The following is a 144179-nucleotide window of genomic DNA, read 5'->3' on the forward strand; positions in this document are numbered from 1 at the left end:
CTCATGTGGGAACTCAGCACCTATGCAATCTTGTTCATTAGAAATGTATGACTATGAAGGCAGGAGAAGATGTGTGGTTCTTACAAGAAATTTGAATGATGCAACAAATGGTGCTGTGTGATCCATTGCTATAACCTTTTTTAGATTCAAATTCCACAAGAGCTCTCAACAGACCTCTCAAGCTCTTTTAGAGGAGGAAGAGCGTGTGGGAGTCAGGCATATTCACCACCAACTTATCAGAATTACTCTAATTAGGCTATTTTTAACACACTTTTCAAGAGCTCCTGGCTGTTTACAATCACCAATGACAGCCTGAGTAACAACCATACATCAGGAAGCATCACCATCAACCTCACCGACACTTTAACAGCAACTCCCCAACAAGGAAAAGGTCACCTAGAATCTTTAATTTTCCTATGTGCATAGAGCCAACTGCACGTCTATGTGTTTATGTGGCATATTTACATCTGGCAGTGTGAGATGAGCCAAGCGCAGTAATTAATAGGCACTGAGGCACGTAGCAATGGGTGTTTTCTTTTCTGCTCCACTGAACAACAAAAAATAACTCTTTGAGGCAGCACAGATCCCGGATTATGCCCTTTAGAAAAAAAGAAACGTTTTGCATTCATAAGATTTACATAATTTTCATTTACGAGTGGCAACCTGAAAAGCACAGGTTGCTTTTTGAAGTGGGCCATCCAATGAAAAAGCCTTATTCTTTATGGAACCATTCCTTGTTTAGTTTACGTCCCCAAAGGAATTTACACTCTGCTCATTAGGACAATGTTTTGTACTTTAACAATACTTTCTCAATGCATTACAGTAATATGCCAGTTGGGACATTTTTGCTGTGATACTGATGTGATTCATGATGGACGGGGGCTCCAGCTTGCAGGAAGGTCATTAAAGGCTCTTTCCCTCCATCTAGTGATCATTTACAGGTATAACAGAAAACCACTGTCTAGAGATGTAACAGAGGAGAAAATAACTTTATAAATAAAATAAAACGACTACTCAATCATCACAGTAAATATTATATTATTCAGGTTCAAGTCTGGGGCAATGGCAAATCTCATTGCTATTTGCTTGTTCAGGGTCATTTCCTGAGGACAACTGCTGCTCCTGATAACTTACAATCATTATTATTTTGTCAAGGTGATACATTTGTAGCTGCATGTAATCAAACAGGAAATCGTGCTCCCTGAATTATCTAAGAGCAGCATTTGGGCTTGAATGTAATTTACTGGAAGCTTTGACATCTAAAACACATTTCTAGGATGCTCACTTGCTCTTCTTTATTACTTGTAAAATGTATGATGAATGTTCCTGCACAAATGTTTATCCTAGAAAAGGGGAGCCACTAAGTGTTACCACAGCAGAAAGGCAACTCCACCTCAGTAATGTGATCCGCGCAGTAAACAAAGTGACCCTGGGCAACCGGTGCTCCCTGCATTATAATGTGACAGCGGATCTAAGACCTATTTAGTCAGTTCCTCACTGCACAAACACACCGAGTGTTTCTCCGCCATCATCACATACGATGACAGCGGTTTTGGACCCTCTCAAGCCTTCCTCTGCGGAGCTGCATGTAATCAGACGGCTGAACTCCAGCATGCAGAGGAACCACTTCAGATGTCACCCAGATGCCCGTCCCTTTTCCAAGGAGGCCCCCCTAGCTCCAATGAGAGACGATGTCCCCCTGCTGGACCCCTGCTGTGGACAACTGAGTGCGGGTGCAAGAGTGGACCTGGGGTTCAAAGGTCAACGGCCATTCATACAAATCCCACATGTGGCCTCTGCCTTGTGGGTGCCCCCTGGTTATAGAAGGAGATCCAGAACGCCAAACCCCTTGGCTCTCTGCACTGACTTGTCAGAGGACAGAGCCTGGAACTCCAGGAGGATCTCAGAGGCTGCAGTCAGAGCAAAACTAAATGGTTAGCATTTTCATTTATTCCATATCACTGTTGTCTAAATATATTCTGTATGACTGCATTTGTGTATGCCCTACAGCATGTCAGTGTTGTTGTTGTTGTTGTTGTTGTTGTTCTAAGGCTCAGCCAGAGCTTCAAACCCAACTAAAGCCTTTAGCAGTTTCTCAAAACACAGTGGAGCTCAGGTGAGTTACTGTAGCTTTCCCATTCACATGTATAGCATAGAAATGTGTTTACTTGCTTGTATTCATAAATCCTCAGCACACATAAACCCATTACTGTTCTGTTCCCTCCTTCATATACACTTATCCGTGCTTTTAGATGAGTCTTGCAGTTTTACCACTTTACCATCACACTGAGCCACTGAATTAACACATCACTGTCAGAAACAAGACAAACACAAGGAATTCTAAGGCTCTTATTAAGGTGATTATCTCTGCCAGGGACGGATAAGCCTTAAATGTGTCTGCTCTTATAAAATACTCACCTAAAGAAAGAAAGACCTAAAGAAATGACTATATAATGTAATATTTTCTGGATATGTGAAGACCGTTTTGATGCTGTGTCAGCATCATCCCAGCTACACATTAGTGGTTATTGTAAATATTTATCATATATATAAGTCCACCACATCTGGCTAAATAATAGGAGAATATGTGTTTGTATAATGTGTTATAATGTTTAAGTATAATGTTTTTTTCCAACGGAATTAGGAAACAAGATAAATAATTCCTGCAGCTGCCCCTGAATTCAAATCAGCATCAAAATTCAATGTGTTCTCCCTCATGGTTTATCCATTTGTGTACTGATGAGTCTGATAAGCGTAGTAAACATCTGGATGTGCACCGCTGGAGCGATTTGCAGCTTTACAGCCTTCAGCTTTAGTAAAGTGGAGCTGTTGAGCAAAATGGAGGCTTGATTGATGCCAGTGTTTGTTGAGAAATAGGAGGAGAGTGAATCAAATAAAAGATGATTTATTCCACTTTGTTTCAAACAACATAAAGATAGACTCATTTAACTTTAAAGCCCATCTGGATCATTTTTCCTTCATCCCCACTCAATACTGTACATATACAGTATAATATGTAAGAGGTGCTGATCTCAATACACATTTTCAGTAAGATTGTTCAACTTGGGTCAGATTTTGAGTCATACAGCAGAGATTAAGTCAATTTATGATTTATGAGTTTCTTTTGAGCTTTTGGGATGATAGAAAATCAGACAACACAAGGGAATTAATTGGAAAAACTGAAAACACAACACACACGTTGAAGAACAAAGTAATTATTTCTCTTCTTGTTTAACAAGGCTTGGCAAATGACATAAACGAGGATTAGTATGCAATAATGAATTTCCAGAAACAACAATGTTAATTATTTTGCATCAATTCTTTTTCCCCCTTTGTAATGTGGACATTAAATAACACAATTGGCAATAAAATGCCTTCACTGTATTAATCTTGATGTTGATATTTCAGGACGTCACATCCTCTGATCACACAGAGTGGCCCGACCTCGCAGAAGCAGCTCGCCGCTACTGCTACACGTCTGCAACCCAGCGGTCAGTTGTCCTTCATGTTGACCTTTACATGTCCTCTGTGAATATTCATAAAGACTAAATGAAGTTTATACAGCCCATAAAAGGTATGAGGTGCAGTATAACCTATGTGAAGCTATTTTTTCAGTTCATTCAGAGAGAATTTGTCTGTGGAGGTGAAAGTGGTGGCTGGTAGAGCTGAAGCACTATTGGATTATTTGAACCATTTAGCACCATGGCTTTATTTTGTTAAGCTTGGCTGGTTTTAAAGACTGGATCTTGCTGCTGTCCCTGTGTGTGTGTGTGTGTGTGTGTGTGTGTGTGTGTGTGTGTGTGTGTGTGTGTGTGTGTGTGTGTGTGTGTGTGTGTGTGTGTGTGTGTGCAAAGGCACCTGTGGGCCCAGCAACACTGAACCCATTACAATCAGAGTCCCCTTTAATCGTTATTTTAATTAGTTACATTATACCAATAATGTCGCCACACTTAGATTAATCATCATTATTCCCTTTGTTTGTTACGAGTCCATACATATTCGAGTTTGTATTTTTTAACAAGATCTACAAACTAAGCCATTCCTTTGATAGCTAAGAGTGATTAAGATTGATTTAGTGCTCCAGTGGTGTCATCAGTAAATAATGATTACTTGTGTTAATTGCTGTCAGTGAGCTCATGTACATGTAGACTGGTGCATCACCCAAAGCCTCGGGGGAGAATCAGCTTCCCACTTAATGAGCTCGACTTCATTCAGTGAAGGGACATTAGGGTTTCTAACAATTTAATCCAATTTAGACCTCTATGCACTAATATCATTTAGGAATCAAATTAATAAGTTACACTCTGGTTAGAGGCTTGTGAGGCTTCCACTGTAACATGGCAGGGATTCCCACATTTCCATTTGCAGGAGTTATGAGGAGGTGGGCTGGGATACAAAGTTACACCCCCGCTTGAAGGCTACACCAACAACCTTGGAGCACAAAGCTGATCCATTAAATTGGCGTCCCTCATGTAGGCGCTATAACAGCCAGCCTCAGCTTTGGCAGGTGAGTCTTGGATGAAGGCGAAGCTGCAGCAGGGAATCCTTGGCCCCCTGAGATAGTTCTTTTGTGAACCCTATGAAGAATTCTAATACCTCACCCCCCATATGGAGCATGAGAGAGATTACCCTGGAAACAACATTGCATTTACCTTTTTTCCAACTAGGGATCCTTATAAATTATGTATGTTTTTTCTAAGAATTCCCAATTCATAACAATCATAATGAGAGTTGCACTGTTTTTCCACAGGCCTATTTCATAATACTCAACAAAAAAACTGTGAAATTAGAATTTGCATCCACTAATTTACCTGTATTCCCTACAGCTGCCAGATAATTAGAATTTTCTGAAATCACAAAATGCTAACAGATAGTGAAGTGAAAGAGTATGAAGCTTAGAGAAAAGAGCAGATAAAACAGTGTTACTTGGTGTAGATGCTTAATAATGTGCAACACGATAGATCACGTTGTTCAATACTTTCCAAGTCAGTTGGAGCCGAGTGGAGCAGAAAGCAACTACGAGCGAGGCACGATGCCAAGAAACCAGCATCATTGTAAGTTTGTTTCTAAGATCCTCACTACGATTCCATTTCTCGTCAGTCTGATCTTTGCCAACACTTCCTCCTCCTGTGTGCAGCTGCAGTCCGTGTGCTAGATCAGGTCAAATCCCGCTTTATACGTGAGTACTTGTGTGTAGAAGTCACAAATCCGAGTTCAAGGCCATTTTCCACACTGTGATCCCGGTGCGCTTTCACTTATTAACAGGGGCACAATTGGCTCGAAGAACATGGATAACATCGACAACATGGACGAGGACTTCCAACCACTGACCCTGAAGAGAAACACTGTGCCTGCGTACACTCTTAACACACAGTAAGGGCCTCACATACACACACAGTTGGGATATCCATACTATTTCAGAGTATTTATAACACCCTGAGAAAAAAGTGCAGGTTTTGAATTATTGCAAGTTTTTCTTTCCCCCTGTGCCTCCCTAACACATCCTGATAAATATTGAGTAATCTTTCTGTTTCATTTCAGCCGAACAACCATTCCTGGTTATACAGGGAAGGCTGTGTATGCCGGTGCTGATGCTGATACTGCTGAGGCCTCTGCTGCTGCCTCCACTCAGTCCAGTTGGTAAGTCTTCGCTGCGTACACAGAAAACTATAGAAAACTATAGAAAACCAGGTAGATATGTTTATAATTCAGTATCTGTAACCTGTGTGATCGATACTATCAAAGTCTCATCAATCTAACAGAAAAGGATCCAAACCAAAGCCACTTCTTAAGACTGGTTCTTATTAATATTTACTGGAAAACCTGGCGTGTCACCTTCCTAAAATCTATTTATTTAAGTTTGACAAATTCTGTTATATTGACTCTCACGCATTCAGATATTTTTCTGATTGTATTACTGCCTTGTGCTAAGATCTTATGACAAGAATGATCACAAATACCCACTAGAGGGCAATCTAATGCACTTTACTGACATTGGGCTTCAGGTAATAGAGCAACATCACTACAACAATATGGTCATATTTGCACTGCAGTTTGGTTGTAAATTGAATTAAATAGAAATGATCATTGTAAATACCAAAGCTACAGTGGGTTAGGATTTAAACTCATAGAGCAATGTGGGAAACACAAGTAAACTCGCCGCAATGAGACTCCAGGCATGCGTTAAACTCGCCTCCACAGGCTCATTATCTGATTTAACTAAACAATACAAAGGCTCATTATGACTTGAGATGAAATTGGTACTTAAGGTCTGGTGGTAAACCAGACCTTTAGTACCAATTTCATCTCAATCATTAAATGCATTGTCTTTACTTCTTCAATCATTCTGCTACAATTTAGAGGAAGAAGCAAGGGAATATTATTCGTGCACTTTTCTCTACATCTATCTACATACATGAATACAGGAATTTGGTTTATTTATGTATCTTAAAGCCAGAAACAGGGTTAAAATTCAGGCAAAGTTTTAATGTTACTCGACAAAGGTAAATAAATAGTTAGTGAAATAATGATTCAATCAAATTCTAAAAAACAATTGGAAGTTTGGGAAAATCAAATGAAAAAGGAGACTTCATTGTAAGATATTTAAAGTCCTTTGAACCATATCTTCATATCAGTAATATGAACAAATCAAATGGGTCAAAATGTGTTTCTCTAAAATGCAATCTGCAGTTTTATATTCATTTATTTCGCTGTAGCCAAAAATACTGCATTTTAACATTAAAATCATTATTATTCTTATAAATCCTTACCATTGCTTTCCTGCCCGAAAATAGTCCCATTACAAACCTAACACAGCAGGATGAAAAGGTAATTGGCTTGCAACTGCTTACACACACACTTGTTTTCACACAGATCTTGGTACTTCTTACTACTTAACCTGAATTAAATCGAATTGAATTAAATCGAAGAGACACAAATTGTTTTTTAGCTCGCGACGACACACACACACACACACACACACACACACACACACACACACACACACACACACACACACACACACACACACACACACACACACACACACACCAATTCTTTGTCTTTGTTTGCCTGAGGCAGCACTGAACGGGAGTTTTGACTGTCTGTTGAGGATGTGGAAACCTGTTTCCTAGTCGGGCCCCAAATGAGCGAACTTTACCGGCTTTTGGAGCAGGCATCTCCAGATGGTTCAATCCGGAGCAGCTCGTGGTAATCGTGGTTTTCACAACCCAGATCCATTTTCCTGGTGCCCAACACCCGCTGAGATCTGTTTCCTCTGCTGATTAGGCTGGCCTCCCATATTTTTTCCCCAAAACAGAGAAGAAGACAAGTACTCGGATTGATTAACTGTCTGCTGCAACGGTCAGACGTCCGGCAGGGCTGGGCCCGTTTGAAAGTGTGACCCCCCACCTCAGTTTGACTGCAATACAAATCTTCCCAGAATAGTTTGTCTTATGAGCCCTTAATGCCCTTATTTCCCGGATATTTATTTTCCTAAACACTTTACACATACACACACATTTTCCAGTGAGGCCTACATATTGTTTACATCGTTGTCCATCCTCCCTGTCTGGTGGCAAAGCCATTTATCAGCATACAGTGTGACAGCTGGCTTGGATTATCTTGCAACATGCATGCTGCCAACCTTTATCTTGTTTTGTTCTTTTCTACTCCTCCTCTTGTGTTCTCTTGTCCTTGTTGCACTCCTACTGTACACGTAGGTTTGATTCAGTGTAATGATTCTTGCAGTCAAAATGAGACGCCATCCTCAACCGCCCTAGTGGACAGAACCATTTCTGCTGACGGCACAATCAGTTCTGTGTTATACTACATTTTGTCTGTTGAGGGGACGCACTTCATGCCACTTCGATATCCGGCGCGGGGTCGTGTTATTTAATCTCCAGCTCACATACACTTATATACAAAAACTCATTCATATGTGTGTACACTTTAGCATGTCCACTTCATCAAACCTGCATGTGCTTGTACTATGAGGGCCTTCTACTCTCAGGTGTGTCCTCTCCTTTTGGGAAGATCGGAGACAAACGATTTTTGAATCCTGCAGCTGTGAGCACCAACGGGCAAAACAATATATCCTCCAATGTTAAAGAATGAAGCCAGAGTGTGGAACAACATCACCTCTTTTACCCTTTTTCCACTTCTGCCTGCACACATTTCCATCTCCTCCCACAGTTTTGCACATGTGTAGCTGGTGCATTCAGGTGCGCAGACACAAAATGTCAGGCCATGCAGCTGACATCCACACCGAGTCTGTGCGGACATCTTCTGAAACAACCAGCTGATTAAATTCCCACAGATCCAAGCTTCTATGTAGACGAGGAAAATATAGATTGGCCTTTACCTTAAGAATCTAACCACAGATAACGGACCTAAGGAACGCATCACATTACTTTCCTTTGCATAAATCCCAAGTATGGCTCCTGGCTTGTACACTCAGAAACAGACACCAGGTTGGGGGCCCCCTGGTGGCTGTGGGGACCTGAGCAGCATATCACTGAATATGTAGGGCCGGCACTGCCTGTTATATTTAAAGATCACTAGATTTGTAATGGTCCATAAAGGTCTCATAGTTACTAACTCTGATATTCTTACAGGGCGATCGGGAAATCAGGGAGTCCAGATTTTGGCCATGCAGCCCCCCTGTCCAGAATGATGACCACCAGCACCCCCTGTAACCCCTTCCTGACCCCTACGAGACGCATACCTCTGACCTAACCCACGGGTGGAAAATGCGAGACAAAGCAGATGAGAAAGTTTTGAAGGTGTCAGCTTCCTTCTTTATGCCATCCAATCTGTTTGTATGAATACATCTATAATGATGTGATGTCAATGGCTGATTCAGAGTGAGTTGGAGAATAATGAGAGGCCCCATTATCATAATTTCCCTGATTTAGATGAGTGGTTTTCTAACTCTGGGTACTGAGCTCTCACATTGTCCTCTTAAAGATTCGCTCTCTCGCTGACTGACTCACTGTGTGTGTGTGTGTGTGTGTGTGTGTGTGTGTGTGTGTGTGTGTGTGTGTGTGAGCGAGTGTGTGTGTGTGTGTGTGTGTGTGTGTGTGTGTGTGTGTGTGTGTGTGTGTGTGTGTGTGTGTGTGTGTGTATTCACTATGTGTATCTGTCATGAAGGGCAAAGTTTGGGACAAAACAGAGGAAACACAGAGAGGGAAGTAAAGAATGGCAATTTTGTCATATTTCCTAACATTAACACAAAGGTTAAGCAGGTAAACAGTCGTAGATGAATTAATCTTATCTTTATCTTTATTATTTTAGTATTAACAGGAGTAAATTCACACAGAAATGTCACAAAGTCAGCCTGCAGTCTATAATGTAGTGTTATTTTGATGTGATGATAATACACACTGACATCATTATGAAGTGTTATCAGCTTAAACTTTATGTTTGTGGTTTGTGCAGCTTCACAGACAGGAAATAGGGATTAGCTGGTTTCCTGTTTCTCTTCATTTAACCCTCTATATCATCTATATATTGTTTTATTAACACTTGTCAAGACTTCTTGTACTTAGTGGTGTAATTGTTTTATAATCATACCAGAGTAGATTGATTAGATTTTCATTGTAATGCATACATGAGGATAATCCTCGGTTGCCAGGTTGTGAAATACCCTCCTTGGTTGGTGTAAATCCTCCTCCAGCTTTGTCTTTTCAGTGCTATATTATTTTTACCACTGATTCCATGGGACCGGTGGAACAATATGATTTACTATAAGATTAACTCATGCATTGATTGGCTGAGTGAGTGTGTGCAAACTTTATTTGATGGGTTTATGAGACACAAACTACATGTTTTAGTATTAGTACTTAATATTTAGTAGTAATTAGAACAAGATTGGGTAATATAAAAGCAGCGGACCTTATGAGAGAGATGGAGCCGCGACGGTTTAAAGAGGGTGATGTCATCACCAGGTTTTCTTATGAATGGCTGTTTGTTAAAGCTTGAATAAATAATGACTTTAACATTTCGAATCATTTCTCTACAGTTCTTCATAGAGTGTGCCTTATTAGAATGCTGTACCAATGCATCCTTTCTTACATGGTGCATCAATCATAGTAAATCTAGTCAGAGCAGCTTTTCCTTTTTGCGTGCTGGGCAATCTTGACATTAAGGCTTTATTTACCCTTTTCAATCAATTTTTCTCACAAATTTATTACTTTTTGAGGTGTTTCTAATGTGTGAAACTGGTATTATACTCAAGCTGCTATATGTCTGAGTTTATACACTCAATTGTGGCTCTATTGCTGCAATCACTGTCCCCCTCCCTCCCCATCCCTCCCCCTCCTCTGAGTTTTTCCAGCCTGTGGTCTGAATCTCATCACTGGCTCCTTTTCAAAACAGCCTCACAAACATCATGATTGATTCAGCCGCTATCCTCCAGGATCTCTCAATGCCTGCCTAGGCTGGAGATTAATTTCCTTTTCCTCATCTTAATTTTTACTCATCGCCTCTCCATAAAAAGGCTAAATGTCAAGCATGCCTGACTCCTTCTAGTGACACGTCTATTCCAGCAGATAATTACCATAAGGAAATTGATGCTTTAGTGTGCAGAGGGGAATTTAATTTACTCTGACAACCTCACAGCATAATGCATTCCTAAAGAAAGAGAGTTTTTCAGTTTGCAATTGACTTTTTAGATAAATTGGACTATTTAATGTGATTATCAGTCTTGAACGTCTTTGACTTATTAAGGTGTTGAAACCAATTAAGGGTTACATGCTGCTCTTGCTTCCAAATGTGAACCAGTGAATACTGCTTAAAGATCCATGAAATAAGAACCAGCCACAATCTATTGTTCAGTAGTTGACTGGCTACACTGGCTGATGATGTTATGAGACGTGCCAGGTAATGATATTAATTACAGCAACACGCTTGCTTCGGCGTTGTGGATCGACCCGTAGGAGCAGACGGTGATGTTCACTTTGATTTGCAGTCTTGGAATATAGAGAATTCACAAACTAGACTCTGAAATGAAGCAGACTTTTCTTATCTTCTATAAAACTTCTCCCCTCTGAGTTAATATATTTCACTGTCAGGCTGAATTCATTCATGTTATCAACATTTTGAAGGCGTTTTCCAGTTTATACTTCTGCTTACATTTCAAGTGTTAATCTTGTTTGTTTTTGTTCCCTCTAGTAATAACATTACAGCTGCTATTTATATATTAATATGAATTTCTCTAGCCAGTTACGGTGGATTATTTCCATCCAATCATTCACTCTCTACGCGTGTACTGATGATCCTGGGCATGCTGCAGGGAGCTGGAGCCTTTCCCAGCATCCACTGGCCTGGAGGCAGTTAACACTCATTCACATCTATGGGACAAGCAAAGCGTCCATTTCACTTAACCTGCCTGTGTTTGGATTGTGGAATGAAACACGAACAGCCAGGGGGAACTCACAAACATGGGGAGAATGTCAGTCTGCCACAGAAAGGCCTCAGTTGGAATCAAACCGATCCTGTCTGCTCTGAGGGGACATATGGCTGATTACTGTGCCACAACCCACCTACTAATTGTTTTTGTCATAATCAACATTTTTAACAGTACATCCACGACTGCTGTTGAACTATAGTATAGTTATACCAAACCTGGAGTGACTTCACTGTCCTCACGTTGCCTCTCAGACAGAGAGAGAGGCTGCTGCGTCACTGGGACAGGTCAGTATCTGTGCTTCATGGAAGAACACAGTCCTCTGTTGCTCATGATTGGAGACTTCTGCTCTCACTGATAGCGCTGAGTCACATCTCAGTCCCAGGATTCCCTCTGCGTGGCCTCAGGAGACGAGGTGCTCCAAGCCGTACCAACCAATCCTCTGGTCTTTAATACCTTACTCCTGTGTCCAAAACTTCAGCTCTCTAACCCGCTGGATGCGAGCTGTGAGGCTTTGGGGAAGTCGGCAATAGCGAGCGTTGCTGCAATCCAAATTCTGACCATGAAGACACAGCGGCTCCAGCCCAAAGTTCCTCCTTTTGCACCAACTGCCTGAATGTTGTGCCTGTGAGGAGATAAGGGTGAAAGGTGACTCAGCAATCCAGCCCAAAAGGCCTCTCCTGAGATAAGGGCCCTGTGAGGCCTGAGGACAGCACAGGGATACTGGGAAAGAACTGTGACAAACAGTGGAAGCAATAATGTCACGGTTTTAATTCCTCTTCCCTGGGAATTTGAGCAAAAACTCCTGTAATCAATTCAACAACCAAAGACAAGAAATGACACCTAATGTTAGTGGTACAATACAGTAAAAGTTTATCCCAGCACGTCTTAGAAACGCAATAGTTACAGCAAATGTGATAATCTGAAAATGAGTTATTCTAGCAAAACCAGCAGTGTAACTCATTATTTATTTAAGGCTGATATCAATATTAATCCCACAATTTATAGTTTGAATAATTTGAAGCACTATATAAGCACTCAGAGTATTCTACTATATTAACTACTGATACGATTGTGCAGATTGTCATTTAGAGTCAAGTTAACTTGTTTTGCCCATCAAACATGTGCATGTGTCTGCAGTCCGCAACTCCCTTAAGATGTAAGGAAACAAGGAGGAAACCATGGCGATGTAAGGAGAGGACACTATCGCATGACAGGGATACAGAGTGGCACAAATGTGTCGGCTTTACACGTTTATTGTCATAGCAACAACAACTGTTCTAAGCATTACAGGGGATCTGTGTGCAGGTGATTCAAACCTCACCTGTCTTATAGTTTTGAGTTTCTTTTTGATTTAAGTGTTGGACTGGACTGGAATATGTTTTAAATCTCTTAAATGTGGTGATGTAATAAATGGACTCTGACATCAGCAGTTTAGATTTGTTATTCAATGCTGATATTTATAATTTCGCAGCGTAACAGAAAAGGAAGTTATGTGTGAATATGAATGAATGCCCGTCCACTTCCAGTAACACATCTCCATCATGATCCTTTCCTGTAAAAGGACCCCAGGGTGTCAATATCAGTGTGAGGATGATGATATCAGTGTGTACATACCAGTCCTCCCACAATTAAGAGAATCAGGTTCAGAGGCTTATTAAGTAGAGAGAGACGAAAAAAAAAGAGTTGAATCGGGCGGAATGTTATAAAAAAAAAGCGGACATTATTCTCTAATCTCATTATTAGGGAGAGAAAACATTTGTGCTAATTTCATGGGCTGCTTCAGCATGCCAGAGCAGGTGACAGGAGGGGAGCTGTGACAGGAGGGGAGCTGAGCTGTCCAATATGCAAGTGAGGACCACCCCCCCCTCAAACCCCCACCCAATCCTTCCTCGGTGAGAATCAAATAAATAAACAATGAATGGTCCACCCCACACCCCCTCCATCCCTCCCCTCACACCCCCCCATCCCATCTCATGCATGGCTGCCAGTGATGGTCTACTGGGTGTCAGCTCTTTATTGGCACGGCACAAAGCGCGGTGCCAAGGGCTGAGCGCCTGCAGAGTGACTCCTCCACGCCGCAGACTCGGCCTGTGTGGATAAAAAGCGAAGTAAAATGCCTGAGACGAGCACACAGACATAGAGCAACATGCTGGGCTGGAACGAGGAAGTGCAGTGGAGAGGGGAGGGACTCCGGGCGCAGCTCCATGGGGCCGCCGCGGCGCTGCGACCTTCTGCACATGGAGCCGGGGAGAGTTGGAAGAACTTCATACTCCAAACTCAAGGAATAGCAGGTAAAGTGACTTCCAGCGAAGTTTTTTTGTTTTATTAAAAAAAAGAAAGCCGGACTCCCCTCTGGTTAGGCGAGATCAACGCCTCTAAAGTCACTCCGCGGCGCTTTAGCAGCTCTCCACATTAGAGGAGACGCTCACTGGCGCCTGGAGGGAAAAAGACGCTGCTGTCCTGAGTTTCGGTGCAGGTGCAGCAGCAGCAGCATTAGAGCCCGCTGGGTGCGTAATTCTCCCCTGGCTGCTCATATATTACGGATTAAAAAGCCTTGATCATTTACAAAAACAAACAAAAACATTCCTGTAATTTGTTGCTACACAGACAGACATTAAAGGGAAATTTTGGAATGTTCCTCATTTCCCTCTTGAGTCTTTTTTTTCATTTGGGAACACATGGATAAATTATTTACCACTCTTATAGATGTATTAAAAATTATTTAACCTATTTTGGAATTTTTATAAAAATTTCCTGCGTAGGTCGTCATGTTTTTGACCTGTTTCGCCGTTTTCGCTCTCCTGCCTGTAAGCACCTGTTGCAACTGTTGTGCGCAACCTGCGCGCCTGAAGTTTACTGAGATATTAAAACACACTTTTATAAAAACAGCTTCTGTTTTAGGCGCATATTTGTCAGTGTTTGGGAGCAAAACCGAAGGTGAATTTATATCAGTTCCGCTAAAACAGGATCACAGACGCAGAGGCTTCACTTAATTTTACTTCTCGAATAAACGATGAATATCCGATAAAGGGGATAATTTTTTCATACCGTTAAGTTTTCGCCTGTGGACACCAGAGCTTAAACATCTGTGTGAAGGACAGAAAACACACAGACAGACACACAGACACACACACATTTGAGGGCAGGACTGATGAAAGTTTTGAGTCTGAGGTTGAAAGTTGTTCAGTAACACCCAGTGCAAAAAAAGAAAGATTCACTGTGAAATAAGGAAATAAAGCCACTGAGTGTTTTCTTTGCAAACTGTAAAGTTCCTGATTTTGCTGCAAAACATTTTTCACCGTCCACCAGGTTTATAAATTCATCTGTAGGTTGAGATGCTATCATTATTGTCAGAAAGCACTGATAAATTATAGCAAATTTAACATAAATTGATGATTATTTGGCTTTTCCATTAGTCATGTTTATTTTATCAGACATATATTTTAGCACATTTGAATGTATAGGTCTATATTTGCAGGTTATTTTGACTTAAAATGTGTTTTTCTATCAGTTTGTTATACTTGAGCCATGCTTCTAATCCTACAGTTTCATTTAAATCAGATTTTAGCGAAAATTCTTTGCAATAAACCACATACGGCAAAACGATCCATGAAGGTAAACTCAGTTTTGAACATTATATCTACTTTAAAGTTGGAAAGGAAGTTGGAAGGAGTGTCTGCACCAATAGGACTTTTTTTTCTATCTCATTTGGAAAGAGAAGTGCAGCCAGAGAGTCAGTGTGCAGATAGATCATCTCTCTTGTCAGTATAGAAACAGAACTAGGAGGGGGCAGAGGAAGACAGACAGTTATTAAAATGATTGTGCAGTCTGAATAGCAGAGTAGTGAAGTGTGTCAGATGCAAATGAAGGAAACTTGTCTCTCCAGCGCACCTTTCCTCTCACCCTCACCCCCTCCATAGGCTCCTACAACACATCCGCTAACACTATCTACCTACTTACACCCATACATTTCATGAATTACTGATGAGAATCTCCAGATGCGTTTCTATCTGAATTGAACAAAGGTGGCCATGCATCACATAACGCTGCTGTGTCTCCCTAATAGCTGATGAGAAAGCACCCACAGTTTGATTCTGTCTCATACACTGACGGGTGCTGACTACAAATTATTAATTCAGTTATTTCATTAATTGTCACCTGGGAGATTTTAGTGGAATGTGTAAAAAATAATTAGGGTTATGATTCAGCAGGTCAGCATCATGAGTGGTGCGGATTTATTTGGAATATAATCAGACTCCAGCAATGAATCATCGTCTGTATTGATACATTCAGGTGCTATGATATTGTTTTAATACACCTAAGATATGCACTAATGGACTAAAGTACTAGAAAGTAACTTAGAGAAATACTTAACACTCAGTGGCCTTTGGTCATATTTTTATTTTATTCATGTTTTGGATGTCTTAATATTCCTCGACAAGTAACTGACTCCATCAAATTAAGATAATTATAATATTATGGTAAGAGTAACATATTGCAGTATTACTATTAGATTTTTAATGACAAGGCAAACTTCATACTGTATTGGAAACTCTGCGTCTGTTTTTGTTTTCCGTCTATTTTATCATTTATAATACACGCAGGAGTGTTGTTTCATATAATCTAACACTTCTTGTTAGATACGCATTATACACACATTATACACACACACACACACTGCATAAACACACACACACGCGCAAACACCCACACACACACACACACGCACACACACTCTTCGACCTTCCTCTTGGGTATCCTAACTTTGCTGGTGTGGTCCTCAGTATCTGTTAACGGTTTGGCTGTTTCTCATCTCCACCCTGCTCCCTGGTGTAGCTTTCGCACCCGCCATGAGCAGACACCTCCACTCCCCAACCCTAACCCCACCACACACACACACACGCACGCACGCGCACACACACGCGGGGAGGACTGAGAAATTTGTCAACCCACAAGCCTCTTCCTGCCTCTCCTCACTTGATGCACTCAGACCTAAACTTTTCCAGTCCCCCTGCACTGTCACAACCTTCTTCTGCTTCTTCTATTCGATCTGGGGGAAAAGATTCCACCTGCTTCAAGTTTACCAACCCATAGCTCCTACTCGTTACAACTTGGTGTAGAAAAACTAAACAAAACAGAGAGAGTTTTCCTCCTTTTTTCAGTGTTTCAGTTTGGTTTGATAGGACAAGAAATGAAAACAGTTATACAATGGGTTACATTCTTTTATTAAAAGCAGCAGGAACAGAGTAGTAAAATCCTTAATACGAGTAAAAGAAGTAAGGCAATACAGGAAAAATACTCTATGACCCAAAATTTAAGGTAATTCTATACATAATGAGTTAAATTTAGCATTAGTCATTCAAATTACTCAGTACTACATATGAGGATGAAGGATTTTCCCTCAGAATTCTTTTTTTAAAGCCAATTTTAGGATGAAATAATAGAACCTTGTATCTTTAAAATGATTCAGCCAGTATGTAAAAAGTAATGCGGCATCTAACTATGATTAAACAAAAAGTCTGACTTGTCATGTGTAATATACAGTAGCCTTAATCTGCAAAGGAAAAGCACAAAGAAGAATTAGTGTAAGAAGAAAGTCTCTCAAAATTCATGTACTCATGTAAAGGATCTCATAATTGCTCAAGTGTACTTTATTCTACTTTCCACCTCTGTAACATAGATAATAGTAACAAACTGTAAGCTGTGGCACTTTGTTCTTGAAGAAGCCCTGAACGCTCTTTTGTGCACTCTGACTTTCCACAAGCCTACGCAAATGTGCTGCGGCTGAACGGAGGAGCTCATTTTTTTATCTTTTCTGTAGAAGCCCCCCACCAACACATCCGTGTTTCCCCTCCCACTCTGCACAGAAAACACGAGAACTCCCTCCACCTCCACCTCCACCTCTAAACCCGAGCTGCCTCAGGATGGCCGCTGCAGTGCAACACGCAACACTCTGAGCTGCTGAGCAAAATCATCTGCGCCAGTGACCTTTGCGCCCCCCCAACTCCCTCCGCCCCCTCGGCCACATGTGCATCCTAGGCATCTACTGTCGCCACCGCTGCCGCCGCCGCTCCTCCACTGGAGTCGTCCGTCCGCGCAGTGTATCGCGTGTTGCGACAGAGCGGCCCCGGTGGCTTCCCACTATTTGTTCCAAATGTGTGGAGCCATCTGTCAGTAAAACAGGAAGGCCTAGGTTCCCCTTCTCCCCTGGGCTTGTTTCGCTATTTTCGGGAGCTTCACTTCTCCCTGTGTGGCTGCTTGGACTGGGCAGCAGCCACCCGCCAAGGGTTTCTTGAAGTGGCGGCGCCGGGGCTGAAGCTGCTGGGCCCATCTGCTGCAGGCTTGAGGGCCATCCATTATTAATGGGGCCACGAGCACTGGTGACTCCTCAGATATTCAGCCCTGGCCAGAGGATCGTTTCTGGACTCAGCTGCCTTGCAAGAAAAAAGATGAATAAATAAACAAGAAACTTCTCTGTCCTCTGTCCTGCTCTTCTGTCTCTCTCTCTCTGTGTTCCTGTCTGTCCTCATCTCTTTCTCTCCACCTTCTCCTCTGACTTCTCGCCCTCTCATTGCTGTCTACTCCTCTGCCTCCACATCTTTCTTGTTGCCTCAGTCACCCACTCTTGCTCTCCCCCTCTCCCTCCCTCTCCCCCTCCCGCTCCCCCTCCTTTGTTTCTGATAGTGGCTTGCATGCGTCTGTGCTCAGGCCGCGGGCTCAGCGATGCATGCTCAGTAAATTAGAGAGAACACGAGCGCCGATCAGCTGGGCACGGCGAACACCCGCATCCTCGGTGACCTGGGGCCAGTTAATTTTCTGCTTAATTTTGCGGCAGTCAGTTTGCATTTTTGGATGATTACGTGGCAGGAAATTAACAATAAATAACAAATGTGGTCTGAAGGCCCGTTCCCAGCCAGCCAGCCCTCCGCCACCGGCAGGCCCATCAGGCGGAGCCGAGCTGCTCGCCGAGCTCGGGTCTCTCTGTCAGGCTTATAATGAAAATGTCTGTAATTCTTTGTAATGTAATGTGGGGGGACAGTGGTGTGTCTGCAGCTGTGACAAGAGTGAGGTGACCCTTTAGTCTACTCTGGCTTTTTATAATGTTGTTTCCTCAGCCCGCTCTTGATTAAACTCACACACATCTGCTTCTCCATCTCCCTCCCATTAGAGTACCTGCATCGCATGGAGACAGAAGAGGCCCAGGAGATGGCCCAGATGCCAGGTACAAGACTACCCACTGCATGATTGAGTCCTAGAGTGCTGGATGTAGATACAATAGGTCCTACAAACAGCGCTTAGACCACCTAGAGGCAATTTTGGTACCTCCTGAAACGAGAACCCAGGGGTTGCATGGTGAGTGACGGGTGTTGTCCTCCTCAGGCAGGGACAGCCCCACCGCCATCGAAGCGTCCGAGGACACAGAGGAGCCCATGGCCATCCCGGAGGACCTGTCAGCCGGCTCCGCCCACCAGCAGAACAACAGAGGGGACAAAGGTACGGGGACATTTCTCCAAAAAACGGCTAGAACGTCATGATGCTGGTACAAATGGAGAGTAGACATATGTGAGGAGGTCCCGTCAAGCATATTAGAACATGTCACTGAGCTCTTCCCAAAAGTATTATCATCAAAAAAGCTTAATAGTAGGAAAAATATACGTAATATGTTTCTGAGACTTAATTCCGTGTCGATCCAGGGGGAGATATTTGCTGCTCCGACCCCCTTGGAAAACTTAATTTAAAGCTGCAAAGAGACACATTTGGGTCATTGGCAGGAAAGGTGAAAAACAGACTCTTTGATCCCTGTCGTGTCATTAACAAGCTGAATCTTAAGGAATAGCTAATGTGGCCTTGATTTGAGTTTGTGAACATCAAGCCAGGGAATATCATGGTGAGGAGGAGGAGGATTTACATCTCTCTCTCCCGAACATGTGTGGCAGGACGGAAAGCAGGGACGGGAAGGACGGGATGGGAAGCAGAACGTTCATGAAGAAATTAGACTCTTTTTATTTTGATTAATTGCTTGTTAACTCTCTGGAGTCTAGGGTCATTTTAGCAATTTCCTTCAATTAAATTTGGCTTTTTCTTGCCGCCTAAAAATATAATTTAAGAGACAAACAGACAAATATTTTTAGATATAGAGGAATATTTGTTTTTCATATGAATCCATCTTTTTGTATCTTTTTTGCTACAATTTTCCCAGATATGTTTCCATCAATTTCACTCTTTTACTTAATAGATTTTTGTAGAATCAAGTAGAAAACAGAATATAATGATATTTAGAATTAATAAGTTATATTAGCAAGGTTTTTCTGAAAGTGATTCTTCTACAAACTTTGGAACAAATGTTTCTCTGTTATTTTTTTAAAAGATAGATTTTCCTTCAGTAATGTAGAGGGAACAAGCCTAACTTTGTTCTGCTTAGTCCTTTCATTCCTTAGTTTCTTCAGGCAAAATTGTAACACAATGACTTCAGACTCCAGAGGATAAACAGCTACAGCTATAAGAATTCCATTTATAATTCCATTTAAATCTGATTTCCCACCAAACACAAATGAAAATAAGTAAGAAAATATTCAAGCTGAGCAAAATCGGCCATTGTGAAAATGATAATTTTCCAAAACACACGTAACCATCCCGGTGTTTTTCCACTTCTCCATATAGCGGTAAAGATTGTGTGTGTCGAGCTTTGAAGCAGCTAAAGCGTCAAATGAGACATGAGAGGAAACTGAAATAGGATGTGTAAGAGTTTCCTAAGAAGAACTTGCCATGAGACAGTTTCAACACTCCAGGAGATAAAGAGTTCAGGAACAGGGCCGAGCTTAGAGATCAGCGTTGCGCATTTGCTCACTACCATATAGGTCACACACCTGCTCGCACACACAAACACACACACACACACACTTCTTCACAAATGCTTTCTCTTTGACTTTACAACTGCTGAGCTGCCACGCATCAAGGAAAACACACAGGAGTTAGGTAGTGTGTGTGTGTGTGTGTGTGTGTGTGTAGAGCAACACACTCACAGCTCATGTTTGTACCAACACACTCACCTCATCTTATTTAACTGATTTAGTGTAATCTGGAAACAAGAGAGACAAAAGACAAATCACTTACCTGTTTGTCTCTCATTTTGAATTAGACTATAAAGGCCTAATGGGCGTTTTTGCTGTTTATAAATGTGATTATACAGTGTGTGTGTGTACATATGCGTGTGTGTATAAATAAAGGGACAGAGAGAGAAAGAAGGGAAGTGTGAAGAGAGCCGGTATCTTCGCATCGCTGCGTGTGTGATAAAGCCTGAACGAGTTATAATTATCACACAGGATCATGTGCTGCTCAGTTCTCTGTAGTAAAAAAGGCAAAAGCAGGGGGGAGGGGGAGGTGGACCATATGTGGGACAGGGGACCTCAAGGTATCGAAAGCTCAAAAAACCTCAAACCCAGGCTGTTTCCTGTTCCAAATAAGAACTCACAGCCAGGGATCGTCATTTCTTTTTCTGCTGCGGTAACATTAAACATCTACAAACGAGGTGAAATCGTCTTATTATCATCCACCGGCCCAGGCGTTCAAACATTTGGAGAAGCTTGCGAAGCCACGAGGGGTGAAAATGACTCTCCAGAACATCCCGGCCAAAAAAACGCTTCTCTCTCACTCTTTCGCTTTCAGTGAATCAGAACGCGCCCGTGTTATTTCACACTTCTAGGTCTAGTTCCCGAAAGCATGGAGGCAAGTTTGTTTTAAAATAAGGCACCAGGGGAAAAGCGGAGCGTTTTTTCGACGTTCCTTATCGGCTCAAGAGTGCCGCCCGAGTGTGTCGCTGAGGTGTTTTAACACATGTGGTTCCACTGCTTGCACACTGGGCTATTTTCAGGCAGTGAGAGCAGCGCGGCCCTGTGACAGGAACCTCCAGCAAGCTCCCTGTGTTTCCACGCTGTGCTCAACTCACAAAAGCTGCTACCTCGCTTCCTAACTGCCTGTGTCATTTATTCCTCTTGTGCTTCCTCTACTTGAACATGAGCTCTTTTCTGTTGTCGTGTTTAGTAGTTAATCCTGTGTTTTAGTTCATATTTACCGTTTTATCAGAGAACACGCAAGTTCACTTTATTGCAGACGTTTCTGTTTGTCCTTTTTGCCATTTGACACTTGCTTCCCAAAACGAGCAAATCAGGATGTGCGACCGTGACAAACATGATATAAACTCAAAGCCCTTCTTCCTATTCCCGATTTAGTCTCAACTTCCCCATATATCCCTGAGAAGTGGCAGCCCCAGTAGTCATGGTTCCCTCTGTCTGCTTCAGCCGGGTTGAAACAGCTGATGACAAAGAAGGCATCAGAACAACAACGATTCACTTTCTCTGGATAGATTCAGATTTAGACTGAGGAGTATTCTCTCTATTTAAAACTCCTTTGTTGCTTTAGCTATCCTAAATTTCCATGTGTTTCCACTTCTTGGTCAGTATCGATCAACAAAAACCTTGATGTGTGAGACACCAATCTCAATGAAAAATCTGCCATGTGTAATCACTCATACTGTGCTACTAGATGCAATTTTGTCCTGTTTGGCCTTGGTGGAGGTATTGGTCGAGTGTGTAAACTTTCCAAAGGTTTACGACCAGTGGAAGCATTCTGCACATGAATAGAGAGAAAGAGCTCCTTTGCAAAAACAAGTCTGTTTGGATGTAACAGCAACTGAAACTGGGTGTAGAATTAAAAACCTTGCATGCACAATTGAAGTTAATATATGATATAAAAATTGTATTAAAGAATATGCAGGTTATCTGTTGTTGCAAAGTAAACTGCTCTCCTCACTAGGTGTACTTCCTCTGGTAGGACAGCTGCGCCCTGTGTGACATTAATGACAGAGCGGACAACAAAGTATTGACTTATACTCACGTACCGATTTCCATACCACCTTTACAACTTCCCATCCTAATCACAATGTCCACACCACACGATGCCACTGCTTGTTTAAATACACCAGAGGTATTTGTGAGCTTTACTTTTGTCACGATTACTATACAAAACCCCCCACATCATATACCTGTTTTCCCCCACGCCACCTACGCTTAACACAAAGAGCCGAGCACGTGTGTGACCTGACCACACCGTTACTACGCCGATCAGTGGCAAATTCGGCTGCAAAAGTGTTGTTTACATGCATGAATGAGGCTTTTAGATGCACTTTTAAACACAGACACTCACTCCACTAAACTAAACCCGATTTATACTGAAACCTCACCAGGTTTTCTACTCAAATTGGATTTTCACAGTGTATTTTTTTGGACACGGTGACACATTGGTCCTTTGCTTCCGTTTGCATGCACTCACTGTGTCATTCTGCAGCACTGCCTGACGCATTGCTTCTTCGTGTTTCTCTTATCTGATCTGCTCAGGAAAAGCACACACACACACACACACACACACAGTCCAAAAAACCTCATCGTTCGAGCGGATGATCAGATTGTTTTATCATCTTCAGGAAAAAGCGTGTTGGAGATGTAGGGTCGGATTATGTGAGTGTAAACAGATTGTGGTCTCATGTTTTCACACTCCTGCGTTTTAAACTTTATGGAACCGACAGCGAATTCACTCAGAGACTCTCGGTGAAACAAAAGTCCTGCAAAAAAAACAAAACATGTTTCAGTTACAGGCTGTTTTACAATTCCTTTGCCTGTGCTTCCCTTTCTGTCACTTCTCCATAATTCTTAGTATTTCAGTTAGACAAGCCTCTCTTTCTAAAGCTTCCCCTTTTCCATAGATTCCTATATTTCATGATTTCCACTTCTTCCTCTTCGGTTGTACAAACAGAGGTAGAAGCATGGGGAAATCAGGCTGCCACCATGACATGCAAACCACAGGCCAGTCAGTAGCTGTGGGACTTGCAAGATGTGCAAGTTCCTTCAAATGTTTCTAAAAGTTTTCTGGTAGGGAAAGAGGGAGCTGTGAGTTCAGCCTGCAGCACATTTCCCCTTTCAGACTTTGGAAACATAACATATTCATGTACGTTTTCCCCCCCGTCGGCATAAAATAGCTCCACAAATAATAATTCTCATGCAATGTTTACTTCATGTTCATCAAAATCCAGTTAAGGCTTTTTCAAATGAACGTCGTAGTGAAAATCCAGAAATGTCTGCTTGCGTGCCTGTGTGTGTGTGTGTGTGTGTGTGTATGTGTGTGTGTGTTCTTTTGTTCTGATAGACTCCGCTTTCGTCCCTATAGCTTCACGCTGCTTCCTGTGTCTGCGCTTCCTGTTTATCTTGCTGTCATTTGTTTGACAAAAGTGTGAAGTGTGAGGTGCTTCTCTGCATTTCTTCACCTCATCGCCGACACCTTTGAACCGAATGCGATCCATCTCTGCGTCACCCAGGACACCGTTAATGCATGCGAAGATGTGAATCGATCGAGCGTCTGAGTTGATTTTGCTCGGGCTGAAAGTGTGAAACAGGAGGGAAGGTTTAGATGCAACGTCCCTGTAATGTGCTCATGTCTAAATTGATCACCACACCAGTCTTTGCTTCTCTAGTGGTATAACAAGGAAATGGCAGTGGTTATACATGCAGTATCTGCAATGACTGTGGCAGCACAACAGAGGCTATAAACAAGACCAGAGTGATGATAGTGACTAATGCACTGCCAGGCAAAGATTTCAGGTTAATGAATGCATGTTTGAGCTTTCCACTCTCATTCAAAGTGACACACACACACGCACACATGAGGTCTCCATTTCACACACACTGCAAAATGAAATAACTGAAATAACTTCTGGTAATGTGTGGATTAATTTACTGAGGGAGGAAAGACAAATAAGTTCAGATAGTTTGGGAAAGAGCAGCAAAGCTTAAATTAGAATGTGACAATAATTAGCTGCATCTATTTTCATGTCTGGATATTCCATCAGTATATTGCCCAGCTGTAGTATATAATAACATGAAAGAACTATGCTCGTATTCTAAACCGTGGCCCCCCCTGCCCTCTTTTCCAGCCTGTAACATTAAAGTTGAGGCTCGCAGTGATGAGGAGAATGGGCTGGCCTGTGACATGAATGGCGAGGAGGAGGAGTGCGCGGAAGACTTGCGCGTGATCGATGCCTCGGGGGCCAAGGTGAACGGCTCACAGCCGAGCCCCGAAGCCAAGGCCTTCTCCTCGGCCGGCGGTATCCGGCTGCCCAACGGGAAGCTCAAGTGCGATATCTGTGGGATAGTTTGCATTGGCCCCAATGTGTTGATGGTGCACAAACGAAGCCACACTGGTAAGCCATCTGCAATACTTCTGCAACCCTTCATTTGTACCCATGTTCACTGTGAGGGTGAGGGTGAGGGAGTCTGGGATGAGAGGCGGACAGGCTGAGAGGCTGTGGCTCTTCACAATGACCACGGCTTTTTATAATTTGTGTATTAGGACTAAAAGTAAGAATAACATGAAAAAAACATTATGTATACTAATCAAGTAAGAAGTTTTTTTGTAAATTTGACACAGCTGATAGCATCAAACCCATAATATTTAATCAAATCAGTTAAAAGATTAAAGCTCCTCCAACCTCTGTCCCTTCCAAAAATCTCAGATATAAAGTTTTAACCCTGCAATAACTACATTATTTTATAATCTTATCAATTATACTTTAATGTAAAATCTTTACCTGCATTAAAACTAGAAACTACCTGTATGACCTGGATGCCTGCACACTGTTACCACCTCTGCTTCCCTGGACAGCTCCTACCTGAGATACTGTTAGAACTGAGTCAAACTTGTCATTGCAGTTCTTTCACTCTAAATAGTAAAAACCTGCATCAACACAATATATTGCACTTTAACTGTAGTTTAGTGTTTCAGCGACTTGCGTTTGTCTGTGTTTAAACCTTTCTATGGTGCGTGAAATAGACTCTTAGCACGTCATTAGAGATGATTATTGTTCATCTAAACGATTCCGAAGCGCCACAAGACAAACTGCAGTAACTGATCAAATTGTTGTGCGACAGAGATGAACTTGGTCCAAAAAAAAAAGAAGAAGAAGAAGAAGAAGCACGCCCTCAGTTGAGAAACAGGATATCTGCAGCAATTAAATGGGATCTCCATCAAGTGACAATTATCTGGCTATTAAAAGTTTTTCATCTTTCAAAATTGATATTCTATTGTGATGAAGCCAAACCAGTGGTGGGGAACATTTCTGAAAAAGGCACTTAACTGTCAAGCTTTAGAAACTAATGAAACTCAAAATGGAAGAAAGGAACACTAGACTAATGTAAATGCAAAAGAAAGTACAATAAAGGATATAATGAAGTGCCTCCTATTTAAATAGAAAATATTCTGTGGCGAGTCTTTGCTCCTGAAATGCATTTTTAATGAATTTCCTTTTTTATATATTTTTGCTGCTTCACTGGTGACTCTTATTTTATGGGGGCCTTTGAAAAAAAACCCATATTAAAACGTTCTCACAGAATGCCACAACACTCGGAGAGGCTGGATATTGGTTTATTCCAGAGGCGCTGATCAGGAAGACTGGCTCTCAACACAAAGTGTTTCCTTCGCTTTATTCAAATGAGGCTGAATTTGCATTGTGATGTGCCGCCCTTATTTTAGAGACGAAGAAGAAGAAAAAATGAGATTTTCAGATCAAATTGACCTAGGCAATGGTGCATTACGGAGCTGGCAGGCTGAGTCTGAAAGGCTCTTGTTCGATCAGAGCACCAGAAGTCGGTGGGGCAGAGGAGTGGAGGGGTGGGGAGGGTGGGGGAGCATGGTGAGATGGGGTGTCACTCCGCTGTGAAACCCTCCCAGGCTGCTGGATCGCTCTCTGCCCCGCACACGCTCCATCATCCGCCGTGTTCTGGCGCTCGGGGACGCTTGTAGTGCAGTGACCTCGCATCCCCACAGCAGCAGCAGCAGCAGCCTGGCGTTTCCCCCCTCAGTGCAAAATTAAGATGAAGACTTCGTGGCTTTAGTGATGTGAGTGGAGGGATCAAACATCATGAGATTAGGGAAAGAAGTGCAACGGAGCAGAACAAAATTAAATCTTTGCTGATAAACTATCACACTGCTTGATGGGATTTGTATAGAAAAGTGGGTGCCAGTAACAAGAGATGAGTTATTTCTAATTTCCTCCAAAATAAAAAAACACAGTGTCAGAGCAGGTTTTGCATGCTTACAGCACAATGTTTTCATTAATAAAAATTATTATTTGTGTGATATGAGTGCCCACATCTAAATTCTTTCTCTGTGTGTGTGTGTGTGTGTTGTGTCTTCAGGTGAGCGGCCATTCCAGTGCAGCCAGTGCGGCGCATCTTTCACTCAGAAGGGAAACCTGCTGCGTCACATCAAGCTCCACTCGGGGGAGAAACCCTTCAAGTGTCACCTGTGCAGCTACGCCTGCCGCAGGAGGGACGCCCTCACCGGACATCTACGCACCCACTCAGGTGTGTATGAGAGTGCTGAGAGGGGGTGGAGGGACGTTAAGGGAACATTTACAGAAGTGACGTTGTACATGTTGGCACCAAGGGGAAGTAGGCAGAGTACAGTGCAGAAAGGCTGTCACTTTTTTATAAATGCAGAAGTGTGTGTGATGGCATTTTTAGGTGCAAACAGGCTCATCTGAGTATCAACAATGTGACTAATGAGTGTGATAATGTAACTGAAAAATATGGAATATTTGGCACAAGAATTAAAACGCCATATTTTGAATTGTAATAAACAATTAAATTTGTATCACCTAAAGCTGCTGACCTACATGTATAGCACACATCACTTCACTGTTCATGGCAAAATATCAAACTCACTGCTCACTTCTGTAGTTTAATTAATATACTTCACTAATAAATCCACAAAGTTTGACTGCTAAGTCTCAGATGTCCCAGCTTCCTTTTCAACTTAAAACAAATCATTCACCTATATCAACATATTTGGCGTAAGTGAGTATCCATTTTAAGTTTCTAAGAATGACATCAATAAATAAACAACTGAACAAATCAAACAACAGTGTAGCGTTTGTTGAATCCAATTTTCAACAAACTGGGACTGTAATCCCTCATAATAACCATTCCGTCAGTAGGGGGCGCTAGAAAGACACATTCTTACAATTTTAAAAAGATACAGTCGTAAGAAGAGAAGCATTGCAGAGTACTTAATCCTGTGCACTGATGTAGTTTTGATTTGTGTTGCAGTCGGTAAACCCCACAAGTGCGCCTATTGTGGGCGGAGTTACAAGCAGCGCAGTTCTCTGGAGGAACACAAGGAGCGCTGTCACAACTATCTACAGTGTCTGGGCCTGCAGAACAGCATCTACTCAGGTTGGTGACTCATGTGTCTCCTCCAATCTAATCTCATAACACTGTGTTTGTCCATTTGTCACCTGCGAGCATTACTTCTATCACCCACTATCATATTATACTCCATGTACACAATTAGACTGTGAGCACCAACATTTACAGACCAAGAGCTTCATATTTGTCAGATTAGTTCCGATCTGCGCTCTGTGACCAAAAAATACCTACAGACTTGTTTACCAGTAAGACAGCAGGACAAATCCAAAAATACTTTGACTCTGAAATCCCCTTTTCTGTCTTGCTTTCCAGTAGTAAAGGAAGAAAGCAACCAGAATGAGCAGAGGGAAGACTTGAGCCAGATGGGATCTGACAGAGCCTTGGTGCTAGACAGACTAGCTAATAATGTAGCTAAGCGTAAGAGCACAATGCCACAGAAGTTTGTGGGTAAGGGCTGAAATCTGCTTCCTTTCTATCACAATGACATTATTTCTGCTGTGAAGAGGCACATCTGCTACACCTACAGATACTGTGTTAGTGTTGCATTTTGTTTGCAGTACGCAGGCAGTGTTGTATAGAAACAGATTAAGGCTTTTTAAATGCTGTCACACTTTTTGGATGATTTGCTTTTGATTACACAAGAGAAAGAAACACAAGTTAGGATAATGCGTAAGTATGACAGCAGTCTAGACGGACAGAAAGAGGTTGAGGATGAAGAAAGTGAAGTGCTGTGGAAGGATGAGGTGTGACCTTTTCACCGTCTGTTCCCTGCAGGTGATAAGCGTCTGTCCGATCTGTCGTATGATGGCGGTGCAGGCGAGCTCATCCAGCCCCACGTCATCGATCAGGCTATCAACAGCGCCATCAGCTACCTGGGGGCCGAGTCTCTCCGCCCGCTAGTGCAGACCTCCCCCGCTTCCTCCTCAGACGTGGCCCTCAGCGCCATGTACCCGCTTCACAAGGCAACGCCCGATGGCCTCGTGGGGTCGGGCCTGTCCGCCAAAGACAGCGCGGCCGAGAACCTGCTGCTGCTTTCTAAGTCCAAGTCGGCCTCTGAGAAGGACGGGTCGCCCAGCCAAAGCGGCCAGGACTCCACCGACAGCGAGAGCAACAACGAGGAGCGTCAAGGCGGCGGGGGGCCCGGCCTCATCTACCTGACCAACCACATCACCTCGGGGGTCCGGAACGGCGTGCTGCCTCTGGTGAAGGAGGAGCAGCAGAGGCAGTACGAGGCCATTCGGGCCAGCATGGAGATGGCGTCGGAGGGCTTCAAGGTGGTGACGAGCGACGGGGAGCAGGTGAGGGCGTACCGGTGTGAACACTGCCGCATCCTCTTCCTGGACCACGTCATGTACACCATTCACATGGGCTGCCACGGCTTCAGAGACCCCTTCGAGTGCAACCTCTGCGGCCACCGGAGCCAAGACCGCTACGAGTTCTCCTCTCACATAACGCGAGGAGAGCACCGCTACTGAGCCCCCTGACGCAGTGACGACAGGAGAGGAACACGCCAAACAAAGAGGTGTACATATGGAAAACATGCCAAAAGATATACACACACACACACATACATACACAAATATGCACATGAGGTAAATAAATAGAAATGCATATTGTAATATACATTGTTAACGTCTTAAGGTTGTTGTTGTTGTTTTTTTTACAAAGTATGCATGTTTGTTGAACACAGATAAATGAACACAATTAATAAAATAAAATAACTCAATTGTTTTTGTTTTAATGTTATGTTCCCAAAAAAATCTTGTTCTTTGGGGAAAAATGGCAGAAATGTTGTCACGATTTAAATCTATTATTTACACCTTATGTATAAACCTATAAATAAGTCTCTTCTGTCAGGTATCCGGGCAGCATTTCTTTCTAGTTTTACAGATTCTCATCCTGTCTACAATGTTAATAAAGTATTTCTGTTCTCCAGTTCCTTTGTGGGGGGATTTGAATATTGGATTTGAGATGCAATCAATCATATTTTTTACAATCATTGTAAAAAGCCATAAATTGACTTTACAAGATTTGAACCCGTCGTTGTATTTGTAACATTCTCCATATTATTTATATCACAGTGACATGCCTGTCTGTTTTTGTATTTATTACAGTGGTCGATATTTGTCTGTAGAAGTTGGTAGATATAAAAGTTGCATCCATTTCTGTTCAGCTGTACTAAATGTGTTTGAGTTGAAAACATGGCTGCTGCTGCTGGAAGCTATTTTTTAGGTTTTACCAGAAGAAAATTGTTATCCTGGCTTTTGTTTCACATCTGATGGCTGAGAATTGTTTTACTCACTGAATATGAGCCATTCGAGGGTTGATGGGAGCTTTATGCTTGCAAAATATCAATAAAGGATATTTTATATACGCACAAAGAGAGTTTCCTGCATTTATTCTTCATGCAATTACACTACAGTGTTTGAGTGAAAAGCTTTATTTCATTACATTTGTATTCATTGCAAAAGGCCGTCAGTATTAAAAGTATTGCTGATTGTATGTTTCTAAATTCTTTTTTATTCTTGGAATTGGTGGAGTTCATGTATTGTTCACCTCATTTTAGGTTTTCATGGTCCAAAGTGGAAGAAAATATGGAAATGAGGCGGAGATATCTCACAGAAATAATTAAGATTAGACGTCATTCAAGATGCTGCTCACTTCTACCTGTCAAGAGCCGGAAAAGGCAGAGTGAATGACTGACAGAAGTCTAGAAAATGCACAAAACAGAAGAAATAAAGTGATGGAAAACGTCCAGGTGAGTTTGCATTGAATGAATAAATATACTCTCTTCATATAACTGTCACTGTGTGTGGCTGGAGCTTAATTTTACTTTAAATGATACAGGAAAAGGCCTAATATCGTCCAAACCAATGTTCTGATTAAAAACGTCTAAACAAGGTCATCACAGCATGCATGACATTTGCCTGGACAAAGACCCTTGCAAATGTGCATTCAATAACCACACACTCACACACACACACACACATACACACACACAGGTGTGCATGAGCATGAAGACCTGCAAGCACGCAGACAAGGCCACCATGTCCACACATGCAGGGTCCAGGACCAGGAGAGTGAAGGAGCAGCCGCCTGGTCCTCAGAGGAGCAGAGGCAGGCCTGATCAGGGACAGAGGGCGAGGCGGTGGAGCAGAAGGCAGGGGGGCCACAGCTCCAAGGGCCCCGACCCGTCTGCAGAGGCCCCGTCGGGGTTGACGGAGGAGCTCGGCAGCGTCGTGCGGCGACAGCCATGTCCAGATGGCTGCTGTGTGATTCGGCAGAAACAGGAAGCAGCTGTGGCCAGAGCCACAACGCTTGACTGGGACCCGACAGGGGAGGGAGGACATTTGCATGAGAGGGATAATCTGGCCAAGTAGCTGTGGGCCTGCCAGAATCCCAAATCTCACTTCCCCTTTCAGCCAGCTGACTGAAATACTCCTCTACTTTAAGAAGCAGATTTACCCAAATCCAGCTGTGCATTAGCAGGATCCAATCACTTTAAGATGTCACTACTGTATGTGACTGTCCAGGTGTGAGACATAATCAGACAATTACTCTCAGACTGTAATCAAAGGCAGTCCTAACCAATAGTTTATTTTGGGAAATGTTCTAATTTTACTCTAATACATTATAGATGAGAATGATGCATTTAGATCACAGATTTTTCTATAAAATGAGACAAATTCCTGAAATACTGATGTTGTTGGATTTAAAACAACTGTCAGGATCAGATTTTGGAATATTTTCAAAACTTTTTTTCCCACAATCAATCCATGTCACTGTTTAGACACCAGATAGAGTTTAACAGTGGGGAGGGAAATGTGTGTGAAATTCTGTTAAAATTCCTCCAGAAGAACAAAATATCCCCAAATTTGAATTGTGAGTAAGGAAGTAAGTGAATGTAAGGGAATTCCCAGTGTCATAACACTGGCAGGGCGTCAATTCCCTTATCTGGGGGCTTTTCCTTTAAATTTGTCAGCTTTGATTTTGTGAATTTTTGATACTCAGCTACTGTACAAGTTAATTTAACAATAGATTCTTTACAATCTGTATCAATCCTTACAATTTCCTTCAAAATCCTAAACACATTTCACTGCTAATATTTCTTGTTAGTAGGGATTTGTGGCTTGTGTCCCATTAATGTTTAGGAATCTGCTTTGTTGACAGGATCATGTTTGTATTTACACATGTGCAGCAGTTGAGTTGTGAAGATGAACCGTTGCGTGTGTGTGTTGTGACCACAGAAACAGCCCCTTGCGGTCAGTCAGATGGTGCTACAAGCTTGCACCATATGGCACAGTTTGCCATCTTCACTCTACGGACTCTATGGATCCCGACATCACCAGAGGAATTCTGTGCATCTGTCCCAGAACCAGCTGTGGGGACAGTGTGGGTGTTCAGAGACGCCCACACTGTGGCCCTCTGGGAGATGTGAGTAGTTTGGCTGCTGGCTAATTCAACAAAGTTTCAATACAGTGGCCAACCACACCAATCTGAAATATTTATCAGGCACTTGACAAAAAGATGAAAAATATATGAAAGTCTTTTTTTTTATGGTCTTCCAGTTTTTTTTTAAGATTGTCTCATTAAAATTACATGACAATTTCATTTCATGTGTGCACAGATTATAATCGTCTCATTCGACAGCAGTGTGTGTGTGTGTGTGTGTGTGTGTGTGTGTGTGTGTGTGTGTGTGTGTGTGCGACCATCAACATCTGATGACTCCAGCTATCACTTGGAAACGGACTAATCAGTTTCTGCCGTGTGGACATGAGCAATTGTCACTCATATATTAATAATGCATAATATCTCTCTATATATAATTAATAAAATGTAACAATGCACGTAAAATAACCAATTAGACTGTGAATTGATGACAGTAGATAATGTGAAATAAAGTTGCAGCAACAGATTTTCCTGTCCTCTAAATCACTCACAGGAAGGGAGGAAGAGCAAACCAAAGGGGTTTTAAAGTGTTTTTATCGTGAGCTTCAGGATTCTTTAAGTGTTGCCCAACTTCCTCAGGCTCGATTAGCACATCCAGACTTAGGAACATTTCAGGACAAAGAGAACACACACACACACACACACACACACACACACACACACACACACACACACACACACACACACACACACACACACACACACACACACACACACACACACACACACACACACAACCTAACAGAGTGATCACACTGCCCTCTGTGGATTAGATGGGAAGGAGGGCGAGAGAAGAGAGAAATGCTGCACTGCATTCTGGGTGATAAAAAACGAAGAAGAGTTGAGATGGGTTGAACATGAATATATTTTATTGGATTAGAATAATACAGATAAAACAATGACACTTATAACTTAGAGTTCACGTCAGGAACAGAGCCAAACCATACCTGACATACCTGAGGTCCTAATGCTGGATGTGGTTTTAATGCAACAAATCTATATATTTCTTAACCTTCATAAACAATGACTACCCCGAGACAACCAGGAGGAAGAACTGTGTTCATCGTCCACATCCAAAGGTCTTATTCCAGTCCTCGTACAGCTCCAGGTCTTTGGACGAGACGCTGGGTCGCACAGTCTTCAGGGCCTCCTGGAAGTCGGTGTGGAGGATCGGCCGAACCTGATCAGCGCTAATAGTGGCGATGTCACAGAAGCGGATGCTGCGGATCGGCCCCAGCGCCGCCTCTCGACACAGCTGAGTCATGTCAGCCCCTGAGAATCCCTCTGCCGCCGCGACTACGCTCTCCAGCTCGTCCTCTCTCAGCTGGTTCTTCTCTCGAGCCATAAGGTTGGTCACTATCTGTCGTCGGGCGGCGGCCTCAGGCAGGGGGATGTACAGCCTCTTCGCCAAGCGACGTCGGGCGGCCTCATCTATCTCCTGAGGCCGATTGGTGGCGCCGACCACCAGGATGCGGTCCTCCGCTGCCGTGGCCGCCCCGTCCAGCTGGACCAGGAACTCCGTCTTTATCCTCCTGGATGACTCGTGCTCCCCGTCCGTACGCTGGGAGAGAAGGGAGTCGATTTCGTCGATGAAAATGACAGCCGGCTGGTGGCAGCGGGCAATGGCGAACAGGGCGCGCACCATTTTCTCCCCCTCACCCACCCACTTGGATGTGAGTGATGAAGCGCTGATACTGAAGAAAGTGGCGCCTGACTGGCAAGCGATGCACTTTCCTATAAGGGTCTTCCCAGTGCCCGGGGGTCCGAACAGCAGAATGCCTTTGGGTGGACCACGAAGTCCAGTGAAGATGTCAGGGCGCAGCATAGGCCACACCACTATCTCCTTGATGGTGGTCTTGGCAAACTCCAGGCCCGCAATGTCGTCCCAGCCTAGAGGAGGGCCGTGATCCATGATCTCACTCATGATCAGCTCGATTATCTTCGGCTCAAAGTTTTTAAGGCGCTCATCCAGGATCTGAGGCTCCTGATCAGAGGTGTGACCTGCTCGGCCCTCTTCCTCCTCCTGTTTAGGGATGGGCGACACAAATTTAGAGAAAGCCCCCCGTGGCCTGTTGGCACCCAGGGATTTCTTCACAGCTGCTGCCACAACAGGGGTCGGACCTCTCTGGGGCTGATGGGAATTCTTTTTATGCTGATCAACGACAAACTGCTCACGAGCCGATTTAAAGGCGCCTCCCGCTCGGGGCTCAGGACCCGCCTGTACTCCGTGCGGGTTCCTGCCGGTGTCCCCTCCATCTGTGTTGTAGAAATTCTTCCGTTTGGATGAGTTGGAGGAGGGAAAGAAGACAGACTGATTGTTTTGAGTGGCACCAGCGGGGGTGGGGTGACCCTGTGGAGAGACTGAAGCCGTGTGACCAAACACAGACTGAGGCCGAGCTGGAGGTCTGGAGAATGAGGTAGGATGAGCCGCGATGGCCTCTGAGCCTCTGGGCCTCTCTGATGGACCACCAGGTGGATGAGGGGCGACGCTGTTAAACTGAGGTGGTGTTTGCTGGGGCGCCTCTATAGATTTGAACAATGGAGGCTCTGCTCTGATTCCTGTAAAGGGCACAGACAGGAAACTGCTTCGGCTCTCTTGTCCGACAGTTATGTTAACATCTGCTGGTGCCACGAGGGAACGTCCGCCTCCTCCTCCTGCCCGCATCATCTTCTGTACGCACGGCAACTCCATCACACCCTCCACGCTCAGGGAAGACTCCCATTTGTCACTGTAGTTCCTCTGACTGCGTGCCAAATGCAGCGCGCTGTCTGCATAGTTGTTGAGGCCTTTGCGCGGGTCGTCGGAGTCCAGCAGTGCGGCGTAGCGCTCCGAGTAGGTCCTGAACAGGCCGGCCACGCCCGCCTCAGAGAGCTGGGAGCTTGCCCATGCATACTGAATGGAGAGGATGTGGGCCCGGTAGGCATCTGCCGTCTGTTCAGGTGTGCAGGTGCCAGATGAAATGTCAAAGGACCTCCGCTGCCACTCGTCCAGGTGGGCGCCGCTCATGCCTGGCCTGCTCCCGCCTGGTGAAGGAGAGGGGACAGGAGTCGTAAACAATTCATGACCCCCAGTAACAGGCAGGTCACATGTTCATCACCCATCACCCAAACATTATGTCCTTGTATGGGCATGTGACATGTCATTGATAATACATGAAATAAAGCTAGAATGTCAATTTGGTCCAATTTAATATAACAGAGCAGCAGGGATCTCACTTGTTGTAATACTTGCTCTAGTTTCCTGTAGGGTGAGTTTGTTATTGATACATCTGACATGGAATCTCTATGTACCAGTCCTTAACGTTACAATGAGTACTTAAGTATTTCTGAATGAAGTGTACAGGCTTCGCTTTGTCCTATAAACTCAAAACAACAACCAAGGGAGGTCTACGTCACTTACGTTTACGGACAACTTCGTGTGTGTACGTTTGCGAGTAGTCCTTCAAACTTTAAAAGCCGGTATTTACTGCAACTTTGTGTCTGACTCGCAGTATTTCTTCCCGCCACCACTACTTCCTTATTTTGTCTCGTTCCAATTCGTTCTCCGACCCGTACTTCCGTCCCTTTGCCAACACTGCAACCAGCTTCGCTATCTCTACGATTTACCAGTTCACTCCCACTGTATACTAACAAACTACATTAGCTCAACTGACAAAATTTCAAATAAAGTTCCAAGGAACATAATAGTAACGTTCAACGCAAATAATCAAGCTGTATAAATGGAACTGGACTCACAGCGCCTCCAGATTTAGTAGCGCTTCATTTATCCTCCAGGTACGCCCCGCGACGGAGTTTGTGCAAAATATGAAACTTTTCGCGATGTTTTGACAGATTATTCCGCCGCATTGTAAATTTTGAAAATACATTTTAAATAATTACAATTAACCGGAACCTACAACGACATTGAAACGACTACAAAAACATTTATCTTGAGCTTAATCCACAATTTTGTTTTACCACCGGTTACTCGAGTAATAAAGTCTATGGCGCCCTCTTATGGCGATAAAACAATAAAGCACTTGAGTGGTTGGCGATATGCATTCTGGGATATGAAGTATCTTTTTTGCTTAAATTGACTTAAAACACCGAATTACTTTTAAATTCCTTTTCGGATAGTGTGTATTTCTGCGTTATTCGAAATTAAAGTCGTTGTCGATATTTTGGTACAGGTTATAAATCTCAAAATATTAATTAATAAAAGACATCAGTGTATTCATGAACTACATTAACCAGACTGACAGCTTTGTGTTTATGGTGTCGACGGAGGATGACAGCAGCTGAGCTCCAGAGAATAAAGCCAACACCGCCGCTGGGGAAGCATGCTGTTAGCGGGATTATGATCATCACATTGCGTCGCTAGGTCGCAGCTACCAACTGTTTCTTGCCAACAATTTTTAAGTATTTATCTCGAAGTACGAGTAAAGTTTCCTGGATAACTGTTGGATCGGTTAGCAGAGCCGGGGACAGGATGTGGAACCGGTAGCAGCAGCAGCAGTCAGTCACACCCAGTCTGTAGACATTTATGAAAGGACTTGATTTGCCGTTAAATGTCGTTATTCCATGTTTTTCTAAGACCTTCCGGATCACAACGGGCTCACAGCAGTAGTGTGAGTTCGCTATGAAGTGACTGAATCCGTCTGACTCATCATGGCACAGACAGAAAAGACACACCGCCACGTAATCAGCTAGGAATCTGTTTACACCGTCGTTTGTTTGCAGTTATTCATCCCGATCCCAGTCAGCACTGTGACGTCATGAATGCCCCTATGTACACCTTTGTTTCCCGCGATGACAACAGCTCCGTTTATGCAGAAGTTTCCAAAATCCTCCTCTCAACTGGACACTGGAAGAGGCTGAAAAGAGACAATCCCAGATTCAACCTTATGCTGGGTGAAAGGAACAGACTACCATTTGGACGCTTAGGTAAATTGTGTCTGTTTCATTATTGCATTGTGTGGCAAAATAGTCAGTCTTGTCTGTCCTATGTCTTCTCTCTGTATATAGGACACATTCAGGACATGCATGTACTTGAATGCATCACTAAATGTCTTCACTTTGTCTTTGCAGGTCATGAACCAGGACTGGTGCAGCTGGTGAATTACTACAGAGGTGCTGATAAGCTGTGCAGGAAGGCGTCCTTGGTCAAGTATGGATCTAAGCATCTATCATGAGAAATCTATAGCATTTGTCTCCCTGTTTTGCTTTTCTGCTGGTAAATTATTCAAGCAGCGGTGCATTAGCTAACTGTTTTTCTACCTCAGGTTAATAAAGACGAGCCCGGAACTCTCAGACTCCAGTAACTGGTTCCCTGAATCCTACATCATCTATCCCACTAACCTCAACACCCCCGTGGCTCCGGCTGCAAATGGCATTAGTCACCTGAAGAGTAACCCCAAAACGGATGAGCGGGAAGTGTTCTTAGCCTCCTATCACTCTAAGAAAGACAGTGGGGAGGGGACAGTGTGGATAGCCAAGTCATCTGCTGGAGCTAAAGGTAAACAGTCTAATGCTCGTTTCACCTGATTGTGTTTTGCTATGAACAGTTAAGAGCTGACATATAGAATAAAGACATTAATTGGCAAAACTTCAGTTTTGGGAGGCCGTTCATGCAATGTAATCCATAAACTTTAATATTCATTGTCCCTAATGAAACTTTTTGCAGTATATTAAACTGAATAAAACCCTGCAAGCTTGTATTGTTTACAGTTGGTATTACAGTGACATCATGCTTCTTTACTTAACAGGTGCTGGTATTTTCATATCCCATGATGCAACTAAGCTGCTGGAGTACATTGATAATCAGGGACAGGTTCATGTCATTCAGAAGTACTTAGAGAAACCTCTGCTTCTGGAGCCAGGACATCGCAAATTTGATATCAGGCGAGTCACGCATATGCAACATAAACCCACTGAGCGTGTCAACTTTTTGTTAATGATTATTTCTGTTTCAGGAGCTGGGTGCTAGTGGACCATCAGTACAACATCTATTTGTACCGGGAGGGTGTGTTGCGGACTTCCTCTGAGCCGTACAACAGCGCTGACCTCCAGGACATGACCAGCCACCTGACCAACCACTGCATCCAGAAGGAGCATTCAGAGAACTACGGACGGTACGAGGAAGGCAACGAGATGTTCTTCGACGAGTTCAGACAGTACCTGCTCACCAATCACAAAGTCACCTTGGAGACCACCATATTACCTCAGATTAAGCAGGTCATAAAGTAAGTCAATCACCATCATCAGTGCAGTATTTCTGTCCTCTGTTAGTATTTTTGTCCTCATTAGTTAAAGGAACAGGAGGTTTATTTTGATCTAAAAACTCCAGTTGACTTTCTACTGCTCTGCTGCCTACTTTGCTGTTGGTTGACCTTTGTAATGATTTTTGCCCAGGAGCTGTCTGTCATGTATGGAGCCAGCAATCAGCACTAAGCATCTGCCCTACCAGAGTTTCCAGCTCTTTGGCTTTGATTTCATGCTGGATGAGAGCTTTAAAGTGTGGCTCATTGAGATCAACGGAGCTCCTGCTTGTGCACAGTGAGTACCATTCAGCTGACGATGCTGACAATCATCCCTGTTGTTCTCTTTGAAATATGAGCATCTGTATTTGTTTGTACTTGTTTGTCAGGCTCAGAAACAGGAAATCTTTTGAAGTATTGTCATTCTTTGAAAGTAAAGCAGTGGCGAGTGAATTCTTATTTTAAGAACTTTGACTTTACAATGAACTTGAATGTTTCGCTGAGATCGATTTCCCACGCTAGATATTAAATCAGTCACAGCGCCGTTGGACTCTTGATTGCTTTCTCTCTCAACTCCACTCAAACATGCTCATTAGTTCAGACTTACTCACATGAAAGCCGATGACTTCCCTTCCCGCTCCCTTTCATCTGCAGGAAACTCTACCCGGAGCTGTGTCAGGGCATCGTGGACGTGGCTATTTCCAGCGTCTTCACCCTGAACAGCGATTCATCCGCTTTGCCGCTCCCTTATTCCTCCTCCCCGTCCTTCTCCACCATCACCACCAACTCCTGCTCCTCCCCCAAACTGAGGGGGCCCCTTCACGTGGGCCCATTCACGCGACTGTAAGCACATGCAAACATTTGCCTCCTCTCTCTACACACACACACACACACACACACACACACACACACACACACACAGTTTCTTCTTTTGCTTGCCATGAAATCGACGACTGTACGACATCCACCAAACTCAAACTGCAGAAATGAATGAATGAAGGAAGAAGCGAGTTTTTGGGGAGGAGGGACGACATGTTTCCGCCAGCCGCCCCATTTTTGACCCCCAAGCAAATGATGATGATGATGATGGGAGGACGCCTGGTAGGGATGCGGGGACGCTCTGACTGTGAGACTGTAGTGCCTTACATCTCCACCCATGCTCCCTTAAAACAAACACACACATATACCGCTCGCTTTACTAAACGCTCTGTGACTTCCTTTTAAATTTTTGTCATTTTCATTGGGAGGAAAGCTGAAGGGCCGACTAAACAAATGCTCTACCGAAGTGTCCCTGAGCAAGGCACCCTCTAATCAGCCAAACTTTATTCCCCCCTCCGACATTTCATGTGTAGACACTTGAGTTAGTCATCTGCAGAGCGCATGTTTGTGTGACAGCATGTATCAGTGTGCATCCTTACACAAGCCCTCATAACACCTTCTGCTCTAAACTACTGCCCCGAATGTGTGTGTGTGTGTACGTTAGTGTGTGTGTTTGTGATCAGATTCCTGACACAACTATTGACTGTAAGCGTACAGTGTTTCAGTGTGTGGAATTGTTTGTTTCTGTGGGTTGTTACAAAGTGTGTTACTGATTATTAGACGTGTCCAAAGGACCCCATGAAATACAAACTTGATTTGATCCGGAAAAGCAATAGCTCGCCAAAAAAGGCAGAAATCATGTAAGTCAAGTATTTTTCCGTAACGGGCCTCTTCTAAAACATGAAATGTGTTATTACCAAAGATTAGTGTGGTTATGATTGTTGAGCTTCTCAGCCAGCGGCCCTGAACGTCTCAGCATACAGACCAACCTCCTCTTCCTCTTCCTCACTGCCTCTACAATATTTTTGTTTTATTTAATTATCATCTGCCAAAACTAAAGTGGTTTATGATATTTACAACATAAACGACTTTAGTTTTTGTTTCGTGGGGTCTTTCTATAAATTGAGTTTGGCTTCTACTACTATTGGAGTTAGAAAGGTTAAACTGTGGAGTATTTAGTTCTAAAGGAATGCGTCGGTTTCCCTCTGACTTGAAACTCTTTCGGCTTGAAAGTTGTGACATCTGCACGTTTGCTAGTTGAATCCCCCCATCCTACGTTGCAACTTCTTTTAGTATAATTGATCTGTAGCTTCCATGGATTTATCATCAAGGTTTTGACTCTTAAAAGAAGGAATCATGATTCCACCGAGTGTTTGAAACGTCTTACCTACGTCTACGTTTTTGCCTTAACTTTATTCAACTGCATGAGGTTGTACTTCCTGTGTTTTGAGAAATGCAATTTTTATTTTATCAAGTTTACTCCGAAGAATGAAGGACAAGTAAGTGATGAAGATGAGCTTTGTTTGTGTATTTTTTAAGGTCAGAATGATGGAATTGAATGCAGGGCAGATTGATGGATTTACAGACTTGCTGTAGCTGAAATCATGCTTGAATGTTTGACAAGATATTAATGCAAGTAGAGAATTGGTATTCATGTCAAGATAATTGTTTGAGCTTTGGGGAAATCCAAGCAAAGTTCTCAGTATTTTTCGGATCATTTTTCCATCAAAGGAAGGGTGCCTTAGAGGGAATTGCGTAATGAAGCAAAGAAGCAATAGACCTCCAGCTTTTAAATGCACCGTCATTGATTTGTTTGGTTGCGATGGAGTGAATTTGTCTTTTTTTATTATTATTAGTATTATACCTGTGTGTTCTATTCAATGATGTCATTTCCTTTTATTCAGACCTTCTTTGCACATCTGACAGATTTCATTTCTGTATTCATGTTTTTGGTGTTTTCTTTACCAAATATCAATGTATTTTCAGTATTTGTATAGTTTGACTGTTTTGTAGTTGCTGTAGATTGACATCATCGCATCTGTTTGCCTTTTATTTAAAAGCAAGGATCCTGTCTAGGCGATGTCTTGTGTTTTTGTTAGCTGATGTTAAGTCCAAAATCTTGCATGAAAGTTTGGCTTCGTCTTTATCAGAAATAATGTTACATGTAGAATAAATAATGATTGAACTCTGAGTCGTATCTCAAGTACTTTGCTGAATTTTTGTTGTATATTTTGTCTTTAATTGTTTTAGGGAGTCACATGAAAGATGACGAAAAGGATAATTCTTGAAAATAAATAGTAAATATAAAGAAATAATTAAATTTGAAAGTGAGACTGAATGTAAAGTATTTAAATAAATTCTGATATTTTTTGCCATATATACATTATTGTCACATTACATTAAGCGTTACATGGAAGCTAGAATTGTCTCATATAATAATATCTGCAATATTTAGTTTTTAAGCCCAAGAAGAAGGTCAACCCCTTCAATGAAATAACTGCTATAGAAAATAATTCTACCATTAATCAGAGGCAGACAGAGTACACAGCTTCATTACTTAAGTAAAAGAACAGATACTGCTTGTTAAATTTGACTCCAATACAAGTAGAAGTACTTACAGTCAGATTGTTTACTTAAGTAAAAGTACTGAAGTTCTTGTTCTTAAAAGCACTTCAGTGTCAAGAGTACATCTTCTGAACATTGTATTATTACTGCCACAGTGCTTACCTTGACCTATAGACACGTCCTGGATGGAGTTTTTGTGGAATCTTTAATGTTAATACCTTGAAGAATGTAACAAGTTTTGAAAATGAAATCATTGACAAAAAAGTCACTTTCATATTTGCAAAATGTTACTTTATCCAACATTCCAACATTCCAACTTGCTCTGCGACTTGCGACTTGCAACTTGCGACTGCCGACGATACCGAGGGCTTCTTTAAGTGCCTCCATGCACGAGAAACAGTGGAAAACTACGTTTAAACAGGGCATGACGGACTACCTACAATACGTTTGTACAGGGTAGTATTCGCACGGGACTAGTATTATCTGAGGTCGTTTTTCCGAACCGTTGTACAGAAGGTAAAAATCCCCGTAATTTCTTCTGACACTCTCCAGAAATAACTTCATCTGACCATGGGGTTGCGTTCATGGTAGGAAAGGTGAAGGGGATTGCTGATAGGCTGTCCCTGTCAGTGGCAGCGGTACAATCCAATCACGTTTGAGAAGGAAACAACAAAATACTGAATCCATAGGGTTGCCCCGCCTTTTTATTTGTTATTACAAGAAGTAACGAGTACTCATGGTTATGGATGAAAATGTAGCGGAGTGAAAAGTACGACATTTGTCTTTCCAATGTAGTGCAGTAAAAGTAAAACGTAAAAGTCATAAGTACTCCCCCAACATGTTACTCGAGGTAATCCAGTTTTAATACACCCTTTCTGTGTTAACCACATAGAGTAATCTATGCATCGCAAGTCTCATGTGGCTACATGAGCTGCATGCTATCATGAGCATGCTACAGGGCACATGTTAATATTTACAGTGGTGAACAAACACTAAAGTAAGTAAATAATTTGTGTCTAAGTTTGATGTGTTTGTCATTATTATTATTAACTTTGAGATGTAGTTGTTTGTGGTAATGTTGTGGTAAAGGTTATGGAAGCTATTGGCACCATAAGAAAGAATGTGTGTGCTGTGAATGAAATGCTATGAATGAAGTCCTTACCTGCATCAGGTACAGTTGTCTAATAACCAGGGATGCACATCCCCTTCGCTACCAAGCGGGAAAAAGCAAAAAAAAAATTTAATTTAATTTCTGGGAATTATAAGATTTTTGGACATGCGCAGACCCCGATTGGGTTTTTCTGCGCAGGTCCGGAAGTGACGTCACTTCGGGAAAATACGTCACTTCCGGACCTGCGCAGACCCCGATTGGGTTTTTCTGCGCAGGTCCGGAAGTGACGTCACTTCGGGAAAATACGTCACTTCCGGACCTGCGCAGACCCCGATTTGGTTTTTCTGCGCAGGTCCGGAAGTGACGTCACTTCGGGAAAATACGTCACTTCCGGACCTGCGCAGACCCCGATTTGGTTTTTCTGCGCAGGTCCGGAAGTGACGTCACCTCGGGAAAATACGTCACTTCCGGACCTGCGCAGACCCCGATTGGGTTTTTCTGCGCAGGTCCGGAAGTGACGTCACCTCGGGAAAATACGTCACTTCCGGACCTGCGCAGACCCCGATTTGTTTTTTCTGCGCAGGTCCGGAAGTGACGTCACCTCGGGAAAATACGTCACTTCCGGACCTGCGCAGACCCCGATTTGTTTTTTCTGCGCAGGTCCGGAAGTGACGTATTTTCCCGAGGTGACGTCACTTCCGGACCTGCGCAGAAAAACCAAATCGGGGTCTGCGCAGGTCCGGAAGTGACGTATTTTCCCGAAGTGACGTCACTTCCGGACCTGCGCAGAAAAACCCAATCGGGGTCTGCGCAGGTCCGGAAGTGACGTATTTTCCCGAAGTGACGTCACTTCCGGACCTGCGCAGAAAAACCAAATCGGGGTCTGCGCAGGTCCGGAAGTGACGTATTTTCCCGAGGTGACGTCACTTCCGGACCTGCGCAGACCCCGATTTGGTTTTTCTGCGCAGGTCCGGAAGTGACGTATTTTCCCGAGGTGACGTCACTTCCGGACCTGCGCAGACCCCGATTGGGTTTTCCTGCGCAGGTCCGGAAGTGACGTATTTTCCCGAGGTGACGTCACTTCCGGACCTGCGCAGGAAAACCCAATCGGGGTCTGCGCAGGTCCGGAAGTGACGTATTTTCCCGAGGTGACGTCACTTCCGGACCTGCGCAGAAAAACCCAATCGGGGTCTGCGCAGGTCCGGAAGTGAATTTTTTTTTTTTTTTTTTTTTTTGTCTCCCGGAGCGCGCACATTCTTTCTTATGGTGCCAATAGCTGATGACAAATGTTAATGTCAATAACACACCAAACTTAGACATAAATTATTTACTTCTGAGCTGCCAAGGTCCTGAGTGACGCTTCTCTGTTGAACTGCGAGACCCTGCAACACACTAAGAGGTAAACTCTTAGCGATCATTGCGGCTGGATCGGGAGCATCCATCGACTGAGCCTGGCCGGTGATGCTGCGCGACTACTTTGCGGAGAGAGCAGAGAGATTTAAAAAGATGCGAGTGATCCACAGGACATGGGCTCCTCCGGTGTCAGGCTGCGCAGCTGGAAGTCATCGTACAGGCATGTACTGGACTGTTACACAATATAATGTATTTACCTCAGACTGATAACTGTTAAATGCAGAGAACATTCAGACCACTCTAGATTTTTAAACAATAAGTTCATAATTGTGGAGTAAACACATTTGTAAAGAGCAAGCACTACAACATACAAGTACGACGAAAATAAAATAAAAGGCTTGATATAAATGGCTGGTAATTAGCTTTCTTTTTAAGGAAATAGAAATTGTGAGACTTTAGCTTAGTACACATTGGTGTCGGCAGCCCCAGGCTCAGTGGTGACCTGCTGGAAAAAGGAATCCTTGTCCTGGTCCAAGCCTCCCAATGTTATTTAATCTAATAAAAGAAATTTAACTTAACAAGTTAATACATTAAATTGGATTTAAAAAAAAAACATTGAAAACATTTAAATACATATAATTAAAGTTATAAATAAATAAAAAAACAACAACAACAATGACATAACATTTACTCCTTTCGGTTTAGACCCAAAACACACACCGTATTTACAGGCACACACTGCTAGACTGCCATGGAGCAGATATGTTTATGTTGTAGAGCAGGGCATGGATCAATGGTATTATACCGACCACCATTAACTGAGCAACTCACAAACACCACTTAAGAACCGGTTCCCATCAGGGCTGCGTTCTCTCTCCTCTGCTCTTCTCCTTACACACCAACGCCTGCAGTCATCTGTCGGTCCAGCTCCTGAAGTTCGGGGAAGACACCACGCTCATTGGACTCATCTCTGATGGGGACGAGTCCGCCTACAGGCGGGAGATTGACCATGAGTTGGTGCAGGCAGAACAATCTGGAGGTTAATGCTCTGAACACAAAGGAGATGGTTGTGGATTTCTGACTCAACGCAGCCCCGCCCGCTATCATTCTGTGTGACTCCCCAGCTGACACCATGGAGTCCTTTCGATTCCTGGGATCCATCATCTCCCAGGACCCCGAGCTCAACATCAGCTCCCACTTGCTGAAGAAGTTCAACCTGCCAAAGACAATGATGGTGCACTTCTACTCTTCCATCATTGAGTCCATCCTCAGCTCCTCCATCACAATCTAGTTCACACACACAAGTAAAATATGAATGAACTATGTACAGTAACACACTTAAAGTAATTTATTGAAGAGGCATGTACTGGACTGTTACACAATTCAATGTATTTACTTCAGACTGATAACTGTTAAATGGAAAGAACATTCAGACCACTCAAGGTTTAAACAATAAGTTTATAATTGTGAATAATTGTTAACACATTTGTTAAGAACAAGTATTACAACATACAAGTACAAGGAAAATAAAATAAAAGGCTCGATATAAATTGCTGGTAATCTTTTTTTTTTTTTTTTAAAGCTTTTTAAGAAAATAGAAATTGTGAGACTTTAGCTTACAATACATTGCTGTCAGCAGCCCCAGACTCAGTGGTGACCTGCTGGAAAAAGGAATCCTCTGCACCAAAACCCAAGACACTGCTGTGGCGTTTGTACGGTAGAATGCTGCAGATATCACATGAAGTGCACAAGCGGCAGCCAAACTAAGGTCAGACAACAGATACATAAATAAGGGGCGGGGCCTTAGAGAGGGACTGAGAACGTTGGGGAGAAACTGTAGTGTCCAGTCTGGTCCAGCAGTGAGCAGGCTGAGCATCGACTCAGTTAACATGGTCCAGAGCAGCAGCAGCAGCAGCAGCAGCAGCAGCAGCAGCAGCAGCAGGAGGTACTGCCGGCTCTGCAGGGGGGCGTTGACCGTCGCGGGTGAGGTGCGGCAAGGTGAAGAGGGAGCTGCTCTCTGACGTGCTGCCCAGCAGACGACTCGCCCAATCTGAAAGAGATGAAAACACAGATTCATCACTGTGATTCTTCAGAGCTTTGCTGAAACATGTAAAGTGTTGTCAGGACGATGGGTTACTTCACTTGTGGGCAGTAGAAGCATGGTCCAGTGGGAGACTGCAGCCGGTGCCTCTGACTCAGAGAACTTCAAAGTCTTCTTCTGCTCTTGTTGGTCGTTGAGCAATGGTCCCTGGGGAAAACATTAAACCCAGAGGCTCAAACCCTGCATGTGTAGATGTAAAGCCTGATGTGTGAACAATGTCTGGCTGTTGATGACTCACCTGTCCAAGAATTTCAGACAGTTTTCTTTTGCGCTGTAGGTTCTGAGCTGCCAAGGTCCTGAGTGACGCTTCTTTGTTTGACTGTGACACCCTGCAACACAGTAACAGTGACTTAGCAACATAAATTAGATCTGCCGCAGGAAATGCAGTAAAGTTTGTTGACACCTACTTTACCCCTTAGCGTTCATTGCGGCTGGATCGGGAGCATCCATCGAGTCGGGCGGCGCCTGGCCGGTGATGCTGCACCACTGCTTTGTCCGCTGAATGGCGAGCTGGGATAGGAGCTGTGCACCTCCTGTGTGCTGTGAGCAGAAGAGCTTTCAATAGATGTGAGTGATCCACACGACATGGGCTCCTCCGGTGTCAGGCTGCGCAGCTGGAAGTCATCGTCCATGGGGATGTAGGGAGCCAACATGTCCAGGTCCAAGCCTTCCATTTCCTTTGAGACACAGACAAAGATACAATGAGTGAATGAGGGATGAGGAATCCTTCCCTACATTGGATCAAGGTTGTCCTCAGTACAGTTGTCTTAACCGTAACATACCTGTGTGGTGACTGGCGTCCTGGGTTGTGTATCAATGGCAAACAGCTTCTCAACCAAGTCTAATTTGAAATCTGAGCTCATGTCTGAGTCCATGGGGAAGCAGAGGTCCTGTTGGCCTAAAGGGCAGAGATGCACACGTTCACAAATTAACACGTTAACAAATCTGTAAACAATCTAAACAAATCTGTAAACATGCTTACCTGTTGGCTGGAGAGCCCATCATGACCCTGTGGATCAGGATGCTGTGAGCCATGTCCGGGAACATCGGGTGTCTCGGCTTTAGCTCGGCAACAATGCTGGAGTGAAATGACAGACACACAAAACGCGTCAAAGCTGATGGTGATATATTGTGCAGCTTAGCCACCAGACGTCATGACTTCTAAGCATTTACCTCTGTGTCAGCGTCAGCATCATCACACCGATGTACTTAGTCCCTGCTTAGTCCCTGGGTCACCGAACCACCAACCCTGGAAAATGTGAAGAAAACAGACAGATGCCAGCAAAATGATCTGGCTTTATGCTAAAGCAGAGAATTTCAAGCTCAACATGCCAACATGAAATGAAATTACTTAAATGAAAATAAAGTAATTTCAATGTAATTTAATCTAATAAAAGACATTTAAGTTAACACAAGTTAATACAATAAAATACAAAATACATTAAATACATATAATAAAAGTTATAAATATATTAATAAAACAAAATAAAAAATACAACAATGAAATAAAATCGTTTGGATTCGGCTTCGTCATGGAGCAGATATGTTTATGTTTGAGAGCAGGGGTATTCAAGTACAATTTAAAGAGCGCCAGTAGAGAACATTTCTCGGAGCAAAGGTCTGGAAGATCATAATGTCTAACTATGTAGTGTGATATTTAAGTAGCCCCGTTGTAATCAACATCTGCTTGTAATCAATACCGGACTGTCAAATCAAATGAATTTAGTACGATTCAAAAACGTTTTGACAATATTCATTGTCACGTAACATATATGTAGCAGGTTAATTGTGAGCTGCATTTCGAAATATAATTCAGCAAATAAAATGCTCAACTTATATAAAATAAAGGAAGCAAATGCTTGAATCGCCCATTTTCTGTTTCACATATTGACTCAACTGATTTCACAGATAATAAATCTCAAAACAAAACGAGGAAAGAATAATACCAGCAGCTCTGAGGGAACATTGAATGTGCGGATCCCGGTGGACTCTGCTCATATTGGGCTCTAAGACCACTTGTTTTCTACAATCTCACTTCAGCTTTTAGCGGCTATATTTATTCAAAACCCTAATGTTTTGTCTCATAATGCTGTTTCACATTGGCACTTTTAATACGGAAAACCGATTCTGAACAAGTATGTCACAATTTTGGAGAGCACCATTTTGCCTCCCTTTCTCCGCCTCACTCCTATTTCTCAACTTTCTCCGGCTCAGTCGTCTGTATATATCTCTTAGTTTCAACACACGTCAGCACAATGTTCCTACTTTATGCTAAAGCAGAGAATTACAAGCTTAAGCACAACAACATTTTCACTTACCTGTGTCGCTCTTTCTTCTTCCGCTTCCGTCTTCAACTTGGCTCTGACTCAGCATAAACCATTACCGTAGACGTCACCTGTCTGCGTGGAGCGTCACAATTTCTCCCGCCAAAAGGCACAAACCTGATTGGCTTGAGTAATATCACGTGGGATACCTTAACTCGCATGCAATTGGTCTCTGAGTTTTTCCTCGCTGAACTATTACCGTAGACGTCACCTGTCTGCGTTGAGCGTCACAATTTCTCCCGCCAAAGGACACAAACCTGATTGGCTTGAGAAGTATCACGTGGGATGGCTTAACTCGCATGCAATTGGTCTCTGAGTTTTTCCTCGCTGAACTATTACCGTAGACGTCACCTGTCTGCGTGGAGCGTCACAATTTCTCCCGCCAAAAGGCACAAACCTGATTGGCTTGAGTAGTATCACGTGGGATGGTTTAAACTCGCATGCAATTGGTCTCTGCTGTTTCCTCGCTAAGCCATTACCGTAAAAACTGTAAAAGCGGCGCCGGTCATAATAGAAGAGCCCCGTCTTTTAAACCATAGCCTTGATTAGATTCAGGAAGCTTGTTACGCTGAATGTGACAACAGTAATTTGTTAAATGAAATATAAATGGTGCCTCATTTACATAGAATAAGATACATAGAATAAATCTGCAATCAAAAGGAATCACAGAGAGTTTCAGTCAAAGAGAGACAAAAAAGAGACAAGTCAATACTTGCGCGGCGCTGGTGTGTGTGTGTGTGTGTGTGTGTGTGTGTGTGTGTGTGTGTGCCATGCTTCCTCTTTCCAGTGAGTCTATAAAGAGCTGTGGGTATCACAATAATATGAAACTCTCCAGTTCATCATGGACAGAGCATTGCTGCTGGTTCTGCTTTGTCTCATCAATGTTTTAACTACTCCAGATGCAGAGACAAGATCAAGTCTTTTCTGAGAGTTTAAAAGCTCATTTCATTTGTGAGTTTAATCATCAACAAAAACACCAACTCTAGTATAAGTACAAGAGAAAAGATTAAATACTGTACTGCTTATGAATGTGGACTCCATGTGATCTACGTGTATGTTTACATAATAAAGATTAAACTAAAACAGTGCTCACCCTGAGTTCATACATAGACACTTCTCAAACTGAGGTTTATGAAAGTTCACACTTCTAGGAACTTGAGCAAATGATTGATGAGTTCATGTGACTGTTACACACAACCACACATGAAAACAGGTCTAATAAGTATACCTTTGCAAAATACAAATCATTCACCCACAGTCCATAGAAAAGTGCTTTGACAGAGTGTGTTTAGGGAATGATGCAGGACTTCACTTCATCACTTCACTCTCATTTCAATAAAATCACAATGTGACACATTTATCCACAGTTATTTGGTAAACAAAAGAAGACACGACACTACACTAGGAAACATAATTCTTTGTAGTGACTGAATGATTCCCTTGAGGACTCTACAGCATTTAACAGCATGATTCCAGAAACATTGTATTTCAATATGAATGTTAAATGTATCCACTTAATCCCTTTAGTATAGCAACAAAAATAGCAGTGCTGTTATCCAAGTATATATTTTCATGGACATTTCCCATTTTGGCCCTTTGATGAAAATAAAAGGAGAAACAATGTAAGAAGAAAACTAGTTTGAAACACCAATATGTCCTTGAGGAGTAACAGATGGTATAGAAGTAGTTTCAACAATGCTTCTCTCATTTCAGACACCTCAGTACAGAGCTTGTTCGGTACTAATTCTGTAATTCTGTTTGGGGGGGAAATGGTGTCAATACTCCTCAAACAAAGCATTCCAAACAGGAATGTATAAAAGAATTTCTGAGGTTGTTGCGTTACATTTCAACGAGCAGCATTCATTTCAAACATATTTATAAACTTTCACTTTTGCACACCTGAGTATGAGTGAGTGTAGAATAATAATAATAATAATAATAATAATAATAATAATAATAATAATAATAATACCAATGTGCCTTAACCTTCCCTTCAGATCTCTTGACCTACACACATTGGTTGTTAACTCTAAATAACTTCCCTTGTCATTAAATAGAAAATGCGAAAGTTCCAGGTTTTTGTAGATAGAGTTTCTCATACATTCGCAATCCCTTTGTTCCCTGTTGGTCCAGGGTTTGCGGGGTTTTGCAGGGTTCATTTGTTTGTTCATTCAAAAGTCTTCACCATGTGGACCAGTCGAGCCTGAACCTGGAAACGTGTGTCAGTGTGAGTGTGTGTGTGTGTGTGCGTGTGTGTGTGTGTGTAATGTCGATGGTGTGTGTGTGATCTTGATTATGCGTGTGTGAGCAAGTATGAATAATGTCTCATAGGCCTGCCATAGCAATGAACTGATGGAAACAGGCGAGAACAAAATGAAGCATAATGAAAGAAACAGAAAAACACAGGATACAACAAAATAAAACAGGAAACAGAAAAACCAGATCATGAATTTAACATTCTCCAAGCCCCATCAAAAGTTATTCCACTTTCCACTCCAGGCCAAAGATTCCATAGAAGAGTGTGTCCTGTGGTTTGTTTCCTGGCAGGATGAACACATTGCGAAGCATGTTGAAATGGAAGTCAAACTCAGGCAGAGAACACATCAGACTAGCCTTGAGGAAGGACGTCCAACGCTTACGGAGAGTTAAATGACCTCCCCTGTCACCCTGATGGAAGAGAGATGGAGGGAATGAATGCGTCCTGTTGCGTCCCTTATTGTTTGCGTACACTGCAGCAGCAGCACGTAATGAATACCTCCTGACTAATCTGGCTAAAAGAGGTGGTCTAGGACGATATCAGAGGCACTATTTGGACTGTAATTGGACATGTCAACACATAAATCATTAATCTACAAAAAAACTTTCAAAAAAAGTACTTCGGTGAATATCACAACATTGTCCCTTTAAGCTACATCCACTTCCGGGGTCACGGAGTAAGCGCTTCCTGTGTCGGTGTGCACATGTGGTAAACAACCATATGAGTTCCTGACAGCGCAGCTATGGAGCTGTGTGATAAGTGGACTAACTTACCCGCCGGACCGAGCCTGAAGAACCTGACGGACGGAGGCTTCGGGGCGCTGCAGGAGACTCAGCACGCCGCGGTGCAGGACCTCACCAAGGCCCACATCGAGTCCTTCGACCAGGCGGTCAGCGACGGGCTGAGCCGCGCTGTGCAGGTCGGTGAAGAAACTTCTGAATGTGATCCAAAGTGTTCCATGTTTACACCGATCTGATTACAAAATACTCAATAGTTTTACAAGAAATACTCCCGTAATATTTTACCAAATCCAAGGAAATACAGTTTAACAAAAGTGCTCTAATGCAATCTGTCGTGCTGTTATAATATAACTGTTAAATAACTGTTTTATTGTCACTTATGTGGACATTAAAGATCTCCACACCTTCTATGATCATGGAAACATTTTGAAAAGTGAATTAAATTACTATAAATGTATTATGCATCCCATTGAATAGTATTTAAACGGGTATTGGGTCGAAATGGTGCAAAGAAAACACACAAATCATTACAGTATCATACATAAACATCTGGATTTGTTGTGTTTTTGTTTAAATGTTGTGTTGTAGTTCAGATATTAGTTATTGATACCAGAATCCTGTTCTTTATATGAACGATGCTGTTGTCTGATGTCTTCCTCAGGCGATCCCGCCCTTGGAGTTCGCCGTCAAAAATGACAGGATCAGTCTGGCGTTCGTGGACGCCACCATCTACAACCCCACGGTCGCCAAGGGGAGCATCTGCACAGACATGAGGGTGTTTCCAGCAGAGTGTCGAGGACGACGATGCTCATACAAAGGGAAGATGGTGGTAAGGCTCAGATTCATGCTCAAACCTGGCAACCACACTGTCAGACCGCTTTGTCGCCTCCTTCTTTTTCATTGTTATTGATATTGTTGGGTTACGTCGTTGTTGTAATCCGTGTTGCTGTTTGATTGGTCCACAGGCAGACATCAGCTGGTCCATCAACGGCGTTCCCAAAGGCATCATCAAACAGTCCATGGGTCAGGTCCCCATCATGGTGAAGTCCAAGCTGTGTAACCTGCGTGGCCTTTCCCCCAAACAGCTGATCGAGCACCACGAGGAGTCCGAGGTACGTTTTGTCAGCGAAACGATGAAGACGAGCAGAAATTAATAATTCGCAACGTACTTACAACCGTTCTCCCCATGTGATGATAACAGGAAATGGGCGGTTATTTCGTTGTGAATGGAATCGAGAAGGTTATCCGCATGCTGATCATGCCGAGGAGAAACTACCCTATCGCCATGTCCAGGCCTAAGTGGAAGAGCAGAGGGCAGGGCTACACTCAGTATGGTGAGTAAAGTGAACACAACACCACCAACAAGGCTGATGAGTCCCATGATCCCTGTGTGCTTAAATACAGAGACATGTTCTGTGTTCTGCAGGTATTTCCATGCGCTGTGTGAAAGAGGAACACACTGCCGTCAACATGAATCTACATTACCTGGAAAACGGCACAGTGATGCTGAACTTCATCTACCAGAAAGAGCTCTTCTTCCTCCCACTGGGCTTTGCACTGAAGGTAACGCATCAAAGTCTGAAAATCCGAGATGAAACTCCAGAACCGCCTTTAATCTGACTGGGCTTTCAATCCGGTGTCTCCTAGGCTCTGGTGGACTTCACCGACTTCCAGATCTACCAGGAGCTGATCAAGGGCCGCGAGGACAACTCCTTCTACAAGAGCTGCGTGTCTGAGATGCTGCGCGTGGTCATGGAGGAGGGCTGCACCTCCCGCGCCAAGGTGCTCCGCTTCCTCGGTGAGCGCTTCCGGGTGAAGCTGAACATGCCGGAGTGGTACACCAACGAGCAGTGTGCCGACTTCCTCCTGAGGTAAGAGCTCCAGTTGCCCCGGCCTTTGGTTCGCCTGTCTGACAGTCATCCTCGGTGCTTTGTTGTAACTCCTCCCCCCTCTCCGCTCTGTTTTTGATCAGCGAGTGCATCTGCATCCACCTCAAGTCAGACGTGGAGAAGTTCTACCTGCTGGGTCTTATGACGAGGAAGCTCTTCACCTTCGCCAAGCAGGAGTGCATGGAGGAAAACCCCGACAGTATCATGTGTCAGGAGGTCCTCACCCCCGGGCAGCTCTACCTCATGTTCATGAAGGCAAGTGAAGCGGCGGTCACGTCGTTCAAATCACGTGAGCCGTGTTACAGTTTTCCCAGGTTGATGTTTTTTCATTCTTGTTAATCCCAACTCCCGCCATGCTCGCGCAGGAGAAGATGGCGGCCTGGTTGGTGTCGGTGAAGCTGGCGTTCGACAAGAGAGGCAGCCGGTTGCACTCGGGATGGACGGCGGAGAACATCATAAAGCTTTTCAACATGGGCTCCGACGTGACGAAGCCGTTTGAATATCTGCTGGCCACTGGGAATCTCAGCTCAAAGACAGGTAGGACAAGGGACGGAAGACGTGGCTTTGAAATGTGGTTTTTGCGTATTTAAAAACCATTCGACTCCTCCCTCCGCCTCCAGGTCTGGGCATGCTGCAGAACACGGGCCTGTGCGTGGTCGCCGACAAGCTCAACTTCATCCGCTACCTGTCGCACTTCCGCTGCGTGCACAGAGGAGCCGCCTTCGCCAAGATGAGGACCACCTCGGTGCGGAAGCTGCTGCCCGAGTCCTGGGGCTTCCTGTGCCCCGTCCACACCCCGGACGGAGAACCGTGCGGCCTCATGAACCACATGACGGCCAGCTGCGAGATCGTGGCACAGAACTTACCCACCACCACCCTGCCCTCCCTGCTCTGCTCCCTGGGTGAGGACGCCATTACATGTGGAGCTCAGTTACTTTGTGTAGGATGATGGCTATGATAGAGACGAGACTTGCCACCCCCTTGTGGTGATTGGTGGTATGTCTCAGATAATCTAAAGTCTGTATCTCTCTGGTGACTCAGGTGTGACGCCGGTGGATGGGTCGCCCTGCCAACCCTTCTCAGACTGTTACCCTGTGATCCTGGACGGGGCCGTGGTCGGCTGGGTGGAGACTGAGCTGGCTCCCCTCGTGGTCGACTCGCTGCGGAGATTCAAGGTACGATCGATCGTTTGCTCGTGCATCGGTTGCATCACCCTCGACGGGTCTAAATGGTCGACGATGACACTTCTACATCTCGTGCTTGCAGGTGCTGAGGGAGAAGAAGATCCCCCCCTGGACTGAGATCGTGCTGGTGCCCAAGACGGGCAAGGCCAGCCTGTACCCGGGTCTGTTCCTCTTCACGACCCCCTGCCGTATGGCTCGGCCCGTACGCAACCTGGCCATGGGCAAGCAAGAGCTGATCGGCACGTTTGAACAGGTAACAAAATGACCACGGCGTGATAACATCGCATGAGACCTGACGGCAAGAAAACCCCGACTAACCTGTAGCAATGTTTGTCCTCCGCCTCTCGCTGCAGCTTTACATCAACGTGGGCATCATGGGGGATGAGGTCGAGCCAGGCGTAACCACACACCAGGAGCTCTTCCCCCACAGCATGCTCAGTGTGGTGGCCAACTTCATCCCCTACTCAGACCACAACCAGAGTCCCAGGAACATGTACCAGTGTCAGATGGGTAAGGAACAAAAAGTACAACTTCTGTAAAACATCATGAGGCATTTATGTGTCCAGACATTAAACTCCTCCTCCTTCTTCTTCTGCAGGTAAGCAGACGATGGGTTTCCCCCTCCACTCCTTCATGGATCGCTCCGACAACAAGCTGTACCGCCTCCAGACCCCGCAGAGCCCGATGGTCCGGCCCTACATGTACGATCACTACAACCTGGACAACTACCCCAGCGGCACCAACGCCATCGTGGCCGTCATCTCCTACACGGGCTACGACATGGAGGACGCCATGGTAAGCACACACAAGAGACAAGATTAAAGGAGATATAAGGAGATTTAAGATTTAAACGCTTACCCGACGTGTTATTATCTCTCTTCAGATCATAAACAAGTCAGCGTGGGAGAGAGGCTTCGCCCACGGGTGCATCTACAAGACAGAGCTGGTGGATCTGGCGGAGAAGATGAAAGGAGAGGACAGCGTGGTGTTCGGGACCAAGCCAGGCGACCAGAGGGTGGAGGACAGGCTGGACGCCGACGGACTGCCCCACATCGGGGCGTCGCTTAAATACGGAGACCCCTTCTACGCTTACATCAACCTCAACACCGGCCAGAGTCACGTCGCGTACTATAAGTAAGTCTTCTGCCAACCTTTTGCTCTAACGTAGAGTCGCTTTCCTCTGACGTTCTGTTCTCACGCCTGCTTCCAGGAGCCAGGAGGGCTGCGTGGTGGACAACATCAAGATCTGCAGCAACGACACCGGTTCGGGCCACTTGAAGCGCGTCTGCATCACCGTCCGAGTGCCGCGGAACCCCACCATTGGCGACAAGTTCGCCAGCCGCCACGGTCAGAAGGGAATCCTGAGCCGCCTGTGGCCGGCGGAGGACATGCCCTTCACGGAGAGCGGCATGAGCCCCGACATCCTCTTCAACCCGCACGGATTCCCGTCCCGCATGACCATCGGCATGCTGATAGAGAGCATGGCGGGCAAGTCGGCCACGCTGCACGGCCTGAGCCACGACGCCACGCCCTTCACCTTCTCCGAGGAGAGCTCGGCGCTGGAGTACTTCGGCAAGATGCTCCGCGCCGGCGGATACAACTACTACGGCACGGAGCGACTCTACAGCGGCGTGAGCGGCCAGGAGCTGGAGGCCGACATCTTCATCGGCGTGGTCTACTACCAGCGGCTGCGTCACATGGTGTCGGATAAGTTCCAGGTGAGAACCACAGGGGCGCGAGACAAGGTGACCAACCAGCCGGTGGGAGGGAGGAACATCCAAGGAGGCATCCGCTTCGGCGAGATGGAGCGGGACGCCCTGCTGGCTCACGGGTCGTCGTTCCTGCTTCACGACCGCCTCTTCAACTGCTCCGACCGCTCGGTGGCGCAGGTGTGCGTGGACTGCGGTAGCCTGCTCTCGCCCCTGCTGGAGAAGCCGCCGCCTCACTGGTCGGCCGTGCGCCACCGCAAGACCGTCTGCAGCCTGTGCGGCAAGAGCGACTCCATCGACTCCGTTTCTGTGCCGTACGTGTTCCGATACTTTGTGGCCGAGCTCGCAGCCATGAACATCAAAGTCAAGCTACAAGTCAAGTGAAGATGAACAATGAGAGCAGCAAGACGACAAGTATGTGTGTGACAGAGGAGGAAGTGTGAGGTCTCTAGTTTTCTTGTAATTCTGCTTGAATTCGCTTTGTTATATAAATAACGTGAAGCGGAGTGGTTAATTTACGAAGACTTTATGGAAACAAATCATGGAATGGATGGAGATGGATTGTGGTTAAATGAAAGTCTTCTTGTACAGTGATTTTTGAATAAAGACAACAGATGCCAACATTGACCTGAGTGATGAGCAGAGAAGCTACTTTACTGTCTGATTTAATGTGATGATGTGAGGTAATCCTTACATACATGTACTTTATATAAATATTAGATTTAAAAATGAATTTGACTTAAGAAAAGGTGTACAAGCCTTAAACATGCATACTCCTCCCATGTTTTGCTCACTTTTGTGTTCTGCCTTATTGATCACAGACCTTTGGACTGACTGGATACTTCTGGCCGTCAAGTTGAATCATAATCCCTGACATCAATCATTCAACTCCCACACTCTCTCATCTGAACTCATAGTTCATACCAGTCGTCCTTATTTCAGTTCTGCCAAAATGGCCGGCAGGTGGAGCGTGGTGGGAACGGTGTAGTCTGGCTTCGCCACATCGTCTGGCACAGCGCCCCCTGTGTTGTTGATCCAAACTGTCGCCCGCACTCCGGCATTGAAGCCCCCCTCAATATCTGTGTCCAGAGAGTCTCCAACCATGATGCAGTCCTGGGCCTCCACACCCAGCAGGTTGAAACAGAACCTGAAGATGGAGACGGCTGGTTTCTGCTCTGCGTGTTCTCCACCCACCACCACCGCATCAAAGAACTTCTCACAGTCGGTCGCCACCAGTTTCTCCCTCTGCGTCTGAGTCTCCCCGTTGGTCAGCAGCAGCAGCTTGTGTCTGACCCGCAGCTCTTTCAGCAGGGTGCGTATCTCAGAGGACAGCGTGAGAACCTCCAAGCGACTGTTCTTCCATAAGTAGTAGCACTCTGTTGGCAGAGACGGCGAGGAACACACAGCCGGACGCGACCCCACCGCCTCCTGGATGCTCTCCTTCCAGTGACCGACACGGACCTCATCTATGGATCTGCCTGCGGCGGGGTCAAAGGTCTCACGATAGAGCTTCTGCTTGAATTTGTCACAGATAATGTGGATGATGTCGTCATTGAGGCCCAGTGTCGTCTTTAAAAGCTCACTGACCTGTAAGGTTAAAACAAAAGACGACAGTGTAAAACTTAAACAGGTATACGACTAAGACAGCGGTTCTCAATCCTGGTCTTCAGGCTCGCCCTTCTCAACACACAGCTGATTATCTACATTGTTGTTTGATTATCTAAAAGGGACTAATTCTTCATCAAGTGATTTAGCAAAACAAATGTAGTTAGCAGATAATCAATGGAAAATACAGTGCAGGACTACTTGAGGAGTAGGATTAAGTCGTCTAAGCAATAAAGGCAAGTTTACAGAGAAGTACAAATAGTTGCCTCACATGAAAGTTAAAATGACAATATTTGACAAATTCAAGTCGAATGCAAGAATGAGTCTACTCGCGTTTTTCCCGGTGGCCGTGAACGCAACGCGGTCAATCAAAACTGAGCTAACCGGAACTTCACGATAAAATCATAAATATTTGAATCAAAATACTGTCTGTCCTCACTAAACATCAAAGCAGTCTAAACAAAATAAGTTACACATTTTCATTAAATTATTTACACATATATTTGTGTAAAGAAACAGATTTGTACTGAATCCAATGTGCACACAGAGTTTTAAACTGTTCAAGTACGTTCATACATGATGTCGTCACCTTCTGCATGGCCACTGCTCCTGCTCTCGACGTTTCAATAAGCGTGTTGTCCAAATCAAACAATATTGCCTTTACTGTGTGATCGTCCATCTTACTGTTCGAACAGGACACACACAGAAACACACACACGCCGTTATTGCGGAAATCCTTTTCTGACGCGATGTCCCGATGGATTCTAGGAGTTGAAGTTCTAAAGAAATGTTTGTCACTTGCTAGGATTCACAGCTAGAGGGCGCCAGTAAACCAATATCTCTTGCCAATTTACAATTTTGTTGTAGGATTAATAAAACAAGTAAAACAACGAGAATTTACCAAATCAAAGGAATACAATAAAACGAACATCGTTTCAAAATATACACAAAAACAAACAGTGAGGAGGTTTGGTGGCCTTAGTAAGGTTTAAGATGAGAGAAATGCTGTCCAATGTATCAATAAAATACATAAAGATAACATTTTGTTATACAGTTTGAGTGAAATTAGATAAAAAGATAAATGAATGTTAAGGTTCAGACATAGACAGAGCAATTACAGGGATTATACGACGAACAACTTTCCCATATAGTCGTGACCAACGTATGAAAGAAGTCTGCTCTTTCCATAGAAACAACTTAAAATGAACAGGAAACAATGAATGTCGTGACTTGTCTAATTAAATCCTCCATGTGACTTTTGACAACGCGCATTGCCAACTCATAAAGTATGTCCTGACACACACACGCTCACACACTCACACAGACACTTACACGCACGCACACACTTTCAAAATCAAAACATACCTCAATTCTTATGCAACCTGTCCTTTAACTCGCTCTCTCATCTGGCAAGAGGCCAGAGGTTCACACGCAATAGTGTGCAGGCCTGTTGCATGACCAAACCCATTCAGAAATCACAACAGTCCTTTCTCACGTTAACTATTAATACTCTGACAGTGTCATTAGACGGAACAGAGCTTTGTCATCTCACTTGGACAAGAAATGTCAAGACAAACTATTAATCAGGAAATAGTGTGACAGATCAACCCTCTATCATGTCTCGGAAGGAGGGAAAAAAACACAGCTGCTGGTTGCATGCCAAGGAGGAACAAGACAGACATGTAGCAAATTAACTCCAAAACATTTTTATTACCCTTAACCTTAAAACCTGTGAATGTTGAAAGTAGAACATGGAATTTCCCTTCTGATGTGGGGAGGCGAGAGAAGAAAATTACTTCTCTAATAGCCTGAGAAGGCTTCTGATGGGCTGAGGCTGAGGCTGAGGCCCGGTATCTCTCTCTGCACCGCTCGCAGACAGACTCCATTCCTCTTTTATCTGTGTGGGTGGCCATGAATGCACCGTCACATGTCTCATGTCTCAGCTGGGCATGTATGCCCAGGAAAGGGGGCAGTAATTAGGGGTGCCATTCCAACCTACATCACATATGTCTTTATTGTCTTCTTCCTCATACTGATCCACAAATCTCTTCTCTCTCCAGGAAATTACGTTTTTTATGATTGTGATGATTATCTGGTGTATTTGTGTGTGTGTTTATGTGATTTTTTGGGGGGGAAATATAAGGGGACTGGACGGGTCGGGACGACTGTGTGCTGTGTCTCGGCTCAGACAGGAAGACAGGTGAACCTTTAACTGATCAAAGGAAGGAGGTTAGTAGTTGGGACCTGCTTGATGACAGACCATCTAAATGGAATGGAGCCATCAACCTCAGCTGCATGTTCTGACCTCTGCATGACATCAGAAAAGTATAATCAAGTGTGTATAGCACCTTAATGAAATCAAACCAAATATTGTTTTGTTTTGAACACATTCTAGTGAAGAATAGAAACCATAAACCTGAACACACACACACACACACACACACACGCGCGCTCTCTCTCTCTCTCTCTCTCTCTCTCTCTCTCACACAGACACACATAGATGCGAGATTTTATCGGGAGCAGGGGAATGTATGAACTATAGTCTAAATAGAGAAACACCGGTGTGCCTAATGGTAGTTGTCATGGTAACATGAGGCGTCTGGCAACCTGCACGTACACACAAACAAAAACAGACAAATCTGGGGCAGGATGGTGCCTCTTCAGGCGGTTATGCAACTCTTTTCATGATCAAGGAGCGATATGCTTTTCTGTGAGGCTTGTCATGTAAAATGTATACATCTTTGGGGCCAACTGCAGTTCACCTATACACACCAGTATCATTTTAAAATCAGATTTTGCAATTTGCAGACCTTTGAGTATTCTGAGAGAAAAGCAGAAATGCATACAATAATTACAAATGATATACATTTTAAGGAATGTGTCTGCATCGTTGTTAAGGGGCTTTGTGTTGGATTTAAAGTGTGTGTATGCCAATGAAAAGGCAGGACCTCCCATAGCTGTCTGGCAGGTTGCCAGGGCTTCTGTGCCGATACACCTGAGCTCTCTTGACCAGCCGGTGAACTGGTGCAGCAGCAGGGAGGGAGACAAAGCATGTGTGGTCACCAGAGTATAGAGAGCCTGGACCCTGAGATCATCCAGACCCCATTCCAACAGGGGCTCTGCAGCTAGAGAAGGGTGTGTGTGTGTGTGTGTGTGTGTGTGTGTGTGTGTGTGTGTGTGTGTGTGTGTGTGTGTGTGCAGTGGACAGGAATCACATTCAGAATCTGTTTTCTCAAGTAAAGACATAATAAAGTAGATGGGAAGTACAGCACAGATAAAAACATACCAACAAAAACACTAAGAGCAACAACGTGTGTGTGAGAGTAACATAAGATCACTGTGGCATTCTGGAGGGGGCAGAGCTGATGTTACAGATGTTCCGGATTCTCTTTCCCAACAGGAAATACTAAAGCAAGAAACATACAAAGAAATCTGTTATCGTGATGTCAAGTTATCTATGACTGCAATTCATTTCTGTCAGTCATCAAGTTGCAGCAGCCTGGACAGGTTCCTTTGGCACAGGCTGTATCATGCATGTGCCTTATGATGACATTTTACAGTATAGATGAGTAAAGAACCTAATCAGAGTTGTGATCAGACAGAAATATTTGCTAAAGAGACGATACATCATCACGCAAACTTTCTGCTATTCATTTGGTTGTAAATGTTGCAATATCACTGAGTAATGACCGAGGACTCATCAGGACTCATCATGAATCTGCAGTATGATGATAACTTCCGTTAATATTTGTTACCAGGGGGGTTTTCAATACTTGTGTCAACTTTTTCAACTGTATTTGACTGAAACAGTCGAGCATGATCATCCCATGATAGCCTACAGCCACAATTTCCTTCAGATCTGGGAAAATTGAAAAAACAGCTGTTTGTTCTAACATATAAGGTAATGAGGTCATAATTATCATTTTAAGGTCAGTTTATCATTAGGATGAGCTCTAATGACTGCCGCTCTTATTAATGATTGGCTCAGTTACTTTACTTCTGTAAATTCATGCATGTATAAGGAGAACATAACTTGGGGATGAAAGATTTCTAGGAGCTTTTTTTCTAAGCTGACTCATCCACATGGTATGAGTAGCCTGGAGAAAATCAATATGAGTGTGTGTGTGTGTGTGCGTGTGTGTGTGTGTGTGTGTGTGTGTGTGTCGTTCCACTACAGAGGGCATCGCGTCATTGTAACCCAAAGGTGCAATTTTCAGGCTGACTGGACAGGGACAAGATGTGACAGGCTGAGACAGGTGAGTGGACAAGGTGCATCAGAGGCTTTGATGCTTCTCTCAGAAATGAAGGATGACTGAGGCTGAAACTGAAACTTTTTTTGCACTCCTTGACTGCATCCTGCTTTGCATGTCGGGTCAAAGCAGAAATCATCAGAGTGGAGAGAACAGATGGCGTAGCCGCTACACTTCTGCCTGCACACAGCGCTGACACTTTCCATTTGATGGTTTTTTCCTTAACTGGGGATGAGTGTTGATGACGTGACGTGCCCAGTGTCAAGAGCAGAGCTTTAAAAGAGGCTTCCAGATGGAGGTCTGGAGCTGACGTGGAGGAGACATGACTGCATATGGATTTATGTGTGTCACTCCTGCCTGTCCTTGTGTGTGGGTTCACTGTGAGATCATCCGCCTCCAACATCGTGGCGCAGAAGAAGAGTGCAAAGAGTGCAGAGAAAGATGCAGTTTCAGCCTCAGACATCCTTCAATATGACTATAACAACCAGATTTAGCTTTTCTACTCCTGCACCACATTCACTTCCATAACTGCAAATAGGTCTGCTCATACCAAAGCCCGGTAGTTTCCATACTGTCCCATACTGTTCTCGTGTCAAGTAGATAAACTTCCTCTTACTAATTAACAGCTCAGTTTCTGTCCATGGTGCCAAATATGTGTGACATACAGTGTGACAGGATACTCCCAACTGTCACCGACAGACTGCCAAAGCAGGTTTTATCATTTTCTTTACAAAACACAGTAGATAATGAGGTCACACAGATGCAGGTGCATACATGGAAACATGCAGACTGAGTTTCCCTGTGGTTGATAAAACTGAAGCTGCAAGAAATTACAACACATGCTACATTAATCTTTCATCTATATGTTTACAAATCCATCTGGATGTCTTGGATTTTATCTTTTTGTCTCAATGTCTGTACAGTGTAATGTAAAACCTATTCAATAGTGCACAGATTGGATTTTAGTCTCTGTGAACGCCAGACTGTTCGAACTACAGGCGCAAACCTCATGAATTTAGATAAAGGTAATATACACTGACAGTAAATTGCCATTTTATTAATAATACACAATCAGATTTACACCAAAATCCAGTGGAAGAATGACTGGGAATGGTTAGTGCTGATAAAACACATTCTTCTGTGCGTTTCTGTGGGGGTCTCTACTGAAGCAGGATCCCAAACGGGTCCAAAGAGGGCCGATAAGGGCCGATGACAGACAGTCCACAGGGAGTTCTGACAGCCCAGACTCTTCTTTTATCTCACCTGGCTGAAAGGAACGGGACCTCTGACCCGGCCCGCAGAGGCTGAAGGGAACCTTTGTTGTCAGCACAGCTTGGTAATGGCAGTGGACAACAAAGAGGCCTTCTCAGTCTGACAGCACGGTCGAACTTTTCATCAGGAACTTCTGCACAGACAATGATACCTGTGTCTCTGTTAATCTGTCCATGACGTGGCTACTGCAGCGTTTATCTGTGGTAATTTTGCTGAGGGAGATTAAATAACCTGAGCACAACAAAGCAAATTCACAGTGTGCTTTAGAACTCAAGGTGTCCCGCATGGCTCTATCTTGGGCCCTCTCTTGTTCAACATTTACATGCTACATCCCTTAATAAACACCTTCTCTATTTATGCCACACACAGCAGTTAACGCAACATTCTTTCATTCCAAAAGTAGATTGTCTTCAGCTCAGACAGTTAATCACACACACATTTCCTCAGTGTGACTTATAGCGCTATAGAAGTAGTTTGTATTAGCAGCATAACATAAAAGCCCCATTCTGCAAGCACAGACACGGCATCCACAATGACCACACTGATGAAATGTTTGATGTCGGGGCTGTTGCGGATTTCATAACCGGAGGACACGGAATGATTTTAGGAAGGATAACATTTTCCATGACTGAGGCAGCCGGTGGTGAGTAAGCTGTAAATGATGTGTTGGGGCTGGTACGGCGTGATGACCCAGTCCACAGGTCGTCTCAAACTGACTCGAAGGGGAACTGCATGTTTAGAGCACAGATAATTGTTGGGTGTTGTTGCTTAATCCTGCCACTGGATTATGTTTCTCATGACACGCACCAGTCTGCAGAGGTCTGTATGGTATATATACTATAAAGTGGAGAGATGTAACCGACGGCGTCTGCGTCCACGTAAAGGGAGATCAGATTTTGGATTGTTATTGAATTATTATATTGAATTATCCCCCATGTAATGTAAATCTATTAAAACAGTCAAACAATGGCCCACTATGATGATGTATTAAAATCTATTTGCAAACAAGTGCTGCCAGATGTTATAATACAGAATGTAACATGATTAAGCGCATGGTATTGTATTAGGAAATCGCACCCATGGGGAACAGGGGTTCCCCTTCCCACCCATCCTTTCCACACACACACACACACACACACACACACACACACACACACACACACAGCAACAGAAAAGTCCCTCTGTCCATATTAGTTTTGGAAATTTAGGTTAAATAAAGGTTTTCCTCCTCCACACCCTACATCTGATGTTATTTGTTGTGGGTTTATCCAGAAACCAGGAAGCTGCGAGTTGTTTGACAGACAAAATGGCACCACAGTGTCGTCTTCCACCTGCCTGATGGTTATTTTCCAACCGACCATCAAAGTTAAAAAAACAAACAAAAAAAGCCAACTGAACAAACACAATGGCAGCAGTTTCAGAAATACATCAGCGGTAAAAATAGAAATATTGTGGCAGGATCGCTACCATGTGCTGCAACTCAGACAATACCTGCAGAGGATAAGCCTGAGCTCATTTGTTGTCGTTTTGCGTACGTGGGCGCCGGCAGATTTATGAATTATTGGAAACAATTAAAATAAATGTGGTTCTTCCTCCTTCACTCCTTCTCTCTTCTTTCACGCGATGTTTTCAGGTTGAGGTGCGTTGCTGTTTTTACAGGGTGGGACACGGTTTGCTTCAATACACGTGTGTGCTTATGAAAACACACCCGTGACATCGCCGTGCAACGCCGCACTCGGGTTCTACTCCAACAAGCTCGAGGCAAACTCAACCAGATGCGACTGCAAATAAGTGGGGCGCCGTACTGCAGTCTAATGTTGACCCTTGACCTCTAGGTCCTTTCATAACGTGTGTATATTTTTCTTAGCAGGAGGACAGATAGTTGCACATGTTAACATCAATTAGCAACGAGCAAACACATGAAAACAAAGGTCTGTCACTAAGTTCTGTCTAAAGCGTTAAATTCAGCACGCTCATGTCAACACCGCGCAGGACTGGAAAGGGCTTACACAACACAATGGGAAACTGTCAGAGCCGCCATCAGCGCTCTGGTAATTACTGAACACACACTTCAGAAGTTCGGTAGGAGGAGGCCGAGCTGAGTGTATCACAGGAGAAGAAAAAAAAAGGGCCCCGATCAAGGAGATTACAGTTAAGTGTGGTTCTCAATGAAGCTGCACAAATCTCAGTATTTGGAAATCAGGCCGGCTTATGGTTAATCCATGACGTAATCGCGGCAGAAATAACAAAAGCCGGCAAATGTTTTTTTTCCCATGAAAACTGGCAACAGCAGTCACTCCCTTCCAGCCGCTTCAGTGAAGTTTAGGAATTTGCTCGCAAAACTTTTTAATGTGTCTTTATTGACTTAGATTTTGCCAATAGAACACGCTGACACACTCACAAGGGCCGCAGCCAGAGGTGGCTAGAGTGGGACGAAGTGAAGTGGAGGGGACAGACGGTTATGGAGACAAACACTGAAGCGAGACGTTTTCCTAGACACCTAGTCCTCTCTTTTTTCTGCGATGTGATTATCTTTAATTCACGTTTTGCACATTGCAATCTGAAAACGCTGGCGGCAGGGAATATTCAGTGCTCGCTCACTAACTGTTCAATTAAGGCGATGCATTTTCATACATACATCATAATGCAACTGAAATTGGCAAAACATGAAGTGAGCTCCCGCAAATTCCCACTTAAAAACAACTTCCACTCCTGTTTTTACCTTTTGCTTTAGGATGCTTTCTCAGTCTTTTATGTAATATAACATCTGAATCTCTGAGTGGCTCTTGGCTCTCTTTTAAATGAGAGATGTGATGATTATCTTGCACCGCTTGGCCGCTTTCATTCATTTTCTGTTTGCATGTTCACTTTGATATGCGACGCTGCCGTGACTCGGTGAAATGTGCTCCCTGGATGCATGGGGCTCATATTTCAGCTGCATTGTCACCCTCCTGCTTGTAACAGAGACACACAACCACCCCCCGCACACTTGCAGGGCTTCTGGCAAAATCTTGATATGCATGCAAGCGCGCAATTTATCTGATGTCACAGACTCTTAATAGCTACTTCTGTGAGATACCTTATTAGATATTGCGCTGCGCTGCACACCTACTCTAGTCTACTGCACAGCTGAGGCCAAGTGCTGTGACTCGCTTCGTAGAACTGACACAATAAAGTACAGAAAGCTATTTTGGTTTTGCTCCTGATTTCTGTCGAATCACGATCTGGAATCTTTGAAGTTAGTCTGCTAATTCGAACAGGTGATTGCGTGCAAAGCTCCCTGCAGGTGTGTTTCAGTATGTACTCTACGTGTGCGTGTAAAAGTCCCGGTATGGCAGCACATTGGCGTGTTTCTGCACCTACAACCTTGCCCGTCCAGTTTGGTGTGTTCCATTCAGCCACACACACACACGCACACACGCACACACACTCCATTACCTGCGATACAAACAGGAATGTGCACTACAAAGAATGTCATGAGCCGGCTGCAGAGCAGAACACACACGGGTTTTATGAATGGAGGCCTTTCTCGCATACCATTCATAAATCCAAATGAATGTATGTGTCGCGTGTGCAAACTGAGTGTGAACAGCCAATGCCGGGGCGTCGGGTAGCAGCACGATGGGTTGCAGCAGTGTGAATGAAAAATACCTCCCTAAGCTAAAACACGCAGCGAAGCTTAGGACGCTGTTTTTCTTCTTCTACCCTCCCTCCAATGAAGCAACGCGAGCAAATATTCACACACACAAGCACCAAGCCGCAGTTGCCAGTTTGATTGCGTGTCCCGTAGGTGAGGAGCCAACCCAAACACACGGAGAGGAAGCGTATGTTCCTGCAGCTTGTAAAATGTTATCTGAGGCTGTCAGAGGACATCAAAGCCCCGCTGAGACTGAGGTAATCCAGAGTGACAGCTCAGCCTCTCACCTCCACACCGGAGCACAGAAGCCATGACAGCACCTTCCTCTTTTTTTTGTGCGTCAGAGAAACAAAACAATCCCTCACCATCCTGGCAGAGTTTCGCACACCTTTGTTCACACCTTGGCAACTGTAAGTGGTCGGCGTAGATGCAGAGAGCGTAGACTCGCTTTGGTGGCCTGGGAAAGTAGAAAACGAGGGACATTATGTTCTAAATTTGACATACTGGTGTTTTACTTGATTTCCTGTTTGGGAGACTTTTGCCCCTCAGATGTCCAAGATTTAGGTGGAAAGTATTTCTCTTTCACCACAGCCAATATTCGTTAATAATATGGGAGCTCAAAGATTATGATTTTACACCCAAAATAAAATAAATCGGTATATTTGTTAGTTTAAGTATTAAGTTACTTATTTTCTTCTTTCCTTCCTTTCCCAATTTAGGGCTGAACATAGTTTCATCTGTAAGTGAAACCTTACTACGCTCTTCTTCACAAATGCAAGACGTTTCTATCCACTACTTTTACTTAAGTAAAGGCCTTATTCATTTCAGGGTTGCCAGTTTGGTTAGAAATCAGCAGAGGAAGAGCAGCTCCTGGCGGATGAATTGGATGCCGAGACCCTCGACAGGCTCTCTTTGTCGCCATTCGATTGTGTGCGTGTGTGTGTGTGTGTGTGTGTGTGTGTGTTTGTGTGTGTGTATGTGTGTGTGTGTGTGAGTGTGTGTGTGTGTGTGTGTGCGCGTGTGCATGTGTGTGTGGTGCCTCTGTCAATCGGGGATAGAGGGAGGGACTCGATCCAAGCCCACAGAGAGCTAACGAAGCTAGGATCTCATTAGAGTTCAATCCGAGTTATTAGAGCATGTCTGCCTTTGTGCCTTTGACCGTTAGACACACCCAAACAGTGGCTGGAAATGGGCACCTTCATTTGACCTTAATTAGAGGGACCTGTCAACATTTGTGTTGTAGGTTTACCTTGATCACAACGGCGATCATATAGGGACTTGTTAAAGAATCAGCAGAGGAACGTAAACACGCTTTTGAGAGGAGATGAAGGGGAATGAAATGTCTGATTGTGTGTTTGGTGGATTGTTTGTTTGTTTGCGGGATTACGGGACCAATCATTGATAGATAGATAGATAGAAAGATTGATAGATAGATAGATAGATAGATAGATAGATAGATAGATAGATAGATAGATAGAAAGATAGAAAGATTGATAGATAGATAGATAGATAGATAGATAGATAGATAGATAGATAGATAGATAGATAGATAGATAGATAGATAGAAACATTGGAAAAGTTTATGTAGGATGACGTCTGTTTCAATCTCACGCCAAATTGGTCTACTGTCCACTCTTCCGTGTCCCCAAAATCTGTCCAAGTGACCCCCGGCGTGATCTTCATCCGTGACACGTTAAGGCGTTGTGACATTCTGACAATGTTGTGGCAACATGATGAGAACGTCATGCTTCAGAGATCCAACGCCACCGTCTCACAGTCAGTGTGGCCTGGTTGTGTGTGTGCGTGTATGTGTGTGTGTGTTGTGGGACCATTTCCTCCCATCACAACAGGGGTCTGCCAGCGAGGCTTTACGGGTTAGTTGGGGTCCCTGGACTGTGTAGGGGCCAAATTGCTCCCCCCCCTCCCCTTCTGCATTGTCTCGCCACAGCCACCTGTGGCATAGTTTCGAGGTTCTGCTTTAACGCAAATACGCCACATCAAACTGGATTGAGCAGGATTAAGGCTTGAATGGAATGAAGGGGACAACTGACGCTATAAGCTTTAAACGCAACTGATTTTATGAGGAACTGCAGAGCTTTGATTCATATTTTCTTGTTTCCATCCGTTACATTCTGATTGTTGTCCTGAATAAACTGATTTCTTTAATTTCTTGATCAGGAAGATGGAACTTGATGAATGGAAATATGGAATTATTGGAATGTAAATTATGTGTAAAAGTCACGCCCTTAAGCCTTTATTTTAGTCCAGTTGTTATATTTAGAGTGTGTCATCTAAAGTAAACACACATCTACTGTATCTGCGTCATGTCGGAGGTAAATAAAGCATCAATTTGTTGTCACGCACAACTCACACCCTCTCTCACAAGAGACACACATTTGGTTGTATCAAATGAAACAAAGACAAAAAGGTCTCTGCAACCCTGTGTGTGTGTGTGTGTGTGTGTGTGTGTGTGTGTGTGTGTGTGTGTGTGTGTGTGTGTGTGTGTGTGTGTGCGCGCACGTGCGTGTGTGTGTGTGTGTGCGCGCGTGTGTGTGTGTATCAGGGAAGTCAGATTTGAGCTCAGATGATAAGTATGTTTTGCTGTTCTCTCCATTCCTCCACCCTTCCTTCTCTCAATAGAATCAGACCCACTGGGACTCACTGGGTTTTATTTCTGTCAGGGGCTTTCAGACTGTGGGTGTGTTTGTGTGTCTGTGTGGTAGTGGTGGGGGGATTGGCGGGTGGGGAGGAAGTAGTCTCTCTCTCTCTCTCTCTCTCTCTCTCTCTCTCTCTCTCTGTCTCTCTCTCTCGCTCTCTCTCTCGCTCTCATAGGACGCATTCTCAGTTAATTGAGAATTCGAATGGAGATCTATCGATGGTATATGGATCTAGAGGTAGATCCATATACCATCGATACGTATGTGTGTATGTGTGTGTGTGTGTGTGTGTGTGTGTGTGTGTGTGTTTCTCCAAACAGCAGCACATTAAAAACGGACACTTTCTGCAGTTTAAACCAGAGGATCCTTTGTATTTTGTCTTGTATTTAACACAACAATATGTCACATGTGTACAAAAGCATATCTGCATGATCCCCAAATAGGAGATGAAATTGAACAAATGTCCTAACTCAAATGTTCCGGTCTATTAGGAACAAAGTGAGCCTATGTTTCTTAGGTGCGAGATTATAAACTCTCTCCTTCTCGCCCCATACAAGTTATAGGTTTACTGCACTTGGCTACATCCTGAATCCTAGGAATGACCAGAGACTGTAAAAAAGTAAATTTCACTTCGTCACAAAATGTTCAACAGTCGGCCAAACTCCAAATGTTGCTCTCGAAACTCATTTAAGATGCATTTTCACAACATAAACTGAGCAGATGAATAATTGCATAACGCACAGAGACACAGAAGTGAAAATGAAAAACCACACAAAGGGTTTTCACCTGATGACAGTGGAAAATATTTCGAGGAAGCCCGAGCTAATCTGCCCGTGTCTGAGACTATCTGATGGACTGTGAATGCCCTATCAGCAGCAGCCACGGGCTCAAAGGAAATACCAATCCCCCTGTGAAACAATACGCTGAGAACATACAGTTCAGCCTGCACACATTCTCATATGGGACCGTACAGGAGGGATCTCGCTCGGCCTCCTCCTGTGAGACTCCAGTCAGCTTCAGAACACTAAAAGCTGAGAGATTTGTCTTTTAAACTGACCTCTCTGCTCTATACTGAAGAATTTCACATAAAATTGGGATGATTTGATTTCTGATGACTATGCCTGATTATTATATACAAATACAGCACCTATGTTAGTCCCAATCATTATACAAATTCCTGCATTAACCGCTAAATCTGTATCGGCATCAAGGTTCAATTAGATCGAGCCTCACCACTCCAACAAGTTTTGTCTGGATCAGAGCAAAGAACAAAACGAGCCAAGCTGCAAACACACAGCCTCAGCAACTAAATAGGATTCCAAATGTCATCTAATGAAACAAATCAAAGCAAGCGAGCAAAGTGACCGAGCATAAAAGATCACAGCATTACTTCCACAGGTGAGTTCCATCTCCAGTGCTTTCCTCAGTGGTTCCACATTGAAGCTTCTCTACGGCCAAAAACCTCCACATGAAACAGACAAACTCTCCCATTCCAAGATTTCTGATGACGGAACGATGGAATCAAACTCCTGATCTTCATATGGAGAGACATTTCAATAACAAATCCTTCTTCTTGTCACACTGACACGCAGCATCGATGATGAAAGAATAAAAAACAACCGCAAAAACTCCTCACAATCCATTTGGTTCATCAATCTGTACGCAAATGTGCAGCTACATCCAGTTTCTTGGGCTCATTATACAGATCATGCCTCTGTTGTGGCTGAGCAATTTATACGTCCTTTGTTTTCACATGACTGGAAAATAAGTCACAGTTTAATGCTTCAGAGAGCCGACACAGGGTTTGTTTGTGTTTTTCCAATCATGGAGACGCACAAACTAAAGGCTGAGAGTCATAAAGTCATACAAAGCACTATTCATTTTATGTTTTAAATTGACTTTATATTGGAAATTATTATGCATGTAATATTGTTGTGCTCATGTCAAAACAATCCAATTTTGGATTCATTCATTCAGTCGTTCATATTCGTTGAAACTGCTTTAGATTACGCTAACATCTGAGGAAAATTCACTTGCATATGGGTTTATGAAAGAATTTCAAATCTCACTGGATGAACTAAAACAAATTACAGACTGGTTCTTAAAGCAGCACTATTGACATTTTTGGAGCCCTCTAGTGTTGTGTTATTGCCACTTGTTTATATTTACTGTCGCAAAAGTCAAAAAGCCTGACAAAGGTGCTTTCATAATGGTCAATCAAAACACTTTGGTTATGAGAACTAATGTTGGAGGCGGAGCTTTGAGTCCCAAAGGCCTCTAGCCTGTCACACCTGGTGTGTCCCACTCAGCTGGGCTCCACCGCAGGAAATCCCACGAAGCGCATGGTGCAAGAGGAGGGTAAGTGTTGGAAACGTCTAAGCGGGAAGAGGAAGAAGCAAGCCGGGGAAAGTTACAGAAAGGTGTGTGTGTGTGTGTGTGTGTGTGTGTGTGTGTGTGTGTGTGTGTGTGTGTGTGTGTGTGTAAACGAAAAGATGGCCACGGCACGGTTTGTATATGCCGTAAAGCAAAATCAATCCAGAAAGGGTGTGTGTGTGTCAATTTGAAGATAATATTTGTGTTTATAAGCTACATAAAGCATTTCAATATATCTGAAATCAGTCTTTAGGCTTTATAATCCCAGCCTGAGCCGAGTCAAAGATCAGCTGCACTGACTGCTCAGTTGGGCTAATTGCTCATCATGGCTTCATACTTCCTCCACCTCCTCCAACATTGCTGCATGAGTATGAAGAACAGCAGCAGCAGCAGCAGCACCTCGCATGACTGCAACCTCTGCAGGCTGCAGCCCATGGAGCATGACTGTCCGTCATCATTACCTGCTTGTAAAAACACCAAAGAAAGGCACAGAGGGGGGGGTGGGGGTGGTCGCCGGGGAGAGGCTTAGCTTCCTTTTGAGCACCGCTTCACCTCTGACCTCTCACAGGAGGAAGGAGATAAACACAAGGGGGGAGACAACTAAGCTTCAGCGACTATTAATGACAGACCTGGTTTGGGTTAGAATAGCAACACTGTCATCACGCAGAGAATAAATAAGATTAGGCCTCATCAGGCACAAGCAGCCGACCACAGCACACATTCATTTAGAACATTTAGAGCATTTTACATACAGTGCGATTTGTAAATGAGGTGAAATTTAGAGATATGTGCATAAACGTTAATAGTATCTCGGGGTCAGAGGGTCCATGGTGGCACATGTAGGACATTTAGGCACAAAGAGCACGGCAGCAGTGCAAGCAAAACTCTCATCAGTCCTCGTCCGCCTCTTCAATTAGACCGATAAAAACAATGGCCGATGGCAACAGTTACAAGCATAGAAGCAAAGGCAAAAGCTTTTTTTTTGTGTTAGTCAGCGTGCTTTTTCAAAAGCGCAGTCATGCGGCCGAACGCGCAATAATCCTCTCATTCTTCCCAAACAGTTCGACTGGGCTGCAAAGGGCGCTCAAAAGGTTTTCCTCCAATTCCGATTCAGAATTCTAAGGGGCAAAATGCCCTTTTAGTGTGAGACGCCTTCACGGGCTGCTGACTACGCTTTGGCAAGGGCCTCTGCCGCCCTTGGCCCGGACAAAAAAAGCCCATACCCTCAGAGGTACCTCAATGAGCACCCAGTTAATCTGCAAGGTCATTAGGATACTTAGGAAACACTCATTAGCATCATTCTCATGAACTTAGATGGGCGCTTTTATCAGCGTCGCGATAGAACAGAGAAAAAAAGGACTTCTGGGAAATATCGGAGGGGAGGAGGGAGGAGGGAGGGGGGGCGGGGGTGGTGGTGGAGATGCTGTGGGAGAGTTTGACATTTGTAGTCACGGGGGTCATTCAGTCGTAATGAGGCGACAGAGAAAGAGTTTGCCCCGGCACTCAACTCTGCCTCTGACTCGTCGCCAAACCGGATGACAGTTTGGTTGGGCGGTGGGAGGACCAATCACACGGCGGCAGGTGGAATGGAAAGTAATTAACAAGACAGGGCCGCAGACGACCCTGATGTGTGTGTGTGTGTGTGTCTATTTTCATACATTCATGCATGCTATTTTCTCAAAATCACACAAGAGCAGGGATATAATTAGAAACTCCTAACTAGCAGTAAATTCTATCTGCTCATCATATTCCTGTGATCGTTGCTGTATTTCTGTTTTTTTTTTAAACCCTCCTTTATACTTGACAATTTATGCCTTTTATACTTGCATATTTGCTTTGAAAACACACGTCACGCTCTGTTTTCCCATTTTGGAAAGATATAACTAATGAGTTTCGACACATTCATAATATGACGTATATGCACTCCATATTACTAAAATAGGGAGGCAGTAGCTCAGTGGGTAGAGCTTCCACTTGGGAACCGGGGGGTTGTCGGTTCGAGTCCCTGCCGAGGTGCCCCTGAGCAAGGCACCGAACCCTCAATTGCTCCCCCTCTGCGAAGTGTGGTAACGTAATGTAAGTCGCTTTGGAAAAAAGCGTCTGCCAAAATGATCGTAATGTAATGTAATGTAAAATATAAAAATTGACATGCTACGGTTGCCAGATCTCATTTATTTATCCCTAATTTAAGTCTTTTAATCCTATGTGGAGCCCACCAGGGAAATTGTTATTCATTGGTATTATAATAAATGATTGTTGTTGTTTAAGTAAGTATTGTTGTTTCATCAAATCCATAATTAAATTTTTCCATGTGTACTTTATTGACCACTCATTTTCCCATACATCTGAGTGGCCTGAGTTGTTCACTATGACCTCACTGCCAGGTCAGCTTGGACCCAAACACAACCGGTGAAACCCGCCTCTGCTCTGTTCTCCTCCCTGACAGCCACATGGAGTCGGAGCTGTGTGTAGTGAAGTTGTCAGCAGCTTTCCCTTCACTTGTCACCCTGTGATGAAGCACATGTGCGTGACTGCTCTGCACCTTTTGAAAAGCCTGGGGCAGTCCCCTATGTTCTTCTGTTTCCCCTAGAAGTTCACACCATTGATGCAGACGCGCAGATAAGCCCCCTAAGTGCTGTAAAGGTTGTACGGCTCTTCCGCGGTCCTGTGCGAGCTTCCAGTAATTACACACATAAATCACAATAAGCGCTCACCTCATTTATCATTCTTGTTTGCGAGTGACGTTACTTCCTGATACAGTTAACGCTGCGCTGAACTAGAAATGTTGGCGGACCGCTGTAACTTCAGAGGTGTAACTCTGCAGTGTAACTGTACCTTTACTCTCTGAGCAAATCATCACCTGTACACACCTTCCCCAGCTCCTCCCTGACCTCCATGCTCACTCACACGCGATGAGCAATTGAGCTGTCAGTCAAAGCGAGGGGTTGGTGTGTTAATAGTGAACTTGTAGCAACCAGGAACTGCGGGGGCCCAAGGCAGAGGCCACTGTGTGGGCTCGTTTAGCCTACAGGTTGCTGTGCAGCTATTGTCACCTCAACGCACCTTTGAGGAGGATTACCTCAAAGGATCGGCATCCAAACGTTAACATCTATAGGGTTATAGGCAGACAGAAATAGAGCTTTGTGAAACTGCACGCATGGTTTATCGATAATGGCAAATGCTTCTTGAAATGACATCCCGATAAAAAGTGACGTCAAATGAAAAATAAGAAGAGAAGTTGCAACACTGAATGATTTTCAACACCCTGATTATAATATTGCTAAATATTAAAACACCAATATAAGTGCACCTCATATAAAGTGAACATTGTTTGTGTATATTAGATTGATTTTAGATTTTTTAGCATTCAGTACTTTTTAGGTCATTAATTTAATTCCTCTCAGCGGTGATTGACTTAACGCCTTATTGCAAATTCTTACAATACTACAGATCCCATCTACTCAATCACTATGTAGCACAAAAAACCCATAGACATATGTTAAGGCAAAGATCAGAGGAAAAATGTATCTTGATATTCATTTGCGAGATCTCAGAAGATCATGACGCCTCAGATGGCACATGACACGACAAAGCCATCAAATTAATATTTTCTTTCTGTTCAGTCTTTGTTGGGGGGGGGGGGGGGAATAAATATTATTCTTACCCTTTGAGCAAACCCACTGTGGTTTTGAACAGATGGTCGATGCGGAATCAGAGAAAAGGGGGTCCTGCTGGGTTTTGGTCTGTTGTGGGCCCTGTTAGTCACTTTGTTCACTTCCCAACTTGTCTCCACCCTCATGGCTCCCGTCACTATACTGGAATAAAAGCAAGATCACACACCATCATGTGCTGAGTAGCTCATCCAGAAGAGACAACTGTTGCTCCTGACTCAGTAAGTGCATCTCCATCTATTATTAAAGTTATTTGAGTTTGGTTTAAAGTTGTTTCTAATAGATAGAATATATAATTTAGATATTAATTAATGTCATCATTTGTTTATATTTCTTCCTTACAAATTCACTAATTTAGGCTCAAGATATTTAACAAAAAACTGTAAAGCATTAGCCTTAAATCAAACTTAACACAGATTGGAACCTTTTCTTTTTTGAGTCATTCACAATTGTACTTCCTGAATAAGTCAAGTGGAGTCCAAAAAAATGCTAAATATGCTTTAAAATATTAGAAGGAAACATCATTTATTAGCCTATGAATTGTGATGATTTGAATTTAATGTAATATAGATGGAGGAGTAGAACTGTGTCACTGTGCTAGAATCCGTTAGAATGGAGGTTTTAAAATAGTTCCTAATGTGAATTCATCATTCATCACATAACACCCACAGTGTAAATCCTCCTTAAAGTTGTTGATTGATTGAAGAGAGAAACCTGTGCTAGTGTGTCCGGGTTTAGTTGAGGGTCACGGGGACATCACGCGGGTTCACCAGAGACGCTGTCCGCGGTGCTGAACCAGGAACCCCGAATCCACCTCTCATCCAAACCAAACCTGAGCCGGGCGGGCCGCGAACCCCCACCAGGTTCCGAACCGGGATCAGAAAGATAAAGAAAACAAATCAAATACATGTAACACGCGATTTCCTCAAGCAAGTGCCGCTGTTTCCATTGGCGGGACAAACAGGAGCCGAATATTGCATAAAAGCTCGATTTCATGCACCACTTTCTCTACAATACAGCGTTTCTCTTCTATTTGTTGAATCTACATATGAATAGTCTGGAGATAAACATCTTACAGGGAGTTGTAGGACAGGTCTGATGATCCCAATGCATGTTAATTAGGGGGAATTAATGGGGTTCTTCTCCTCCTGGTGGCCTGATGGGAAAGCGCAGAGATATGTTTTTAGTTTCATTTCAATATTAAAATGCAGCTTTGAGATGTTGGTACTTGCAAACTTATCAATAAATTAGATAAAATATAAATATATAGTATGAATAAGCATAATAAATGTCACACAGATATAAGATAATGTCACTGTGCTCTATGGTATTGGACAGATGAATTTAAATCAAACCTCAAACTTCAGGGATACATCATTTAGCAGCAGCCCGAGTGAAGAAAAATAAATTCAAAGTAACAGAATTTTATAAAGGAGGAAAAATGAGCGGAGCGTTGGAATATAGGACCCTAAATGTCTGGATTAAAGGGCATATCACATCTATATACAGATTGATATTGTACTTATATAAAAAATTAAGACATTAACATTAATAATACCAATCAAGCCACCACCAATAATAATAATAATAATAATAATAATATTTATTTATATAAAAAAATACAAATAATAATAGCATTACAGCAGCAACAGTATACAGGGAATTCGTAAATATTATTGTTGTTTAATTGTTTCTATTAATGTAATTGTCTTTATATTAAAAAGTAATGGCTCTTGCTTTTTTGTTAATATAATTCTATAGCGAGTGTTGCGCAACTCATTTAAGTTGTACACAGCTAGTGAGGAGGGAGAGAGAGAGAGAGAGAGAGAGAGAGAGAGAGAGAGAGAGAGAGAGAGAGAGAGAGAGAGATACTGAAAGAGACACTGAGAGACTGAGAGAGAGAGACTGAGAGAGAGACATAGACAGGGGGTGTGTGGATGCGGTGGGGGTGACACCCTTTGAAACAAACCTGCCCACTGTAACCCAGCGGGCACAGACGCAGACGGGCCGTGATGCTGCTGCGCTGTTTGGGGATAAATGGACTCAGTCGGAGCTGCGAGGCGCCACAGCATGGACGCGCTGAGCACAGAGGAGGCACAGCAGGCGACTGACCACTGCACTGACTGATCTGTTATTACACCCCGGCTGGTTCGGATGCTGCTGGATCTGTAGAGTTTATTCAGTAACTTTACATGAATAGCTCAAAATGTAGTCTGTATAGTGTTAGTCATGGATAAAGACTGAAGCAAGGAATTAAACATTCGGATATTTTGTGGATGAATGAATCAAGAAGACTCAGGTAGTTCATCAGCCCCTAAATTAACACACTTTCACATGTTTTATAGTCTGATATTGTCGATGCTTTATGTTATATAGAACACAAAACTGAAGTGTGATGTTGGCTGCAGGTTCCCCGTGATGGATCTCGCAGAGGAGCGGTTTTCCCATGCCTCTCCCAGAGCTCTGTTGCTGGCATCCGTGGCCGTGCTGCTCTCCCTGCAGCTGTGGCGGTGGCTGCGGCACCGGCACGGGCTCAAGCGCCACAGCCCGCCCGGTCCTTTCGCCTGGCCGGTCATCGGTAACGCCGCGCAGCTCGGCAACGCACCTCACCGCTACTTCATGCGCCTGGCGAAGAAATATGGGAACGTGTTCCAGATCAAACTAGGCAGCCGCACCGTGGTGGTGCTGAACGGAGACTCCATCAGACAGGCGCTGGTCAAACAGGGACACGACTTTGCAGGCAGACCGGACTTCACCTCATTCCAGTACATCTCCGGCGGGGACAGCATCGCTTTTGGGAACGTCAGCGACTGGTGGAAGGCGCACCGCAAAGTCGCGCTCTCCACTGTCCGGATGTTCTCCACCGGCAACCCGAAGACCAAAAAGACCTTTGAGAACCACGTGTTGTGCGAGTTCAGAGAGCTGCTACAGCTGTTTTTAGAGAAAACCAAGGAGATGCAATATTTTGAGCCGATGTCAGATCTGGTGGTGTCCACAGCCAACATCATGAGCGCTGTGCTTTTTGGGAAGAGGTACTCCTATGATGATGAGGAGTTTCGGCAGGTGGTGGGGAGAAACGACCAGTTCACCCAAACAGTGGGCGCTGGGAGCATAGTTGATGTGATGCCCTGGCTCCAGTACTTCCCAAATCCCATCAAAACTATATTTGACAACTTTAAAGTGCTCAACCTGGAGTTCAGCACGTTCATCAGAGATAAAGTGATGGAACACAGAAAAACCATCCAGTCGAGCACCATCAGGGACATGACGGACGCTTTCATAGTGGCGATGGACCAGCTCAGAGGGACGACTCTGGGGATGCCTAATGGAAAAGACTATGTGCCTCCCACTCTTGGGGACATATTTGGAGCAAGTCAAGACACACTGTCAACCGCTCTTCAGTGGATCACCCTCATACTCGTGAGGTAAAGCACTTTTCTGATTACTGATCTTTAAAAAAAAAAAAGCACAACAGACTATAAATCACAGTGGCAAAGTAAAACATGTGAATAAGTCACAGGGCTTGGTGTTATGTAACAGCCTATGGGGAGTCAGCACAGACAGAAACTGGCAGCAGAACATAAAGAGCTCAACCTGCATACCCATCAAAGCTTTCTGAAACGCTCAGTCAGCATTTTACAGAATAAACACTGAGTTTTTTGGCAGATTTCCCACAAATCTTGATTCCTGGTTCGCACAAGGTGTCAAGTTGCAATGCTGATAGTTTGTTGTATTCTTATGTAGTGACTTTACTTTTTTCATCAAATAAGTTAACTACAAGAGTTGATCATGTATGTGGTTGCCTAAAATGTCTGACCTGACCTGAATGTACTGCAGGTATCCAGAGATGCAGCTGCGTCTCCAGCAAGAGGTGGACAGGGTGGTGGACCGCAGCAGGCTCCCCTCCATCGAGGACCAACAACAGCTGCCTTACGTCATGGCCTTCATCTACGAGGTGATGCGCTTCACCAGCTTCGTGCCGCTCACCATCCCCCACTCCATCACCACCGACACCTCCATCATGGGCTACCACATCTCAAAAGGCACGGTCGTCTTTGTAAACCAGTGGTCCATCAACCATGACCCCGAAATGTGGTCGCAACCGGAGAAGTTTGACCCGGAGCGCTTCCTGGATGAGCAGGGAGTCCTGAACAAGGACCTGATCAGCAGCGTGCTCATCTTCTCCATGGGGAAGAGGCGGTGCATCGGCGAGGAGCTCTCAAAGATGATGCTGTTCTTGTTTACGGCTTTGATCGCTCACCAGTGCCACATTACCTCAGACCCGTCCAGGCCACCTGTGACTCAATACAATTACGGTCTGACTCTGAAGCCGTATCCCTTCTCCATAGCAGTGTCCCTGCGAGGTGATATGAAGCTGCTGGATGCAATGAAAAGACAGACTCACACTGACAACACCCCAGAAGGTGAACCTACAACAAACTAAAGACTAAATTATGACTAGAATGAGTGAAAATGAAGGCTGAAGGACAGAACAGGAAACAGACTTGTGAACTGTGGCTCATGCATGTGGGCCGTCAGAAGAATATAAGCTGAAAACTCAGGTTAAACTCTTGCCCTTGAAACGTTTGAAAATTATAGATAGATACTGGCAGTTTCACATATTGAGCCAGGGTTGAATGATAAGTTTTAAGCCTGACACACAAGGAAGTGAGGCTGCTATATATTTGTGAATGTAACACAGTTCCTTAGGTGCTCTTATACATCCCCTGCATTCATTTGAGCTCAGTGATTTTAATAACAAACACATTAGAAGAATGTGCCGTGATTATGTACTTTCTGGCTGCTAGCCATGACTGTGGCTTTGAACTCGTTCAGCACCCACCCTGCTCACCTGATTGCCCCTCAAGACTTTCATCTCCTCCCAGACATCAAAAAGGCTTCAGGTGAAACCTGTTTAGCCTGATATGGTGACGTTGTATCAGCTGGGAAGGCTTTTCTGGAACGGGAAGAAAAGGACTGGGATAAAAACCCTTCCAGATTGTTGGCAACATCAGCAGTGTGCTGAGTTTAAAGGGGCCTCTGTGAAAAAATAAACAACTGTAACATTAAGTTGGAGCTTTCAATGCAAGGATGATATCTTATCAGTCAACCCTCATGGTGCCAGGCAGAAACACATAAATAGATCTTCATACACACATGTAGACAACTGTTCACAAGAAATCAAATCTGCCATCTCTTGCATTGTCGTCACACACACACACACCTCAAACACAATCTGACACTCCAGTCACATGAACAAACAATTTATTCTGATCTTGTCTCATCTGAAGTGTAATATCATTCTAAAACAATTAAGACCAGCTCAATACCTGTAACACTGTGGTTGCCATTGGTTACATACAGAAGCTGCCGTTACAGTTTTCACTCTTTTAGTCTATTAGTGTGAGCACAATTTCTTACCAAAAGTGGGAACCCCCCATACTCACTCGTGACATCACAGTGTTGTCATAGTTTCCATGTCCCATTTTTGCATTTCCAAAGCACAAATGATCTCATCTTATTCAGGCACATGTAAACATGAAAAAACTGGAATTACAAGATTTTCATGTTGCATGTTGTTTCATGTTTAAATGTCCTTATCCTGACTGATGCAGTTACTTTATACAGACAAATAAGCTTGGAGGACGCTTTAGTCTTTAAAGGCAAATGTACAGTACAAAGTAGTAGCCAAGTCCTAATGAATAGGTTTTGATAAACAAAGTATGTAAGCATATTAACTCAGGAGTGCATGGGCACCCCAACCAGTAATTTTGACCTGCTGCAAGTATTGCTTTTGTCTGTAAACTGCTGTACAATGCATGAAACAATATGAAAATACTAACATTAGATCAGTGTTATTGAGTCATTTATCTCCTGTTTTTGTTTCTTTTTCAATGGTTTTCCTCAAACAAATGATTTATTTTAACTAAGAAAAGAAATAATGATGTGGGTTTTAACTAGGATTGAGTCTCCTGGGTCAACTTTGGATCTGTAAAGTCTTGGATTTGGGTATTTATTGGCTTCATGATTAAGTAATGTTTAATGCAACCTGTTGTATTTGTAACATGTCGCATTAACAGAATTTCTCATATATTTCTATATTTTCTTGAGTGAAATTGAGTGAAGTCGTCTGGTGGAGCTTGATAAACCACCAGTGAGTGGTAGATGTTTGAGAACCACTGTAACATTAAGGACTCATTGTACACTTTTCACTTCACAAATCAGAAAACTAGTAAGTAATCATGTTGAGTCCATCCTGATCCAGAGTTAACATGTATTTTTCTGCTCGATCTGCTCACATAGGATTGAAATAAATTCTGTGTGATTTTGCAACATTAAATAATCTGAGATTGAAATTATTCATTTGTTTTTCATTTAAGTTTTTTTGGGGGGGCTAGTCACTTCAGTATCTGTTCTTACACTGCATGCCTGGTCCTCTCTCATTTTGTCAATTTGAAAGCAATAAAATGCCAAAAATCCTAAACATATACAAACAACAGGCACCTTAAGAAAATGGGCAAACATGAGTGACAACCAAGGTTTTTTTTCCTGAAACATTAAACTAACATAATTTAAAATCCAAATGTAAACGAACCGGACACCGGGTCAGGTGGGAACAAAAGGGAAGTGTTTGGGAGATCCTTTTTCTCTGCACAGCATTTTTATCTCACCCTGCCAGAACATCCTGTACTTGATCAGCCAGAGGCTCGCAGCCAGCCAGACAGCCCAGGAGTACGTGACAAATCCAGATAAAACTACAGCATGATGATTACTGATATGACTCCCTCCTTCTCTGCTTCTCCTTCCCCCAAAGCAGAACGCTAGAACGAAGAAATCAGAACTCATTAGACAAGAACACGCTCAAGTACAAGACTCAAAGTATTATGATTGATACACCTATTTCAATATAGCATAATAAGTTGTGTTACAACTCCAGACATCAGCTCTGCTGCTTCATTTGTTTTATTTCCTTCGTTGCATTATGCCGATTCCAGCAAATTAAAGCAAACAAATATCAATGGCACGACACACACACACACACAAATCTCACACTTCACATATATTTTCATGAAATCCTTGCTCTGCATACCTGCGGTGGCGGCAGCAGAAAAACGACAAAATATTGCATGAAGAAGCGGTGAGACTTTTGGTGGCTTGTGAGACCAAGTCCTATGTCATCACAGCTTAGACCTGTCAAGACTGCATTAGAAAGATTAGCCTGAATCTCTCTTGATTTAAGGCGGCATTCAGCATTGGACGAAGATGAAATATCTACATGAAAAGTAAATATGCCCAGCAAGCACCTTCTCTGTCTTGTGTAATACAGACATAGCTGAGCTTAAGAGTTGTGAATGGTGGGGCATTTGAAGATCTGAATGAAGCAAGACACAGACTTGGCAGCGAGCAGTTTCCTGACTTAAAGGCCACAATAGGACTGGAGGAAAAGTCAAAGTATCAACACTGAAGCCAGACAGACTCAAAATTATATAACTACCTTTCCAGTCATCTTATATTCTAACTAAAGGTTAGTAAAAGCGTTGCAGAGACAGAACCTCACTTCCTTAACAGTTCTGGAGAAGGCTACAAGCAGCGATTTGGCCCTGCCAAGTGGAAATGTGTCTGTAAGACTTTGCACGTTTTGGTAGACGAGGTTAAGACCAAGTCCAGTCAAGTAGGAGGACAGGATGAACCAGTTGAAATTGTGTTATGTTCAAATCTGGTACAGTGGATGATAAGAACAAGACACGACTGGAGATATAGATCCCCAAATATGCTGTTTACCTCTTTATCATGTATAAGGGCCATTACACTCTTCTTGCAAATGAAAATGCATTAGTCTACACTAAATAGAGCAAGAATAAAAGGAGAATAAAAGAGGACCTGAAGGAGACCAAGAAACCCTTGGAAGTAAGTGATGAGGGAGCCCAGACCAGATTCCACTTCTGCGGCTAAAGCAGGAAGCTGTCCGCCTCCAGTAGCACCTACTCAGCTGACTTCACATGACGCAAAACCTGAAAATGGCATGAGTGATTAAATACAGTCACACCATAGACTTTACATACAGACTATTCATCACACCCACGACCGCATTTTAATATACTGAAAAAAAGTTTGCTCAAAAGTTTGCTTTGTATTTAAGAGTAACAGCTCTAAGTGCAAGTTGCAGCCGACTCAAGTGAAGTGTTTGATCAAAGGCGGCAGGAGGCTAATAAAAATCAGTCAAAGAAAGGTTAGGTTCTAGAGCCTATGTAAACAAACACTTGTGTTCATTTGGAAGGTGCCTATTTAGAGTGACTGTACCGTGGAAGAAGAAAATCCTGGAGCACGACTCGACTGACGGAAAGTTGGCCTGCATTTGATCCAGAGACAAATTCATAATTCGAGCCTTGGCACAGAATGTACAGTCTGGGGAAAAGGAAGGGCGCCTGCAAACGGCTCCATCGCTGATAGTCGTGCAAGAGCCTGTCTGTTATTTTTCTGTTGTGTTTGGATTAAGACCAAGTGAGTTTATGGTAAAACCCTCGATACATTTTAATCACATTACAATTGTGCAAAGGTGAAAGAGAAAATGGCTATAAATCATTCAACAAACCATTTCATTCACTCACACGTACAGAATCTGAGAATACATGTCAGGATTGCACACATTTAATCATATATTCAAGTCTGAACAATCAGTGAGTGCATTAGCGCTAACGTTGTATAAACTCTATGTAGTGTGTGAGGTCTTGGTGACCACCGTACCTGCTTTTGGCTTAAAAATTTAATACATTCATTTTTCCAGTTTTGAGAAAAACTGTAGTGACAAAGCAATTTTCTCATGTCATTTTCAAGCAAGCAGCCTACAAAACATAAAACGATTCATTGATCATGGTTGGAAATATAGTTTTCTCTCAAAAATAATCCAAGTAAACAATACAAAACATGTTTCCATTCAACCAACATCTAAAATGCATCAAACTGATCAGAATAAAGAGTAAAAGAACAAATAAAAAAACCCCACCACACCTTTAAAATAATCAGGAATGCATCAGACAACAACGACAAAGAAAAAGAGTCTCGCTCTCAGCCGCCACGAGATGTTCACGGACGATGAAACTCAACATTACTTCAATCTAATCAGGAGCAAAGCATCAACTGGAACACACTGACATCATCACATCAGCATAGCAAAGCAAAGATTTCTCCTTTCACTGGCTCCATTTGCATGCACAGCAGCAGGCAAACACACACTAAGAATAAAACGTCATCAGTCACAGAATATCTTCCTTGGTGAACTGATCTATTATCTATCTATTGTTAGCAAATCTTTTGACACTAAAATAATAATTTAAATTCAACTCGTCAACTTAGATTGTCTTAAAAGAAAATCTTAAAATGAAACCACAGCATGTGAAAGAGTGAACTTTTAAGCAGAACAATTCAGTGCAGGTTCTTGCTAAAATCATGGTCATTTCAAAAGGGTTGTAGAGGGAGAGAAAGGGCTTTTAAATTGTTGTTGTATAATCTAATCCAAAGTCCATTGTGACTTTGTCTAGGCGGTAATTGATTTGTTTGTTGTGTGCATGTAAATAAAGCCAGAGTGCATTAATGCTGATGTGAATTACAGCAGAGGGAGGAGGGCCAGGGGTCATTAAGTGGTCACCTTTCCAAGATCTTTGTTTGGGTGCATTATTGTTTAGTAGTGCTGGTTGTTGCCACTTGAATGTGCGGTGGGAGACACAACATTCACACAACACAACAGGAAGTAACAGGACGGAATAACAAGCTCTGCTGATCACTTTCTAAAAAAAAGTGGCAGGTCTTTGTTATCAAGGATACTCGGTATCCTCTTACCACAGTTTCACTCCTATTATGTCTGCTAGACACTGCAGAGCAAATTTACACATATGCACGCACACTCACACTCATTAACTAAGAACGGATGATTCACCCAATTTCTGTATAGTATTAAAAATCTTGTAATAGCAACAATAGACAATCAATGCAACTGATTTGACTTAGTGAAGCATTGATTCCACCCAGACAGAAAAAAAAATCATCACATATTTGTTCTTGTTTCGGTTTCTGACTCCCACAGAGTGAAGAAAAACACTGCAGTATACCGCCACTCACAGAGTGAATTTCCATAATATCCTATCAAGACACACACACACACACACACAAAATAGCACATGGTAAAAAGGTTCCACAAGAAAGTGCTATTGAATGTTGTCGTCAGACTCCAAGTGATTGGCAGAGTGAGTCCAGCTCCTTCTGTGCCGCTTCATCCTAGAAAAAGAATTGTGTTTAAAATCAAAATCACTTGCTCTGTTCTGCCAACTATGTTGTACCTGAGTATGTGTTTGCACCAATCAGCTACCACTGTGCTTTGTTTTATTATCTAGCCAGCTCTAGTCATATAGTAAACAGAGAAGAGAAAAAGCAGAAGGTGTAATCCTGTGAGCTGATATAACCGTGTCATAGGTCAGTGGTGAATTCTACCTCTTTGGAGACAGAATTCATAGGGCGAGCAGCTTCACACATCTTCCTCGCCTTCCCCTTCTGTCCCATGTCTCTGTAGCACTGCAGAGGAAAAGAACTGTCAATGTATTTGATTATTGCCAGAATAAGATCCCAGCTTCATCCCGCAGTTACAAAGTTACATATACTCACCTTCGCTAGAAAGACGTAGTTTGTTTTGGAATATTGTGGCTTGATCTCCTCAACCTGGTACAAAGACAGCAAATATGGCTTGCATTGGTCAGTAAGGCTGTAACGGCAGCACGACAAGAAATAAGCTATGGGCCTTTATAGAGGTGGTCATCTGCAAACATTCACTCTCACAGTTAGTTGAGTGATAAGTAACTGGGGATACTGTGTGAGCTCGCAGGATGTGTTTGTTGAAGCTTGACAGTGTTTCCTGAAGCTTTCCTCGAGGCCATGAGCAACATGTTGTAACAGGGACGACTCACATCAATCAACTCTTACCTTACAGGAAGTCTATATGTATGTAGTCTATAAATACATTTAACAAATGACAATCAATTCACATAGTAAAAACATAGTACGTACATTTACATGTACATTTTTCCATATCTGTGTGTAGAAATTACCTTTAAAACGGTGATAATACACATTTGAGGCAGATTGGAAGCAATTCTAAACATCAGATTGACTCAATGTCAGATACATTGTTTTAAAACTGCTGTATTCACGAGATGGACAGCAGGCGGTAACACAGCACCTTGAGGAAGTTCTTCAGCGCGTCTTCAACTGTGGCAGTCGGAGGTGCTCCGAATAACGTGGTGGCAACTTTCCTCTCAAGCCACGTTAGCTGAGCCACCTGCAAATAATCCAAACAATTTCTAAGTAAAAAGACATTTCTGTGAATTAATTAAGACAGAAATAATGTCAGTATTTGTGATGTAAATATGTTTTGGAGGCAATTCCTTCATAATACCACAATAGTGATGTATTGTGATGATCAAATTCAGTGACAATGACATAAATAACATTTGCCCATAATATCATTCATGTTTAACTACTTATTTCACATTCAAAACTACATTGGAATCATAAGTTTGCCAGTTTTGAATGCTTGAACATTGAAAAATAGGTTATATGAAAGAGTAGCTTTGATATTTCCAAATCAGTTTGGTTACCTTAACCTTAACTATTCCATACAGAAAAAAAACACAACTTTCTACACTTTATCATCTTCGCCAGGCTCCCTGTACACACTGATCCTTGTCATCTGAAACTTCTAACAGAGGATGATAATGGCCAAGTGACACTGGGTCAAACATGTACTGTTCCTGCCTCACACCATTCATTATAGCCACGTCTAATTGCAGGTGTAGCATTGCTTTGGCGTCATCACAGGACCTTTCAAATAGCACGGCGAACAGTGGGGCATTGTTGAACAAGAACTTAGCACAGACAGTCCATCACACTGAATCCCTTAAAAAATATCAGGTGTTACTGCTCCACGAGATCTGCACAGTCCCTACACTGCTGGCTGTTGCTCAGGTGCGGCCAGTACATTTGAGCATTATGAAGAAATTTCTATTGTGTCTGCTTAACGTTAAGAAATCGCTTTCTCTCTTCCAAGCGGTTACTGATTACTGGCAGCAAATCATCAGATAAGTAGCTCATGACCTGACAGAAACAGTCGGGAGCTGTACACGCCAAAAACAGCTTTGCTATTCTTTCAACAGATCTCAACACGAGGTTACATAACAAGATGTGATGTTCGCAGGAATCAAAAACAACTGCCGTGGTCTTATGGCGCATGATTCGAAACAGGATGAAAAATATCTCGGTACAATCTGATTTTAAACTAACAATGGCTGGTGTTAACCTCCCGTAGCGCTGTCTGTGACCATCACAGAGGGAAAAACAAAACTTTGGGAAACCTAAACAGTGGGAATGAATGAGGGGAAGCGGTGGGTGGGTTAGCACAGGCAGGAGGCCACGCAGACGTGTCAGCCTCCATAAATTCTGTGTTTGCCGAAGTGAGGAGAGATGGGAACAATAGATATGTGGCGGGGTTACAGGAGTGTGTTGTGTGTGCTGGGGAGTTTGGAGGGGGACATACAGCGTAGCACCAGCGGCCCAGTAGGTAGTAGGACAGAGGGTCTTGTGGTTTCAGCTCGATGGCTTTATCCAAATGTTCCTGAAAAGGGAGACAGACAGTCAGAGACAATTTTTCAGTGTTGATTCACGACATGACTGCTATTCCCACTGCCTTCTGTTCTGTCCTGCTTCACCACACCACAAATATTTCTCTCTCTCACACACACACACACACACACACACACACACACACACACACACACCTCTCACACACGCGATCAAAACAAGCGACTACACACTCCTCACCGTCTAGCACCCTCCCTCTTTTCCATTCCGTTGCTCCAGTACCTGTTTTTTTTCATATCTCCTCTCTATATCTCTCTCTGTGTTTCACCTGTCATGAATTTTGCAGGTACACAGTGGGGAAGCCGCTGACAGGAGATAAAATACTACATGCCGTTCTTCCACACTCACACATCTTATGTAACTAAACGGCTGCAAGAGTAGTATTGAGCAGCCACACATTAATTTTAAGAATATGCATTACATATTGTGACAATCAACCGCATATCACTTAGCACATATTTTGTAGATTCTGATGAGGTTATAAAAGTACTTTGTGACGGAACTTGCCTTGAAGATGTATCCATTCTTTATCCTGTTCTGTATTGTGTCATATTCTGCCATAATACCACACATGATGGCGTACCTGTGAAGAGAGGACATTTTGTTCATATAGAGTATCTACATGTTATACTGCTTTATTATCTTGGCACACCACAGTCACACTCTATCATTTCAGTGCACCGTGATTTCTACTTCAAAACAGAACCCGATCACTCTCAATGTCAAAAAATTATTTTGACTTGTGGTGCTCATGCTGAAATACAAATCCAATTGTGAAGCTCTTCCTAGGGGAGGTTGGGTTGGAGGGACAGCATGTTCCCATCACACAACCCAATCTCTGGGTCACTAGTTACCGGCCAACTCAAAGGGGCACTGGAAAAACAGCAACACTCAACTTTCCTTAGCGAGACTCCTCATTAGACAACATAAGATTCCCTCACTACTAATTGATAGAGCTGGATCAGTTGGCAGGTGGAGGGGAAACAAAGAGCGAATTACATTTTGTAAGTCTGCATGACGCTGAGGGCTCGGCGAGGAGAGGAGAGCGCTGATCAAAGTCTTTTCACCGCATGGCTGTTTTAATCCTACTGCTACTTGATGTCAAACATCACAGAGCGGCACAAACACCTTTTTATACGAAGGATCTCCAAATCATGTTTGACATGATGGTAGTGATGGTAGATGAAATCTGAAATTGTGCGTGTGCGTGTGTGTGTGTGGAAGAAGGTGTCTGTGTGAATGGATTTTTTAACAGAGCATGAGGTAGTGGTGACTCTCTAGTTTTTTCCGGAGACATAGTGCTGGTGATGATGCCTGAGCCAGTGCCTATTAGCAGGAATTTCCACAGAAAAGAGTCTCGCTCTCAGCCGCCACGAGATGTTCACGGCCCAAGAAAGTTCTGGCTTCACGCCAAGGAACAATTGACATGAGGGGCCAGAGGCAAGGAGAAATATGTCACACAGTTTGTTTGGGAGTGCTATTTTTAAACCCACAGAACAGTTGAATGAATGAAATGAATGAAATATGCAAAACCCGGAGTCAGTGGTCTATAGGAGAGATACACACTCTCTCCAATTTGGTTCTCAAAGGAATTCCAAGACAAATTAGAGAAAGCACAGAGAAAGGAAAAAAGATATGAAGAAATTCTGTAATTTCTGTAGAGAAAGCGGTGTTCCCAGTGGTATCTTGTGTTGTGTGTGTATTTCGGACCCCCTTCCACGTGTATATTCTTAACTAGTAAGTAAAAATGTAAGCGATGCTGTCAATGACCCCGATGGAAATACGTCTATGACCGCTAGACGACAAATAAGCTGACACATACAGTATCTAGCTTTAACAAACAACTGAAACTGAAACCGCAATCTCCACACCCTATGATGTAATTCTCAACACATCTGGGTTTTGCAATGGCACCAACCCAGTACTGTTCCAGCACCTGCAGCAGTACCATGTCTATGAAAATAAGCTTCTGTCAGAATCTCATTCAGGCAGAGCACACCTACATGGATTACAACACTAAAAGATGAGCACAAATTATCATTGGATACCTGGTGATTTATGGTAGAGAGCAAATTGGGAGAACATGATGAGGAGGCAATTACAGAATTACACAATTTGAGAACTATTGTTGGTTTGCACCTGCTTTAACATCATTTTGAGACTCCTAAACTGGAGTAATGTGTTGCTGTTGGCATACAGGGGTTCCACAAATGGACAGCACTGTGCAATTCAAACAGTGGCTACAATATAATTTGTGTACAATGCAAACAATTATGTGTTTAACAAGAGCTTTGACTCCAATCGTAACAGTCTGCTCAAAGAAAGATTCTCAGAATGTTAGATAATGAAGTCCTATGTTCTTGCTCGAGTTGAACATACAACTATACCGTAAAAAACACCACATTGGCTTCATTTCGTCACTGCAATACTATGCAAGATGATTATTTGTTTAACAGTACTTAGTTACATAATGTTATCTGCTACTGCCATTACACCAGCATTTAAAATATACCATGTGTTTAAATGTAATAAATCACAGGAGTGCCAAAATAAGTAGAGAGGCCAAACTAGCATGCCAGAAGGAAGTACGACACATGATAGAGATCAAACGTTGGCCAGGTGAGGGCTGTGGGAAAGATTGCTCAACATCCAGGCGACTGCCAGATACACGTTTCCCTCCCACCGATTGGCCCGTTCTACCATCATTCAGCTTGCAGAAAGTCTGTCTGTGTTTAGTGAGAAGTATGCGGCCACAAGACTGCCAGCAGCATAGGTGCAGCCGATTGGCCAAACGCACAGAGCAAAGGACACATTACGAGTGGAGACAGGGGCGGGCCTTAGAGAGAGTGAAGGAGATGGGATGTGAAGGTGGAGGGAGGTGTGTCTAGCCTCCGGGGCCTACCTGATGTTGTTTATCATTCCCTTTCTTCTGAGTTGAAATACTATCTCTCTTGACTTTCTAAGGCAAGAAAGGAAAATATGAAGAAGTGGAGGAAATATGGGAGGGGACAAAACATTTATGATAGGGGGAAGATGTGAGGAGGGCAGAACACTTAATTGTGGTTCAGTCATATCCTCGGCTCTACCGGGCAAAAACAAAAGGTCTGGTGGAATCAGCAGATCGATTTCAGCCTTCGAATCAAAACATAGAGAGCTCATTCAAAGACAGAGAGGACTGTGTAGCACTCCAGGCCAAAACCTGCAGCAGAAATAGGAGGAGTTTCTGTAGAGGAAAAGTTCATGAGAGAAGTGTGATGATAGATGCAGTCCCTGAGCGGAGAGTGTTGTTTTGGGATTTGTGTTTGTGTCAAGTGCTTCTCAGGACCCAGAGTGAGGTCTGAAACACCACAGCCCTGGTTGGATGACCACCACCACAGACACACACACGTTCAAAATTAAAGTTGTCGCTACAAAGGTCAAGGTGAGCCCATCCCCCCTCCAATGACAGGCACTGTCGCAGGCTCCCAGTTAATCTGCGGGCCTTTGTACCATGAGAGAGGCCCTGTAGTCGGGGATTTACAAGGGCTTGAAATTCACACAGATGGATCACTGGAAACGCAACCTACAAACAAAGCCTGTGATACGAGAATACAATCACATCTCCCTGCCACCAGCCGGCTGATTATAGGCTAACAACAGGCTTCACGCTCAGTCACGTAAGCACCATGCGTAACCCTATAGATGCGTGTGTGTGTGTGCAATTGCACTCACTGGCGTATGTATCCCCAAACAAAACCACTTCCGACAGTACATCCCAGGAATGTGCCACATCAGCTCTCGTTTTTGTGAAATTTGCTAGAAAGCTCTGCAACAAATATGATGACTGCCCTGTACTTTACTGTTGTGGAGGAGCTGGCAACTGAAAGGGGACAGGTGCAGGCATCTACAGTGAGGTTTCCACTGAACTGTGTTTTATTAAAGACGGACACAGTTAAATTTCAAAGAACAAAACATCAAATATTGCCAAAAAAGTTTGTACGCTTGGGTAACCTGACAGCACCCATCTCAGTAGTGCTCTCCAACATTCAATCGACTCCATATCCGTCCAACTTCAAAAGACTCCTCATCCACCTCTCGTTGGAAAGAACACAGAGCCGTGTGCATGACATAGAGTGGAAAAGTATGTGTACTGTAATCCCATGTAAAGTGATGACTGCTACACGGATGTCACATTCATTCATCACTTCCAGTCTCCGTACAACCAGTACGTCGGCTCAAAAAGGAAGACAAATGTTTGGGAGGATCACAAATGTTTTTGCAACCGCTTGTATAACCTGTTATGTATTTATACATGATGAAGTTGAATAAAAGCTTGCCTATTTCTGAAACCAGATGTATACTGTATCATTCATTTTAACACAGTAACACAGTAAACTACCCAATTTGAGATGGAATGGTGACTATGCAGAGTTGACTTGAATTGATTGTACATGCATGCAGTTCACAGAGCAGCTGGGTGTAATGTGCTTTCACCTTTCGTAGTGACAGTTTATGTACAAATGCGTACAACTTTCCCTGCAAGCCAGAGCCATAACCGAACAGGTTTGATTACACCGCTCTCCTCGCCCCGCCTACTGCGCTGTCAGTCAAGCAGGTCTCAGTGAATATTAATTAGACACTGATTGCGCTTTGTTTCGCAGATCAAAACTTATGGACAGAATAATTTCAAGTGCTTTTCAAAAATGGTTAAAGCTAAATTCTGATGGGACAAATTTGTACAAAGTTGCTCCGAATCTAGGTCTCAGTAAAAAGCAGTAATGTGACACTTTGTAATTGCCGATGTGTAAAACTGGTTCAACCTAACACAGGTTTATGTGTCATCAAATGTAATTAAAACACTCATGGAGCTTTCAGAACAAACATTTAGGTGAACAACCACTTACTGGGTCGCTACTGTGCACTGGTTTGCTGGGACTTTAGCCAGCTTTGAGGTAATTTTCCATGAGGATTAGCAACGAGTCAACAGGCCTTGTTTGTGTTATTGTAGCATGTAGGGTACACTGCTTTTGTCAACAAATATTGAGAATAAATATAGCTGTGAGGTTGGTTGGCTGTGCAAAGGTTTAAATATGAAAACATTAATTGTACAAGTGATAGATGGAAGAAGGCCTCACCAGGATCTCCCACAGTAAATGCCACAAACATCCAGACTGCTGTGTAAACTCTGTGCCAAAACACCAACTTTTGCATCAGCTTGTCTGTCTGCAAACCGTACATGCATGCATTTCTTAAATAGATGCAAAAGTCAATATAGAATAATAAGTTGCGAAACATTTGTGGATCTTTCAAAGAGAACCTGAATTATATTAAGCAGACAGGAAAGTAAAATGCTAAAAGAGTTCATTGACCCTGGCTAAGTGAAGAAGTCTGCAAGTAGTCCATGTGACAGAGGAGGAGCTGACAAAGCGTCGGAACAACATCTGCCAGATTTGTGATGAGCTGGGCGGCATTCAGGAAAACAGGTGACACGTTTTCTCACGGCATCGGGACACTTAAGTAAACAGTTGCCTCAGACATAAACTGCCTTGTAACACTGCCTGGCACCATCCCCAGTCCCTGCTTCCTCCACTCACAAACTGCAGCTTTACCGACTAAGACAGCATTTCTGCTCGCTTTAAGAATATTACAAATTCCATTAGTGGATATAGGATTAAGAATTAAGCTTTTTTTTTTGTTGAGCTTTTGCTCTTAATTAGCTAAACAAACACAGCTTTCTATTTCACTTTACATCTTCAATGCTGAGGTATGTGCATGAGCCAATACTAATGAATCCCTGACAAGCAGGACTGCCGGCTCCACCAGGCACTCCGGGACTCTTTTCCATGAGAAACCTCCACATAGCTTCATACAAGTACCACATGCTGGACATGCTCTATAAATACTTGACACTAACTCAGTAACAAATATGTAAACTAGGAAAAGTATCAGTACCAAAGTACATCGATTAGGTAATATATATATGCTGGTTGAAGCTAATCTGATTAAAACCTTACAACCGTAAACCTCCGCAGTTGCAACAGATGAATCTCCATTGCTACTGTATATCCCAGCCTTGATTTCAGGTAGGTTTGGCAGTCAAGTTTTGACATGAGCAGCGTTTCAGATGTGGAATGCACCACTGAGGCCTTTACAAATACAAACAGGATCCACGCCATCATGCCCCCACTGCAAAACTGATTAAAAACAAGGGGATTTTTCCAACAGCGGAGAAGGACGATCTTTTTTTTTTACATCCACAGTAGTCATTCCCCTGACATTACTGCTTCTACTCAGGTAGACTCTGAGAGGAAAGAGTCAATGTCAATATCCAATAGATTTATGTATCACCAGCTACTATGCCACTACATTCCTGCACAAACATACTTCATTCTATAAAGCATGCTATTCTGAAACTAGCTGTTACACACTTACTTTTTATTTATTCATGTGTTTATTGTGTTCAAGCCTATTTTGGTGGCGTTTCAACTGCAAAGAAACACAAACACCAGGGGAGACCTTCTGTGAATGTCTTCAGTCACTCAGGCCAAATCTTCTAAAATTACAAAAGAAATACTTGAGTCAAAGTTCTGGGGAAAGCTGCTGCAGGACTACACATCACTCAAAAGAGGCCCCTCCAGCTACACAACTGGGGAAAGTACATGTGCTGTGTTTTCGCGATGTCTCATAGATTCGTCATTTCAAGAAAAAGTGAACTGTATAAGCATTATATAATATCAGCATTGCCCTTTTTAGATACTGGAAAAGAGTGAGAGTTGTCCCTGCTTGACAGGTGCAGCAACGCCACCATTGGAGTCAGGAAAATGTTAGTCGTTAGTCGTCAGCACGGTCTATACCGCTAAAACACTAGACTATAAATCTTAATACCTTGATCCCACAACTGTTGGCAGCAGATGAGGGAGACAACGCTCACAATTAGTGAGAAATAAATGTATGGGAAACAATTTATGAGAATCCCAAAGTGCTTCAGGGCACAAGCAGACATTATTGAGCCTGTTGTATTTCTTGAGCTGTGGGATCCGGCACCATTAAAAGAAACTTTACACAAAGTAGTTTTTAAATGATGGGGTAAAGAAACAACTTGTACTTACCACTGATGACTTTCAGCACATGTCGGGTTGAAGTTCACAGCCTCCTCACCGATCTTCTTTCCTGAGAGAATAGGAAAAGATCATACACATAGTATAACAACAACAAAAATAACAATCATTACCCTTATATTTGTTTATGGGGTACTTGAGCACAGTTTACATGAATGGATTTAGAGTGATTGTGAAAGGGATGGATTAGGTACGAGGTGAGATTCATCCGGGCGGAAAAGAAACACAAATTCAGAGCAAACAAGCCATCAAGGGCGTTCTTATTCACATTACAAGAGAAGAGAAGACGGATTAGCAGAGTCAAGGGGTGTGTTGACTGAGAAAACATAACAGGAGCTATAAAAGTCAAGAAACACCTCTAGACATTTGCTTTCAGCAATAAAAAAAGAAGTGAGGTGAAATGCAATCCAGGAAAAGAGCTCAGTCTTAAGTTCTTTCATCAACCATTGGAACCTGTTGGATTCCATTTGATCTATTAATATCTAAATGAATGTTACATATGATGCCTTGTCGCTTTAAATAGTCACATAGCTCTGACCGCGTCAAACCCTTTGATAGGGGTGCAGGAAGCACCTGGCGAGCACCGATCAGAGACACATTGATAAGGAAGGATTAAGGATACAGGTCAATCCGGTCTGAAAGTCACGCAACAGCCTCGGATATACTGTGCGTATTGTAATACAAGGAGGTACATGGAAAGCCGTCACACAAACCTTAAATACATGCAAATTTACTGTGTGGAATTGTGGCATTGTGAGAAAAGACTTTTCAATTCAGAGTGCAGTGGCTGATCAAAATGTGTGTAAGCGAACGCCTAAACTGTGGGCTGAATTGCTTAGGGACAGTGTAGATGGGATGGAAAGTTGGTGTGGATCCTGAATTGTAAGCTTGATGAATGAGGTTTTCAATAGTAGATCATTTTGATGGATTACCAGTTTCTGCATGGCTCTTCTTTTCTTCCACACTAGTGCTGACGTCATGAACATCACAGCAGGCTCGAGTTAACCGCCAAAGAAATGCGGAATTCTGTCCAAACTATGATAGATATATAAGACAAAAAAAGTCTTTGAGTCACGATATTCTGCATGGAAACACGTTGTTGTGGATGGGAATATACAGTAGTTGGTTCACACCCAGTCACTCACTTCCTTTCTTTGCTCCAAGAGAACATTAAGACCTTCTCTCTTGTCAATTTCAGTGCCATGATGCAAACAGTCGATCCTTTCCAGGAGGACGGATAACTTGTCCACAGGCTGCTCCTCCTCACGCTCATCTGTGTCGCTTTGCTCTTCCTCCTCAGTGTCTGTCAGCGCAGTCATATATCTGAAAGAACAAGCACAGGCGTAAAGTGTTAGTGAAATAAAAAAGCTTTCAGTTTCTTACATAATATTCCCCTGAAATACAACAACATGGCCTGTAACTCAATGTAAAACTATCTTCTACTTGTTATAATAAATCTGTCTTCCCCATTGGGTACCACACAGATGGCACCAGGCTTGTTTACAAGGGGGGATCACTTAATTGTTCCAAAATAGTAGCTGTTAAGAAGCTGTAGACATCTTCACATGGGTACTTGAAGGTTTTCCTCGAACATAGAGGGAGACTTGTTTGCCAGTGTGAGGCACGCAACAGGGGAGATAGATGTTTTATGATGCCCTTTCAACTCCCCTCAGTTGTATACAACCCAAGTAACATTTAAAAAGGAGCAGTAAAAAAAACAGCTATATCAATGGTATAGGTAGAAATGAGAGGCATAGGGAAGGGTGAAAATATGAAAAGCCTCTATTAAGAGTTGGCAGTGGCTGCATGTGCGTCATTGGTGGTTAAGGGAATATTTTGGGCTGCGAGCCATGGTTCTGGAGGGATGTGTCAGAGCGGGCCACAGACAGAAACAACATGGACCCAACAGGTGCCTTGTGCCGGAGGCTGCTTCCTGACTCCACCCCACAACAACACACCTTCAACCCAGGGTGCTGTGATTACAGGAGTAACATGAGGACATTTGAGCTGTGGAGATTTCTTTCATTAAAGAAAGGGGGAATTGTCAAGGAAAACACACCGTGGCCGACAAAGTCAACAAAACAAATGAAACTGCAACGGTGCGGTGGGAAGGAGGAATTCTGTAGTCCATTACTATATCACATATGTAGTCTGTTGCAAATACGTTTATTCTACTTCTAATTACAGCTAACTTAAATGCTTCTTCTCAATGTTATGTTTACTTTTTTCAGTTTGGCACAGTACGTACTCTCACATCCACAATGTGTCATCAGTCATGACCCAAACACTAACAAATGCTGTCACCAACATGCAGACTTTGAAAATCATAAATAGAATAACGGCATGAAAAACACTGACAATGAGGTGCAACATTTTGTCTTTGAATTTTTTTATTTCTATCTAATATATCACATCCGTCTAAAATCTATGTATGTTTGTGTTGCTAGGATAAAGTGAACTTCATTTTTATTTTTCATAATATTCATCTTGGGTACATCAACCCAAGAAGCAGCTCTGAACAAAGGCAATGTATGATATGCTAGAAATGGCCTAATTTTAAAAAGTTTAATCAGTGTACTTGTCCTACTGTACAGATTTTGGCAAGGTTACAGGCAGGTGCTTGTTTCAAAACGAGGGACATGGGACATTGAATAATCTCATTCCCGGAAAGCTGAGCAGAGATCACTGGCACTGATCAAAGATTTTAATCATCTGGACTTGCCAGCCGGTAATAGACGCCCACAAATCTCAACTCTGAATACGTGTTACCTTCCCCACAGATCTTTTGACTTACGTAGTCACTTAAATCGCCAACTCTTAATCTGGTCCTACGTGAGGTTTTGTTCAGAATGAAAAATCATAAAGTATTGCAGTATCTATTTTGCTTCAACACTACCGACATTTCTGGATGCTACATGAAAGTCCTTTGTGCAGTCTCAACTTCATAATCCTCTCTAACACAGATAACACTGAGCAAACCCTAAAAGCTGCAGGCAAGGCTCCGACATTGATTGGCCAATACATCCCATCTTGAAAATCTGAATGTGCGGGCTTTAATCCGAAGCTCTGTGTGCCCGGACCATGTTTGACAAAACTTGCAAAAGGTTGACCTGACTTACTACGATGACAGTTGTAACAAACCTTGTTTATTCATTATTTTCGTAATTCATTCATTCTTGTTCCCTTTTATTCATTCAGCCTTGTGTTTTCTTTTCCTCTCTCCCTGCAGTTATTTACTCAATGGAGCTAGCGAGACAGGCAGCAGAGTACTGAGTGATCAGCACATTCCTGTCACGCCATTCCACGGCTCATGAATCACTTCATTTGAACGAGAAGAAAATTCTTACATTGTCACATTTTGAGATTGTGTTTGAATCTGCGTGTCTTGCCGTGTCTTAAACATGGCAATGCACCATATTATTATAATCATTTTTGTAAATGTGTTGTAATGTGCAGGACCGACTGCACACAAGCTTAAGATGCAAACTCTTAGGATCTGTTAAATGTTGTGGTGTACATGGAACAGTTTGGCAAAAGATGTCTAAAAACATTCTGATTTAATGTAGAACATAAAGGCTGAAGACCGATATTAAGTTGGCCTTCAAAATCAAAGCACAATATTGGTTGTTTTTGACCAATTAAAACATTGAATTGATATGCACTGACATTGTTTTTTGTACATTTGAAAGTAGGTTACAGACTGAAGTGTCAAGTAATCAATTTACATTTTATGACATAGTCTGATAGACATTCAGTGTTTTGAGGCACTATCTGAGAATCAAGTAGAACAAATAAAACCCCTGTATTAAATAGAAATCATTATACAAAGACAGCACCAGAATCAGCAAACCTGTTACTGACATTGCACTAGATGCGATTTCCTTGGGACATTGTGATTTATGTACGTATGTGACATAATTTAAGATGGGCAAACATCAATCTCAGCAGATTGTGTGCACTCTAGGGGAGGAAATAAGAGCACTAGGGAGATTACCAAAGGCAGTCTCCAGGGTTTCACTGTTCAAAACAAACAAGTTACCATCCCAACAGCACTGGGCCTTGGAGCATGCAGGCCGGCTTATTCACTCCTGCGTCAGGACAAATGAAAGCCTGCTTTACAACAAAGGCTAACTGAGGAGAGTGTAGAGACTTGTTCCCTACCCCCAAAGGGTGAACCCATTTTGACTCCTTGCTTGATTCCATCTTCCTCACTGATCAGCTGCTGAAAGTCTGATAACATCAACTTTGTCATCGCCTTTCACATCATGACATCATCACTAACAGCCTACTACGCCCCCTGCTTGATGTGACAAGTAATACTTGTTTAACAGAAAAAAAACAGAACAATGGTGTGTGATTTACATATGACAGACACAGTGTCACATTACAAGTCAATTCATGCCATCATAACAAGGTTTGTTTCCACTGGGAGCCTGTAAGTGGCAGCACTGAGAGGATACTGTAAACTGGCCTGTCCTAAAAGTTTGTACTTCTCTTCTTCCTGTACTAAATCTCACTCATATAAACAGAGGAAGACATTGTTGTGTCATAGCTGGGTGAGGGTGCAGATGAAAGTTTACTCCTCTAAGCTATGATGGGGTGGAGCAAAGTACCCTTTTTTCTGCAGAATACTGGAAAGAATGGGAAGACAGGGAAAACCAAGCAGCCAAGGGCACTCAATAGTTCAGATTACTCATGAATAGAAAAGGTTACAGTTGAAAGATTCAACTCTTCCTTGCAGACCTTAATAGTCAGTTAAATGGTTTCCCTGCTGTTGTGCTTTTGGTACAGATGTACTCTGGGAGCTCAGTGAATCTAGGTCTGTGCTGGTCAGCTGCAGAAGAGCTCGGAGTTTAATTTATCACAGAGATTCATCCAAATTCCACTGCCCATTCAATTCAAAAGTCTGAGCTTATCATGGCTTGAAAATAGTAAAATGCTGTGAAGGCATCGCTGCAAATAAGAGAAACAACCCAGGCAGTAAGATCAACATTTCAGGGATTACAAAATTGGCATGCGAGAGCTTTTGCTGTCATGGCCCCAGGAGCCAGGAAAAGGAGGCCTGGTTAACGAAGGGGTAAACAAAAGGGGAGCTGTGGGTGGTCAAAGTCGAACCTGACAGACAGGCCAGAGGGCGTCCAGGGTGACAGCTGGACGTGCCTGCCCTGTGTGCACAAAATGCATTGTAAGCTTTCAAAGTAAAGCCAATAAATACGTTTGTTTGGCTAGATACCTTTTATGGAAGAACGGATTTGAAGTAAATAAACGTAAATATCCTGGACACTCAATACCTTCCATGACGTCACCGAACAGTTAGACTAAAGCTCTTAATCACGACACAGACAATGACCTTCTTTTCCCCTTTGTAAACATTTCTCCGTGTGTTGATCAGACATGCCCGCCACTAAACAAAACTACTCTGCTTAAATCAACAACTATCCAATATCATGAATGCCATTTTTTTTTTTTGGGAGAAAGTAAAAACGAAGCGATAATGTCCTTGAGCTACAGCGACGAGATGTGAATAAACTGAGTTGGAGCTGTTCAAGGAATTACAAGTTCCTACACGACACCTTCAAATGAGGCCTCTGACAGCTTGGCACACAGACGGTGTGATTGATGGTCTTCCTAACCTGCAGAAAGGTAGCTCTGAGGAAGCCGTTATGACACATGGGGATTGAATGGAGTAAACAGTCGGAACTTTCAACTTTTCAGCGGCTGACCGTACATGAAGCTGTACATTGTTTTGATGGAAAGTTGTCAACACGTCATACTGACTGTACAAACAGCATGCAGTACGATTCACAGCAAATGATCCTATATCGGTCACAACAAACGGCAAGGCGATAATCTGATATGCAACTGTTGTGCAACGTAGAGTGAAGGAACCGACGTCCATGTTCTTCTTAGATCTTAAGAAAATCATTTAGCTTTCAAAATCAATCTCTTCAAAAAAGATAAGCAGGTATTTGTCTTAACCATAAAGTGCAGCTTTCATGTGCTGCGGGGGACTTTGCAGAAAAAAAAACAACCTTTGTTGAATTGCTGAAGGTTCTGTCCTGGCACATCGCCGCCTGTTGGAAATAAGTTCCCGCATTATTGGCTTTGGTTACATAAATTGAGTAACCTAAAGAATGTAGCATATGTGTTAGACATATTCAGTCAGTCAGTTTCTTTCCACAAACACGCAAATCAAAGGCTTTGACCAACCCTTAGCATCATGGCTCTTATGGAGATATTGTGTGGAGATGTGTTATGATGCCAAACAGCTCCAAACCACCTAAAGACGCATGCAGAGCCCTTTAAATGGATGCGAGGAGCAGGGGAGTAACTGGTTCCTCTGGGTGAGCGCCAGGCATTCCCTAAGGGGCTGGAAATTCTTCACCATTCCCATTTAACACCCCCACACCCTCAGCTCAAAGAAGGAAACAGTGTTGTGAAAGCTTCTTTAATTATGGGAGCTGTGTGTGTGGGTGAGATGCGATTTCTGAAAAGCATAATAAGCTGAGCTGTAATTCAGAGCATTTGATGGGGCCGACAACTGTCACTCAAGGCCAGTGAACCACATCTGCTAGAGGGCAGCCTTAAACCCGCATGTGTTCCTCTCACCAATGAGGAAGGTGATGGTAAGCTAAACTGAAGAGGAGACTGACCTGAAATATTTAATCATTTTTAGCTGGAGCCTGGAGAAACATGACTCATGTGATATGATATTACCTGTTAGCTTTCACACTTACAGGGTGATACCTGCACACTTGTTTATAGCTCTGCAGGTGATACACTCAGGGCCCCGGTGTACTTCAAAAGAGAAAGACGAATGGACAAAAGAACGGATCGGCGAACACGACAAGCAGTACAGTCCTTAAGGGCTCGCTTTGGTCTTTTCTATATCTGATACCTCCCCCTGGCTGTGATTGGTCCAAATATAACATGGATGCATTATCAGTGAGGGCCCAGTAGGTTTAGCTTGACCAATGACAACTAAAAGTTCACTTCGTGTGTACAAGGAGCACGAGAACAGCTTGAATCACCATGTCTTCAGCCTGGCAAGAGGCAGCATTTGATGCTTTGATACTTTAGCGTTAGTTATAACAATGCCATAATTTACTGAAATTTAACCTTGTAATATATTTTGGTATGCAAAGAACATTGACATTAAGAACATAATTACAATGAGAACAAGGCCCCTTTTAATAAACCCAAAATTTAAAAAAACTCAACTCAACGTTCTTACGAAATTCCCTGGAAGATACAGAAGGTACAACACAAGACCAATTAATTTTACAATTGTACTTGTACTAAAAATTGCTCCAAGGACTATGAATAACTGCCAAGATGATACTGTGGATCAGGGTTGGAGAGGAACTGTGCAGCAGTGATTGAAGACACTAGACAACTCAAAAGTGTCTGAGCAGAAAATTGTGAAAGCAGGTAGACTCGGTTTGATTCAGCTGTGTCACTGCACACACTGTACTAAGAGAGGTCAAGCCAGGTCAACTACAGCCAGGTGCTAGAATACTGAAGATCAGCGCCCAATAACATTGGAGGAAATATCTTATTTTCCTACAAACATCTGTGCTGAAATACTGAGATTTCTGAGATGCATGTTCAGAATGTGTTCAGGAAAAACATAAACCTGTCCGACTTTAAGCTTTTCAACTTTATGACCGTCATTTAGCTCCTGGTATTTGTTTTTACACGATGAGATTTAAATGCTAGTCTATGAAAAAGAAACACATCTGTTGTTTATGTTACTCAACTCTGGCATGTGATCAAGGTATTTGGCTGTGGATGGAGGTGGATGACTGGGCATGTGGTGCTTGATTAGTCTGCTGTTCGCACCAGCACCCCGGGCTAAAGTACATACTCTCATACTATAATTTATCACAACGAGCGAGGAAGTTCAACTGGTGAAGTGGGATGGGCAAAAGCTTTTGCGTCAGACGCTGATTACCAACAGGTAAGGTTGTTAAATGGGAAAATACCTTGAAATCAAATTTTCAGCACTATATCATTATGTCAGTTGTTGAATAATGATTTATCTAGTGTGCGTTTACTGGAGGTACCCAATTACAGGCTGGGAGCTTGAAGGAATTTTGTCACTGATGTTGATGGGCTGAAGAAATGCCTGTATTTCAGCGAGGACGTCTTCATCTTTTGTCATCAAAGAGATGTGACAAAGTGGTAGGGTATTTTAGAGGCAATAAACTTTTGCTATACGATGCCGTCAATACACGGGCTGCCAAGTATTGTGAACAGTGGAGTCTGCTGGACAAACAGTGTAGTGATAACAGTGTTTGCACATGCACCTGAAGAAATTAGGCCAGTAAATATTGGCATTCATAAATGTCAATAACTTTGCTTATCTTCATTTTGTTTGCAATACTCCACTGGAATATCTAATACTTGAAAATGACACAGAAAAGAAAGAGTATCACAAACGGCAAGCACTGAAAATGTAGCTGAACTAACTGTGACTCAAATGCACAGAGATCATGTAAAAGAACAAGGGTGTGCATGCATGTTGGTATGGCCGACGGTGTCCAACAGGAAAGGGTTTCAAATTGTCTTTTGTGATCATAAAGTTGGTTGATTTTCATGCGTGCACATTTGGGGAAAACATTGTGGTTCAACAAATCCTTACAAGCCAATCATTTCTGGAGGTAAGCCTAAACTTTGGTATTTGGCACTACCACAAATTCTTTCACATCAAAATATGACCTGCAGACACCAATGCTTTGCCATACTTCCCATTTTAAAATTCACAATTGTGCATCTGCTGATTGTTCACTTTGTCCTGGATAAATGTAACAGTAATTACCTGTTACTAACGGAGGGAAAACGCAGCAAGGCATACACTTATACTCTAGATTGTTATTATACAAGTGTGTAATTATTGTAAGAGATGAATGTAACAACCATTAGTCACAAGTCCTGCCACAAGCAACAAGTGCTGCTTTCCACTCAACATTCCCAGGTTGATGATATTACGTATGATGGAGCCCTATGATTAGTTAACAAATAGATGGGAGCCATAATTGAGGCTCAGCAGTACGTTTAACACGAAGTAATCTGGCAAACTACTAACTTGTCATGGAAGAAACCAAAATACTGACTTGGTTTGCAGCATTCGCAGCAGCTGCCGACCGTGCCTCATGAAACAGGTGGAACATCAATTTGAAATTTAAAAAAGCGTTGAACCGTGTTAGCTGGAGAGAATCTTTTGTTTAGTGGTTAGACAGGGACGATGTAATGTAAGCATGCACATGAGAGGGACTGACTGAGGTGGATGGAGCTACATTTTCAAGTAATGTCTCATTCTTAATCATTGGCTGAAATATAACTGCAGTCGTAGGTGATAATCTAGTTCTCCTTCACTGTGGGCTTTTGAATACTCACCCTCCCTCACTTTCTGCATCCTCTGAGCTATGGGCCCCAGATCTGGCAGTGGCAGTGGCCCTCTTCCTTCTCGTGGGTGTGGTCCTGCGGTGGGGGCTGGCTCGATGTGCTCCTCCTTCGGCCCCACTCTGTCCTCTGAATTCCTCCCTCACTTGGTCCTGCAGTGTCGGCAGTGCACTCTTCAGTGCCTTCATCTCGTCCTTGAGCTCGGACACACACTGCATGAGGGCTTCGAGGCGCTGGAGCACCTCAACCTGACCATGAGGTATCCCCAAACCATTCGCTAACACGGCACCAGCATTGTTAGTGCTGTTGCCGTAATAGCTTGGCAAGGAGGCTTTTCGTTTGGACTTGACTCCCTGGTAATATATGCAAGCCAAGCCAATGCCAGCCACTCCAGCCAAAGCTCCCAGAACCAGCACCTTGCTGTCTGCCTGGGCCATCCTACCGGCCTAAAGAGGAAGGACAACATGTGTTATGATACATGTCATGACATCACTGATGACATACTGTTTTAACCGTATTTATCAGATAACATAGATTTTTTAGTTTGATGACATCGCTATTGACTATTTAAGGAAGCAACAGTTTTTTTGACTGTACATTTCACGTTGTGATTTTGTGTTTTCTAAAAAAACCTTTAAAGTCAAAGTCACCTAGTCTCCTTGTGTACCGTCCTGCATCTAAGGAGTTAGATTAGAATTAAAATGAAAACCTTAACCAACCAAACCAATAATCCATTCAGCATTGTGTGTGATTTGCAGTAGAGATCAATACTGCACTGTAAGATGTAATTCAGTTGTTCTACGCTCAGAGAAGCTGATGTCATTATGATGTTATTGTATTTAACTATGTTGCTGCTGAAACTCTTTATCATCTAGTTAATATCTCAATGGAACCAGCGGCTGAAGCAGTGTGACCTTCTTTTCAAGAGATTACAGCTCGTCCTCACTCATAGCAGTCAAATAACAATAATAATTTAGGAGTCTGGAAAATGTGAGCGGGAAACATAAGAAATGAACACTGATTGGATCATTACAACATGTCTATAATCCATCAGAATGTCATTTTCACACGCTAAGTAGACCAAGAACATGTATATGACACCAGATGTGATTGGCGAGACTGTTAAAAGTTTCTCCTTACAAAGTATTGAATTGTATTGAAAGTACAGTGCTATGACCTTCAACTCCACAATCTTCTCTTCTCTTCTCTATATTCTCACTGCTGAACTCGACACAGACTCCTACATTTACTTACTGTATCCAAACATTGTTTACAAGAATACTACGTTAAGAAAAGCTATCCAGGTAAAGCTTATTCGATCATTGGACACTACACACTAACCATACAGTGAGCATATTAGCCATCGTAGCAGCTTTACACATCTCCAGACACATAAAGGCTTCCAGTATCTGCTGGTTTCAACCATGTGGCATGTTTATCATCGAACAGGGCGTCATTGTATCGATGAACAGACTCACATTTGTCAAAATCCCCCAGCTGATTGGTTACTCCTCATTAGCACAATGCTAACAAGACAGCAAAGTTATTCATAGTTTATACGCTGAAATACGTCGAGAAGTTCGCGTTCGGAAATCTATTTATTAACAACAATAAATGAATGAATATTTTATGTTACAAAAGAAGTATATTTACAGAGTTAAGCGGCTTACTGGAGGTGAGGAAAGGTTCTCTTCTTCCGTTGTCGGTGTTTTTGACTTGACAGCTCTGTGGTGTAACTATAAAAACATTCCGTCTTAGCCGGGGGGTTGGAGGGAAACGTTCCGGGCTCCGACTTTGTCAAGAGTCTCAATGAGAAAAGAGAGAATTCTACAAACTACAGGACGGCCTCAAAGACTAATCAATCTTCCTCTTTGATCATTCAGTTTGTGCCTCTAATCTAAAAATGTACTGTATGTTTGAGACTTTTACAATGATTAATCATCTCAAATGCAAACAACAAGTTATCTCGTTGCAAGGAACTTCACATCCACTACCTCCACCTAAACAACCTGCTTTTCAAGTATATGTTACAATGTCCACATTAAGGATGCCAGACCTACATATTTGTCTAAACCTGTTTCTCCTGTAGCAGCAACTATTCAAATCTCACTGTCTTCTGACTTCTGTCTTTCTGTCTTTCTGTCTTTCTGTCTTTCTGTCTTTCTGTCTTTCTCTCTCTCTCTTTCTCTCTTTCTCTCTTTCTCTCTTTCTCTCTTTCTCTCTCAGCAAGGCTGTTATCAGGTTTGGGATTATTCACCCCTCCACTCCTCGTCAAGATTTCCCATAGAGGTCTGCTGCTCTGAAGGATTGTACCCTGTGTATGATTAATCATTTTTAAGGAAGCACATTTCCTCAAATAAACCCATTGCCCCTCTCAGGTCTATTATAAACCTATTTTTTTGCTTCGTTAACTTTAATTTGATAACTGTGCTGCCATGATTGTACAATTTTGGTGATAAGGACAGTGGCTTTTCCTTGGCTTTCCTAGACCAATGGTACAACAAATTGACACTTAATGAACATAATTTGTGAGCTTTACAACTATTTGCATATTGGCAGCATACCTGGTAACCCTCTCCATATTCTGACTGCAATCCACAGCAACAACAGTAAATAAAACAAATCTCAGAAAGTTATCGGCTCAAAGGTGAAACTGTTCTAGATTCTTTGTGTTAAGTACTTAATAAATGGGAAGAAAAGATTGCACACAGTAATCTATCTTAATCCCTTATATCCAGCTCCATTCACTGACTTGTTGCACAAGAGTCATTTTGTAGTGGTTGTATTACACACTTAATAGCTCTATGTTTGTAGATGTTTCAAACATGTTATACACACAGATCTTAATAATAATGCTACACTTTACCTTTCTCTATATTCTGCAGTGAGTTTCCTCGTAAATAAGTGTCTTCCCTCAGCCTTGGTGTCAGAGCACATGAGTGGAAAATCAGTGATCAAAGTTCACAACAGCCACAACATTAGACTTGCATAAAACCAATGATATGAGCTGATAACTGCCCTTACAACACCCAATGTTGTATAATAATTTAATTTAGTTTACAATAGATGTGTTTTTATATTTATGTATTTCATATTCTGACTTTTCAAACCAGCTATAGCCTTATTGAAGTTCAACTTAGAACTGATTTAGAATCATTTAGGCTCTAGTCTAATTATTATTTGGTTCCAGTCCATGGTTCTTGTCTCATTGAAAATTCTTCTCAAGCTGAATCTCTATCTCTATATGAGATCACACTTCATCTGCAGTGAACATTGCTTTTTCATAATCTGCTATACAAAAAATAATCATTGGTGTATCAAATGCAGTATTCTACAATAATAAGCTGAAATGACTCACATGTGTAGAGTGCTGCTCTCCAGTGTTTTCTTGCAGGAAACCCTGTACCCAGAATGTGAACCAGATTAAAAAAGTTACTAAACATGGGTTTATCAAATTGACCTTGAACCTGCCGGTTGTTAGTGTTTAGCTTTTCTGCCATAATAAATGGCAGTTCCTGTGGAGAGAGAGATAGAAGGTGAATGGTTGACTTGTGATTTACTTCATGGAAACTCTGGAACTTTAAATGTCCTTCTGTAACACAAATAAACAAGCAAAAGAAAGCATGACCGTAGCAATTGTTTTATTATAGTTTTTTTTTTACAGTCTTTGAGGAATGGAAATGTTTATTTACTTTGTCAGTAGAAGGTAAAGCTGTAAGTGGTTGTTTCTTTCAGCTCATAGAGAGGTAGGCAGGCATGCTGGAATATAGAGGCAACAGGGAGTTCCCTTGCATTATATGACAGAACAATTGCTACGTGCAGTTTCTTCTCTGCTCTCTGAATGCGGTGTTGTTTCCTCAGCCCACAGCCTGCATTCTGCCAGCACGGCGAACAAAAAGCCCACCTGAAACCCAGAAGCATGGTGGTGTAGAAAGCCTCAGCAGCGGCCCTGGGTTCACCCCACAGACGTAGATATGCTGATAAGAGAGCGGCATCCAGCCATGACCTTGCTCCCATTTGGTCAAAGCCAGGAGATAAGGGGGATATCAACACAGCGGTTTCTTCCACCCACCACACATCTGCCCCGAGTTCTCATACCACAGGGGACGAAATAAAAGCAACCTCGGTTTTGCTTTTGTGCACAGAAATGTGCCCATTACAGCTGTCAAACAATACATGGGTGAAATAAGGCATTACTATCAGAGCTCTGGTGACAGACCACAGAGTGTGAAGCCCATTTGTACCCTGTCAGTCTTATACAAGTGTTCTTACCCATATGCATGAGGAAAACTAACTTCTGTATCAGTTGCATGCCATGTTTACAGATTTTTTACAGATGTACAGACGTTTAAAGATTCATTCAGCCATAAAGATGTGCAGAGGGTTATGTAACTGATGGCACAGTATTGTTCCGGAGGGACTGGGGAATTCCGACTTATAGGCCTACACTTGCTTTACAGATGTGTATCTTTGCTGCAAAGCACTCGGTGTTCTTATTCTCACGTCTACCTCAATGGCCTCCATTTGATGGGTGTGTCGCCATAGAAACAAAAACGGAAACAAAAATCATCATAACACATAATAAGCATAACACAACACATCGAAGTAAACCCCATTGATGACACTTGTCAGTACATTGACCCTAGACAATAGATGAAGATGAGGAAGATAATTTTGTAAATAGTGATGTTATAAGCAAAACATTTGATCAACAATAAAACTAACTACCTCTTACTTTCATATGAAACATTGATGTTATGATGAACATTTTGAAATATATGTTTTATATAAACCACAGCAACACCCACTGATTTACATGGAAAGTAATTAAGTGATGACACAGCGGCTACATCCCCTATGGGAAAATAAAAGGCAGGCAAATTATCTCTTAGACCTCCGAGCGACTTCTGACTTTCTGTGAAAAATAATTCCTTCCTTCTTCTGTGTTTTCTACAGCAACATCATGTGAGTCATGCGAAGTGCATGCATGCATTCTTCCTTCACCAGATACACATCACACAAAACATGTCTGCAGAATTGAGATCGCTGTCTAATCTCTTGTATTTTGTTTTCCTCTTCCTCATGTTCTCTCTCACACCAAATCATCCAAATAGCATCAAAATGTAAAGAAAGGGGTCAAAATTAGAACTGGCAGCCGTGATCAAGATCCAATCGATTAACAGGTATTTGATTACAAAATACACCTGTAGTAGAAACAACTGAAAAAGAAGATTTATTGATGAGTTTATTTCTAGCACTTTGCAGGACTGAGTAGATTTTAAACTGATCTTTCATGGAAAGGACATTTCCTGGATCAAAATATGTAATAAAGATTAAATGTTGAGTAAGACAGAGTTCACAGCAAAACATTCAAAAACAGCACCAACCCATTCCCAGCCTTGAACTTTGATCGGCCATGGCCGTCCCCACTATACACACTAACCAATTTATTACAGAAGAACTAACTTTTTTTCATTGAGCTATTCTCTTAACCTGCAAAATGTTGTCTCTCATGCAAACTATAGGCTAAAGAGGCTGTATATGATTCTCTCACAGAGCTCAGAGTATATAATGTCTTTAATTTACTGACTGGGAAAGCTGGGAAATATCGTCTTAAAAGTTGTAGGCAGAATTTGAACACTAGGTGGCGCCTAAAGGATGACTTTTGGTAGTCTCCAGTGGTGATGATGAACAAAACAGATAGGATTTGGGACTAGGATAGACAGCGTGCATGTAGAACACCTAAGTCATTGTTACCCTCAGCATTTTCTTTAATCTATAGAAAACAAAAGGAGTTTCCTCACAGCCTCACCTGAAACAAAACAGCCCTTTGTGGTTATAGGTGGATTAAACCAAAGATTTAAAATAATCTGGATTTAAACAATCTCTGCTTTATGACAGCTCCACACGCATCAGCCAGTCTGCATCTGTGTGTGTGTGTGTGAAGGTGAGGAAAACCTGAGTCATGTCTCTCCGGTTAGTTGCATTATGTCTGTTGTCGTCCTCAGGTAGAGCAGAACGTGGTAATTAGACATTACAAAACATCAAAAACATGTCTGGACTCAAGGTGCTCATGAAGATGGGTTGTCCAAAACACCAGTGCTTGTTTACTGTTGGAAAATATATTAACTATACATTTGACTTTGAGGTCAAAATAGATAGATATATTCAAAAACTCTGGGCTCAAACTTTGACATTTTTCATACAATGTCTCCTACTCTTCAGGTTCATTTTGCTGAAACTCCTGCATGTAATGATGACATTTTAAAACTATGCAAGGAAGTACAATTGACAAATGAAATGTGACTGCAAATATCTTTTCCATCCTTGTACCAATGATGAGAAACACAGGAAGAGACCAGGGGGACATTAACTGTGAAATTAGCTGTAAGTAGAGCCGACTAACCTGTGATGATTGTCTGTGACACAATGAAATGCTCCATTACCCCCTGAGCCTGAAGTCAGACGAGCCTTAACTGGGAATTGAAGAAATTCTTGTAGTATTTTAAAAAACTGACATCATGAAAAGTGCCAGGAGACATCATGGTGGTGCTATATGGAAAATGACTTATATTATACATCAAGTATGAATCTTTAAAGCAACCCCAGGCAGCATCAGCACGGTTACATTAGACACACCTGTGCTCTTCCTGAGAATGTCAAAAGGCCGACTGTGCAAAATGTATTTGGTGTGAAATCGTGTCTGCATCCAAAAACTGTACAGAGTCACGTTCAGGTGTTCCGGTGGATCCCAGGTGCTCTGTTAGACCCACAGCACTGCACACACTTTCTATCCCTCAGATCTATTTACACCTGAGTGAATTCATCAGGTCACAGTTTAATTGGTTTGATCAGTTTTCAGCTATTTGTCTTGCGATGTGCATGTGTGGCAGTGGATCGGGCTGCTGCATCTCTCCCTGTTCTGCTCGGCCATACCAAGATCTGTGAAGAACCAAGTCTTGATAAACTGAACACACCTGGTTCAGTTAATCTTTTGCAGGTGTTTCAGAGCTGTGACCAGGATTGATTACCAGAGGGGGCAGAAGAGGTCACATGATCATGCAATATCCACTGTGGCCACTGAGCCAAAGTTACCACACAACACACTGGTGGCAGGGTACGACTAGATGAGGGAGAGATTTGAATAATGCAGAGCTGTGGGACCTCAGAAGCTGAATTGTGATTTCTTTGAGGCCAGAAAAGTAGCCATGGTGGCAGAGCAAAAAGTTGTGATACATTTTTCATTTCTCCATAAAATACCTCTAATCCTAGTGGTCTTGCCTTTAATGTCGTGGATTTCGATGCTGTGGCTAAAATACTGCAAACTTCAGCGGATGTCTTTGTTTTGGCAATACCACAGCCCTTCAATCAGCTCAGAAAGCCAGATGATGGTAGGAGGTAATAAAAAAGCAAGACAAACAGTAAACAATGACTCTCCTCCTCCCCTCTGCGCCCCAAAGCTTCAGTTTCTCGTGTTTTTCTCTCTCAGGCTTTATTTGTGTGGTTGCTGAGTGAAAGCCACCACAGTGGCAGAGAGGCCCAGAATAGCCGAGGGTGGGGAAGGCCAGCGGACTTGCATGTGGGCTGCTGAGTAGTGTGCTCTGTAGTGACTCTAAACCATCCGCTGGCCTGTGGAATGGAGGCTGCTTCCTCATGCATACCAGTGGTCAGAGCACGGCCTACACACCCTTTGCTATTTCTGTCTCTGTCTCTCTCTCTGTCTCTCTCTCTCTCTCTCTCTCTCTCTCTCTCTCTCTCTTTATCTGACACATTTTTCTTATCCAAGGAAAACAATCTTATCAAGTGCCCACGCCATTTTTTTTCATTTGTCTTAGAAAGATATTCATTATTCTTTCAAAAGAGCTGACTAGAAATGATTCTGTAAACGGGACTGGTTGATTGTTACTCAAACATTTAACATTTTAAATAGGCCAGGAATTGCTTTTTAAAAGAATCAAACCAAGAGAAAGAATTCATTTTTTTCTGTTATTAGGGTCTGAAAGTGAAATTCATTCATACTTCAACCTACAAAGATATTAATATCTTACTTCAAGATATTGATATCGTGAAACAAGGCAGGTCACTGGACTGGAAACAAGAAAGAAACTACATGAAGGATTTGCCTTTTAGATACTGTGTACTGCTGTGAAAGGACACATCACTCTCTCTCTATTCCACTTAAATATTCACCAGACCAAACTCAAAAATGATAATTTTTCATTTCTTTAGTTCTTTAGTTCCTCACACTTTGTACTTTGAACCATGAACTTGTTTCAATTTATATTCTCATTTGGTGTGACTTGATGTAATACTGGTGGCACAGAAATTTTATTTTATTTTAACCCTTGGCATGGTATTTGAATAATAGTGTGAATGGAAGAAAATATGTAACAAAGTAAATAAATGATGCCATTTCTTGACGTAAGAACATACAGGAAAGGACTAAAGACACACAAGGAGTTGTTAATCACAGCGTCAGTCATCAGTGTGAAATGTACTTGAATGATAACAGCATTCATGAGGCGTTTCTGTTATTGATCACACAATTATGTGGAGCAGACTAATTAAGTAAATGTTTACTTGCCTCAAGGCACAGCAGCTTAATTCCAAAGGAGTGAAAAATTGCTTTTGTTCAGAATTGGAATGTTTGGGTGAACTGCACCACTGGGGAATATAAATTTAAAACAATGTAATGACAGGTTATTGGGGAATTCTTCAGGCCTACAGAGAGGGCTATTGTTTTAGGGAGGCCCTAAGTTAACATTTGTTATTCTCTGGCTTTCTTTGCTGAGTTAAATGTTCTGTATTCACCAACACAAAGGTCCATATGAGTGAAATATTGCCTGTTTGTCCAGATACATTCCAGGCACCTGGTGAAGCACAAACACACACACTGGCGAGCACGCACGCACGCACACAACACACTCACTGTAAAAGAATGCATCTGTATAAAGCCTAACCCTGCTACATTTCCTGCTAATACACACTCCCACACGCCATGTCCACCTCCCACTCTCACACTTACTGTACTTTAACAGCCTGGAAACTCGCCAACTGGGCCTACTGGATTTCTCTACTGTGCAATCCATCAATTTTTAAGATTTGCTGGACTTAATTACCCAGACTGTCAACCCCAACACATTTCAACTCTCTCTGACACAAAGATGTAAAGCAACCCAAAGCCCCGCACATCCATCCTCTCTCCAATAACACATACACCGTCCGTAATACACACCAGCCTTGTCTTCCAATCTCTACACTACAAAAAGATACCTGACTAGAAACAAGCTAAATTTGCTGTGATCTAGTGGAAGTGTATTATGTCAGCTGAACACAATCCGCCATTGTGATGAATTGAAAATGCCGCATAGATATCTTGAACCTAGAATCAACCTAAAACAAAACAAAGTCTATGTAATGAAAGTAGGTTCACACCTCATGAGACCTCAGAAATCAAAGGCAACTAACTCCAGATTGTCTATTAATCCAGTTTTTTGGATTAGAGTTCATGTCATGAAAAAGAAGTACAGATGCTTGTGAAACCGTTGAACCCTTAAAATGTTTCCACCAATTCTGTGCCATCATTTGTTGTATACAGAATAGTTTGAAGTGTGGAGGAAAAACAAATCACAAATGTGTCAGATTCCTCAGATTCCTCATTTTCCTGATCCTAGTGAAGTTGCCTGCTTTATTCTCCAGATACAGACACTAATTAAAAAACCATAAATAGGATTATTTAAATTTGAAACAAGTACAATTAACAATAAATTGCAGCATTGGCAGGTTAGAACTTCAGTAATATCCAAACACATAGTCATAGTCGATTTGTATTCTCATTCTACTGAACCATCCAAACCAAATAAATACAGAGATTAAAGAAGATATTGCTGAGGCCGTATGTATTGAAAATTCTCAAATAGCCGTGAGTATGGTCCATGTAACAGTGAGTATGGTCCATGAAAAACAAGATTGACTCATCTGCAAACTAGAGCTGGAGGCTTTCTTGAGTTCCTGTTTTTGCAGTGCACTCAGACACCTTTGTCTGTATCAGCGACTGAAGGGTCTGATTGACGGCTAGCTTTGGCTCCAGAGAGTAGGAGATAAGCAAGGCCAGATGGGGCAGGTCGGATGTGTCTGCCCACATGATTTAGCCCTGAGTACTGGACAGTGGAGGGGACCAGACCTGGCTGTGGCTAAAGCCCAGCCACCCTCCACAACCCCCCCCCCCCCCCCCCACTCCGCCCATGTCAAATATAAACCACATGGGAGAGGTGTAGATCACCTTTTGATCTGTCCTGTGGGAGAATCGGGATATGTAGACGAGCTCGTGTGTTTCTGTACCCTCAGCCTCTGCGTGACCCGTCTACACTGCAGGCACAGAGGCTGGGAGATAGTTTATGGTGCAGTAAATGGTTCTGAATAAAATATACGGTTGGTCATCATGCTGAAGGAGATAGCAGATGATGGGTTTATTTTTCGACTTCAGCCTCATTATTTAACGGCAACACTCTGTTTGTATGACCCTGCTGACTGGTGAGGTTAAGAGGCCGCAATACATTATGCTGCAGTCAACGAGAGACGGTTGAAAAATGGCTCTTAATTATACCACAGAAGATGAGTGATGGCTCAGTAAAAGCAGATTGTTATCGAATAAGTGTTTCTGTCTGGCCTACCATTGTATGGAGTATCATATTGTTATAAAACCGTCACATGTATAGCTCATCCTTGGCAGCTCAAAGTACATCAGCTCATTATATATTATATGTTTATGTATCTACATTCAGCACAAACCAGCTCTTATAAATACATCCCAAGTCAAGCTCTCTATCTCCTGATCTGAACATGCACTTTAGGATTTTGTATGAAATATATACATTTACAGAGGTATTCCAGACAAGCCAAAAACAACAAAACGTCAGCCAAACTGTAGGCTTCTATCATTTCAGTTCAATCTTAATAGCTTTGTCATAATTCAGATATATTTACTCCCCCGGTACCTTTCAGCTTAATAGATGTTTAAGGAGTACATGTTTAAAATGTTGCACTCTGCCATTATGGTTTTGCAGTGATTTATGCAATTTATGCACACAGGTGGGAGGAGGAAACAAAAACCTCACACAAGCAGAAAAAGTTGAAAAGAGAGTTCAAACTCAGTGATTAGGGGAAAATAAACATCATCGTGACTGATTAACTGAAATTATGGTTTTGGATTGTACCATATAATTAATGTATTTCAGTTGAATACAATACCACGTGCAACACATTAAATAAAAGGTCAAGATGTACAGAACAATGTTGCTTACAGTAATTACAGTAAGAGGATGAATTGTTTCTGAAATCTCTCCTGGACTTTCATTAATCAAACCTGTAATCCACAATAGTGGATGCTTACATGCAACATTAGATCATAACCTCAGTCAAACGACTTGCGCTCCGAAGCTACTAATTTGTAAACTAGGGAGATATTTGAAAACGGCATATGTCAGTTAATTATCAGAGAGGCTTCCAGTCAATGGCTTCTTTCATGGTCGCTTTGTTGATGCCACACACCCTTTGCTTCCAGGCTATCAAATGCCCCTCCTTTCACATCATCAGCTCTTTTGTGGCCTCGCAGTGCCTCTGTCTCAGTTTCACCGCACACACTCCGTGTCTCTGCACTTCTGCACAGGCTCACTGGCTCTGAATACAATAAAACCTGAGGTATCTGTGGTATTTGCCTAGCCCCCGCAGCAGCTCCCTCTGCCTCTGACACAATCTAGAGTTTCTGAAGAAGAGGCCATTATTACAGGCCTTTGCACAATACTGTTTGAGGTAATTTCTACGTTGGAGTTTTGGAAATGCAGGGTGTGATACTGTGAGTGGTACGTACGGTGCGTTATGTAAAGCACAGGGTTCGCGAGGTTTAAAGGAGGTTGAGAGAAATGTGGGGGTCAGTGGACGTCATTTCGTCAGACAGGTAAATGTGAAGAGGATCAGTGCAATTTTCTACAGATTTGACGACAGGTTTGGACAGGTCGCCACTCAGACACTGTCAGCTTCTAAAATACTTAAAACAACAGAGAGTCGCTCAACAGTTCATTTTCACACACCCATTGTTTAAGGGAAAACATCTATAATAAGCTTGTTACTTAAAGTTTTAAAGGTGTAGAGTCAAGATTTAGAGTAAGGCCCCAAACCAATTCAGTTTGTGTTTTTCTATTGCCTAATTAGACATAAGCTTGCATTTCTTACTCATAGTGATGAACACACAGGGAATTATGACCAAACACTGCAACTCCATACAACCTTCAGTCTCTTTTAGATCATTGTTAGTTTTCTGGCTTGGTTCTTCACTTCTTCAACTTATCATTATTATTATAACTTTCCAGCAACCAAATCCCTATAAGCCAAATGTGCGCAACATGTCCAATACAAAACCAGTGAGGTATAAGTTAACATATAAATGACTAAGAATGTATGAATTGGTGGCTACCAAAACAAAGTTTCAGTCATATTAAATGAAAAATCGATTTCCATTTCCTTTAATTAAGATATCTGGTGTCAAACTACTTTACCTTGTACACTCTCACCGCGTTCCCGTCCTTTGACATTTTCCAGGAGTACATTATGAACATAAATGTAAACCAGCACAATCACAGACTAATTTTACAGTCAATGATAAGTAATTTTCAATCCATTTAGTTGTAATTAATACCACATGGTCTCCTATCAGAGGGGACATTTTACGGTGGTATTTGAACATGAATGTAATTGAGGACAGTCACAGATTAATTACAGTTGGCAGCGTAATTGATAGCGCGTATGGTTGAACATTATCACCTATCAAGAGATGGAGATGGAATCAAACAAAGCATTTGACTGAGATTGATTGGATCCACTTATGATAGTTAGAGGTTGCACGCCGAGTCGTTTTCACTGTTTAAAGAGCGAATGTCTCAAATTAAAACAGTTGCTGATGTTGAGTACAGCAGATGGTGTTGGGCATCTTTGAAGAATCCAGTCCCCAGTGCCTTTGTGTCTTTTCGTGTTCAGCTGGACAGATTCTCTCTCTTGTGGTAGGAACTATGCCACGCTTAGATCTGTCATGAAAATGAAGAACAGCATCTGAAGAAATCCTCAAGAACTTGGTTTCAGAGTTCAAAGAAGGCGTTCAAGCAATTTTACAAGAAGTATGAATGCAATCAACCTAATCAAAGTGTTTCTGTGTTGGCAAAGGGAAAACACCAAAGCTGCTAATGAACTGAGCGCAAAGCCACTAAAGATAATCTCACCAGATGTTGCAAAGCATATTCTGAGAATGAAACCACACATGCCTCTATGTAAGGCTCACGACAAGTAGCCAACACACACAATCTGACAATGTGCAGTAATGTGAAACACTCCTAAGGATCATAAACAACTCATGTCTTGGCATTTTACTTGCTATCTGTTCAGCTAATTAGAACCAATGACAGTATTTTAGCCCTGATTGTAGTGTGTGTGTATTTTTGTAAGAGCATATAACACAAATTCAAGTGTCAGCATGGTAATTTTTCCTGACTTCAGGAATGTTATTTACTGACCAAACAGATAAGATGTCCAACAAGTCATGAACTGGAGAGACACACGTATTCCCTGTGGATATCTAAGATGGCGTAGAGAAAAACAGGAAGTGATCATTTTATCAGATTGAAGGTAACCTAACAATGATAAATTTCTGTCTGGGTCACTCCCTACCAAAGCTTCATGCACTGACCATGTCATATGTTATGGGTTTGAAGCAGAACTGAGAGGCTTTTCACTCAGTATCTCACTCATCTTCCCACAAGGAATGCTGAACATTTATTCAATTCATTTCCCCTCATGACACACCCACTGCAATGGCCACTGCTTTATAACTGCATCCAAGCATTAGTTTATTCACATTATGCGCTCACAAGAAAAAATAATTATATAATCACTGCTGTGTACATTCTCCAGATTCCTACACGGTGGAACACGTTACCCAAGTCTGGAACACTTCTCTAATGAGAACCAGATTCTCTTGGTGTGAGGAATAAATCAAGGATCTACTAAGGACACCATAGGTATGCAATGGCCCCGGAGCTACTGTAGACCCTCATCCGCTCAAAATGAGACCTGTAAATAGCACCAAGATGCCTTAACTCGTATTATCAATTCATTCAACCAGTCTCATTTATGGGAAATGTGACAAAGAAAGCAAGAACGTTTTAATCATTTATCATCTTCAGAATTGTTGAACAATATTCAGAACAGTCTGTGCCTTTTGCTGTGTTTGAGACTCAGCGGGAGCAACATCTATGAGACAAGCAAATGCTTTAGTGAAGTTAAAAAATATATATAGCAATTTGCAGGCAAACTTTGTACCCCTTCTGGTTAAAAGAGAGTTCTGTGCGACACAACCGGAGTCTCACAAGGGTCAATTTTAGGGCCTCTATGATTCAGTCAATATATTATTGATCAGCAATCTATCTATACATGGCTGAATACAGATGTTTGGTGATGACACCGTTGTGTATGTACATAGAAAAGCTAATATAAAGTAGCATCCAAGCTGCCATAGCTCATATCATCTCAAATGTGGGAAATGTGATAAATACAGCAAGAATGTTTTTACAAAAGAAATAATCATCTGCAGAATTGTTGCACAATTTTCACTCCATCTCCGTCTGTGCCTTTTGCTGTCGTTGGGACTCAGCAGGAGCAGGCTGTTTGAGGCTGGCCAGTGATGTGAATTACAACCCAGGTTCAGGCCTCCAGCTGGCCTCAGGTTGACTCTGGTCGACTCCTCACCACTCTATGATATGGGCGAGGGCAGCCGGCCAATTCTCATGGACAAAATAGTGCTTTGATTGCGGATGAAGCAGGATGTAGGCTGGTGGAAATGGACAACCACAAGCTGATTGCAAGAGGGTGGCTTGTGGCATAGCTACTGGAATTCCAGTGGGAAGACTCACAAAGTGATGTATCACTTGCTCTGTTTCCAAGGATGTGTGCCAGACATCGACACACTTGCATGGATGTGGTCCGATAGTCTAATTGTAGTAGACAGAATTTGTCTCTACAAGGTTAAAGGAAACATCCCCCCCAGATACTCCTTCACTGTTATCATCTATCTGAGATGTTCGGAACATTCCAGGAGTTATTTTGTCATGTTGAGTGTTTTAAGTTGTGTAGTATTCCTCCGAACTGCTTCTATTTATGTTAGTGATTCCTTATGTTTCCTGGAATGTATTTTACCGTCCCCCAAAGAAAATACCTGAATGTGTAACATTGATTTGTAGTTTATACAAGTAGCTACTGTATGTGAGGGATAGTAATGATGGTTAAGTAAAGTAAAAAGAAACAATACTTGGATTTATTCCAGTCAAGAATAGCCAGGAGCATAAACCGTACTGAACAGCGCTGTGACGCAAATGTGCAGCACACTGAAACGGTTAGCACCTTGTGTTTCATCACATGCAATCACATTACTGAGGGTGAATCTGACTTAAAGGGTTTAACATCACAGGGTCCGTACACTTGAACTCCCATCTTTTGTTATTTGTTGCTATAATAGACACAAAAGCAAAGGTGCTGCCTCTGGTGTGTGGTCTACTGTAATTCAGGTTAGTGCATCGCCCTCACACACAAACATTTTGGGATACGGCCACAGAGCAAGACAGTGTTTAGACTACCCACAGTCCCCTCCTCCCTTCGCTTTAGCTACACATCTCCTGTGCTCAGAACATTGGCCAGTACCCTCAGTGTCGGGTCCCTCCCTATGTACTGCCTGCAGGGTTGAGAACATTGTGAAATGTTTACTGTCAGGATGAAAATAAATGTCCACATGGAGCCCTACAGTGAAATAGTGCAACCCGAAGAGAAAGCCTTGATAAGATTGTAAAAGGACCCATTATAGACTGGCCTGTCAGCATGTGGTGTCAAGTCTCCAACCGTTTACTATGTATGTTGAATACATATCTGAGATGTTTCGTTTTAATACAATGTGATTTAATGTTGACAAATGTCCTAAAATAAGTGGGGGCATGGTTTCCTGAACCCCCCCTGGGGAGTGTAGGGAGGAATTTAATTGTTATTGCTACATATATCTTTGTTATTTAAGCGCTATTCTCTTCAAAATGGCACCATTCAGCACTCTCACAATATGACATTTCTTTGTATCCACACTCGGTCATGTAAAGGGCTGCTATACATCTCTCATGGATGTAATTATTTACGTGACCACAATATATTTCCATATCGTCTCCATCTTTCTCCATTTCATATGATAGATGAGTTATGCAAAGACTGGGCAACATTCCATAACACCATGACCAGTTTCAAATAACTGCACTGAGAGGCAGCAGCATATTTGGCTCTTTTGGAAAGACAATCTATCCTAAACTTGGGCTGTATATTATGTGTTTCTCACTTTACTCTCTTGGCCTCCGCAATGGAGAAGGTGATAATGATGTAGCTCGCTCAATAATGGGTGTGAATGCATTTGTCATAGCTTGTGGAGGAGACAGGGTGGAACAGCGAGGGTGAAATGAGTTGTATGAGTTGTTAACGTGAGATTGAAGCCTAAATCTGTGAGACAAGAGTCACACACCACACACAACGATACACACCAGCAAGCTACTGCAATTGGTTAGAACAAGAATGTGGAAAATTCTGTATGTTAAGTAGTGGGTATGATCCTTAAAGCCTGTTTTCCCAGTTGATTTGCTTCAATTGACTAAGACAGGCTTGTTTACATGGCCTATGATCAGTGCATGGTGTGTCGGTCGGAGAAAAGTGACCTCAGTGGAACAATTCAGACAGGACAGAGACAGAACCTTCATATACAGAGAGCCTTCTTGTTTAAGGGCAATAACAGGGGCCAAAACAAATTGCTCTTTAACTGGAAAAAAAGACTAATTCCTCCAACAACATAACACAAACACAACTTGTAATGGAAAAATAAAAATGGAAACTATGGTGCATTCAGTAGAACGTACACCTCCTTGGATTCAGTGAAAGAATAGCGGCACATAGAAGAGGGGATAGAGCTATTGAATACACACACAGGTTCTCCACGCACTAAGTGGGCTAATGAATATCTGACACTGGCTGGGTGTGAATTCTCTTACGATCGCTGAATAAATTTCCCATCTTCTCGCCCTTGGAAAATCTATCTTGTGAGAAGGGGAATAACTACACGTTTCCTTTTAGAGCTGTAAAAGACTCCGGAGTTTCCCGAGGTTTAATGGTCTTTCCTAAATGAGAAGACAGTGTTGTATGTTCTACTTACAGATCATGTGCCGACCACATGCACGCCTCGATGACATCACCCCCGGCGACACGACAACACCATGCTAAAAGGCCCTCATTCACAAGTGCTGTTTAACCGGTGCCAAATAACAACTCTGCAACTTAAATAGAGGGTGTCTCAAGCAACTGTAAGCTGTCTACAAACAGACACAACCCCGCATTCATTTCTGTGTAAGACTTTGCAAAGCCTTATATATGACTTGTTATTACAAAGACACCTTTATCACATGAAATATGACTAGCAGGGAGAAAGTGGATTAAGGAGAACGAGACATCCAGGCCAAATTTACCTGAGAGGAGGAGTGAGAGTCCTTGTTTGCAGAGGGGTGTACTCATTCATACACTGGACAAGGCAGGATTATTGTTTAAGTATTATTACGGCTTGTGAGGACACGAAATTCACCTCTTTTGCTAAGCGCAATCGTACACAGACACACAATGACTGAGAGGCAAGCACCCTTCCCCCCATCATTTATCTTCTCCCTCTGCTAACGTACCATACAAGCAGACACACACACTCACTCACACCTCTCCTTCACTTTCCCCAATCTCTTTAGGGGGAATTACACGCCAAAGTGTGACATCACCTCCTAAGCTGCGCCGGTTTCCAAGGTGATGGGATTTTTTTTCTTCCTTTACGAGAATAGGACTGGAGCGAAATCTAAAGCACAAATGAGGTTTGCTATGTCCTTGACTCGAGGGCATCAGGTTAGAACCTTTGCACTGAGGGAACACACTGCCACACCGCCTCCTTTATGCATTTGCAACATCATCAAAAAGCATTGAGTCTATTTTGGCTGCAGGTAGTCATGTGTTGTCCATCAGCCAATTTGTAAATGTCCTCTGATACCGCAGTGCCGCAGTGCAGAGATTAGTGAAAAGAGTGTAGTCTTGGTGTGCTGCAGCTTGGTAAATTAACGACACGTGGATGAAATAGATTTAATTCCACACAGGAAATTGGAAGACAATAGGAGAAGGAAGAAAATTAGAGCACGGATGCATGTATGTGTGTGTGTGAGTGAACAGAGTTGTGTGTAACAGAGTGTGACAGATAAGGACAGAGAGAGAGAGAGAGAAGCCAGCTACAGCCAATGCAGTCAGTCTGCTGTCGACTGAATTTAAAGTAGAGGCAATTAGGATTTCACCATTTTTGGAATTTTCCATGACAAACAAACACAAACAATACGCATCGAACAATTCATTTCGATGTTACTTGTCTTGGCATTATAATTATTTATTTATTTTTGCAATTTGTTTTCATTGAAGCAGACATTGTACATGACATCGTGCATACGGGTGTAGGATATTTTGGAGATAATTTTTTATATAGAAAAAGGGGAAAGAGGAGAGCGAGAGATAGAGAGAAGGGAGGAAGGTTGTGTTATCCCTACTATTGTTGTTGAACTTTATACGTAGACCCTGAGGTAGAGTACAAGTGGACTGGAGTTGCAATGATGTCATAGGGTACATACAGAACTTACAGGATGATGTCAAACAGCAATGTGGCTAGTACAAATCGCATCATAGGTTGTGACATTATAATTTCTAACACATCATCAACATTCTAATCATCATCAAGCATTAAAGACAACTAGTTCAGAAAAACAAATTTAACTGGATCCATTAGTAAGGCAATGTTTACAAAAGCCGGACAGATTTAAACATTCCTGTACAGCATGATAATCAGCTTATTAAAGGAGGAGGAAGCCCCTGTGGAGTGACTTGATGTTCTGACTGTCTGCTTTGTGAGGAATCAGTTTCTCTGCTTTCACACAATGATTTTGACCATCTTTCCATCTTTGTGAAATGTTTGTGGTAAAACGGGAAATTACGCAGCACGCAAAAAAATGCAGCATTTTGTTGATCACGCATTCCACGATCATGGAATCGCGAGAAGCAGGAGGGACTGAAGTTAGTTCTTATCTGATGTGGGCAGTCTCATAGCCAGACAGAATGAGGCAGAGAGGGAGACGCACACACACATACGCACACGCACATCAGATCCCACTGTGCTGGAGAGCAGAAAGAGGCAGACATCACATCAGGCAGCCAGCTCGGCATCTGCCTGATCTGCTGTAGCTGCAAGATCAGAGCTACTGATCTCTCATCAGAGCGCCAACAAGCGACAGGAAGCAACGAGGATCCTCTAAAAACTACTGCTATAAAAATATGAGCTCTGGGTAGGAAGGAGGACAGACATGCACAGGTGCTTCAAGAGAGGGTGAGAGAGGAGGAAAAGAAGGGAGAGAGAGAGACGAGGAGAGAGAGGAGGGAGAGAGAGAGAGAGAGAGGGGGGGGGTGAAGAAGGTGTAGGAGGAGACTGACTGTTTCAGGAGGGAATAGGAGCCTGAGAGCAATTCCAAAACAGCTGTCCGGCAGACGTCCCAGTCGACAGAAGTGCAGCCCGAGGCAGAGACAAGAAGGCAGGGCAGTGTCAACAAGCCGCAGGAACAGCACAGCAGCGACACACACACACACAAAGACACACATACACAGAGAGTCAGACATCAACTAGGGTCTGCAGTGTTCAGGAGAGCACCACTGATACCTGGAAAGGATCAATCCATTGGAATACCCTGAGGTGAGTGAAAAGAGGAGAACGTTTCATTTCATGCTCTGATTAGATTGTGGTGCAGTTGATGTATTAGTTGATGGGTAAATGCTGGCTGCTGTCATGCAAGTGTGCGGGTTTAGGTTCCCGGTGAATGAATGTGGAGAACAGAATGGGGTAATCGTTCATTACCAGTGTCATGTGTGAAAGCATGCACGGAGAGTTGAGGTGGTAACAAGACGTTTGTTCAGCAAAGTGCTCGCATACATGGAACACATAAGGATTGAACACTTAAGAGCAACACGATACCCTCCCTGCTTTCCAAGAGAGACATTCTTACTCAGGCTTACACGCTTAAGGCATGCTCCTCTAAAATGCAGAGCTGGCTTTGCTTCAGCCCGTCGTGGGAGTCGAATCGGAGGGGTTTTGAAGGGTATACTGGGAGAAAGGACTTAACCAATATGCATATGCATGTTGACATTCCCTTCATGTTTCGTGTGCTTTGAAATGGTTTCCCGCTCATCCCTGCCAAGGATAACTCTGGCAGGGGCTCGCCATGCTTGCGGGTGGCACAGGGGAGCGAGAAAGAAAGACAGAACAAACACTCCACCCTGCTATTCACCGTCGTCCTGGCACAGCTACCAGGCCCCCAAAGTAAAGCCTTTGCCTATAATTGAGGTTTGTTTTATGCAACAAACAGCTCCGTCCATTCTGTATAAGCTACCATTTACCATCTGTGGTATGAGAATTTGCTTTTTATAACAGGCCCAAAGAGAGGGTCGTCCTGCTATTCAAAGAGGAGTCAAGGCCGTGATTTCATGTTAGAATAGTTTTAGGAAACTTTATACATAAACAGCAAGACGAGAACACACAGCGGGAGGAATATATTGTCTGGATGTTTATGTTGAGCCACTACAAAAGTGCTGAATGTAAAATGTCAGCACAGTAATCCCATCACAGCGTGTTATTTAGGGAATGCTTAGATTCTATTTTGGGGAACGTCAAAGTCATATGCAGGCCACATTTTGAGCAGCTGCTCCTTAACGACGTCCCTCATCAGTGGCTTTGCAGTCGTTCCTGTGTACAGTGATCCCAAACTGTAGGGCAGCATTAAACTACAGCACTTGTTTGGACTACAGCAGGGCGACACTCGCTCTAAGAATACACTGACCCAGTTCCATCGCACGTGACTTTACATAAATACAAGAGGTGTGCAAAAATACCCAGACAAATTGCATGCCACAACTTTAATAACCAGATACCGACTCCCCAACACCCCATATCTGTCTGCGCTTACACTCAAAGCTTCATCACCTCGTCCCTCACTAGCAACTAACATTGCTATGATGAGGCAAAGCTCTGTTTTAATAGTGACTGGAGAGGATCCAGATCACATCATGCCCAAGCAGATAGCTGCTGCTGACCCAATGACACACTGGCTTTATCCCTCAGCATTCATTATAGGATGTCCACTCAGACAAGCCATTCCGAGGAAGTTGCCGTCCCATCAATCCCCCCCCCCCCCCCCCCGGATGTGTAAACGAAACCCGCGACCGCATTCTGCAGTGGCGACGGCGCCTGGCTCAGAACTGGACAACACGTGCCACCCTGCTTCTTTTGGGCTCATTCCAAAAGGAGGGTGCAAATCTGGCCTGTGAGCTAAAGCAGAATACAGCTGCCAGCCTGAAGAGAAAAAATGGATTCCTTGGGTCAGCAGGCTGTGAGGATTTATGCTGGGATATCCTGAGCTGTGATTGATTAATTTCTTGCTGAGCTAACACCTACTGAACTTTTATTGCTTTAGAGATTATCTGTGTATAATTTGAACCCATACTAATTTTTTATTCCCCATTAAAATGATTTCCCTAATGGTTTTGCAGCAGCAGTTTAACATCAAAGACACCATTTTATTGTTTGCGTAAAACTTTGCCGGTGGGCTGGTTGGAATTCCAGTCCTGTTTGGCATAAAAGCCGACAGCACGGTGGTTGACACGAGGGTCAGACCTATAGGCTTTCTTCATACCAGCCGACTTCACGTGGGCCACAGCTGTTGACCTTGGGAAGTGTAAGAGCCAAAGAGGAACTAGATTTATTTAAATGACAAGTATGACATCATCAGCTGTACTGGTTAGATGACATCACGTGTATTGTATGATGACATTTGACATTTGATAGTTGATGACATCATTTTTGGTGGTTCGATGACATCATCTTGTTAGTTTGATGTCGTGGCATTGTTCATTTAAGTTTGAGAGTCTGATGCTGTTGGACTCCCAACCTTGGACCTTCACTTAAGAAAGTACAGCTGAACTTGCTTGACTTTGGAATGTCATGTTTTTTGAAAGAGCAATACAAAGGGACATTAAGTTATTCACCCTGAAGAAGGCGACCATCTGCCACTGCAGGTAGGTTGAACAAAAGACAAGAGCACTGCTAGCGTTGGGATTTTTCTGCTGCTTTAGGATTTCTTATATATTCCATCCATACTATTGATTTCAACCCAGATAATCACCTCTCAGAGGGCAAGGGGGGCTGTGAAGGCCACGACAGAACACTGGGTTTACATGATTCTCCCAGGCCAAGTGGATGTTCTAATTTATGAGGACACACCAATAATCAATAGGGTGTGTCTGATGTTTCAGACAGCTGTAAAGCCTTGACCTTCTTATTCTTACTCACAGCAGCACAACAACACCTGCAGTTGTTGTAAGTTGCAGTTGTTTGGCTTGGCAGACCTGGTGGTGCACTTGGTTGGCGGGTGCGGTGGGGAAACTGCAGCGAGCATCAGCTGTCAAGGTCAGAAACGATCGAGCGGGGCAGAAACAGGAACATGCTGAAAATACAAATGGGAGAAGAGAGAGAGAGAAGAAAGAGAAAAGCCTGAGCTTGAGGGATTTCATTTTTCCCAAACCGTCATCAAAGACTGCAGCACTGCTCCTCACACCCACTCACTCTCTTCTCTTCCCCTTGCCTAGTCTATTAGCAAACAAACACCATCTCCTCTGCACACATGGCGTGCATTCAAACCAGATATCTCTCGCGAGCGCAGTCAAACACCTCGCACAAACACCCACACTCACACCGGCACTCAAATAGACAAGTACCCTTGGAGAGAGAGCGGCGTTGCTGTTCAACACACTGGCACATGTTCCGCATCCCTGCTCCCGTGTTTGTCATGTCTATGTATAGCCGCATGGTGCTGATGAGCGACAGGTTTATTTGTGTTGTAATGGCTTCCCCCTAAATGAGAATACTTACCCAGTACTTCACATCAGTTTACTAGAGCGGTGAATCAAAGTCTCTAAAGCTGAAAACAAACAAAGACAGGTTGCTCTTCATGTGAGAAAACTAGAATCCGTGTAAGAAAATGCATGTTGTTGCCATCTGTCTCTGATGTTTACATATTATACTTAATCCAGCCCGGTTGTTGGATTCAAACACAGCAGAGGTCTCTATGCGCTGCGTTAATGTGCCTGCTGAATAAACATAGCCTACTTAAACTGTCCCTGATAAGGCTGCTGCAGTGTGTCTCGGTGGAGCCGGTTGGAGCAGGAATGTGGATGTTTTCTCAGTCGAACCTTCTTTTTTTTTTGTTGGACTTGACCGCCCAGGCACTTTGGTGCGGCGTTACACTCTGTCAGACAGTCACCGCTGACAGACCTCTCATAAGTAAATATGTCTATAAATGGGCAAGCTCTCCCCTCCGCTGGTGATCTCTCCCTCCTACAAACACACACGCAGGACACACACGCACACACACTTTCAACTCCCTTCCCCTACGGTGTGTTTTCCCTTTATCTCTGGTCGCTATGTGATTTCATTTCATCCTTTCCTCTTTTTATCAGGCTCATCCTACTCTAGGGCTGCTAGACAGTATTGATGACATACGAACGCTCCAATACATGGAATCACACACACGTCTCGATACATTGTTCAATCCAAATGTTATTGACCAAGACTGGCCTCCCTCTTGTCAGATACAAATCAATCCACATTCCTCATTATTATTTTCTTCGGTTTCTCCTCGCATGTGATTCTCTCCATCTCTCTCACACAATGCCTTATAAACCTCTTAAACCCCTTCCCTCCTCCGCTCCCCCCCAAGCCCCCCCGACCCCCCGCCCTCGCCTCTGTTCCATCTTTTTCTATCTCTGTGTGCGTGTCTGAGCAGTAGCCCGATCCTGAAACAGGCTCCCTCCTTGCTCTGATCCTAATAAAGTCCCCCTTTTGCCTCTCCCAATGTGCGTTCCAGCTGTTCCACATTAGCACTTCCATAGTGGGGAGGCCAAAGGTGGCTCATGTGTGGAAATGTGAATGTGGCTTAGAGCAGGAAAACGAGGCCTCATCCTCTCGCTTCTGAACGTGCCAGATGCAAACAGACAATGGGGATGTTTTTTTCTTAAGCCAGATCTATAATTTATTTCTGTGTTGTCTGGATATCAGGACAGGATTTTGAATCGGCAGCACCAATCACTGGGGAGGGAGTCTAAACAATGCAAAAATAGTGAGCTGCTACCATGGAGCTGCTGACGAATAATCTAATCATTCTCTTTATTTGTCTTTGATTTCAGGAAAAGCAGCTGTTTGACCTTCCGACAGACACCAGACATCAGCGGTACCCCTTTGGAATCCTGTTTCCTGATCAATGACACAATCTTTGAAATTATTTTTGGAATCACATCCGACCAGCGCATTGCTGAGAATGTAACTGGAGCTTTTTCCCCTGAGGAACTGTAACGTCCAGAACTCCAAAGTATTTTCGACTCTTCTTGTCCTGCATATCTGCAGATCTCTTTCACAGTCAAAGCCATGCCAGCAAAAGCTCCCATATACCTGAAACCCAGCAATAACAAGAAGGGGAAGAAATGCAGACTGAGAGATATTTTGTCCCCGGATATGATAAGTCCACCGCTGGGAGACTTTCGCCACACCATCCACATTGGCCGGGGTGGGCAGCGAGACGCCTTCGGAGACATGTCCTTCCTCCAGGGAAAGTATGAGCTTCTACAAGGGAAGGGAGGTGCCCATCCTCAGTTTGGCTTCCAGAGCGAGTTTCTAAGGGCAAACAGCGCCTCTGAAGCTTCCTTTGCCGAAACCCCATCTCCAGTCCTCAAGAATGCGATCTCCCTCCCGACCATTGGTGGCTGCCAGGCACTCACCCTTCCCCTGATCTCCTCCGCTGTCTTCTCCATGCCCCCAGAGCCCATAGAGGACATTGTAAAGCCTACAAATGTTGTGAAACCTGACAGTGCAAAGGAGATGGAAATCCTGCAGATGGACGCTTTGCTGCGTTCCATGGACGTCTTCAACAGCGAGCCCTCGTCTCCATCTGCAGACATCCAATCTAAATCTGACATCGTTCTGGATCTGGTGGAGAACACAGATGAGCCTACATTGAACGCAGTGGACAAAGCTAACAAAATAAACAAGAGTGGAAACAGGTTCCAGAAGCCCTCACCATTTTACATCAATGGCCACAGCAACAGCATCTGCAAAGGAAGCCTGAACAGCAACGCAAGCAGTGACAGCTACAACAGCTTTGATGGAAAAGGGCACTTTAAGACTGACGTGTCTCGCAGCAAGATCTGCAATGGCGGAGGGATCATCAATGGCAACGGCAAATGGAACGGACACTTTAACAATGACATTAACCTGAGCTTGAAGCAGGAGCTCTCCAAATGCAACGGGGACTGGGTGGACAGGGACAGCGGGGTGGAAGAGGGCCGCATCTGCGATTTTGAGTTTGAGTTTTCCAAAGAGAAGAGCACGTCGCAGGATTCCCTCACCCAGATTACCGGGTCGCTCCTCTCCCTCGAACTTGACCTGGGCCCGTCCATCCTGGACGACGTGCTCAACATAATGGATAAACCCGCAGCGAAGAGCAGGCCTTAAGCTGTGCTGAGGCCCCGGGCGGAAAAAGGGACTTATAAACTCTTACAGCCACAAGGAAAGACAGAGAGACTCATGCAGCAATCAAAATGGTGTCTGGATATATCATTGTGATGAAGATGAGCTAAAATAGGTCGAGCTACTTATGTTTTTATTGTCAAAACAAATAACTATTCTAGCTTCTATGGAGTGTTGATTCATGTTTCTTGTTTTCGTTTGCCATGCTTTAGCGGCGTGTTTCCAATGCATGAGCTATTGAGTTACAGCTAAAACAGCCACTGTGCCTTTGATTTGTTTCTGTACAACACCACATGATAGATTTGAGTTGAGTTGGAGTTACATTGACTTTTACGCAATATACACAAAACCTTCACCAGTGTTGAGGTCCTTTTCTCTGTTTTTTTTTTACACACCGTCTGGATCTCTGACTCCCCATGAAACTATAGCGTTTTGTGACTTTTAATGCGTTTAAATGAGGCACTTTTTTTGTTTGTCACACAACTATTTCAAACAACAGAGTACTATGCATATTACTGCTTTTAATATTATAACACAAATAAATTCAGTTTGTCCTACACTGTCTAATTTCTTGCGAGGGACATTTAGCTGAAGAGAAACTGAAAGGAGAGGAAAGACAGAGTTACAGATTGACACATGAACGACAGAATGGATTATTTTTCTCGCCTCTGGCATTCCTCACATTCTGCCTCCCTGCTCTGCAGTGGGAGCACCGGTGGGCCTTCATCTGCCCAACTAGGCGCCTGCTCCATTTGTTTGCGTGTGGACGGGACAGGCAGAGGAGGGGTCTTTAACATTCCCTGCATTCCAGCCACAGAGCACAAGTGTCCAGGACCAGACATAAATCAGCTGTTTCCAGTGAAGAGGGAGGAGCTTAAGTGTTAGACCGGTACTATCCATGAGGCGGAATGTATAGGGAGATAGCGTTCTAAAACACACGCTCGCAGCCCGCAGGCAAACTTTGCTCAGTGTCGAGTGATGGACGACCCCATCTCTCCTTCTGTCTTACTACAATAAAGAAGTGTTGACCCAGCAGTGTTGGGGAAACAGTCAGACAGAGCAGGACAGTAGTGATTAGCCGTACTTTCAGCCTCTTGAACTCCACCACCCTGCACAGCGTCCCCCTCACCCTGATCCTCTGTCTCTGTGGACCCTCCAGTGCAGACATATGTAGGGTAAGTCGTTACAAGACCCTATGGAGGCCTTGCTTGTTCTGTACATAGCAAGCCCTTGACGAATTCAAGATAAGGCAGGCATCCCTAAACACACACGTGCCACTGTGTCAGGCTTAGATGTAGACAACAGGCCAGAATCCCTGCATTCCCTTCACGCACCACATCAAACGTCCGCTGTGTTTTTGTCCCAAAACGAATTTCACATGCGAGTAATTACTCGGGTTTGGATCCTCTTCTGTCATTGAGCCGGGCGATGTGGCGAACCTCTCCGCATCCCTCAGAGACCTCAGAAAGTCCGTAAACAACCGCGACTGGGCCGGCGGAGGCATTTTAAAGCGGCATAAACCAAATGTAAGAGGAGACGTCAACATTTCCCCAGAGCAAGACGAACCATGTCACGGCAGATATTCTGACCGCTAGAAAATCCCAGAATTAGTGCTGCAGTTTGCGTATCCTGAAACATATCTTGTGGAATCTTTGCTGTCAAGGTAATTACTATGGTTATACCTGCAGTGGGGCATCATTGACGTGATGACAGCCTTCACTTGACAGGCAAGGACCCCAGCAAATCTCCCTTCTGTTTACAAAAGAAGCCGTGACCACAGCAGAGTGTGTTGTGTAACATATTAGAAGTGCATGTGGGGATGCCAAAAGCTCCTCGACACAAAATACCCAGGAAATAGCAGCATTTTGTGAAATCCAATACAAATACTGCACATATGTTACATTCTAAACGCTTCTTTCGTGCTCTCCTACTTTGAGTTCAGCGCTCTACACAACATGCACGGTTGTTTCGGTTTGACATGGTGAACATTTGGCTTTGACCCTTCATGGTTATAGACTGGAGTGGAATGTACACAAGTATGATTCACTTAAATGTACTCAAGTGTCCTACATTTTGCTGACATCAGTAATAGTTTTGATTTCTGGAACATTTCTGAAGCCATGAAATATACTACAAATGACTATAGATTAAACTACACAGCAGTGTAAAGTACAGAGACTTTGATAAGCTACAGTATGAAGAAACAGCTGGTTAATTAATTATCAATTTAACTACCAAACATAGTGATACCCCATTACTTAAGTAACAGTACTACTGGAATACAATGAAAAATAAAGACTCTATTGCAAGTAAATGCCCTGAATTCACAATTTTTAGACAGAGAGAGAGGATGACTGATCAGAGACAAAGATGATGCCGTTTATTTAACTCTTGAATAAAACTCTACATAATATGCTGCAAGCACCTCTCATGTACATAACTACATCAAAGTAAACTCTTGACCATTAACTTGTAATGAAATGTAGTTGTATAACGATGTGTTAGTTTTAGTAAAGGATCTAGATCTTTTTCCATCACCGGTTGCAGTTTTCCATTATTACATTTCCATTATTTTAAATCCCAGATAAGAAATCTGCAGGCTCAGCGTGAACAGTGTGTGTGTGTCTATGTGTGTGTGTGTGTGCGTGTGTGTGTGTGTGTAAACCACTGGCAGACTCAGAGGGTCTTCTCCTCTTTCTGCTTTAGTCCCTGAGACTCTGAGGGCAGAGGAGAAAATACCAGAGATGGAAGGTGGAAATATTCCTGCTTCTGCTTCTCATTACAGCGAGGCCAAGGTGGACGTTTGACCTGGAGTAACCTTTAGACCGACTGCTGCACATTTTCAAAGTTAACACCACAAAGATGCTGCACGACTACACAATCAGGCGCCTCATTGTGTGACACCCACAGACCCAGAACAATATTCCACTTGTTTCACTCTCTACACTGCATACTTTAACTCCGTGGGCTCGGTTCACTTCATTAGGTTTCTCACACAGAACTCACATGGAAAACATCTTTTCAAACGTTCTTTTATGTTATTCACACTAGAGCAACAAATACCAAATGAGTGACGTCACACCGTAGAGACGCTCCTTCCAGACAGGGAGGTGACGGGTGTCGTCTCTACCTGCTGCCTTGTAATTTACCAACCAGTTGCTTACTTGACAAAAACACAAAAAGGCCCAAGTGCTGAATTCTGTTTCTTTGATTTTGTTGTTTTGGCTCAGTACAGTGGTGACAAACCTGCAGGGAACAAAGATGATACACAAGACACAGCAGCCTGATATGATGTAAGGATGAAGGTCTTCTTCTATCATTGCTTTTCAGGATCAAAGTAGGGAAAAAAATTGAAATTGAAAGTGAATTTTGTAATGTAATCACAAAACTCAAAATACAGGATTGTTCATTTTCTTGTCAAACTAAAACAAGGCAGTGATACAAAGCAAGAAATCTGCAAAGTCACTTGTAACTTAATGACTGGGTACACATTGTGAAGCACAAAAACAAGTAACACAAAACCTGTAAACATGCACAGACCACTGACCAGTAAGGGGAAATGCTCACACTTGCTGTTTCCTGAGGACATTTGCTTTAAACTCTACAGCTAAATTCCTTCAGGAAAATATCGTGAAAGTTCTTCCAGTAAACTAGTGAGCCAGGGAATCCATCTCCTCACTTTCCTGGGCTAAGGTGAAGTTGTCAGTTCACAGATTCATTAGCTTTTGGCCCAGAGGCCAGCAGTGCCAATGAAAGCACAACTCAGACCCAGCAAAACTTTCCACCCGACCTCCACAACAGAGGCGTATAATGTGCACACTGTCTCTAACATGGAGGTGTTGGTGAGGGAGCCCCTCGTAGCAGAACCTGAGCCATGTCAGAGGGAAACTTTAATAAGACATTTCCCTGCTCGCTGGATGGAGATGGAGACAGCAGAGACACAAGCAGCAGGAGGATAAAGCGCCTCTTGTTTTCACCTAAATGTTCTACTGCAGAAAATGACACAGGTTAGAGTTTTCCATCCATCCGACAGGCTGGAAAGGAGGGAATATCTAAACCATGAGCACAGCTTTTCCCGGAAATGTTATCGTTACATATTTCTCTTGCATGCTGCAGCGTTTGTATCCATTGGTGATATAAATACTATACGTGCTCCAAAGGTAAGCGCAATGGACTCTGATCAAATCAAAGTGTGGGAAGTTTCTCTGGAACATTTACTTTGGGATGCTGAGCGTGGAGGTTGGACTGAAGTGTTCCACAGATCTGCTGATTTAGCAGTGCAGGGCCATAGTTCCCTTTCAAAAGATAACAAGCAGAGAGCGCAACAAGCTTTATTCTCAGGGGAGAAGAAAAGGAGAGGAGGTTGATGCAGTGCAGATACAAGCGCGCTCACATGCAGTTTGGTCTGGCAGGCGGTAGACACTTTGGGTTAACAGCGCTGTTGACTGTTGTTTGTCTGACAGTAACCATAGAGAGTTTGGTTTGGGTGTTCAGCACGTGAAGGCTGAAAGCAGGGCAGCGAGAGGAAGAGAATTAAACAGAGCGATGTCACCTCGGAGGATCAGGATGCCTGCACGACAAAACCCAGGCACCATTTAGCCACGCACACCAAAACAAGGAACATGTTCACACACATGTTTCACTTACCTGTAACCTGCAATGTCCTCTGCACAACATTTATAAGCGCAATGTGGATTTTGTGCAACACATTTACAATTTTTACATCCAACATCCAATCAAAATGTTGTTGCCGGGTAACAACATCACCCTTGTTTTCTCACTATGACACCTTGAATTGTATATATCAAAGGGAAGAGATCTGAGCATTGACTCTGGTGCAGAGCAGCGAATCACTCTGAAGTCATGGAAATTCCCCAAATATAACATCTCTGTTCTTAGATAAATGACTTTAGATTGAGGGTTTTTTTATCAAATATTATTTCAGTTGAGAACTTTCAATATTTCAACCCTGCATGTCCAATTTTGTGGATTTTGTGGAACATGTTCATCAATAACTTACTCCAATCAATAATTTATTACAGGGCTGTCATTCACAAGGATTACTTATATTTTAAATACTTTTGGATCCATTTTGCTATATTCTATTTTTGCTTTTTTTAATACAGGGCTTTCTCGTATTTAGTTTTTTTCATTTTTTGTATTATTTAACTGTTAAAGTACCTCTTTATTATTACATTATTATTTACATACATATACATACATATACATTATACAGATGTTGTGTTGTATGAGTTATGTGTATCAAAGTTCAAACACAAACTGCCATTTGCCTCGTGGGGCCTTGTGGTGCCACAAATAAGCTGACTGATCTAAGATAATAATAAACATTTCACTTTAAACTTAAAGAGTAAAAGCATGTGAGCTGTATCACTGTACAGTGTCAGTGAACCCTTATAGCTTTTCAGGCTATTTTGGCAGATACTTGATGCCAGATCTTTGTCAAAGATTGTGTCCTAACACAAATCATGTGTTTGTATAAAATTTACAATCCTACCAATGATCTATAACAGTCCACAGTTTACTGTAATTTCCCTTTAACTCAACCAAAATGTCACAACTGTGTTTAATCTCCTAGTGCCACTATTGGAAACTTTCCCTAAGCTTCACACATTCATTTATTTATTTATTTGAGAGAATGTGGCCTTGCCTTCACACACCATGTAGATGTCACATTCACTATCCTCCTGTCAGCTTTATAATAAATACTGGAGGGTTTCGTCAGGACATGCGGCTGAGCACAAAGTCTCTGCTTGCCATTTCAATCGGCTTAATTTACAACCCCCACTCTGCAAACAATCCATGAATTATTTATATTTATTCATAATTCTTCCAGCTCAGGAGGAATGGGATTGTGGCTGCACCCAGGGGACGGGACAGTAATATATGCTCTCCCCTGGGTGCTCTGTCTCAGCGGTCCTTCTAAGGCAGTGCAAGGGTACGACACCAAAGGCTAGGATCATGTGAGTCTCTTTAAGATCATACTTGACTCTATTTTGGCTCTTTTTAAAGGCCATGCCCCGTATCCAGGGCGGCAACTGCCCATTAAGGGTGCTCTCCTCTGCCCAACTGTCTATATTCACCCATAGGAGGTATTTATATATTTGGTCTTTGCTACTTTTCCTCCAGACAGCCCTGTGAGGATTCCTTCAATGTCATGTAGAAGGAAGCATGGTGGGCTTAGAGGGTACCTCCCATTATAGAAGTGAGTGACATCACTCGCCATCTTTTCCTCTTGCAGCTCAACAACACATCTGTCACCCTAATGGGATCACTGTCCTCAGTCACCTCCCGGGATCCTGCAGTGAGGCAGTCACCAATTTACTGAGAGGCATGTGCCGGCAGATAAGGAAGGAGTCACATGTACTGTATGTACTGTAAGCAGTGCTTCTCAAAGTGGGTCACCGGTGGTATTTGGAGCTCCCATACACCAGATGACACTGGAAACACTTGTTTGTTTACTTAGATGGTCCTTAGATGCTTTGGTTTGCTGGGAGGTTTCATTCCAGGTATTCTTTCTTTAGCAATAATTTATTTTGCATTGTTACTGCTGTTTCTTATATTTCAGGTGAACGGTGAATGTTATCAGTTGTTCAACCTGGTTTGGCCACTAGGGGGCAGACAGACCCACAGCACTTATGTACTGGACATATTGTAGTATAGATCCCGTTTGGTTTGGTTCTTCGGGTGGTCCCTCCTGAAGCTGCACCCAAATACATTATGTGGAATGGTGTTCATCAAAATGACTGTGAACTGGAACTGATGTCATCCATTTCCTTCCCAATGTTTTGTCATGAAGTGCATGATATGAAGTGTCTGGGTTACATAAATTCAGTGTTATCCTTCTACATGTGTGCAGTTTCGCAACTAAGCGAAGAAGAGTCTGAAAGCACGGAGTGTTCAGGTCAGAGGACCTACATTCCTGCTCTTACGGCCTCCAGCCTTCAGGATTCTGCCTTTTAAGGTAAGACCCCACTCTGTTTCTCCTGATCCCCTTGCAAGCTTGATCTCCCTGTCTCCAGGGGGCTCACTGGGTGCCCCAGATTCTTCTTTTATAAGTTGTCACCGGCCAGTCATGCGATCACATCTGCAGGAAATTTCCAGCAGGTTCCATCCTGCGTGTCTTACAAGTAACCGCAGCTGGCAGGCATTCACTTGACGCTTTGTTTGGAAGAGCTTTTACACTTCAGGTTTGCACTGTTGAATTACAACCGGGGCAGTAAAGTAGAACAACACACAGCATGGTAGGAATATAGAGCAAAACACACGCTCTCCTAACCTCCAATTTAAGGAGGAAAAAAAGGTTATGAATCAGTGTTGATGACATTCACAGAGTGGTGTGACCTCTGTCAGCTTCTCAAGAGCCACATTGTACTTCCACCTGAAGCACACAGAGCTCAGTCTGTGAAATGCATCTCATTTCCATTTGACACCATGGGGAGTAAAGCAATATAACAGCTTATACGTCAGCCCTTCTCACTGGATTGTCAATCACCTCCAGGACTGAGGAGCACTGGTTTCTCTCCGTGACCTCAGTCAACATTAAGAACATTTTGGACAGAATCCTGGTATGCATCAGAATCAATGTTGAATGACTACCAAGAGTTTAGACGTTGGCGGGACACTGAACGATACAATTGGACGGACTGTCTATGCAGACATCTCAAAGGATGAAGAAAGACATATTTCCTTCAAATATTTCCCCCATATATTTATCTTCAAATATGTCTCCCGCGGGCCCATTCAGTCATCATCAATTTTGAAATAAAACAGTAAATCAAGTGAGCCCTCTATAGGCAAGATATGCCATAACACTGCATTATAGCCACAGACTATATCCAGTAGTGTTTTGAATCTGAATCCCTTTTTCACCAAGACTGCATTGTTATACAACAACAACATTAATCCCACACATCAACACTTACATAACAGACCTTTGCCAGGTCACAGGGTCTTCTTGCGAGAGGCGAAATACCAGTGACAAAGTTTCCCAGATGCAGACTTAGTTTTTTGGCTGTCAGTGGATTGAAAAACAGGAGCTTTTGTGGGGTGTATCATGACAACAAAGATGAATCACTGATGTCAAAATGAATGTCCCTCGAGGGCTCAGTTGAGGAATTTTGGTCTCCTGTGGACACTCTGAAAACATTGCGCAAGACACATTCATGAATTATCGATAGTTAATCAGAGAAAGACACATGCATACTAGTAGTAGTAATAATATAAATACAGCTGATACTAGTGCAACAGCCACCGCTTGTGTTAGCAGAGATGAGATACACAGACTGTGGAATGAGAATAGTTTATTATGTTTATTCGATAGAAGAATTCCATAAAGACTTAAGGAAAACTATCACAGTAACATCCATTTACTTTCCTCTTAACAGTTTGTTATTGTCTCTATCTAAGGGAGGTTTTATAAACCTTTAAGAATGCAGAGGTTTGTAACTTTGACAAGTTTAATCCTTTAGTAAGAAGACGCACATGCACAAAACACAACAACTGCTCAGGTTCAGTCAGGCTCAGAGAAGAAGGGAGAGGGGGGAACAGCGCCCTCTGCTGTGCTCTTAAGGTTACCATCTGCCTGCTGGCCTGTCTGACCTGACCAATCTAAAAGCAGCTTCTTTTAACATAAACCCATAGCTCTAATAACCACAGCTTAACTTTATTAAGAGGATTTTTCCAGGTCTGGTGGTCCTGATCTCCAGACCACCCAGGACTTCACCAGAACATTCCGCACTTATGTATGTCAAACACAGTTATTGAGGTCCTCATTAGTCCCAAGACTGGGACCTCGTTAGTTCAGAGGTAGTGTCAAGTAAGATTTGCACAATGTAATGTAATGTATGTATGTTTGGATGGATGGAGGTGTTGTAGCGATCAAAGCATGTAGATGACGAGACAGACCAAAGTTATTGTGGTTTAATCCCAAAACTTGAAAGGCTCCAGAGCAGATAACAGCACCTCCAAGGTCATGCCACTTCCAGCACTCACAGGGTCGGGTCAAAGGTCAAGTCAAGAGCAAACCACTCAAAATATAGGCTCAGCCAGCTCAGTGGGTAAGCAGTTGATGAAACCTGAAGATAAGCTCCATTCCCTTGTTGCAGAGAGCAAAGATGATGATGATGATCGTGAAGTTTTATCAGATTGAACCGAAGAGTCTGCACAGGTGAATGTGTGCAGTCAGCGGTTTTACTCTTTCACCACAGTTGTTATGTTTTTTTGATGAGATTATCTTCCATTTCACTTCCCTCCACAGGGAGGGGAGAGGAAGAATGAAAATGACTCAAGCGTTTAGTCGCCTGGCCCGCTCCCAAGTCCTTTGCATGCAACCTGGTAATTCGCCCGGCCGGCTAACGACTGGCTTGCGTGCCAGTCGTTCATTAGTGCCCTGTCAGAAACAGTCACCAAATATGTCACACGTCAGCGGTCACTCAATGGCATCGTCAGCCAACTTTGAGGGAAAAAAAACAGATTATTAAAATGATCGATTACTGTTACGTTAAATACATTAAACCTAAAGAACAAAAAGACGACAATAAGTTTGATACCAGCAGAACTGAAGCACCAAGTGGACTTTGGTTTACAAAATCCAAAATCAAAGTACAGTCTTGAAGTAGAGGTACTTTACTTGAGTACTTTTGTTTTAGGGGACTTCTACACTAAACACTACTTTGATGATTGTAATGTTTTGATTGATTGATTCAGGTATCTGTCCTTGTCACAACATTATATTGTCACTCACCTCAGTCGGTTGCTGGATTCCTGGATAAAGTGAATTTGGGATTGAATGAGGTGTGAATCTGGATCCAGTGGAGGATCCGCTACAGTTTTTACAAAATTCCATGCAAACACTGTCAGTTTTCCCATATTGCTTTCCCTTTTATTAATTATACACTGATTTAAACTGATGTAAGACAAGTACTTTATCATTTGCCTTGTTATGCGCGATGAGAACACTTTTACTTTCCTTATTTTTAAATCTTCTTCCTTACTCGCTCTCTCCACTTATTTCCCCTTAACTCCCATTTCCTGAAAATATACTGTAAGTGAGTACAATTAAGTACAAGCTGCTGAGATTCAAACAGTCAGTTCCCATTACTGTACAGACAGAAAAGTAAGACCCCTGGTGGTAAAGAGATTCTCATTTTTCAGGTCCAACTCTGACATCAGAATCAGCTCTTACGAATGTTTATTGTAATCAATCATGAAACCAGATTGGGAACTCAGAAAGGATCATTGGGGGGGAAATGAGTTATGAGTTGCAAAAAAAACAAACGCTAAAGGTTGAGACTACTGGGTCATCCATCCAAAAGGCCACAGCTCTAAGGCGGATGCAGATTGGAAAAGACAGCAGCAGTGGCAGGGAGTCGCTGTGGCTTGATGATTTCCAAGTCAGCTACCGTATGTTAAGAAAACCTCGAAGGACTTTCATGTAAAACGGCTCGGTGAAGACCCGGTGCTGAAATTACAAACGCAATTATTCTCTTTCTGGGACTCTCTCCAAGCAAAACAAAATGTGAAACGCACAGAGAGAGAGAGAGAGAGAGAGAGAGAGAGAGAGGGAAGACAAGTCTCTTCCCCCACAGAGTCCAGCCTGGTTTTGTTTCAGAGAGAGACCTTAAAATGTTACATCTGACAAGGTTCTGTGTGGTTTCAGAACATATATTTGCATACACACACATTCACAATATTAGGACTTTTGACAGGTGTGACTTTGAAACTTGCTTTGGGTCAGAAATCACATTATTTGGTGGCACTGTGCTGAAATTGTGCAGCTCAAATACTGTGTTAATGCAATATGTTGAGGTTGTGATGTCTCATCAGCAATTACTCCTCTCCAATACTCTTCCTAACAGAAATATCAAATGATATGTTTCCTTCTTACTCCAATATTCCTTCCTTTACTTTTTAAAGTGGCACGTCACGACTTCTTAATAGATACTAGATGATTTCTGAACACTACAATCAAGTCTTCAGTTATGCAGCATATGTGAAGTGCACTTGCAAGTCACATGTGCCAATCAACTGTTGGAGTTCTTTGTCATCTTATTTTTTTTTGCACCCTGTTTGTATTAGGACTAATGCTGAAAACAATGAGGGGAATATACTAGGGGCTTCATCCTCGCATGCTAACTGATCCATTAAACCACTAAAATGATCTGATCCCATCAGCTTTTCTAAATTACATAAACCTTATTAAAGGGGTTTAACAGCTCACGAAGTGGAGCAGTCACAATACAGCCGACATATGACTGAAATCTCATCGGAAATAAGATGTTGTTTTGGAATCTGTTCTGTAATCTCATATGAAAAGCTTTTGTTTCATGTTTAAACCGATTCCACTGACCCGACAAGCCATGTGGAAAGTTTTTGTTTGGTCTTACGTGGTCACGGATTCTGTGCAGACCATTCCAGTGAGGTTTTTGAGTTTCTGTGTGTACACATATTACATTATAAGTGATTCTCTGATTTGAAATTATGATATCAGAAAGACATGTACTGACTTTGAATGACTGACTACACCACAATAAAAAGTGATGAAGGTGTTTTAGCTATTAGCCATTTGCTTCAATTGTTTTAATTAACCACTTTTTTCAAAAATAAGTGCAACTGCTGGGAGAAAATGTAGTTTTTGATGTTTCAGAATTAATAATGTGGTCAAAAACCAAAGAGGGGCAATATGTGGCTATTATCAATTACAGTCCTCATCATTTTTGATGGTGCACTTTATTAGTTTTGACTCCCAGACAGCGTTTATTGTTTAACCTTAAGTGCCATCTAGTGTTCAAATCAACATGGTGCAATACCTATAACCCATTTTGCACATGCAGCATATGAGGTCAGACAAAATGTTGAATTTCACATACTTTACTTTGAAGTGAGCAATATGTTGCAGTAGAAACAGATGAACAACACGACTTGTCTGAATGTAAGAGAATCCAGACAAACCAAAATGTACCTGCGTATAAATCACTTTGTGCTTTCATGTGTCTCAAGCCACAGTGGCTGGTTTGGGAAATTCTTCACGTGATTTGTTGTCTAATCAAGTAGTTTTGGTTGAAATGTTGTATCTTCATTTAACATAACAACAGCAAAGCATCATTCCCTGTACGCTGTTTGGTTTTCAATGGAGCAACTTTCCTGTGTCAGGTGTTTGGTGCCTGAACGTCCACCGCCTGCATACAAATAATGGCTAATCGATAATGACACACTGAAGGGTATTTCAGCAGGGAAAGTCAGCCACAGTATCGTGGCCTAAGGTGAAAAAAGATAAAAGTTTTGGCTGATTTCTTGAAGCTGAACAGAGAGGAGGAGTCCCAGATGTGTTTGTGGGGCGTTCCAGGGAGGGAAGCAGACAGCAGCCGGTTCTCTTTCAACAGCTCAATGCAAAAATGGAATCCAAGGTGGAAATAACTTTGACCTTCTTTGTGTAATGATTGAGTTATCAAAAAAGGCAATTAAATGAAATCTGTTTTGGCTCCTCCTCTCTAACACATGGAGACATCTGCTCCCTCAGGTCATTTATTGAGCTATAAGATGGGAGTTGGTGGCATCAACCATTAGGCTATTAAATGCTTTTTGAAAAGGCCAACAGGAGGGAGGGACGGATGCTTTGTAATGCCATCGGACCAATGTCATCCATCAACCTGTGTGTGCGTAGCAACATTAAGACTGGTGTGATTAGTGGAGATCAGTTTCAGAGGTTACAGGCTCCAGTTCTCTCCTCTCCGGATGTCCCATTAAGCCTCTGGCCTCATAAATTTCCAGCTTCAGAAGTCATACAGGATCCTCCGTGTTCTTTTGTACAGCAACAAACCAGACACAGACATCCATCTTTGTGTGCGAGTGCTAAAAACGACAAACTCTCAGATGTAAATAAGAGTGAGTCTGAATGTGTGTGTCAGCCCTGTGAGAGTGGCAGAATGTTGGATGCATCCCATTCAATCAATGCTGGGCTGCAGTTCTCCCTCCACCCTGCATATCTCCCATATGATTATTGAATGACTTAATAATGCAATTAAAGCACCTGAAAATGTCAAATTAAACCTTACTTCATCTAAAACTGATGATAAATCTACAAGGTTTATTCAAAGTCATAAATAAGCTCAGGACTATTTACATGCATGATCCATGATCCAGATCTAAACTAAAGGTTAAACACACGGCTTAATCTTGTATTTTTTCCAATGATGAGTGACCAGAAAGGACAGAACAAAAAAGAGCTTGTTCATCAATTCCGTGTTTAACCCTGATAAATCCTGAAACATGCAAAGAGGCTCGTCAGCATTAAAACATTACCATAGTGACTTCAGCATAGGCACGTCTCTTGTATGTTAAGCAGTTCTTTGGAGAC

General features: G+C 42.9%; 9 protein-coding genes and 1 pseudogene across 17 annotated transcripts; 6 read left to right on the plus strand and 4 right to left on the minus strand.

The window, feature by feature from the left end:
* The first annotated feature begins 1540 nt into the window (after positions 1-1540).
* Positions 1541-8736, plus strand: spmip7 (sperm microtubule inner protein 7). Its single transcript, XM_076169279.1, has 8 exons — positions 1541-1934; positions 2052-2116; positions 3409-3491; positions 4369-4507; positions 4987-5054; positions 5266-5373; positions 5542-5640; positions 8616-8736. The coding sequence occupies exons 1-8, from the start codon at positions 1541-1543 to the stop codon at positions 8734-8736; spliced, it is 1077 nt and encodes a 358-aa protein (XP_076025394.1).
* Positions 8737-13404: 4668 nt separating this feature from the next.
* Positions 13405-30060, plus strand: ikzf1 (IKAROS family zinc finger 1 (Ikaros)). The gene is made up of 8 exons (XM_076169294.1): positions 13405-13701; positions 18579-18632; positions 18791-18904; positions 24393-24659; positions 26653-26820; positions 27565-27690; positions 27976-28110; positions 28438-30060. The coding sequence occupies exons 1-8, from the start codon at positions 13557-13559 to the stop codon at positions 29136-29138; spliced, it is 1710 nt and encodes a 569-aa protein (XP_076025409.1). The 5' UTR covers positions 13405-13556; the 3' UTR covers positions 29139-30060.
* Positions 30061-32975: 2915 nt separating this feature from the next.
* On the minus strand, positions 32976-35930 carry fignl1 (fidgetin-like 1). Its single transcript, XM_076169312.1, has 2 exons — positions 35513-35930; positions 32976-35136 (listed from the first exon to the last, which is right to left on the minus strand). Exon 2 carries the CDS (start codon positions 35117-35119, stop codon positions 33173-33175), a length of 1947 nt encoding a protein of 648 aa, XP_076025427.1. The 5' UTR covers positions 35120-35136; positions 35513-35930; the 3' UTR covers positions 32976-33172.
* Positions 35931-36374: 444 nt separating this feature from the next.
* Positions 36375-41358, plus strand: ttl (tubulin tyrosine ligase). Of its 4 annotated transcripts, none has more exons than XM_076169331.1 (8): positions 36375-36719; positions 36832-37035; positions 37180-37258; positions 37374-37606; positions 37857-37992; positions 38064-38333; positions 38503-38646; positions 39003-41358. In XM_076169331.1, the coding sequence occupies exons 2-8, from the start codon at positions 36867-36869 to the stop codon at positions 39193-39195; spliced, it is 1224 nt and encodes a 407-aa protein (XP_076025446.1). In that variant the 5' UTR covers positions 36375-36719; positions 36832-36866; the 3' UTR covers positions 39196-41358. The 4 variants fall into 4 exon arrangements, with proteins under 4 accessions (XP_076025446.1, XP_076025447.1, XP_076025448.1 ...); XM_076169332.1 differs by having other exon boundaries at positions 36375-36606; XM_076169333.1 differs by having other exon boundaries at positions 36375-36606; positions 36911-37035.
* Positions 41359-45600: 4242 nt separating this feature from the next.
* LOC143015325 (hypoxia-inducible factor 1-alpha-like) lies at positions 45601-47298 on the minus strand (annotated as a pseudogene).
* A 4256-nt stretch (positions 47299-51554) lies between these two features.
* polr1b (RNA polymerase I subunit B) lies at positions 51555-57025 on the plus strand. Its single transcript, XM_076169319.1, has 15 exons — positions 51555-51797; positions 52280-52447; positions 52584-52730; positions 52820-52952; positions 53045-53181; positions 53266-53489; positions 53591-53762; positions 53873-54044; positions 54128-54409; positions 54549-54682; positions 54774-54944; positions 55045-55201; positions 55290-55486; positions 55575-55825; positions 55902-57025. The coding sequence occupies exons 1-15, from the start codon at positions 51621-51623 to the stop codon at positions 56782-56784; spliced, it is 3405 nt and encodes a 1134-aa protein (XP_076025434.1). The 5' UTR covers positions 51555-51620; the 3' UTR covers positions 56785-57025.
* nanp (N-acetylneuraminic acid phosphatase) lies at positions 56853-58882 on the minus strand. The gene is made up of 2 exons (XM_076169320.1): positions 58595-58882; positions 56853-57987 (listed from the first exon to the last, which is right to left on the minus strand). The coding sequence occupies exons 1-2, from the start codon at positions 58682-58684 to the stop codon at positions 57334-57336; spliced, it is 744 nt and encodes a 247-aa protein (XP_076025435.1). The 5' UTR covers positions 58685-58882; the 3' UTR covers positions 56853-57333.
* An 18891-nt stretch (positions 58883-77773) lies between these two features.
* Positions 77774-80900, plus strand: cyp1b1 (cytochrome P450, family 1, subfamily B, polypeptide 1). Its single transcript, XM_076169240.1, has 3 exons — positions 77774-78164; positions 78274-79290; positions 79703-80900. The coding sequence occupies exons 1-3, from the start codon at positions 78142-78144 to the stop codon at positions 80307-80309; spliced, it is 1647 nt and encodes a 548-aa protein (XP_076025355.1). The 5' UTR covers positions 77774-78141; the 3' UTR covers positions 80310-80900.
* A 3598-nt stretch (positions 80901-84498) lies between these two features.
* Positions 84499-108908, minus strand: rmdn2 (regulator of microtubule dynamics 2). 6 transcript variants are annotated; one of them, XM_076169247.1, is made up of 13 exons: positions 108744-108908; positions 108410-108451; positions 107918-107970; positions 105046-105497; positions 96792-96969; positions 96579-96681; positions 95638-95698; positions 89057-89132; positions 88446-88523; positions 87093-87191; positions 86522-86575; positions 86351-86431; positions 84499-86137 (listed from the first exon to the last, which is right to left on the minus strand). In XM_076169247.1, exons 4-13 carry the CDS (start codon positions 105486-105488, stop codon positions 86084-86086), a joined length of 1227 nt encoding a protein of 408 aa, XP_076025362.1. In that variant the 5' UTR covers positions 105489-105497; positions 107918-107970; positions 108410-108451; positions 108744-108908; the 3' UTR covers positions 84499-86083. The 6 variants fall into 6 exon arrangements, with proteins under 6 accessions (XP_076025362.1, XP_076025360.1, XP_076025361.1 ...); XM_076169245.1 differs by lacking the exon at positions 107918-107970; XM_076169246.1 differs by lacking the exon at positions 108744-108908 and having other exon boundaries at positions 108410-108531.
* A 15414-nt stretch (positions 108909-124322) lies between these two features.
* cdc42ep3 (CDC42 effector protein (Rho GTPase binding) 3) lies at positions 124323-130801 on the plus strand. The gene is made up of 2 exons (XM_076169336.1): positions 124323-124927; positions 129469-130801. Exon 2 carries the CDS (start codon positions 129707-129709, stop codon positions 130787-130789), a length of 1083 nt encoding a protein of 360 aa, XP_076025451.1. The 5' UTR covers positions 124323-124927; positions 129469-129706; the 3' UTR covers positions 130790-130801.
* Positions 130802-144179: the final 13378 nt, after the last annotated feature.

Source organism: Genypterus blacodes, unplaced genomic scaffold (genome assembly GCF_046128005.1).
Source record: "Genypterus blacodes isolate CSIRO-AG114 ecotype Tasmania unplaced genomic scaffold, CSIRO-AGI_Gbla_v1 ptg000195l_1, whole genome shotgun sequence".
NCBI classification, from domain to species: domain Eukaryota; kingdom Metazoa; phylum Chordata; class Actinopteri; order Ophidiiformes; family Ophidiidae; genus Genypterus; species Genypterus blacodes.

Coding starts and splice junctions, on each gene's coding strand:
- spmip7 (XM_076169279.1), top strand. CDS start 1,541: ATGACAGCGGTTTTGGACCCTCTCAAGCCTTCCTCTGCGGAGCTGCAT. Junction 1,935..2,051: donor AGTCAGAGCAAAACTAAATG/GTTAGCATTTTC, acceptor TGTTGTTCTAAG/GCTCAGCCAGAGCTTCAAAC. Junction 2,117..3,408: donor CAAAACACAGTGGAGCTCAG/GTGAGTTACTGT, acceptor TTGATATTTCAG/GACGTCACATCCTCTGATCA.
- ikzf1 (XM_076169294.1), top strand. CDS start 13,557: ATGCTGGGCTGGAACGAGGAAGTGCAGTGGAGAGGGGAGGGACTCCGG. Junction 18,905..24,392: donor GAACAACAGAGGGGACAAAG/GTACGGGGACAT, acceptor CCTCTTTTCCAG/CCTGTAACATTAAAGTTGAG. Junction 26,821..27,564: donor ACATCTACGCACCCACTCAG/GTGTGTATGAGA, acceptor TTTGTGTTGCAG/TCGGTAAACCCCACAAGTGC.
- fignl1 (XM_076169312.1), bottom strand. CDS start 35,119: ATGAGCGGCGCCCACCTGGACGAGTGGCAGCGGAGGTCCTTTGACATT.
- ttl (XM_076169330.1), top strand. CDS start 36,867: ATGAATGCCCCTATGTACACCTTTGTTTCCCGCGATGACAACAGCTCC. Junction 37,259..37,373: donor AGGAAGGCGTCCTTGGTCAA/GTATGGATCTAA, acceptor TTTCTACCTCAG/GTTAATAAAGACGAGCCCGG. Junction 38,334..38,502: donor CAGATTAAGCAGGTCATAAA/GTAAGTCAATCA, acceptor ATTTTTGCCCAG/GAGCTGTCTGTCATGTATGG.
- polr1b (XM_076169319.1), top strand. CDS start 51,621: ATGGAGCTGTGTGATAAGTGGACTAACTTACCCGCCGGACCGAGCCTG. Junction 53,182..53,265: donor CACTGGGCTTTGCACTGAAG/GTAACGCATCAA, acceptor GGTGTCTCCTAG/GCTCTGGTGGACTTCACCGA. Junction 54,945..55,044: donor TGATCGGCACGTTTGAACAG/GTAACAAAATGA, acceptor CTCTCGCTGCAG/CTTTACATCAACGTGGGCAT.
- nanp (XM_076169320.1), bottom strand. CDS start 58,684: ATGGACGATCACACAGTAAAGGCAATATTGTTTGATTTGGACAACACG. Junction 57,988..58,594: donor GAGCAGTGGCCATGCAGAAG/GTGACGACATCA, acceptor TTAACCTTACAG/GTCAGTGAGCTTTTAAAGAC.
- cyp1b1 (XM_076169240.1), top strand. CDS start 78,142: ATGAATGAATCAAGAAGACTCAG. Junction 78,165..78,273: donor AATGAATCAAGAAGACTCAG/GTAGTTCATCAG, acceptor TGTTGGCTGCAG/GTTCCCCGTGATGGATCTCG. Junction 79,291..79,702: donor ATCACCCTCATACTCGTGAG/GTAAAGCACTTT, acceptor AATGTACTGCAG/GTATCCAGAGATGCAGCTGC.
- rmdn2 (XM_076169245.1), bottom strand. CDS start 105,488: ATGGCCCAGGCAGACAGCAAGGTGCTGGTTCTGGGAGCTTTGGCTGGA. Junction 95,699..96,578: donor GAAGAGCCATGCAGAAACTG/GTAATCCATCAA, acceptor CTATTCTCTCAG/GAAAGAAGATCGGTGAGGAG. Junction 89,133..95,637: donor TGTGCTGAAAGTCATCAGTG/GTAAGTACAAGT, acceptor CTCTCTTCACAG/GTACGCCATCATGTGTGGTA.
- cdc42ep3 (XM_076169336.1), top strand. CDS start 129,707: ATGCCAGCAAAAGCTCCCATATACCTGAAACCCAGCAATAACAAGAAG.